Raw genomic sequence first — 144179 nt, 5'->3', positions numbered from 1 at the left:
CCTATTTCTCTCTCTCTCTCTCTCTCTCTCTCTCTCTCTCTCTTTATTCTCTGTTCTGCGTATGTGAAAGTAATTTATCGTTAGTAGAGCTGATAATTGGTGTAATCCTTTTCAATTTTTTGTGATTTGCCTTCATGCCAACCTTATGGTATGCATAAACATAACTTAAAAATACAATTCGCATGTTAAATGTATCGTACTAATTGTACTCAAACGTGTATTGTGTTTGGTACTTAATTATGTTTATTGAACTGTTGAGTTCTCATATAATTCCATAATAGTCTGGTTTGTTCAATTATATAGATTTGGGATTTATTCGGGAAACAAACATGATGTGTAAGTGCAAATTTTTTAGATGTATGCTTAAGGACACTGCAATTTAGCTAAAACTTTTTAAGTTTTTAAGGTTCCAGTCTGTTTGTACTCTGAAATTCCTTAAGAGCAATTCAGTTCAGTGAAAATTTATCCTTTGAATTGTATATTGAATATGAGCCACCTATTCAACTTGTCTCGCAGATTGAAGCGGTCCAGGAAGTTCCAGCCTGAAGATAGGCTATTCTCGTTGTCTTCTGTCACTTCACCTGCGGTGTGTATTAAATAAATAAAAGTTTCCCTCTTCTTTTCTTGTTTGCTTGCATATCTAGTACTAGTAGTGTTAAATGATGTGAAATTCGAAATTGGTTTTAGCAAATGCTGGCACGGAGCAAACACTTGGTTCTAAAATGTTTAATGCTATAGGCAACATTTGAACCATCATTCTGTTGTGGAGTTGCATTTGAACTTTTAAAACATGTGATCGGTAATCAGATAAAAATTTAGAATACGGATGAGATGGCTTTTGCTTCTTGTCTAGCACTGTTTTCTTAATTTGTCTGTGCTTCGGTGTTGGCTGTTGGTTCTCTTTTTTTTTTATCTGCATTTCAGAAGGGACTTGTATCATTTTGCATCCAATTGCATACACAGAGACAGACTGCATGAAAAACGTTATGGTATCTGCTGATAAGCTCATTAACTGAATGCAAGTTTATGCTAGAATCTTGCTGGTATTGCTGCAAATAGAGCTCCATAATTGTATGACCTCATAAGCAAATGCTTTTCTCCAACTCTTCAATCAAATTGATCAAAGTTGAATGTATTGCCGCTCGTTCTTCAGAGTTTGATGCTAAATGTTTTTAAAATGGATCTATAAATGGAGAATTTAAGGCTGTCATCAGAATACAATTCATGGTGCACTTCCAAAATCCAAACATGTTATCACTTAGCAATATGGATACTGTAATTACCATGCCTCTCTAAATGTGGGGAATAACTCTTAATAAATTTCATGAAAGATCAAATTCTCATATGTTTTGGTGTTTACTGCAGCTAGTTTTCCTTGGAGGTAATTGGATGGAAAAAAAACTGGTGTCAAAAACAATTTTTCCCCCTCGCAGAACCACTCATTAGCAAGTTTCTGAAACTGATTTTCCTCTGCTATTGCTTGCGTTTTCAGGCTGAAGAGGTTGCTGCCGGTAGAGATGGTGAGCCTATTGTATGCAGGTGCATCAACAAATTTCCTTTCTGGATGTTTCATCGTTTGTTGTTTCTTTGTGTTTAGCAGATGGGAAATATTATTACGGTGCTGGTCGGTCAAAGGGTGGAGGTTACTTTGCCAATGGGCAGTAAGTGCATTAATTTATTAAAATTCACCTTGGTCTGAAATTGCTTGAAAACAATAACTAAGGTTCAGATGCACTTGCAAATGCTTTTGAGATGGACATTCTAAACCCCCCAGCAATCTAAAGTTATGTCTGTGTTCTTCACAGAGGAAAGCCAAAAAAGGGCAGAGCTAGAGATGCGAAAAGACTGCGACACTCTAGTGAACCAGATTTTGAATATGATGATGATCCCGATGTCACATTTTGAAACCAACTTCGATCCGATGAAAAACAATCCTTGGTGCTCAAACTGAATCAGGTGTACGTAAAGTTACAATGTTGAATGGCAGCTTGTACAGTAGAAAGCCTGTTTCCCAGCTAGATTTGGGCAACAAGTTTCCCTTTTATTTAGTAGTATATTACAGATGACATTCATCACACTTTAATGTCGTTTTTACGTTTTTTATGGCATTGTAATCACGTACTTATGTTCAATCATATATACATGTTCACCAAATTTGCTGGTAAAATTCAAACATGCATCAGGTAAAGTTCATCGATTGTAATTAACATCCCTCATAATCAAGAATTTCAGGAAAACCTGTTTGGTAAAATTTCGTTTATTTGCTGAAAACAATTATTATTTGATCAGCTAAAATTCTCCATGGAAAAGAAATTAAAAAACCCCAGACTCGATAGAAAAAAAATATCCATTAGTATGAGAGGGATATTGAGATTAGAAGGAGCTAGATGAGGGCTTGTATACCAATTTGTTGCATTTCTCTAAGCTTCCATATCGGGTAAAGGGCACCCTCTCCAAGTTCTTCTACACCCACTTGTTGCATGGCCCATGCATGATACACGGAGCAACATATTGAGACACAAATTGTTAATTTTTATGAAAAACAGCAGAATAACTTTTCATTTACCTTCCCCGCCTTCCATTATTTTACCCTCGCTATCTCGTACGCAGTGAATCCGTTGTGTTTGAAACTGTGAACATCGAAAGGACAGGCCCCGGCATCAGTTTCAAAACCATTAAAAGGCTTAAATCAAGTAAAAAAGAAATTGAAGCAGACAAATAAGAGACTCGTACTGCTACTATGATAATGGGATAAGTCCCCATTATTTTGGTCTCTCTAACTTCTACGTCAGATATATGTAGAATCTGCAGCAGAAATAGAAGAAATTAGTAACAGCACTTCATATTAAGAATATAATCTCAACCACAATCTGCAAGCCGACTTATATTAAGGCCACGATAATTTGTAACCACATTTTGTTATACAAGGTTCATGTTTTCTTTCTGATTTTGTTTACAATAAAGAGCAGAAAAGTTGATACAACCGTTCTTAAATATGACCATCTTACTAAGCGCCATATAACAGGGCATAGAGCATTTCATAAAACTGTCAGACTTACCTTGTTATCGAAAAATATACCATGGCTCTGATAAGCAGTATGTTCTGCTTTGCATCTATCAATAATTCAGGACAACAATACTTCTTCAAAGTTTCAACATCTCCCTGCGTGTAGAATTATATTAGAAATGGCCACTACCTGGGACGCTATTTTTATTTGAAAATATAGAAAACTAGAATATAAGCCAGAGAAACCCCCTACTTTTATATATGCATTGTGGACTGGTATAATGGCTTCTTGAACTTCTGCCACAAACTCTGGCAAAGAGAATGCCCTACTCCATGAACCAAAGAATTTCACAGGTCAAGAAATGGAACACACAAATACTGAAGCAAAAATAAAGGAGAGGTGACCCTCTCGTCGACGTATTTCTTTGTATGATGCCGCAGCATCTGTTTCTTGAAAGATACTCTCGTTTATACTGTCAAGTAAAGAATTATGAAATCAGCGTCCAAATTGTCACGTAAATAACTTCTAAATCTTACGTGTAGCAGGTAAAAAAGATAAAAACACAAGAAAATGTTACATACTCCTGAATTTTGTGAACAATGGGGTTATCACTGGTCTCCCATATTTCACGCTTATCCTCTGCAATCTGCCAATTCAACCATGTAATAATTTGAACCAGTTCAATCTAAAGTATGTGTATTTCAGAAATTTAGACACTCCAGTATAGGCAATAGCCATAATAAGCAAGTAAAAGAACCATGAAAATGGAGAAGAAAAAAGAATAGGCTGGAAACTTGTCTCTTGGCCCTTCGTCACAACAGGTTCGTTCATCCCACTAACACGCTTGAATAATGGATTACCATGCATCTATGCAGAAGAGAACAAAATCCATTCAACAAGGGAAACACAAGCAATAGGTGAAACTTTATAGTGATATTTGACTAAAACTCAACACTGACAATAAACTTACCTTCTCTTTTAATGCCTCCCACTTTTTACTCCAACGGGACTGCTTAGATGGAAAAACAACAATATCAGTTCTTTAATTTCTTTCACCTGTTGATGAGGGAGGAGCTGTATACTCCAGATGCTGTCTCTTACTTGGGTTACCACTTAACTCATCCTTAACAATGTCATAACCCTTCTTTGCTAAATCAACAACCTTAGCTTCCTTTAAACTTTGGAAAGCCAAAGAAACCTTCAGAGAAGAAAAGCGAGACTTAAATTTTCCAATTACCGTTTCTGCAGTATCACCAGCTCCAGAATGCTGGTAATTCCCTTCCTTGGATGACGTCTTACCTTTTTCATCCTTCGTATCAGCACGATGCTGAGCTGATGTATCAGTACGATGCTGAGCTGATGTATCAGTTGACTGTGAAGACTCTTCCTTTCCAATTCCAAAACTTTCCTTAACCTAAAACAACATAACCAACTAACTTAATAAAATAAAAGCGGTCATAGACATAATTTGTAGGTCAACTATCTGAATTAAAAAAATACCTCCTCTTTGTCAGTTGAAATCTTCTCTTTCATGTTGGCAGACACCTACTAACGACATAATACCAATCAAATATGAATTAGGTATCATTAACATAGAGAGCAGCACCATCGAAAGCTTCGTACTCACATACCCAAAATTTTAAATACAACAAGACACTAATTTCAAGTAGCAACAAGAAGTCCACCCAATGAACAAAATAGAATCTAGATCACCAATATAAAATCCCAGGGAGGTTGCTTTATCAGCAATCATCCTTAGCTTTTATACGAAACAGGCTAACATAGCTATGGTTAAGTTCTAAAGTATAACTAGTTAATTAAGCTCGATTACATATTTGTTCCACAAAATGAATCGGATACAAATCACGCAAAGAAAGATACATATAACTTAATGGCTATTAAGTAATTCACATAAATATGCATTACAAGGAAAAGCAACTTGGAAAAGAACATAGTGTGAGCATAATTAGTTTGTGGCAAATACACAATGCATGTGAATCACTTAAAGAACAACAAGAGAAGATAAAATTGAACCCTAACCTTTTTAGCAGCAGCTTCGGCCTCTGTCCACGCACCATCAACCTGTTTGTAAAGCTGCTCGGTTGTCTGCTTCGTTCTGCATTCGCTATTTCACCATCTCAGGCAATCCCTTGACATACAAGGGTATGTCTCAGCCTATTAACCCTAACAATGCTAATATTACAACAGAACATAAAAACGATCACTGTAATACAAGAGACATTACCTAACTTTTAGCTCTTCTGCTTTAAAAAAATGTATGGAAAAGAAAGAAAAACAGAACTCTACAATATTCGAGAAACAAGGTAGCAGCTTCGTACCTGTTGGGACGAAAGGCATTGAGTAAGGGGATGTCTTGCAATGAAAAAATCTCGAACCAGCTTCCTACTAGCCATCATCAACCAACTTTTCTTCAGAAAACGTTTAGTATTTCTTTTTCATTTTTTGGGAGTTAAAAACTAGGGTTTTCAGTTTGGTGTGGAATAACTTGAAAGGGCCCTATTAAATAAATACTATTATCAATTATTATACAATAATATTAATTTTTAATTAGATAAATTCATTAAATTTAATACTTTTATATATTACTAATTATAATAATAGAATAATAGAATTAATATTAACTATAAATTTAATTAAATAAAATAAAATAAAATTATAAAATATTGAAATAGAATTTGTATCGTACAAAATTATTTTTTAAATTTTAAATTAACTACCACTTAAATAATATTATAATTATGTACTTTTTAAAATAAATATTTTTAACACTATAAATAAATATATTACTATCGTATGTTTTTTTTATAGAAAGTCACTAGTTTTATTAAAAATATAAAAATATACAAAATTACAATGAAGATTTACAAACATAATCGTAAACCTAAAATATAATTATGGTATTTTTCTATTATCATTTAGACAAAAACTAATCACCTAAATCACATAAGGACCAAAAAAAGGGAAGTATTGATACCGAAGGTAAGGGAAGTATCGATACTCTTATGGTAGTAACGATATTGCATATTTGTTTTAAATGTGTTCAGATTCAATAGGCATTTTTTGTACCGATACTCAATGGAGTATCGATACTACTTTGTATATTAGTATCGATATCATGACCTTAGTACCGATACTCCAGTCCAACGGTTGAAAAACGTCTAGTTTTTATTAGTGCAATATCAATACTCCAAGCCCAAGTACCGATACTCCCTGGTTTGGGCAGTTTTATTTTGCAGCAATTAAGTCCCCAACGGCTCCAAAACATCTTCAACGGTCACAAACACATTCCAACATATAAAATGAAGTTCAAGACACTTGTAGAAGGTTACACAACACCTATATAAACATTGATCATGAAGAGAAAAGCTTTCATTCTTTGTTCTTCATTTTCTCTTGTAAATAGTGTATTTTTAGTGAGCTAAATTGTGTAAACAACTTCCTTTGAGTGGTTTCTTGTTTACAATCTCTTTATCTTTATTGAAATGGGGTTTTGGTTATATCTTAATAAATTAGTAAATTTATTATTATAAATCCTTAGAGAGAAGCTAAGGTAGAAGACATAGACTTTATCGAGGAAGTTAAATCACTATAAATCACTGAGCCAATTTTCATATCCTCTCTCCTTAATTCCCAAAAATTTTAAAAGATCAATTCACTCCCTCTTGGCATTTTTTTGTTGATCGATAGAGCATTACAAATCCTAACACTAACATTATAAACGCTATCATTTTAGGTGCATAAGCCGTCAACAATGTTATTTCTCAAATAAGTGACATGTATTATAATATGATAATTTTGAAATTTATTTTTTTAAAATTCAAATGGTGTTATATTTATAAGAAAACCCTATTTTTTCTTAAGAAAAAACCCAAAATTCCTATAATCTCCTAATCCTAATCCTAACCCATTGTCATCAACTTTTTCGGCCACGACCATCACCGTCGCCGTAGTCTCTGACATCCTCCTAGTCATACGCCGTCATAGTTGTCGCTGATTGGTCGTCAAAATCATGTGAGATTACGATTTTCATTCTAGGGTTCGTGGGATATAAAACAATATTGATTCAACGTCGATCAATTACGACTTCATAGGGGTTTTGTTATTCAAGAGAGGTGACAACGGGTTGAGCTTCGTCGACGGTAAAAGGGTGACGAATAACGTGGGTTTAGAAATTGAGATAAAGGTTTTCAAAGTTTTAGGATTATTTTAATTTTTTATGTATTTTTAAATGTAATTTTAATTTTTTTAATTTTACATTTACCAAGACGTGACACATATAACTTAATAAAAACGTCGTTGACGAGCCAAACACCTAAAGTGACAATATTTATAATGTTAGACACCAAAATCATTAAAAAAAAAATTAAACACATATTCGTGAAAAACATTATAATTAATCCTTATAAAAATATCAATAAATTCGTGCACGTCTACTTTTTCAGCAAATTGGGGAAATCATTGAATATCAATAAAAATATTCTACTTCACGTTGTTTGACACTCGAGAGTTCAAATCGAAAGCAAAACCAGATTTCCCCATTTGCCTGATGGAATAGGCCCAAATATACAGGTACTAAAGACAAGCATCATTTGCAGTGGAAAAGCGGTGGGTTAAGTGAGCAGCGGCATCTTCCGACACTAAGCCTTGAATCAACAGAGTCTTCACTTCCCAAGCCGAGTATGGGAACCCTTTCCTACCGTACGAGTTGAGCAACGCCACACTCGCCTCCCTCACCAGCTCGTTGAACGCGTTCCGTTCTTCTTCTTCTTTCATATCTACTGCTTCCAACAAAGTCAACTCCGTTCCATACCGTTCCGCCGCTCTCGACCCGAACACCTTCGTAACCGTCGATGTTTCTGGAACCATCCTTGGCCACGCCTCTCTCCTGCTGCTCCAGAATCTGCAGTTACAAAATAACTCACCAAGTCCCAATATGAAAAATGGTAGCTTTTTTTTCCTGGGTAATTATTAAAAACTGAAATAAAAAAGAATATATATATTTTTTATTTTGCTCACTGGGGAGTGCATCTTCCTCTGGTTCTAGAATAGAGGAACCCGGGGTGTCGTTTCAGAGTTGCTGTGGACGCGGTGGCAAATGACATGGCTGCAAAGCAAGCGAAGAGGAGAGGGATAACGAGTGGACTCAGTAGAAGAGACGTTGATACCTTGTTGGAAGGTAAGAGCTCCATGTTGAGAGAGAAACCGGTTTGTGGGATCTGAGTTTTCCTTGTTTCTTGTCTGTTCTCTCTCTGCACTTGCTTTTAAGACAAGCCTTCAGAAACTGTTGTTGAATCGGCTACATTTCTCTACAATGATTGCTTTAATTTGAACTTCAAACATTTTTTTAACTTCAATAATGTCCAGAAGAAAATACATTAAAAAATAAACACGACGGCTATAATTTATTTGATAGTCGGTTTAAATACAAATTAAAAACCCCTCCTCTTCAAATAAAAAAGAGTAAACTACACATTTAGTATATAAAATATCAATTTTGGTCTATTTTAGTTTTTAAACTTTTAATTTTTTAAAACAATACCTAATTTTTAGTTTTTATTTCATTTTAGTATCTCACCGTTTAAAATTTAACGCGATAAGTATTTATACTATCAATTTTAGTCTGTTTTAGTACCTAAACTTTCAATTTTTTTTCAAAACTTAATGTTAAATTTTGAACATGGTACTAAAATGAAATAAAAATTAATTTTAGGTATAGTTTTGAAAATTTTGAAAGTTTAGATTCTAAAATAGACTAAAACTGATAATTTAAGTACTAAATTCATAATTTACCCTGAAATTTAAGTGAAACTATTCAAACCCCGTTGGTTTATTAGAAAATCCACTAATGTCTTATGGTCTAAATTAGGGACCAAACCCTAAACAAAATGGGCCGCTCCGGATTTGATATGGCCGGCAGTCCTCTTATTTCGGTAACCCAGAATTGCCCATAAGCAAATTGACAAATTACCAATGGACTCCCTTATCAAACAAACAACACGGAAATCCTGCGAAAGAGAATGCAAAACCGCCACAACAACGCTTTGTTTTGAAGCTCCACCTTAACTCATGTCGCATGCACTTCATCTCCTTCCCAATAACGTTCCTGGTATGTGTTTCTCTTCCTTTCTTATTTTGGGGAGTGTGGTTTCCCTTCAGTTTATTTACTTTTTTTTGTTTGGTTCCCAAGAAAAAAAGAATGAAAATAAAATGTTTGCCATATTCGAGGCTAAGGGCTGAAATGAGTTGTCTTTTTTACTCGCATCCCATTTTTCATTAATGAGTGTTTTTAGTTTTACCTTATTCTATTTGGTCTCTTTTTTTGTTAAAAATTTTCTGGTATTAATCTTATCCTTAGATTATTTTGTTGTTCATTGCTTGAATCTGTGAAATGATCTATTGTTAATTCATGCTGATATTTTGTTTATATCTGCATTCTTGTGGTCTGGAAGGTAGCTTAATCGTTTTCTATTTTTTGTTGTTGCATTTAAAAAAAAAAGGAAGTTCACTGAGTTACGCAGTTGTTGTGCATCTACAATAAGTATTTTTCGTTTGTGATGAGCTAGAGGAGGAAATAGTCCTGTCTTGTTGGGGTTGTTTTCGTCGCTCGGGTGTTAGCTCGGGTAACATAAATAGACTTTGGGGTTGAGTGTTGTTTTCATTCTTAGGTTGCTATGTATCTGGAAGATTAGTTTAGCTAATGTTGAACTTTTACTTTTATATTATCTAAGTAGAAATTTGTAATATTCCTCAGCAAAAGGTTGATTACACCCTCGAGGAAGTCTCGGAGAAGATTATTTTAAGTAGGCATGCTTTGGCTGGTTTGAAAACTCATTTTAATTTGTTCCTGTTTATGATGATTGCAACTTTGTGAAGATTGATGTTGATTGTAATGTGGGATTTGCCCAAGGTAGTTTACTGGCTAGATTGCTGGTGTGTTATTTATTTGTTGTTTTTAGTTATTCGAATTTTTGACAAGTGCTTTATGGGTAAAGAATTAGGCCCACAGATAATATTGTATCGGAAATGGTTATTTTCTTAACTCTGTGTCATTTGATTCTGTTCTATTGTAGGTTATGGACCAACAGACTGCAGATATCGCTCCGACTCGGGCATTTCTGGAAGAGCAATGACACTTTCTCCTTGCTCTTCACATAGTCACCACATAATTTGCACACAGGTGAAGATTAGATCCTTGAAATGTAGTTCGAGAGGAATATATGTTGTATGCAGAGCAGGTTCTAGTGGTCACAGGAGAAACCCTGACTTATCGAGGCAAAGACATGGGTTTCGAGGGAAGAACAGGCAGAATGAGGAGAGAGAGAATCTTGAAAATATAGATGAATCTGAAATGATATCTTCAAAAAACGGGCCATTACTCTCCCTCTCTGGTTCCACGAAATTTCAAGCTGCTGCAGCCCCAGGTCCAAGAGAGAAGGAGATTGTGGAGCCTTTTAGGAAGGTCCAAGCTAAACTTAAAGAAAGAGCTGCAGTTAAAGAAGATAAGAAAACTGAAGCCTCACAGGGGAAGGGAAAAGAGAGTGAAACAGTCGATTCTCTCCTTAAGCTATTGAGGAAGCACTCGGTTGAACAAGGTAAGAAGAAAAACAGCGATGGCAACAGCAGACACTTGCATTTAGATGATCCAGAAGTGAATGGCTCTTCTAATGGAGATAAAAGCTCCAGTTTCTTTGGTTCAAATGATAGAGCGAGGAGTGAGACAAAAGAATCCTATGTGCCTAGTTTAAGCAGGCCAGCATCAAATTTCCGACGAAAGTCACCTGTTCCACAAATGAAATATCAGACAATTTATTCTGGTGAGGAGACCGTCAATTCTGTGACACATGTCAATTCAGATAGGAATAGAAATTTGAGCATGGAGTCACATCCTGCAGCTAATCATGTGCCTGAGGAAGAGGAGGAACTGGAGTTTGAATCCGAGCCAGAGGATGAGCTTGAGCTTGAGCCTGAGTCAATCTATCAAGAATCTGATGCATTGGCTGAGTTGTCAGAGGATGAATCTTCAGATATTGACGAAGAGGGCGGAGAACAGCAGATTGAACATGAGGATTTTAGTGCATTGAAGCTGCCAGAACTCAGAGCGCTTGCAAAATCACGTGGGTTAAAGGGGTTTTCCAAAATGAAAAAGGGTGATTTGGTGTCTCTACTTAGTAGCTCTGTCTGATTAATGATGAAGTCGAAAACTACAGATCACTCGCATTTTGATAGTTGTGACTTGTGAGATTCCCATTTTGGTTTTAATGGCACTTATTTTCTGTTTATTAGTAAATGTATAACAAACCTGCCGAATAATCCTTCCAAGGGGCAGGAAGCCATGGATTCTTCTTTAGATTCATTCGAGGAATCAATTTTTCTCTTTTCTGTACTCGACATGCTTTATTAGTCGGGTGTCATTAAATTTAGCTGTTCGTAAATTCTATTTTCCCCACAGGTTCCTTGTGTTTTGCGTGCAATCAAATGTAGCACATTTCGTTAGATGAATGAAGAAGGTGCCAGCTTTTCTAAAGCGTATGATGTTATTACCAAGTTCTGTAACCTGGTTTTGCAAAAGGGGCTGTGTCACCCTTGTCGCATGGTCTCAGCCCGACACACCAAAAGCAAAGGAAAAGGTATGCAGCTTAGTTTTTTCATATTGCCCTGCTACATTGTTAGTCACTGCATTGTCTTCTCCTGTATCTGGGATCTCTTCGTAACTGAACACGTGATTATATGATTTTCTTGTCTTTTCACTACTAAAGTTGAATTGTGATTAGGGCTGTAAATGAGACGAGACAGATCGCGAGCTATTCGAGATCGACTCGATCAAGGCTCGATAATACTCGGATCGAATGGACTCAACTCGAGTTCTTAACGAGCTGAAATGAGCTACTCGATGTTCGACTCGAAAAGCTCGTGAACAGCTCAAAAATATAATATATTAAGATTTTATTTTTTTTAAATAAATTTTTAATAATATTAATATTTATGTATTGATTTTTTTTAAATATAGTAAGATTTCATGTATTTAAGGTTCATGTTCGAGTTCGAGTTCGAGGCTTCAATCGAGTTAAGTTTAAGAAATTTTTTTTCATTTCGAGTATTTTCGAGCTACTCACGAGCTTCAATTCAAGATTTCGAGTTCGAGTCGAGCTTGAAAATTTTAAGCTCGCGAGTTTACGAGTCAGTCGAGCTCCATTTCAGAATTTTCGAATCGAGTAGAGCTCGGTTCGTTTACACCCCTAATTGTGATTATATTGCTTATGTTTTTGTGAGAAACTCTATTGAGGAGTTCTAGGTTTTCTCCTATTATTTATATGGAATTGAACCTAGCATTAGTTTTGATTGGAATGGCATAAGATTTTCTTGCTTAGCACATTAAACCTTGAAGTTGGTGTTTTCTCATAAAACCTTTAGGAATTTGGACTTGGAATGTGCCAATGTTTATTTTGCTGTGTATCGTCACCTGAAACGTGCATCCTGCTCCCTACTCCATCTGCCTTTATTGTTGTAATAAAGAAAATAACCTGAGGCAGGCTCTGGTCCTGATGTTATGCCTAAAGCCATGAACCCAAACCCAAATCATGTGAACATCTTGCATTTCGGTCGATCAACGTTACTTTCCCAACCTGATTCGAGTTTTTGTTCTTACCATCAACACCCTTTACTCATGAATCTCTTGTCCGATCCGTAATGAGCTTTTGACAAGTATTTTTCCTTGTTGGATGGTAAAAAATGAGATCAGGACAGCAACAATGGAAGTTAGATGAGATTTAAGTACTTGTTATGAATTTCGATAAATAAATCGTCACAATATTTCTATCACACAGGGTTTTTAGACGTTACACTGAATCTGTCAAAATTGAGAAAAATGGAGCATTGAAGAATAACTATATGCTTTATATACATATACTTTTTACACTGCCCAAAATTAAATACGAAAATAAACAAATAAGCCCGACACCAAATTACACAATCTTCTATTTGTATCATTAAAGACAAACATCACACATCAGAAATCAACAAATGGCAGGCTTCTAGTTTCCCCTTCAAGAATATGCAACTTTTTCATAGGAAAACCACACCATTGTTATCAATATCAAATCCCATATCGTCCAAGCTGTTTTGTTCCATGTCCATGTCCCACAGGAACTCGAATTCATCGTCAACTTTGGAGCTAACTTCATTGCTGTAGCAATAATCGTCGTCGTCGTTTTTTTCCCGAGAGTTATTACATTGAAGCAGGCTTAGGAAGGTTTGGCCTTGGCTTTGATGGGCGTGTGGGGAGTATAAAGAGCCGCTTATTTGTTGAAGTTGATACCCACAATGCATGCTTTTTTGGTCTGTTGAAGTAGGACCGTGAGACGAGGATGTCTCCAACATCATCGTTGGACTGTTATTGTCATCTCCCCTGCTCTTGTGAAAAACTCTACATAAAACCCAGTCTTCCTGTCACATTGAAAAAAATTCATCAATGATCCCGATGGACTGAAGGAGACGGGGGAGAGGTAGTTGTCCATTGAATATTTTAAAATTTCATATATCTTTTTATTGATAATATGTTTTCACTCCCTAAAATTTTATAAGTTCGCACATTAACATAAAATCATGTGTCTTTCCTTATAAGTGATATACAATAATATATATAAGGTTAGAATCTATTTGTACAGTGTAAAACTCTTTCAATTTACCACAAATTTAGAATTGTTAGATAAATGAAAATAGTAGATTAACTCATTGTTTTTTTTTTCAGTGAATATCTTTTTATTTCTTATTGTTATTCTCAACCGTCTATTTTCACTTATCCAACGACACTATATTTGTGTAAAGTTGAAAACGAGGAGCGAGTTAAACTCACCTTAGGAGGCATATGCGGGGTTTCGAGACGAAATTCATGCATAATCCAACCGGTTTTGACTCCGTTTGGGGCTCGGTTGAGGTAAAACACTAATGTCTTTCTCATCCCCACTACTTGTCGTGTTGTTGGGTTGATGACCGTCCGATCCTTTCCGGTTGCTTTCCAGTACCCGGATACCGTTGCTCGATTCGTTCGAAACCCTGTTGCGTACTTCCTATCTCGAAAACTGAAGAAATACCACTCGTTTGCGTTTAGCTTTGCCACCTCTTTAATTTCATTCAAGTCACATGCGTACACCAAATATATTGTTTGTTAGTTAAAAATTAGCAAAAAAAAACTATCATCCAATGATATTAAATTAAATATTTATTTGAATTAATAACTGGTATCCGATCTATTAATATATCCGATCTATGAATAGATTAATCCAGATAAGATATTGTAGAGACAAGGACGATCTTCCTAACCCAATTTGCTCTATTCACAAACATCAAAGTTCGAATCAAGAAAAATAGTGTCTAGTTCCACTAAACCAAACTTTCTTGTTGGTAAATTAATATTTCTTTTACCGTTTATAGGTGGATTCCTACGTAAATAATAAACGACACTTATGACTAGTTGAAACCTATCTCAAACCGTGATTTTAGGACTATTCGTGTATTATCCAACATAAATTTATATCGAGAGGTTCACTCCAAAAGTTGACCTTAAAGGTGAATAATCTCTTTTATCTTAAAACAGGCAAATAATATATCGTGTAACTACATGCATTCTTACATACATGAATGTATGTGTCTGTATCTGTATACATGTTGAGGCAAAAAAACAACAACAACAACAACATGATTTGTATCAACAAATCAAAGATGAAACCGTGGTTCTACAAAAACACGAGTTCATCATTTTCGTTGAAAATTTTTATCTCAAGAAACAAAATCATGTTTTGCCCGAGACTCGTTTAAACCAGAGATCGCAAGAACTCAACTCAAGCCCCGTCTGTTTCTCTTTCAGACACACAGCAGTTGCTTGTTTTCTTAAGATCAACGAAATTACTAATGTGGTCGTTCGTTTTCTTTTTGATACCTTGATCAATGCACCGTTAGTTCTAAAGAAAATCAAAACCCCCAAAGACTCAAAAGAATAAGAAGAGATGGAAGACGATGAAGAAGAAGAAGAAGAAGGTACCAGGAAGCTGCCATGGTTCACAAGTATGCAAATCGATTTCGACCAAAGTTCCCTTCAAGGCTTCCTCATTGGCAATCTTTTTGAAGAGATAATGGCAAACCAACTCCTCGTCGCTTGGGTAAAACCTAAACCCAGGTGGTAGTGTTGCTCCAATGTCCCTTAGCCCCATTCTCTCTTCAAAATATATGGGGTCTAAGCTTAGTAAATTACACCAAAAAATGAGTGGATAAATGAAATGTAAGGTATAGAAGATGGTATTGTATGGTACGAGTTTCTTTGTTTGGGACTTGAAAAATACTAATATGGAACAAGACAATTGGTTGGTAATATGAATATATATAAAGATGCTTGTGTAATTTGCTTATTTATAATTGTGAAGTTTGTAGAAAAACCAAAGCTGCAAGAAATCTAGGTAGCTACTTAGTTGTGAACAATTTTCTTGTTCTAACAACACATATATGGACAAGATCCAAACAATTTTATCAAGACAAACATTCCAAAACACCCTTTCACCTCTCATATTTAAATGGATTTCTTATGTAAAATAATATGTATTTAAAATTACTTTTAAAAGGAAATATCTCAAGAAAAAAATTTCACCCGGAGTACAGTATATAACTGCGATGGGACGTAGGATTGTGTTTTAAAGGTGAATTTGAATTTATAAAATTTTAAAGAGGTTGAATTTGAAGTTATAAAATTTTAAGAGATAAAAATATATTTTTAATATAAAATATATATAAAATATATTATAATTTTAAATTTTTAAGAAAAGATCGGCCACGCCTAGTTCCATCCCTGGCCATGGAAGTAGGGATGGTAAAAAAACCCGAACCTGACGGGGAAAACCGAAAACCGAATTAAACGGGTCGGGTTCGGGGATGATAAACGGGGACGGGGACGGGGAAAACCCATTTATTTTAAACGGGGACGGGGACGGGTTTGGTAATCCCCGCCCCGATTACCCGATTACCCGCCCCGATACCCGACCCGATAAATATTAAAAATAATTATATTATATATATATATATATATATATATATATATATATATATATAATATTAATAAATTTAATTTAAATAAAAAATATATATTTAATTTAAATATATATATATATACCCGGCCCGATTCCCAGCCCAATACCGACCCAATACCCGACCCAATACCTGGCCCAATACCCGTTTAAATAATCGTTTGTGCTAAACGGGGATACCCGTTTCCCCGCGGTTTTCCCCGATTACCCGACGGGGATCCCCGTTTAAATCCCCGTGGTTTTTTAAACAGGGACGGGTACCGATTTTTTAAACGAGGACGGAGACAGGAGGACCAATACCCGGCCCGAATCCGCCCGTTGCCATCCCTACATGGAAGTTATTATTTCATTTATATTTTAATAACAATAATATAGTCTAGTTTGTTTTCTTAAACCTTTTGAATTTTTATTTGAATTATATTGACAGTCTGTGCTGAAAAGTACAAAGAAAAAGCAGGAAAAAAAAGATACGGATAGATTTGAAGAAATAATTTTATTAAACTAAGTAAAGAAATTAGATTAAAAACAAATGATAAATTACATATTTAGTCACTCAATTATTCTCATGGTTCCATTTTTGTCACTCGACTACTATTTTGCTAAAATCATAACTAACGTTATATTTTGGTTCAATTTTAGAAATATGTCGTAAAAAAAACTAATAGAATTGCTTTCTTGGTAATTTTTTTCTATTGATAATATGAAATTATCTTATGTTTATACATCAGTATCATCGTTGATTTTTTAATAGCGAGCGACCAAGATTTAATTTTAGGTATAATTTTGAAGGAAAAAAAGTTAGATGATCAAAATGAAACTATACAAATAATCGAGAGACAAAATACCTAGTTTACCCAAAAATAAATCTTTATATGATTCGTACTACTTGATCAATGGATCTATACGGTAATATAAGAAAAGTAAAGTTATAAATGGAATGTTCAAATTCAGCAGTACTATATTTAAACAATTCATTATTATTATTATTATTATTATTATTATTATTATTATTATTATACCAAATAGCTTGATGTCATTGGCTATAATAATAAATAAATAATAATAATTGTAAAAAGATCCAAGCGTCACGGCTGACATGGTTAATTAAACATATATTTAGTTATTTATTTATTTTTCAAGTAATAATTAATTGGTCTGATATTTCCATCAAGTAAAATCGTCTGAACTAATAATTAAACATGGATTAAAGTGATATTTAGAGATATGATTAAGAAATTAAAATTCATATAAAAAAATTACTTTTGTCTATAAACATCAATTATTGAACCCTGGTTATACTAAATTATTATTAATAATAATCAGAAAGAGGGTCTAAATTTTGATGACGTAAGAAAAAAATTTGGATGGAGAGGACCAGAGGGGCCGACGCTGATGGCTTGCCTTTGATGTGAGGTCCACTGACGATGAACTTATCAATATTATTAAATAATATTATTTGATTAGTTCAATCAATAATTAAAGTGATAATTATTTTCTGTTGAAAAGTATATTTTCAAGTGTACAAGCTTAATTATTATAAACTTTTCACTTTCCAGAAAATTAAACTTTAAAGAGATATATAATAATGTCGAATCTAGTACTGAGATATATTAAATTTAAAGATAATATTATTGAGATGGGATTATAATAATTTTTAAATATGAATTCTAAAAAATATATAAAAGATTAAATATATTAATAATGATTTTATAAAATGATAATAAGCCTATAATTAGATTATTTTTTTTGCATACTTGGGAAGGTTTTAACAATTAATTATAATTAAGAAAATGAGGAGAAAAGGGCATTTGTCGCATTAATTGAATTCTGGTGATAATAACCGATGATGATAATTAGAGGATAGTTTATGGTAAATAATAGATGATGACTGGACTGGTTGTCAGTTTGTCACCTACACTCTTGTACAATTACATCCGAATACTCATGCAACTCTAATTTCACCATTAAAAATAAAAATATTTAGTGAAATTAATTGTTTTACTCACAAGTTAAATATATATTAGTCATAATAAATTCAACGATGGATACTTTATTTCATTAATAATGGAATGAATTAAAATGACCACACGTCAAAATATATAAAGAAATTTGGAGATAATAATCGTCAAAATACTCATACAAAAGTAAAATATTATATCTAAAAATATGAGGAAAAAAATAAAATATTCCATTGAGAATGACGTCCAACGTCAAGACCCAATAACCTTCATAAAAACTCATTGTCTCTATTGAATGAGACACCTTACGTAGTGATAAAGGAGTGGTGAGCGAATCAAATAATATGATAGGCTACTTCGCTACACAATTCTAATTACATCGGTAAACAACCTTTTACCAAAAGAAGAGATCTGATTATACGTGACCACCGACAAACCAATCAGAAGATAAATGTGGTGATGATTTTTGTGCGATAACCAAAACGACCGCAAAAGTATACGAAAAACGTACCAAAAACCATAAGGATTGTGCCACAAGAGCATAATACAAATGTGTCGCAAGGACAAAGATTCTCATTTAAAATTAAAATAGACTCAAGAAAAAAGAAAATAAAAGACATAATATAAAAAAATAAGAGAATTAATAGTTTCTAGCGATCGGCAACTAACATTAAGATTAGTGATGCTGCCGGCTAAAAAAATGACACAAAAATATTTAAAAAAATAGGTTGAAAGAAAGGAGAGACCGCTAGGTTTAGAAGTTATTATAAGTGTTTTTTTCATTTTAAAGTATTTTTACGGTTATATTTTTATATAAATGTACATACGTATATTTTTTTTGAGTTTATAAGTATAATAAGTATAATTGTAAATCTTATATGTCTAAATAATTAAAATTAAAATGAAATTAATATAAAATAGCATCGAATTTAAAAATAAAACACATCCAAGTTATATGTAGCGAAGCTTATTCGAAATAAATTTAAGAGAAAACTTGCACTTAGTAATTATATATATATGATAAAACATAAAAATGAATATTCGAATACTCAAATCCTCAATCTTACGAAAATAATTAAGACATCATTGAAAATATTAATATAATTACGACTCATGAATTTAGCATATGGAAGCAAGCATATTGTCAAGACATAAAATTACATTCATTTTTATTATTTTTGGCTTAGTCAAATTTACACCTATGTGTTTGTTGTTGAACAAACTAATTAATTTGGATTATCAAACAATTATGATAAAAAAAGCATAAATGAGTGAAAAATATATAGACGGGGCGATTAGTCTAAAAACAAAAATCACGTCGAGCCGAGATAGCCTTAGGAATAAAATTAAGATAAATATAAAGACGAGATTAATTCAAATAATAAGTAATTTGATATCATTTAAGTAATTTGATATCATTTAAGTAATCATTCTCACTTGATCGACTTTATTTTTGTTGTATAAAATATTAAAAAAAATTAAGATTTGAAGGAAAGTCTTGAAATATATATATCGTCGCTCAAAGTTTACTATTATTTATATTTGAAAGTCTTGAAATATATCTAATGGTAAATCCAACTCCTAACACCATTCCATCAAGTTCCAGGGAGAGACATTCATCTACCAGTTTCTTCGACCTCAATATGGATATGTCTTCCAGTTCTAGGGGGAGACATTCATCTGCCAACTTCTTCGACCTCAATATAGAGATGCATTCGACACAACACTCAATTCACAACCCATATGACGACATCCCTTCAAGTTCCAAAATAAGGCATTCATCTGTGAAGTTGTTCGACCTAAACATTGGAATCATAAAGGAACCTTAATCTCCACCAGAAGAACCTCTTCGTGAGCCATCAGCGGATGGTGCTGAGTCTGGATTATTCGTTGAACCTGAATCACTGCAATTCAACATGGACTTCGATGATGATGCAGATGAAGTTCCCATAAATACGTTTCAATATGAACCTCCATCACACATGTCTGAAGCTCAGTGTGACGCGATGTACGGGCCAAAATTTTCGGATATGCCTAATTTTGGAGACTATAAGAGGCATTTACCAGTCAACGATGGTGATTTATATCATGAAATAAAGTTTACATCTAAAGACGAAGCAATGATGACAATAAAGAATTACAATATTTGTATTTTAGTTCACTCCAGAGTCGATCGATTTACCACCGAAAAGTATGTATGTTATTGTGTCGAACGTGATAAAGGCTACAACTTGATGGTTCGTGTTTCAAAGAGGAAGAGAAAGAACGACATATGAGAACTAACAAAATACATCAGTCCTCATACATGTTGTGCACGAGGGATCAACAAGGACCATCAAAACATGGACTCCAATGTGATTTGCCAAGACATCATGCCCATGATCAAAGAAAGCTCTAACATAGCTATTACATTGTTGATTTCTACAATACAATCTCAATATGAATACACTGTCTCCTACAAAAAAACATGGAAGGTAAAACAGAATGACATTATAAAACTACACAACGAGTGAGATGCATCTTACAATAAACTACCCAGCTGGTTTAACCTGCTACGAAGATTGAATCATAGGATAATAGTCGAGTTCGAAACTCGTCATGCCTACGAGAATGATTGAGTGCTTCGAGATTGATGCAAATTCTACCGTGTTTTCTGGACTTACCCATAATGCATTAATGTTGTGAAATACTGTAAACCCGTAGTCCAAATTGATGGTACATTCTTGTATGAAAAATACAAACAAGTTTTATTATTGGAAGTAGTCCAAGATGGTAATCACAATATTATTCTCGTTGTATTTTCCCTTGTTGAAGGAGAAGATAGAGAATATTGGGGTTTTTTCCTAAGAAATCTATGGTTACATGTTGTCACGAGGGAATATATTTGTGTCATTTCAGACCAAGGAGTTGGGATCAAAGCAGCAATGGACTCTTTAGGTCTAATGTGGAAACTCCACGCGTCCAACATTGACTATGTATTCGACATATTACTGCAAACTATCACGGAAAATAAGAGAATAATGATGAACGTCAATTAATTATACGCATGGGTATGTTACTTTTTCTAATTTTGTTTCTCAATCATTTTCATCGTATCTATTTTTATATCATACTAACTAGTACATATGCAGGCTTAGGTTACGAACTTTTACCTCAAATGTTCAAAGATATGCTTCAAAAATTGCGAGTAAAAATGAGCAGGTACAATTACATCATTGAAATCAATAAAGAAAAGTGGACAAATGCATACAATGGTGAATATCGATATGAACATATGACAACCAACTTGGTCGAGGCTATCGATTCAACCTTAAAGGGGGTGCGCCATTTATCAATATCTGCTTTGGCTAAAACGACATACTTTTATTTGGGTCAGCTTTTTACGAAGCTCAGGGTCAAGCTCTTACTTGGATGTAAAATGGTCATGTTTATCACCCAATGTTAGTAGTAGATCTACAACAAAAAGTTGCAGCATCAAACAGAATGTCGGTAATAAGCAGTTTTACTATATTTTCGTGGCCCGACACATTTCTCTAAAAAAAAATGCCAACACTGTAGAGCCCCAACTCAACGTGTCGACTACTTGAAAATCGATGAGATTTCGCAACCACATACAATAGACTTGGTTTTGAGAATTGTCGGGCATCAATATCCCTCCAATAATTTGTAATATGTATGCTCGGGGAAATGGTTTTGTCTCGTCCTCGAAACAATTTTTGCGTAACTCTTTAAAAGTTCTTTGCAACTATGATAACGTTATTCGACCACCGTTGAAAGTCGTCAGGGTAGTTCCAAGATACTTTTTACACAAATTCTCCCAATCATCATCCGCCACACCACAAATGGAAGTTCCATCTACCGGGAGCCCCAATTACATTGAAACATCCTCCAGGGTAATGGTGCACTCCCCACATAGCAGATAGAACGTGTGTGTCTCTGGCCTCCACCTCTCAATTAGTGTAGAAATAAGGGTGGGTTCAAGTTTACAACCTCTTTCAATTTTTTCTAAGTAACCAAATCCAACCATAAATAAAGATTGCCATATACGCCTCAATGTATTCATCTTGTTGACACGAATAAAAAATTCTAATATTCAATCAGTTTCCTAATAAATAAATTCTAATCATTAAAATTTGAACTAATATTTCAAAAATTATTTAAATAAATTCTAACAATTTAAATAGTATATGATCGATTTCTTAATATTCAAAAATTTAAAAAGAATATAGTTTCTGTTAGGTTCAATGAAGCTCGTTCTATAAACCGAAAAAGAGCCAAGAGAGGGTGAATTGACCTTTTGAAATTTAGGGAGTAAGGAGTAAAAGGATAAGAAAATTTGCACAATGATTTATAGTGGTTCAACTTCCTCAATGAAGTCTGCATCCACTACTTAAGCTCTTTACTTAGGATTTTCCAACAAATTCATTAATATGTTCTTTCTTTTTCAATGATCAAGAGTAACCTTTACAACTTCCTAGTTTTTCACTTGGCTAAACTAGAACCAAAACCCCTTAACAAAGGATAAGAAATGTGTAAACAAGAAGACCTCTCTAGGTAGGTGTTTACAAAGTAAAGCTTACAAAAACAAAACCTAAGGATATACAATTAAGCTCAAAACACATATATTTACAAGAGAAATAAAATAAGGATTGAAAAACTTTTCTCTTGTGTATGAATGTTTGGATAGGTGTTGGTAACATTCTTCAAGTGTTTTGAACTTGTTTTATATGTTGGAATGAGTTACTAGCCGTTGAGGATGTTTCAGAGCCGTTGGGGATCAAAATAGCAGTTACCTGCAACTTTTAAGAACAAGGGATCAATCCAAAGGGATCGATCATTTTTCAAATATTTTGATCGTTATACCAAAGGGATCGATCCTTTGAACTAGAGAAGCTTGGAAACATGATTTTAAAGCGCGAAAACGATCGAGTATGTTTTGAAAAGGTTCGACTAAGTTTGAAAAATATTTAAAAACATATTTTCCAACTTTGATTTGTACTTTGAATTATTTTTGAAAACCTTTAATAAATTCAATTTAGTCCATAACATTTTGTCCTTATTTGTTATATCAAAATATTAGTTCTACAGTTTCGTATTCTGACTGTATCAACAAAATGACTCGAAATATGATCAGAATCCAATCGTAACATTCCACCTTCCATTTCTTTTAACTACATAAAATAAATATAAATTAAATAAGTTTACAATTAAATAATAAAATAATATAAAATTATTTAATAAAATAATAATAAATTTATTAATATAAAAAATAACAACATACCATTGACTAGAAATTAATAGATGGGAAGAATATATAATTTTGGGTGTGGTTTGTATGAGGTCAAGGGGTGGTTTATATAGGGAATGAGAGGGCGGGAATGGTGGCGGGAAAGCTGGGCGGCAACGAACAGGGGGAGGCGCGCCACGTCGAACATGCTTTTGTAGGGTGATGACACATAGGCGAATGAGTGGGGCACCAAAGGCGTCTTAGGTAGGTTTTTTTAAAATGGATGTTAGTTCGAACATATTTAATGATTAGGTGTCTGATCAGAATTATTTTAATATTAGGATGATTTTTCTATGAAAAAGTCTAGTTATGCAATTTTACTTTTACTTTTATACTTAATTAATTAATTAATCGACAATCATAAGTTAGTTTGTACCATTAGATATCTTGTCATCGGCCTTTTCAAATGAGTCGTTTTCGCCTTTTTTTAATTTGATTCTTCCTGTTCAAGAAGGAAAAAGAAAAACAAATCATTGGTTCACAAAATCTAAAAAAATATTTGCTAACAATGGCATTGATTTATATGATGCATAAAGCTAATTCTAAGATTTGTTAGTATAGAACCCAGTAAACTCATGTTTTTCAACCAACTCTGCTATATATCTTTTATTTATGCTCGGTGAGTATAAGCAGTGATATATATAGAAATATTATTTAAGGATGGACACATACTCATCTTAGCTTGTGAATACATCTGTTTTTGCTTATAAGTATACTTTATTTATATTAGATGATTACTCCCCGATCCCTTCATTATAAGATTGTTAACTTTTGACAGTCCAAACATATTATTTAAAAAGATCTCACGGGTGCGATGAATGTTAGCACGGTACAATGGGAGAGCCTTCACAAGATTTGACGTGTATATGGGTGACGTGCATGGTTGACGAGGCAACAAGTGGAGAATTATTATAGTAGCAATAATGAAAAGGAAAAGGATTATAAGGTGGATGTGATGGCAGAGAAAGCGTGGAGAAGAAGGGTTGAGATGGATTTATTATGAACGTCAAGACGCAAAATGTTCTTGGACGAACCCCAAACCCAGACACCCCCTTTGAAGAAAAGATTAAAATGATCTGAGAAACACCATTTATTCTGGCAAAAGTAAAGACACCATGCATCGCATTCATCAGAGATTCTCTTCCTTTCTATCAAAGTTATTTGTATTTCACAAGACCCACATATCCAAACCTAAACAACCCTACCTTAAAAAAATAGCTGACCCTTTTCATATGTAATAGGATGAGGAGAGGTAAGATTGTAGGCTGCCCCCAACATCAGGTTGAGAACAGCTTCCGTGGAAGACCTCCGGCAGTCACCTTAAAAAAATAACTGACCCTATTCCATATGTAATGGGATGAGGGGAGGTAAGGTAGTAGGTTACTCCCAACATCATGTTCAACTTCTGTGGAAGACCTCCGGCAGTCAGAATTATGAATTGACTACCGTGAGATTCAATCCCACGATCAGACCTAGGAAAGGGTTAAGTAATTAATTTAATTTAATATTGGTAGCCTTAACTTTGTATATAACTCAAACAATAGGATTCCGGATGATCCATATTTTTGGTGGTCAAGCACTGGTATATAGAGTAATATGTTGGTTTGTTTCCCTATAAACAATGTAAAAGCCATAGGCTGTACTTGCATGTTCAATAATGGAGAGAAGTGGGAGAGAGCACTCAAAGCAGTTGTCACGGTAATAATCATCCGTGATGTCTAAGCTAAGAAAGATCATCCTTTTCAAAATAATTAAGTACGGAGAGCATTAGTTCCACATAAATTAATAATAAAAACCTGTTTGGACATATATAAGCAAAGTACAATAATCTTGATGATAAATTTAACTGTTTGAGACTCCAATCAAAACATCCAAGGAATATTCATGACAAGAAAGGCTCAAGAATCACGCCAAAGTAGGTAACATTGAATTAATCACATACATATAAATCGATGCCATTATATATTTAACAGATGCATGCATTCTAGATTTTCTTATGCTACTTGTAAATATAAATCAATTAGAACAGTACCTATGCTTATTTACGGGAAAAGTTATTGTACCACATCATATAAAGCATCTACATTTGCTTAATTTTAGATGTTGTGAAAAGACATTGAGACAAAGAAGACGCGTCTCTATCTTGAACTGCTTTGCTGTCGATATACTGACAAAATAACAAGGTTTTTCACATGATGTATCCATCAATCAATCCATCGGTCCGAGATTCTATATGTATATAATGTAAAACTATGGCCTACCGTCATCCATAATTATTAAAACTAAAGAAGTATGCATCTGCAATTAAGGTAGGCCATAAATCTGATCTACCTAAGCTAATTATAACAGCTTCGGGTCTTTGATTGCAGCTTGGATTTAACTCTGGGATCCACACACCCACACAAAAACCCTAATCCAAAACCCAAATCATTTAGATTCTATGTTCAAATTTACCCCTTTTCTTCTACCACATCAATTATGATTATTTTGGCAGGTAGCTCATAAGTCCTATGAACCAACCTATAATCAACCCACTAGATTGATTAGAGAAACTATTGAGTGTTTGAACAAGCTGCTGCTGCAAAGCCTAGCCTAGTCTTCATTGAATGTTCATAAATATTTTCAATGGAATTAGTGGTTGAGTAATTGGGCAGTAAGCCATCTTATGCCCCTAATTAACTAGGGTTACCTGTATTAGTCATATGATTCATATCACAAACATACACAGCGTTCATTTTCAGGTTGAGCACGGCTCAATATGATTACATCCTAATTCCAAGTCGAACTCAACTTTTAAAAGTAAAACTTAATACTCAATCAAGGTTCGAATTTTCTTGTGTGGGTTGCATTTAAATAAGAGATTTGGGATTCACGGATTACTTGGATTTGCACTATATATACACAGTATTTATATGTAGACTTGAAGAAGCTTTCCAAAATTATTATTTAACATCAAATGGAATTATATATATATATAAGTTATGGTTCGTGTTAATGTGTAAAGGATTTCATTCTCTTTTATTTTATACTTGCAGTAAGCATATTCTTTTCAACAATTCTGTTAAAAAGTACCCTGTACAGAGATTCCCATACCCCACAGGATGAGATCTTTATTATATATTATATATCATACCCAGTACAAAATTGTATTTTATATTTCACGTAAATGGATTACCTAATATGGTTGCCCCTAATAAATTAAAGAGGTCAGGAGAAGCCATGAAAACATTACATCACAATGATGACTTATTTCGTAAGCATGTTCATTTGATCAATATCAATTTAAGAGTTTCTTTTTGATACATTGACAGTAATTTTCTTTTTAGTTTACCTAATCTTTTACCTTGTAATCACTTAAGAAAATTTAAAATTTGTACTTATTGCAAATAGTATAATTACTCCATCATACAATAGTTGAACTCTAAAAATCAAAAGCATCACTCTAAATGGAGTAAAAGAATATACACATGCTAATTACTTACCCATAGGTCATATCATACCTGAATTTTGGTAAAAGGAAAAAATCTTCTGGTTTCTATATATCTTCTATCTGATGAACGGCTAAGAATGTGAAGAGATGAGATCTAGTTCATGAGAATGTAATCATCATCGTTGAAAATATGGAAATGTAAAAAGAAGGGCTTGCAAATGGTTTTCAAGTACGAAACCTAATCTGTCAGCTAGCATGAAATGATGTTGAGAATTCATGGTTCCATGGCCAGGACGGAGACATCAGCACCCTGGGTTGGCCAGAAAGGTTTTAGACAGGGTGGATGTGCTTGGTTATCAGCATCCAGATGACTGATGAACCCACAGGGATGAAAACTGCCAAGAGCATCGATTGTATTCTATATAGTATAAAAACGTTCAAAATTTGGCAGGTAGAAAAAGCTGCCTGGATATGCTAATCTAATCATACTTTTTGGAGCATCAAAAAAATAATCTTACTTTTTGGCCACTTTACCTTTAATATTATTTGAACAATTCAGGTACAAAGAAAATCATAATTATGAAGTTCCCCAACAGAACTACAGAAGTCAAGGTAACTAAGAATCCGTATCATTAGTGAGTTTTCCAGATACACTCATAATCAAGTGAGCAAAGTCTTAAAAATACGAAACCGGTTCCGATACTAGAGAAATCAATAAACAATTCAAAATATTCAACAGCTGCCCATATGTATCAAAGCTCTCACTATCAGAAGCATATATGCATATTCAATTTTGGCATCCAAGCAACCAACTTGAAAACAACCTACATAAAATAATTAGTACGCGCAATCTGATCAAGTGGATAATGCTGAGGAGACCTAAGGGGTAGAAGAGAAACAGGATATTGATGAGCTTTGACATTGAAGCAAAAAAAATACTCAAGGCATGCACCTGATGAAAGCTTTCCAGCTTATGGCATAAACAAAAATACCATATTCTAATAGCATTAATGTTCTTCCGACAAACCTTATCACATTTTTGAGAGCTTAATGCAAATATGACAAACTCCTGTGAGTTATTGATGACCCCCTTAGTCTACAACATCATGGACCCCCAAAAAAGAAACATTCAACAATTGTCCTAAATATGAGGAGTGGGGCAACAAGGAAGGATCCATTCTCTCCATATAAGCCCATTACATGTGATATCTGTATGGACACCCCCACCCCAAGTTTGTTTGACAATATAAATGATGTAACAGTATCAGATACACAAAATATAGATGTAACATCAGATCCCACGGGTGGTGATACTTGTTAACCCAATCACTGAGAAGAATTTACAGAAGTAAAGACGGAATAGAATCATGATCTTTCCTGATATAACTTATCCAATATCTTCAGTTAAATCAAAGGTCATATGACAATTGTCGCAGCATGTCAGCCCAAATCTTATTTACCGGTATAAGCATCGTGTTTCATTGAATGAGATACAGTCCGCTAATAGCGTCAATGACTTTCTCTGCATTAATTTCTTATAGAAGGTTCATATCGTTACTTTTGACCAAATGATCATGCTACTCAGTTCAACTGATTTATCATGTGGCAAATTTCATCAGCCTAAAACTCTAGGCCGTAAGATAGATCAGCCAAGTTAGTATGAGACCATATAAAGAAGATTCTCTTTCATAGATTTGCAAGCAAATATCCCCCCCCCCCCTTACAGTTCCTTGTTAAACCAAGATCAAAGATAAATTTAAAAACTGATGAATCTTGTAGCAGCAGCATCAAACTTACAATCTTCTAATCTTTTGAGGTACCACTAGGTGGCAGCTGCACCAGTGTCATAAACCTAAACATTCTCCATTCGAATCTTACTATTTATATTAATTTATTAACCCAGTTGATTCAATTCTAGAGCAAGAGACTTATTTACGAATTAGATAAGGAGCACTATTTTTCTTTCTTTTCAAAAACCATCAACAAGTGGTTATCACAGGGTTCATTACAGCCGAAATTAACAAAATAAACTAGAAAGTATCTTCTCTTAGATATTTGTTTTAGCCATTTGAAGCCTTAACAATTTTAATGAGAAAAGTATTATAAAACCTTTAATTGTTTGGCTACTTCCAATAATTTATTAGGTTTCAAGTATTTGGTCATATATTTAACATATGCATGCATACAAGCAAGTATTATCCAGAAACAGTTTATATTGTTTCTTCAAATGTGCAACCCGGTCCTTAACAGCAAGACCACAAATTAAAAATGCCAAACTCCTACCGTCAAGATCACTTAACAAGCTCCGAGAATGCTACTGAACGCAAAAGCTTTTCCTATCCGGGCCAAACACCAAAGAGCTTAGTAGCCTCAAACCTTGCTTCACTTAACAAGATCACTTGAGACTTTTTTTTCCAGCCTAATAAATCCTTGTTTCTAAACTACGAAGCACCCAATAACTCCCTACCCCAAGAAAATTGATGTCTAGAACGCAAAGCACATACACACGGAAAGGATGAGTTATGAGAACACAGTCCCAGAGTTGTCAACTAATTTAGGGTAACACCAGTCTTGAATTTTAACCAGAATCCAAGATGATATCAAACAATATGATCAAGCATAGAAGATTGTAGTAAATTAATAATTTGATACAGATATCAGTAACTTTTTGGTTGAGTGAAAATATGAAAGCAGCAACATATGAAAACTAGCCCCAATCAAGTATCCATGTAATGGCATGATGGTAAGAACCAAGAAAGCCAGAGAAAGATCCTTCTCTGAAATCTTTTCAGGAGCCCGAAAGATTCGTGTTGTTTCTGCTTCTAATCCATATCTTCATTGAGGATCAATAGACTGCAGAGGAGGGCAGGGTGCCTTCTCAAATGGTTAAAGTAGGTTTAACTCAATATGTACGTACAATAGCTCATACTACAAGTTACTCCAAAGAATACAAAAGTATTATTCCAATATAATAATGGACTCATACAGAGATTTTCTAAGAGCAAAAGCAACATTTTCCATAATAGCATCATGAAGTGAGCTTGGTGTCATATCTGCTTGAGAGATGGAAGTGTTTCTCAATCAGCCCAAAAACATCCTACAAGGCAAGCAATATAGGATTGACTAATAGTGTCAAATAATAACTGCAGTATAAGCTGAGCCTGCTTGAAGAAAACTTTAATTTGCGGACAGATCATAATAATAGTATAAAGCTATAGATATCTTCTTCTTTCCAAATGGAAGGATTCATATCATGTTATATAAGAAACAAGAAAAATATAAAATGATACTAGATACTAATAGCATTTTAATCAGTCATAAATCCTAGAATGATACTCAACCTATGAAAGAAAGCGTACTTAACTGGAACCATCTCAAACCGTTTTTCAAAGTTTCCAACACAGATGTGCTTAAGATTGATTACATGAGTAAACTTGAGAAATGCATGGAAGGCACCAAACTAAGCAATAAACTGCTTCAAAGAATGTCATTCACTGTAAACGAACATAAGTAAAAGTGTGAAGCTGATGGGCTGAAAAGCATGCCCACAACGAGTTGTCATTTGTCAACGCAGCTTCAGGAGGTGGTTTGCTGCTAATGACAGAGTGTTTTGTCAGGCTAAATCTAGCCAATATAGATTTAGAATGCAAGATTAAGACCATAAACAAACTAAAGCACATGGGAAAATAATGTCTTTTGATCGACATAATAAACAGAAGCAAAGTTATTACCATATAAAACATCTAGAAACTCATAAATTTGATTAATAATTCATTCAGATGGATGGTGAGAAAAGATTCCAGAGCCAAAGCCTCAATATGGCATTGAACCTTTATGGGTCCACTGACAAAACAACAGTTCAGAAAGCTAGGAATGCCTTCCCACCATGCATCCCAATGAAGCACAAATTCCATGCATAGAAATGAAATATGCATCATGATAAACTGTACCCAACATTCATTCATTACCTTGATGGCTGCAAAAAACCTCCTACCAAATAGTAGAAGTAAACTGTCAATCAATGAATTTGCACTATTGACAGCAGCTGAAATGCCCTTTTGCAAAGTAAAAAGGGAAACAAAATTTTAAGCGTCAGAATCGAACAAAGTTAAAAGCTCTCGACCATATGTCAGCATGCAGAACACAAATAATACCTAGGAAGCTTTCTCATTTATCTTGCATTTTGCTATGCTATTCACTTTTAAAGCGTAGAAATTCAGATATTGACCTGCTAGCTGTGGCGATACATCAGGCTTCATTTCAGTTATAAGAACCTAAAACGTTCTTAGTGCCTAAATGTCTCTTCTAAGCTGGTGAGATCAATTACATCAAATACAATACACATTCCCAAAACCTAATTCTCAAAGATCTCTGACATACTGCCAATTCCAAAGAAATAAGATATATTAAACATTTAATATTGAAATTTAAAAAGAAGGTTTAACATATTGAAGGATCCTATTCCCTTACGAACCAAATGGAGATATAAAAAATAATAACACAGAATTAGGGTTTAAGAAAACCTCTTGAAGGATACATGATCGGGCGAGTAAAGAGATCAAGAGCAGCAGATCTATGAGAAGTTGAGATTGTTCGAAAGAATTGAAGACACTCCGAAGATGAACACGGAGAACAAGAGAACCATAAATACATAACAGGTACACTTCAGGCCATTACTTGCAATTTTAAATCCAACAGATACTAAATCAGCTAACCGGCTTAAACCGGCGTTTGTTCTTGCCAGTAATTTATTTTATACGATTTCAAAATTGGAAAGAAACTAGGGATGATTTGGGGAAAACCCTAGGGATCAGAAACATTTCGATGGAGAGAGGCGGAAGATTTTCTTTATTTGGAGCGTAAAGTTTTCGCGGTATTCGCTGCGCGCAAAATTCTCAGAGTAAATTTGGAGCATCGACTAAAGCGCAACGGTAAGAAGGAGGAATGACAAACGGGTACAACTTTGTATTGTACCTGTTTTAATTGGGGGGGATGGTGGGTAGAGGGTGGGTGTGGATTTAAAAAGTGGTACTCGTTGCGGTAATAGGCTGCGCGCAAAATTCTTAGAGTAAATTTGGAGCATCGACTAAAGCGCAACGGTAAGAAGGAGGAATGACAAACGGATACAATTTCGTATTGTACCTGTTTTAATTGGGGCGGGGATGGTGGGTAGTGGGTGGGTGTGGATTTAAAAAGTGGTACTCGTTGCGGTAATAGGCGGGTGATGAGTTTTAGACCTTACCCGCCCCGCATCTGCCCACCCGGCATTCGCCCGCCCCGTATCCGCTCACCCCACATTCGACCACCCACTAAATATCTATTAAATTTTGGATCATTATGAATTTAAGTATGATTTTAGAGACTAATTTATAAATCTTAATATTGTATAAGATATAATTTATAATTTAACCAAATATTAGGGATAAGTTTATAAATCAATTTTTTTCTTTCAAACCTCTCGTGCTTTGCTTGTTGGTTACTGCGCCGATATTATGGTAGTTCTTCTCTAAGTTTCAAACTCTGGTCTCCAGCTCATTCAGGTACGCCTTCTTCCTCTTCTTTACTTTAATCTCCTCTGCAGGTAGTAGAGTTGTATGTCACCTTATACACATATTCAAAACCACCTTCCCCAATCTTGTTTGTTGCATCAAAGTTGTTTGTGGCCGCTTTAATTTGTCGTAAGGTGAATACTTCGGTTTTTAGATCTAATCCTCTTAGTTCTGTTCAAGATATAAAGCCAATATTCAATATGACGTTATTTTGATTTTGATATTCTACTGAATCTAAGAGCATTCATATATTAATTTTGATTTTTAAGAAACACATTATATGTATGTATATTGAATTATCGATTTTGATATTCTTCTGAATTTAAGTATATTCACACATTCTGTTGATTTTGAAAATTATGAATAATTTATGCATTATAATTGTATAATCAAGCATTGAAAAAAACATCTTGAAAAAAAAAACCAAAACCAATACAACTTAGATTTGATATTCTTTTTCTGGATTGAGATAATGCAAAGGTAAAAAACCAAACACCGGACTATATTTTACGCATCCTGGATCATTTGTTTAGATTTGTATAAGCTTTTTTGGTTGCTGGTGTGGGGAAAGAGATGAAATCGTGTTTTAATTTTGGGTAGGTGAAACTTTATTATAATTAGAAACAAGTGCAACAACAAACAAAGAGTCATTGATTAAATAACTCAGAGAAAGTTGTGTCCATAATATTTTTACAACTCAAAGAATGTATTTATTTAGGTGTTTATCCAGCATTTGTAATTCTTATCGCCTTATACTCATTTTTTAAAGATAAGAATGATTCAATAGAGTCTTTCAACCGTCATTAAACTCCTTTTCCCTTGTAAATTTGTAACCCTAATTTAGGGTTATACATACTGGTAAGGAGTGTCCACGTCTTAATTGCAGACTTCTTCTGCGATAGCTCAGGATGAATAAGTTGTGCTCACGCCTAATGTGAAAACCTCCTCTGGTCTTTGAATATAGCCCAATTTTTTTGTTTTCAGATAATCTGAACATGTTTTTTATCGATCCGAACTATCCGAAAAATGAAAAACGGATCGGATATCCTAATTTTTGGATCGGATCGGTCGAATCGGGTTTTTTTGCACACCCCTAGCTGTCAGGCGAGTCTAGCCGAGTACGTCTCCAGTTGGGTAGTGGGTGTGGGGATGGATTTGAGAATGTACCCGCGTGGGCGGGTGTGGATTTGAAAATTTTTACCCATCATGGATGGTGGGCGGGTGGTGGATTGGAAAATATTAGGTGGTATGGGGATGGGGGAGGGGGTATCCGCACCCGACCCGCCCGTTTGCCATCCCTAGTAAGCAGTAAGAGGAAAATAAGTAACTTGCCCAATATGCCCATGTTTTAAGTTGAATTTATCGAATTTGTCCCACAATCATTTTGTACCTAGCCCAACAAGTTAAGAAAATTATTGTGTGATTTAATGTTTTGCAATTGGTACAAGTGTACACGTCACAAGTTATAGTATAAAAAATATATTTTTTATAGGGATTGGTGAAACTCTATATTCTAACTTCTTGCACTATAAAAAGAAATAAATTGGTAATAGTAAAAGTGTCAATAAACAAATAAAATAAATGAGCAAATAAATAAAAGTAAAGTGATATCAAGTGAGAGCAGGTCGGGTTATCGGGAAGTGCGGTGTGACAACTGTTTGGATAGTCTGGGTAATTGATTGCCGAGGCAACTCGATTGCCTTAACAACTGAAATGATTCAATTGTCGTAGCAATTGAGTTTCCTCCTTCAAAGCTCGACAGAGCATTCTTCAATATTTCTTGTTATCCCTAACCCGAATGACTAGTCAATTGTGTATGCCTTGATGATACATCCCTACATTAACCAAGGGTGAACAACAACCGATCTTGCGCTCATTTTAGCAGTTTAAATTTGAATCTTATCCCTAAAATGGATTAACCTTTGCCAACGTTCGTTCAAATTAAGATCATGCTCATTCGTTTCTTGAATCTAACTCTCCCAATATTAGATAAATAGATAAACTCTCAAGATTGTCTCTTAATTCACTCGAAATCAATTAAAGCACCAAGAATGAACAAACTTTGAATTAAAAAGACAATCAATAATTTAAATTAATCCAAAAAGTTTTCACAACCATAAAATCCCAACAACCCTAGCAAAATAGATTTAGTTCATGGCTAGGTTTAAGAAAAACATAATGAAGAAAAACATAAACATAAATCAGAAATAAAAAAAGAAAGAAAACGTGTCTAGCCCAAGAAAAGAATCTCTTCCCTCCTTTTATTGTGTCTTGATTCCTCTTTATAGGAGATGATTCAGTCCCTTGAATTCTTGTTGAATGAGAGTTTTAATTTGAATAAAAGAGCCATTAATTCTCTTTTATCTTTATCTTTAAACAAAACTTCTTCTCCTCTTTAAATTTTGCGTGGAAATCTAAAATTCTAGGCTTTATCCCTTATTTTGTGGAGTTTGACTTAGATGATGTGAATTTATCCAGTCAACATTATTTTGTACAAATTAACACACATCAGCAATATATTTTCCACAAAATCAACCACAATGCAATATCAAACTTAACGATGAAGAAAACTATGAAATTATGCATGAATGACTCATAATGCAACTAGATCGAACCTAAATCTAGCAATAATTATGGGTAAAAATGTAGAAAATATAGTACTTTTATACGCTTAATACCCCAAACTCAAACTGTTGCTTTTCCTCAAGCAATGCATGACATCCACTTTCTCATAGTAATTAGACAACATCACTCTTACACTTGCTTTGCACTTGTTATCTCAAAACCTTAGCAATTTTCTGCCAATCATCTTCAAAGGTCAAGACAACCAGAAACTAACTAAATTCAACCTGTGATGCTCGTGTAAGTGTGTGTTCTTAGTCGAGAAGGCTCATTACCATGGGTATTTGCAGAGAATAATAGAATTATCAAATTAATTAATAAGGCAAAAGATGTCACAATAATTAATTAGCTTAATTAGAGCCTCAACTTATCACAACTACCTGCAAGTACTTGAGTAGTAAGATGCTGTCAACAATGAACCCCTAGCCTTTTAGGTAGAGTCATCCCGTGAAGACTTTCATTCACTCATGCTATTCACGACTATCTTTCCTACTTAGTATTCACTAAGCATACTGAATTTTCTTTAGTAGCGGAGTGTTCTAGAGCTAAAAATTTATTGATGTAATTTATTCGGCTAGAGCCAGTTGGGCACCTCTAGCAATTCAAATAGAACTTAAACAAAAATGCATGATAATTAAGTATTCACCAAAATACTCACAAGTCAACCAAACATGACATTCAATAAATAGTTATAGCATCACAAGAATCATAAAGGCAATCTCAAGTTATCTCTAAGTCCTAAAATTCTTGACATTAAAATGCTATCGGCAATTTTCTCATCATAGGTAAGTACAAAGGCTCGTCATTTGTTTATGTCTAAATGTCATGGAAAACTTGATTAAGCAACACAAACAATGCAAAATGACAAAGTATGACATAACACATGCAATATGACAAGACTAATAACAACCCCAAACTCGAGATGCAACTAAATTAGATGACTAAATGAATACTATTAATTATAAAACAAATCCCCTCCAAACTCGAGAGGAGCATTGTCCTCAATGCATGCAAAACGAAAGGGTTATTCAGAAAGGTCGTCACCTTGAATTGTAATTGCCCTTCGAGCCGTTTGTTTGATTTTGTTTGCTACTTGCGATGGTTAGGAACGTGTTGCTGGTGGTGCGCTCGGAATCCTCTATCCTTAACCTCATCACTCGGGTGAATTACGCTTTTAGATTTCGTGGCTATGGGTTATTGTATCCTAAAATTCAAGCAAAACAAAAAAGATAACTATTAAATAACAAGAGAAACTAAATTAAATAAATAAAGGCTAAAATAAAAATAAAAAATAAAAGGAAAAATCAATAATAAAAATACTGAAGGAGAGCATATTCATGTTTCTCTGAGCGTAATCACTTCCTTGTTGTCACACAATCGCCCGTATACGTCTCGTAATACGAGCTAAAGATGTTACATCAACATATCAAATATTTGCTAAACATAAATGTTTAAAATTTTGTTTCGGTTTAAAATTCTCCTTTTTACTATTTAAATTTGTTTCCTTTAACATATGTATAGTCATAACGTGATAATTTATCATTCTAAACAAAATTAATTTATGCACCAATTAGACAGTTCCATGTTGTTTCATATTTACTTACAACTGTCTAATATTGCTTGATTTAAAACCATTTTAAGACCATTCATAGTTCGCGTTCATAAATACGATTATAACTAAAACTAACCATAATTAAACACTCCTAAATTACTATTACATACCCCTTTTAAAATAAATCTGATAAAATAACCCGATGAATATAATGTGCATGCCGTTAATAAGTCAAAATTAGGATGTCAATTATCCAAAAAAAATTAGGATGTCTTACTGATATTGTTGGTAGGTTAATTTCCATAAGATGCTGGCAAGCTCCTCACTTCATGTCATCTACTTTATTCGACCCTACGCTTGAAAATCATCACGCGCTAAGTAAAACTTAGTGAGGTAGTAACATAGCTATAGTAATATAACACATAAATTTCATAAATTAATATAGCATTAAAACAGTAATTCATGTAAAAACATTAAACTTTCAAACCGTGCTATTCGAACTGATTTCCTTCTAAAAACCTGAAAATTAACATCTCGTGATTTTATCAAAATCATGCAAATCAATATTAAATATCATAAACAATTCATAATTTCATGATGATTCTGAATAATATATGATAAAAGAACTATATCATGATTTATGTTAACTGAAATGTTGTTCTTAACTTTCATATTCATTTTCATAACCCAATGCATATATATTAGAATATTAGGTACGTGAGTAGAACTGAAAGACGCGCGAGGCACAATACGGTGTCAATCATCACTAAAACTAAAACTAAAACATATGATTCACTTCAGTGCAATCATAACATGAGCACCAACGTTGCAAATAACTGGAAATTTATAATTAGGGGTGTTCATTCGGTTAAAACGGTGGTCGACCGAATCGAATTACCATTAATCGAATTAACCGAACTTTTTTTTCTTTAACTGTTAACCGAACCGAACTTTTTTTGAAAATAATTCGGTTAATTTCCGAATTAACCGATTGTTTTTTAAATTTTTTAATTTATATAAAAATTGAATATTTTTTAATTAAAAAAACAATTTACAATTAATTTAAATAATATATAATTATAAAATAAAATTTTCATATGGATTTTTTAATTAATTAATATTGATTTTGGTTTAAAAGTTATTGGATATTAAATTATTAATTGGGTTTTAAAAAGTTTGGGTTGAGCTCATATGTTATATATAATATATTTGATATTTAAAATTTAATTTCGGTTAATTAACTGATTTCGAACCGAATTAACCTTTAACCGAATTCTAAAAGTATTATTAACCGTTTTCTGACCGAACTAATTCGGTGACCGACTGAATTAACCGTACTAATTCGGTTCGATCGGTTAATTCGGTTAAAACCGAAAAATGAACACTACTATTGATAACTAATAATTGCAACCATAACACTCCAGCTATCACATTTATGCAATACTATCCACAATTCTCAAAACTTGGAAATTAGCCCCTTTTATATTTCAAGCTTTCAAATTGATCTCCAAGTCTCATAGAATACTTATAATATCATTTCTAGACCTTAGAAAAAATTTCCAAAATTTTTCCCTAATTTCTTCATATGGTCGAATATTTCAAGTAGCTTTAGGCATGAATTTTTCAAGCATGAATTTTTCAAGCATGAATTTAATTTCTAGCATCAAATTCATACTATTCTAATCATAATAACATCAAATTACATCAAAATCTCAATGTTCTTAAAAACCCTCATATGGTCGAATGCTTTATATAATCCTACACTTGATTTTAAACATCACACACGCTTGAAAATTAATATCCGACATCAATAACATAGAAATATTTCATCAATCTTTCAAAATCATAAACCCTAGATAAAGTCTAATTTTCAATCTCATGAAATTGACATGTTCACCATGTAATATTTATATCAAATGATAGAGAATTTCGTATAGATTAATTCTTTATCTAATAGCTTAATCCAAAAATCAATCATGTAGGCTTAAAAATTAACTTGAAAATTTTCCTTACCTTACCATGAAGACTCACGGACAAAGCTTGATGGAAAGCAAAAATTGTCATGAAATTTCTAGCAAATTTCATGAACATTTGGCATTTAATTAACTTAATTGAATTTTAATTCATTTAATGGGAAATTCCAAAATTACCATTAATGAATCTTGATAATTACCAAATGTCATTTCATTATCTTCCATTAAAATATTCCATAGTAAAAGATGAAAAACTTGACTTTGACTTTCTACTTTGGCCATGAAATTTTTGAAAATTCCATTTTAGTCACTAAAATTTCCACTGTTCGGCCAAATTTGAAATATTACCCTGTTCTGAGTTAAATTTCTCTGATCTAAAATAGGAAAATAATATTTCCAACCATTAGCTAACATCCTTCAAATTTTGATTCGATTCGATTATCCGGTTTTTATACTGAATTTTAACGCTTTATAGTTTTTAACACAAATCTCGTACAAAAAATATGATTACCACGAAAATACTTGTTTTAGGCCAAACCTTTCATTTACATACTAAAATATATTACTTTTCCAAAATTATATTTTTGGTCATTGAACTTTTACAAATTTATACTTTAGCCACCAAACTTTCAAAACCTACATTTTAGTACTAGCCAAATTTTGGGGTATTACACTTGTTGCGCTCAACATGGGAACCGATGTAGTGCTTAAATCGTTTTCCATTGACTTTAAACATAGTCGATGGTGAACTTTGTACCATGGGAGAAAGGTTTTACTACCTCCAACGGCCTAGACCATCTCAATTCCAGTTTTCCTGCGATAAGTTTTAACCGAGAATCGAAAGGAAGTATTAATTGGTCTGACAATGGTTTCAATTCTAACATGGGAGGTTACTCAATAGAAGATTTTTCGAGTTTACCTTCCTTACCTGAGTAGTTTAATGGTTCGAAATATTTACACGATCGATTTACCATCCAGTGGGCTTCATCTTGCTCTTCATCATTCGGATCTTCAATTTCCTCCAGTTTGCCATGGCAATTCTCCTCTACTTCAAAGCTGAATTTCGTGGCGGCGTGAATGATTTGGCATTCTTCTGGATCGTCAGCATGCTTTAAGTTTGGAAAAACATCCAGTTTGACTTGTTGGTCATTCACTCTCATAGTGAGTTATCCCCTTTCGACATCAATTAAGGTTCTTCCTGTTTCTAGGAATGGTCTTCCAAGGATAATAGGTGCGAACTCATCTGCTTCACAATCCAGAACAATGAAGTCGGTGGGAAAAATAAATTTATCAACTTTTACCAGTATATCTTCAATTTTTCCATCTGGTTGCACATAGGATATGTCTACAAGCTGTAGCATAACTGTCGTAGGTTTCGCCTTCTCGATACCCAATCTTCGGAACACAAATTTAGGCATAAGGTTTATACTCGCTCCAAGATCGCATAATGCCTTTCCGACGTAGCGATTTTCGATTGCACATGGTATTGTGAAGATACTGAGATCTTTTAGTTTGGGTGGCATTTGATTGTGCAACATGGCCATGCATCCCTCCGTCACAACAACTGTTTCAAACTCTCCTATCCTTGTTCTCTTAGAGAAAATATCTGTAAGGAACTTAGCATAGTTTGGTATTCGCTCGATCGCCTCAACCAATGGCAAGTTGATGTGAACTTGCTTTAAGATCTCCAAGAATTTCTTGAACTGACATTCTTGTTTTTGTCTTTTCAGCCTCTGAGGGAATGGCAGTGGAATTCAAAATTCTTCATTTTTCCCATATGTTTGGAATTTGATTGATGGACTTGTCGTTGTATCTGGAATTGCTGAGGCGTGTGGACTTGCTCGGGCATCCTTCGATTTATCAATATCGATTGGGGTAATGTTGCTGGTTATATCTTCTTGGACAGGGATCTACTTTGCTGGTTGAGTTCTCCATGTGGGTTGTGTAGGGGTTTCAATTAGCTTTCGTCCACTCCGGGTGGTGATTACCTCACTCTGCTCGTGGCCTGCTCTCTTTGTGGCCTTAGTATCAACGGGTAAACCACCTAGTGGTCTTATGTTCATATTATGGACAAGTTTGTGTCTCCAAGGATTTCAAAGTTGCCTCTTGGTTCTGTAGTATCATCTCAGTCCTGTTAATGAAAGCATCAGTCCTTTTCATGAAAAATATTATTCTCAATCATGTAAGATTCAATTTTTAACATGAACGATTTGAGAGTATTTTCCAAAGAACAAGATGGTGTTGATTGTTGCTGCAGCATCTGTTATCTTAGCATGTTCTGCTAGAATTTCGATGCTTGTGAATTCTGATTGTTCTGATTGAGAAATTAGTGTTCTCCCTCCAAGATGGTGTGTATATGTTGGACATTACATTGTTGTTCAGGTTGTAATTTTCAATATAGATCCTAATTGGAATGAAGAAAATCAACCACAATACAATATAGAAAACTATGAAATTATGCATGAATGACTAATAATACAACTAAATTGAACCTAAATCTAACAATAATTATGGGTAAAAGGTAGAAAATATAGTACTTTTAACAGAAATTTTAAAGGTTTAAATTCTAAATAATAAAAGGTTCAATTTGTTTACTTGTTTAATCTATGGCCAATTCCTCCAATGATAATAAATAATAGAAAGAAAAACCATATTCAAGAAAAAAATCTTTTGACAAAATCAATTAATTTGTATATTTAAGGATAAAAAAATTGATCAACAACATTTGTTCAATTCCTTTTCTAAAATTTTTATGTGCGATCAGATCTGAACCAAGCACAAATACTTGAAAAAAAATTAGAACCAAGAAAAGGAACTACCGTTCTTTGAGCCCTGCATCAGCTAAAAGGCAGAACAAAAAACCTCAACGATTACATGCACTACTGCCATAACCGAACTGGCTGCAATGCCAAAGAAGAACAATCACAAAACACTTTTGGAGGATACCCGGGACCGTTGACTGGTTAAAAAGAAGTAAAATATGAATGCTGTTGAAGCAATGAGTCTCCAGATAAACAAATTACTGCTTCCGATACTCGGGCTTTAGAACCCAACGTGATCCATTTCGATCCTTCTCTAGTTTAGCAATTTCCTTCAATAGATTCTTGAACAGAGGCAGATTGTTCGAGGGTATTTGGTCCTTGAAGTGATCGACAATGCTGGCTGAATCTGTGCTACCGCCTCTTTGTTGTATAAATGTACATATCCGACGTATTAGTACTTCAGGTTGCACACAGGATACGTTTGAAGATGACCTAGAACTAGAAGTCCCATTAACGGCAGGTCTTCTGGAGTTAGATGAACTTGAAGCCAAGCCAGACTGATGTTCAAGCCCAGCACCGACGGCTTGTTCTTGGTTTCCACGGATTTTAGCTAGCAATTCTGCTGAAGTTAACGCCTTGCCGGCAGCAGCCCCAGCAGCTATGATACTGCTAGATGCCTCACTTGTGGATTTTACTAAATGAGAGTTCAGAGTTGAGCCGAATTTCTTTCTTACTGCTGATGGTGCACCAGCGGCTCCCGATTTCCCAGTCCAAGTAGGAACAGAAATACCATCATGGCTTCGAAGCATTCGTGATTTGCGTAGTGCTTCTGCAGCCCTTTGTGCCACCTGTGAAGCCTGTTCTTCCAGCCTCATCTTCTCCTCATCATGGGCATTCATTATAGCATCATGGTTCACAGCACTCTAGAGAAAAGAAGATATTGAAAGAAAAAGGATTAGAACTCCTAAAGCGCAGAAGAATAAAGGCAAAATTCATTTATTTTTGGTGGTAAATCATTTTAGATGAATTTAACTAGAAATTTCAATTGAAATGTGAAACTACCATTAGATGAAGGAAATCATTAGCGTAGATTGAGAAACATATCTTACATGTATTCCTTGGGCAACAAAAAGGCTCCTCAGAATGTTTTTTTCTTCATCTACTTCGCCATCACTATGATCATCTTTTTCTTTTCCTTCTCTCTTAGAATGACCACTATTTGAACAATTCCTTTTCTACTGGCAGTATGAGCATCACGAGAAACAGCTGCTTTCGAATGTTCCTGCTTATGCTGCTTATGTTCCTTCATACCTACAATATTTACATCTTCAGACAACTGGCCAAAAATATTAGATGTTTCGGTTGACCCACTTTCTCCATCATCATTCAGGGTGAAAAGATCCTTCATATCTCGAGCTTTAAAGAACCTTCTCTGCTGGGGGTTCTTCAATATCTTATTGGTAAGAAAATGTTTGTAAATCTGCCGATGGTACACCTTCTCTTCAATTGTTCCGCGAGTAATCAATCTATATACAGTTACGTCTTTTTTCTGGCCAATACGCCAAGCACGCTCCCTGGCCTGTTATCGATGACAGAAAACAGTTGTGAAAAGTGAAATCACAAGGTAGCCAGAGCCACCACCCTTTTTTCTCTTTGAATAACTTCATATGAACTATGGTGCTTTAGGCATGTTAAACACTATGTCAATTAAAAAGCAGTCAAAAGATACCTGCATGTCTGTCGAAGGGTTCCAATCAGGGTCAAATATGATCACCCTGTCTGCACCCGTTAAATTTGTTCCTAAACCACCAACTTTTGTGGTCAAAATGAAAATAAATATATCATCAGAGTTGTTAAATTCATCTATCAAGGCCATTCTCTGTTTTACAGGAGTCTGTCCATCCATTCTTCGGTAGCAATAATCACTAGTGGTCAAGAAGTTTTCAAGAATGTCGAGCATTTGCATTGTTTGAGCAAATAAAAGAACACGATGCCCTGATCCTTCCAAACATGGAGCACTTGGGCGACTACTTTCATTTTTCCACTTCGTTCAGGATTTCCATAATCTGGATTCTGGCAGGAATGTTCTCTATCAAGCAGATCAGGATGATTGCAGATCTTACGCATCACATCAATTCCATAAAGAGAATTTCTCCCATCCAGTATCTGTTCCACGTCTGAGCTAGCAAGAAATGCTCTATAGACAGATCTTTGTTCAGCAGTAAGGCTACAAAAAAGTACATGTTCTGTCTTTTTAGGCAGATGAGCATTCACGTCAGCCTTCATGCGCCGGAGGAGATAAGGCATGACCAAATCACGGAGGACAACAGCACACCTGAATGACATCCAATTTAAAAATTTAGAAATTGTTCATAAATAACAATTAAAGATTTCAGCATGAAGACGCACAAGATGACGAACAGGTACAACTTCCAAATTTCTTAAAACCAGCTAAAGCTTCTAGAGATACATGGTGTGCACCTGTAGGCTGTAGATACTTGTAATGGTGAAGCATTGGCATATCCACCAACAGATATAGGGACAGCAAACTCTGCTTCAAAACAGGCAAGACACCCAACTTTCCAGGGAAAACAAAATCAAATAATGACCATAGTTCACTAAGCTTGTTCTGAATTGGTGCACCAGTCATTATTATACGGTGAACTGTCTGAAGCTGTTTACAAACTAGAGTGATTTCAGCATTTGGATTTCGGATACGGTGTCCTTCATCCAAAACTGCATAACCCCATTCTATGTCAAGCAACTTGTCCCCTAGCAGTCGGAGTTGCTCATAAGTTGTAATCAACAACCCAGATTTCGACTGCAAAACTCTATTTATCAAAGAATCCCATTTTTTTCTGCTTTTAGAAGAAAAGTTCCCTTTGTAGTCGCTGTCAACAGAACCTTCACTTTCATCATCACTTTCTCCATCAGATTTGGTTTGCTTCTTCTTATAAGCAGGATCCTGAGCAGAATCATGTAGTATCTCAACATGAAATTTTGAATACCATCTACGTGCCTCCCTTCTCCATTGTCGCAAGAGTGTTACAGGGCAGACAACAATGCTTGGTTCATACAGGTTACTGAAGTGCAATGCTCCAAGAAAAGACAAGACCTGGACAGTTTTGCCAAGACCCATTTCATCCCCAATAATTCCACCAGCCCTTTGACAATGCAGTTCCCACAACCACTGCACTCCTACTTTTTGATAGTCAAAAAGTTTACAGAAAATGGTTTCCGGGATTTTTAACCCACCTTCAAGTGTCACATAAGAAGGGTCATTATCATCCATATCCTCTGAAGCCTCTTGGTTTTCCTCCTCATCATGGGAAGTCAAGTCATCCCTCACATCTTCTGCACAAAATTTAAGAAAGAAATCAATGCAGAAGAAAACAACTTTCAGCAGAAAATGCAAAAGTAGAATGTTCAACAAAAAACAAAACAGTTACACCGGAATTTTATCATGACCGATTGTTTCACAACTATCAAGAACAAACATTGAGTTCACTCATATTTGTTGCCCGTTAGAAAGGGAAGATAGATAAAGTGGTAACTTAAACTTTTTTTTAATAGAACTTAAATAGAAGTTATGGTAGTCAAGAAATGTCTAACAGCTTAGAAACAATTAAGCTGAGCATACCTCCCTCTCCTACATCCTGTTCCTCACGAGATATCCGCCTTCTCCATTTCTTGTCAGGCAACGGCCTCTTCTTTTTCCGTTTTGAGCCTTTATTCTTCTCTACCTCTTTTGCCTGAGGAAACTTTAAAGGTTTTTTTAGCCTTTGAAAGGGAAAGGTGGGTGCATCATCAAGTTTTGGCAAAGCATCGGAATCAAGCAGTTTCGTCGCCGGGCGAACTTGTGCAGCCTCGGATATGGACTTCGCAGCTCTAGCAACACTAGCGGAAACAAGGTCGTCATTCTCATCTTCTTCAAAAGGCACAGGCTCATTAGATGTACCAGGCTGTTGAAGACGGCGCTCAAATCCCTCAAGCTTATGAAAAGGAGTTAATATTCCCTTCCGCACCAATTCATCCCTTTCCTAAGCCAGAAATAGCATTGTATTAGCAGCATTCCTCTCTCCCTCTCTATTAAATATATCGTCTTCCCCCAGTTTTAAACAGAGGGGAAGTGTTAAACAAGTACAATCCCAAACACAGATTGCAGATATAAAAGATTATAATTCCTTCTCCCTAAACACAGTGTGTCTAGCAAACCAATAAGTAACACAATTAGGAACTATGATCAACTTACTGTTTCCACGAATCCTGCAGATGCAGCATCTAACACTGCATCAAAATCAACATCATCATTAAAAGAAACTGTTTTCTTCTTCTTCCCTTGATCTTTGGTAGGCTTTTGGGTTTCTTTAGATTTCCTCTTCAGCTTAGGCTCTTCCTTCACCAAGTCTTTCAACAACTTGTCATGTTTTATGCCCTTAGACAAATTTTCATTGAGTAACCCAGACAGTTGTTTCTCAAGTTGAGCCTTAGTGTGCTTGAGGCTCTTTAGTCTATCAGTAGCTAGCGCACGCTGAAGGGTTGAATCGCGTGAAGGTAACTTTGTAGCACTTTCATCATCCTCTCTAACCCCTTCCTCCAAGAACAAGTCCTTTGCATCATCATCACCACTAGCAACATCTTTCCCCTCTTCAACAGTGGATGCAACAGCGTCTATTTCAAATTCCACCGCCCTCAATTTATTCAAGAGTTTCGCTTGGTTGGCAGTCGATGATGGGTCATTGCCTTCCGACTTATCAGTAGGTTCCTCCTCAGTGCTCCCTCCTACTTCACTACCATCCCCTGCATCGTTTTCCGCCTGTCATTCAACACAATTGACCACTGTCAAATCTCCACACTCCAACAGCATTATCAACAATACATTAGAATTTTAAAATTGAATTGAAAGAGAGATTAGAGTTGAATACCTTGGCTAAGATATCCCGTTCGATATCCTCGGGATTTGCAGATGTGACGCCTAAACTACTCAACAAGATCCTATCCTCCTCCATCAAATTTCCCTTAAAAATCTCAGCTATAATCTCATCATATATATAAACAAATCAAAATCACGATGTGTTCTTCCTTCGAAGACCAATTCCGCCCCCTAATTTTAACAACAAAAATGTTCTAATATTTCAGTCATTGATTCAATTAAATCCAATTCATGTTCGACTCGTAAGCTAAACTATTCAGATTCTAAAAAGCACGGGAAAAAAAAGAGAAATCAATACGCAGAAATAATTGTGAATTTTGAAAAGAAAAGCATTTGAAGAAGAACTAGTCGACATACCCAAAGCTTTGCAATCCCAATCGGTTGCAAAAGTAAATAAATTAAAATTTGGTTCGTTCTTAAAGATTAAAAATATAATACATCAGAAACAAATTGAGAATTTTATTGCACCGATTCGTTGTTTGCGCCGTCTCCTTTCTCTCCTCCCCATCCAAATTTCTCGGTTGCTTCAATACGACCAAATGGAGGTCGTATTGGGAATAAAATGGATTTATTTTCTTTACGCTAACTTCCTACCTTCCTCTCAGATTAAGCGTCGAATAATTTAAATGTTGAATGATTCAGAGGTTCTGTATGAATTAGTTCTGAATGTGACATGTTGTTTAATAATAGCTCTAAATCATTCAGAATATACCTATATACTGAATCATTCAGCACTATTTTGTTGAATCAGTCAGCACTGAATCATTCAGATGTGCGAAATAAACGCGTGAATGTTAAATAATTCTATTAAGAGACAAACAAACAGCCCCTTAGGACTCTTATCAAAACGCGGCTTACATGAGCGTCTTATCCCACCTAGAATTTATAGGATAAACTACATAATAGTCCTTTATCTTTTATATTGTATACTTGTATTCATTAAATTTAAAAAGAATTTAATTTCTGTTAGTTACATTATTATTTTATTAAATTTTGATCACTGAAACATTGAATACTATTAGTTTAAAGACGTGACATATTTAAAAGTGTCTAATTTTTATTTTAAGCTCTAAATATTGGATAAAATACTAATTATGAATTACCTATAAACCCAAAGTGGTTTAAAAATAATATTTTATTTAACCATTTTTTTAGTATGCTTTTCTTCCAACCCTACTTGTATCACCAGTTGAATCAGTGGCCGAGCCACAGCTTGGTGTGGGTGGGTACGTGCTCACTCTGAAATTTGAATTTTATTTGATTAGTTATTTATTTTATTGATGGTGACCACCCTGAAATTTTTAGTGCCTTCCATGAACTCTAAGTTTTCTTCGATTAATTACTTATTTTAGTGACGGTGTTCATCCTGAAATGAATTTTTTTGGTATCTACTTCATTTAAAAAAATTTATATTGTTAACATATGTGTACTCATCCTCAAAAATATTTCTGGATCCATACAAGTGATTTCTTTAAAAAAAATGTTTAGTAAATAACTTTTTAAAGAGTTTTTAGCTTATTTGAGCATAAATAGTTGATTGATAGTCAAACTTTTTTTTTAGTGTTTAGTAAACACCTTTTTAAAAGAGTTGATTGTGCAAAATAAACTAAAAATGAAAACGCAGACGGTTTGAGAGAGCTGATTGTAAAATAAGACGTTAAATGACATATTTGACCTTATTATTTCTATAATTACATCATTGTCATAAAATCTAATCTAATAAAATAGCTTACATTCTATTTTTTAGTTGTAGATTCTCAAATATATTTTAGTTAATAAAATATAGCAAAACATGAAAGTGAAAAAATTGTTGTGTTTATATTTTATACAATGTTAATCGAATGTATCAATCTCACAAGGTTAATATTTGTAAATATTAAATTTAAAAAATATATTTAAAATTTTTAAAATTATTCACTAATTTCCTTAAAGAATTTTTACTTGTCAAAAACATTTTTCGGAATAATTTTACCCCGATGAAGACTAAAGTATTATAAAATATATATGTACTTAACAACTAAATGTATCATTCTATTATTTGTCATTTTACCTATATCAACTATCACCTAAATTTTATCAAACACTTCTATATAAACAATAAATCAAATTAATTTTTCAAATCAACTAATGAAATCAATTGATCAAACCATTTACCGAAATCAGCTATCAGTTATCCGATGACACCAGAAACAAGCTTGATACAATAGAAAATTTGGGTTCTCATCTACGAGCACCCGCATTGACACAATCACCAAAAGCTCCTTTATTTTAGCCCAGCCATGCACTGTTCTGGCATGACTCCCCGATGGATCAACACCTTGGGAGAGTGAGTTAGTTGGTTTGACTTGTCTAGAACGTTGTCTTATTTGTTGTATGTTGTTCAATTTGTGTGATATCATGTTCATATACAATGCATTTTGAGGCACGACTGAAACACGCAGCCTTAGAGCCACAATGCTCTCTGCAATTCGTGTTCGAGTTTATGTTCTTCATTAATATTTTTTACTACGGATTCAATCAAGGGGTAGGTCGAGAATGAAATCCTTCTTTTGTGTTCTCTCATGCAGTCATGTCTACGTCTACATTTCTTGAATCCATTGCCTGCTTTTCGTTTAATTTATGTCGAATATTTTTCATGTTGGATCAAGTTATTGGTCGCAGACTTTGTATCGCGATTTTCCCATTACCTACTCGTTTCAGTCTTGTCTTTGTACGATTGCCGGTATCATTAGACCCGTGTTTTTTCTGGAGCTCTTTATATATAGGTCTTATAGTTGCGATTATCACGTTGATGATCATCGTAAATTATCACATAATTATTTATGGTGTTCATCTTATTGATATCGTGAGTCATCACTTTAATATTATAATAGTCAACATTTTAATAATCATCGACAATTTTTATATTAAATATTTATCATCAAACTCGTGAAATACAATAGCCCCCGAATAATAACAGGGAAAAATGAATATAAAATGAAACGTGCGCGAATTATTAATTGACAGACGGATGGTCCTGGAAAAGAAGTGGCGGACGCTGATGTCTCCGAGGAAGATCAAAACAACTTACTGAAGTTCTTAGAGAAAAAAGAAACTGAGTACATGCGTCTTCGGAGGCATAAAATGGGTGTTGAAGACTTTGAATTATTAACTATAATTGGCAAGGGTGCGTTTGGAGAGGTATACTTCCGTGTATTATCAACTCCATTGGAGTCTGTTTTCTCCTTGCGCAATAAGTACTTATGCTGTAGATTACTCAATTTCCTTGTTATCCAACTAAAACTAACCTTTTGATTGCTTATTACTATTATTATTATATGGTGCAGGTTAGAATTTGTAGGGAAAAGACATCTGGCCAAGTATATGCTATGAAGAAGCTTAAGAAATCAGAAATGCTTCGAAGAGGCCAGATATTTATTTATTTTGGACAAATGGTGATGTCATGGATATGTATACCATTCATTCGGGTGGTTTCAATCTTTTTCTAGGTTGATCATGTGAAAGCTGAAAGAAACCTGCTCGCTGAAGTTGAGAGCAATTGCATTGTCAAACTCTACTTTTCTTTCCAAGATGACGAGTTCCTTTATCTCGTAATGGAATATCTACCTGGTGGAGATGTGATGACGTTACTTATGAAAAAGGATATATTGACCGATGATGAGGCTAGATTATATGTTGCAGAAACAGTTTTGGCTATCGATTCTGTCCATAAGCACGATTATATTCATAGGTTAGTATATAGATAAAGCGAATCGTCAAGGTGATTTCTCTGACAAAAGGTTAACCTTTGGAGTCTAAATGTTGCAGGGATATCAAGCCTGGCAACTTGCTTCTGGACTTGAGATTGTCGGGTTTTGGACTTTGGATTTCAGTACACTCCAGGAGCAGGAGTTTTCTGTAGGAAGCTGCGTTAAGGAGATTTCAGAAACTGAAGAACAATCAGGAGCTTCGAAACGAACACAGCAAGAGATAAATCGAAGAATGCTTTTAAATTCTCAACCATTATGTTTCAGGTAGACCTTCAACTCTCTATATCTAGTGCTAGAAATAGTAAACTAAATCAAGTTAAATACATTGGTCGATTTAAGCTTTGCTGCTTTTCTCTGGTGAATTAAATCGACCAATGTATTTAACTTGATTTAGTTTGCTATTTCTAGCACTAGATATAGAGAGTTGAAGGTCTAGCTGAAACATAATGGTTGAGAATTTAAAATAATACTTGGAAACAACTAAAATTCTAAACAAATATAATACACACTATCACTAAAATTTTAAACAAAATTAAACTAACTTGTTTGAACCAAAAAAATTCTACCAATGCTATAGTAAATATTATTTCATTGTTAATTTTTTTGTTCCAAATCTACTGAAATTACATGTGTAAAATTAAAATTAGATCTATAATAATATACAATCTAAAATTTTAAAACAAAAATGGACAAGAAATATAATATTACCAGATTTTTCTTCAAATGTTCTTACTTTTCCTTCCTTCATTCTTCTTCACTCTATTTTTTTCTCACACTTTATATTCAACTTCACCTATTTAATACCAAAAATCAAATCTCTCAAAAAAAATCTTGTTATCTATTCCTGTTATCTACCCCTAAATAATACTAGCTACTGTTCCAGTTCTGTCTGCCATCCCGCCCTGCATGCATGTCGCGTCTGCCATGCTGTAATTGTGAATTCGATCATGAAATAGTGAAGACGCCATGTCTTCATGGCGTTCACTTGTTTCATTAAAATATTTGCACAATAAAGACGTCATATTTTCGTGGCGTTCGATAACTTTTTATTCGAATTAATTCTCGGCCAATTCTGGCTTTTTAAACCGCTACTTTTTTCGCTCATTCTATTACAATCGGACGTTTGGCTTTGCCAGTTGGTTCCTCCTCTTCTTCTCGCAGGTCAATATAGCTGGGTTATTTTTCCCTCACAAACTATGGCTTCCTTTTGCAAAATGTGGGGATTTTCCAATGGGATTCTCTGTAGTTAAGGAAGCTGGAGCCTTTCTAATAGTTCAATTATATGATTTTTAGCTTCTTCTTTTTTTCCATTGATCTAGGTTGAAATCTCCAATTTGTTTTCTTTGATATTATTTTAGCTTCATTTTCTTTTTCCCTTCAAAACTTGGGGTCTCGTTCCACATTCTGGGGATTTTTACCATCAGATTTGTGTAGTTAAGGAAGTTGGAGCCTTTCTGATTGTTATGAACAATACGTTTTTACCATTTTTCCTAAGCTTAGATTGAATTCTCCAAATTTTTCTTTGATTTTCCATTTCAAATTTTGGGGATTTACTTGGAACCTGGAGCTTTTCAAAGAATTATAATAATAGCTAAAGTTTTCCTTCCATGGGCATAGATTGAAATCTCCGAATTTTTCTTTGATTTTTAGTTTTACCTTTTTTCCTTTCAAAACTAAGGGTTTTGGTTTCAAATTCTGGGAATTTTTCTGTCAAGTTATGTAGTTGAGGAAGCTGGGGCCTTTCAAATACATATAAATAATAATTAAATTTTACCTATGATGGCCTTAGGGTGAAATCTCCAATCTTTTTCCTTTGAACTTTTAGCTTCATTTTCCCAAGGTTTTGTTCCTTCTTTTAGTCAAAGGCTTAGGTTCTTTTCTATTTGACGCTTCTATCCCTGTGATTATTGAAGAACGTGCAGAATTTGTATTTTCTTTCCATTAGTGGATCAATTGGAGGCTTGGAGGTTTCCATTTGGTAAATCCATTGAGTTTTGAGGGCCTTGGATTAGGGGCTATAAATGCTGACTCTAATCCCAATGAGAATAGCTTAGACTAATCCCCTTTGAGCTATTGGGTATTATTGAAGACAGCAGTTTTTTTTTCAAGAATGGACCATGTGATTGGTGGTAAGTTCAAGCTTGCAAGAAAGATTGGCAGTGGCTCGTTTGGGGAACTCTATCTAGGTATACTAATCAAAATCTCTTTGGTGGGTTGCTATTCTTTTAATGGAAACCATGCCTTGTTTTTTTCTGTCAGTAATTCAGCATTGTGTCTTTTCTCATATTCATTTTCTTGTTGAAGGGGTTAATGTGCAAACTGGGGAGGAAGTTGCTGTCAAAATGGTATGTGATCTTTTCTTGAGGATGTGTTTTTCGGTAGCGACTTTTGTTGATCGCCTGATGAACTAGTGTGTGTGTGCTGTGTGTGTATATATATATATATAATATTTTCCTGTTCCTAATTTCAGGAATCTGTGAAGACCAAGCATCCACAGCTCCATTACGAGTCAAAATTGTATATGCTTCTTCAAGGAGGAAGTAAGTCTCTGCCTCTTGCTCACTATCGCTTCCCTATCCATTTGGAAAAATTATTCAATACTACATCATAATTTAATCGTAGTTGTATTGGGGATACGGGATAGCCTTTTTCCACTGCTCTAACAGTATGATAGTCATCATTTTCTTTAATTCATAGCTTTATAAGTTAGTCATCATTCAATTTGCAGTTGGACTTGGTTTAAAATGACAATAGGAGGTCTTCTTTCCTTTACATGATTTTTGCACTATCAACCTGATGTATAAACAATTTTTTCATTATGCAAGTGTACAACTTTCTTGGGACATGCTGGTAGATTCATGTTTTATCTTGTACATTCTGCTGCTATTTTGTTTTTGGATAATATTTATAAAAGTATTTTTAAAAAATAACTTGTTCCGAGTTCTCTTTGATATAGCTGGCATTCCACGCCTCAGATGGTTTGGACTTGAGGCGAAATACAATGTCATGGTAATTGACCTTCTTGGACCTAGCTTGGAAGATTTGTTTAACCACTGCAACAGGAAACTCTCATTAAAAACTGTGTTGATGCTTGCTGATCAATTGGTAAGTATATAGCTTTTTTTGTTGTAATACATTTTCAGATTTTCTTCATATTATACTTTCCCTCTTTCCAACCTCTATTTTCTTATTCCAGATTAGTAGAGTGGAATATATGCACTCAAGAGGTTTTCTTCACCGTGATATAAAGCCTGACAACTTCTTGATGGGCTTAGGGCGCAAGGCAAATCAGGTACCAGTTATTGTGTCGGCAGATTAACATTTCCATGCTCACTAGATTTCTAGCAAAATCACCTTCAATTTTGGTTATGATTTTCAATTTTGCTTTTAAATTTTGTTGTCACAGGTATATATCATCGACTATGGTCTTGCAAAGAAGTATAGGGATCTTCAGACTCATAAGCACATCCCGTACAGGTAATTATTTTTCTGTTGACTTCTTGATACAGAATTTCAGATTTGAAGAGCTCAAGATTGCATAGTATCTAGTCATGATACATGCATCAAATTATCAAAATCTTCGCTGCAGAGAAAACAAGAACCTCACGGGCACAGCTCGATATGCAAGTGTAATACTCACCTTGGAATTGGTGAGTGTTGTTGCATTATGACACATTTCCAATTGCTCGCTGTAAATTTGTCTTGTTTTCTCTGGCAGAGCAAAGTTTATTTTTTGTTACTTTTATTACCATACGTTCTTCTATTTTACTGGCAGAGCAAAGCCGGAGAGATGATATGGAATCCATTGGTTATGTGCTCTTGTATTTCCTGAGGGGAAGGTTGAGTATATTGTGCCACATGCTCACTTCATTTAAAGTTTTTATGCATTTCCAGATGATGTTTGGCTGTTACTTGTTAATGAATCTTCATTCTTAGTTTTCTTCCTTTTTTTTGCCATCAATTTTCTTCCCATTGATTTTGATTCAATTTGCACAATTTCTCGGCTTCAGCCTTCCTTGGCAGGGGCTAAAAACGGGTACAAGAAAACAAAAATATGATAGGATCACGGAAAAGAAGGAATCTACTCCTATAGAGGGATATATCACTTCTGACATCCTTTGACGAGTTGATTGATACAGGATTTCTAGTGCTTCCTCTGTCCTATTTTTTTTGGCATGTTTGATAAATACTTCATACATTTTTAAGCATTGAATTCTGTGATGGTAAATTTTCCCCTTTAATTGCTATTTTCACTAGTGTTCTTGAAAGGAAAAGGTTTCCAATTTGTTTGAAGAAGTTTAATATAGAAAAAGGGATATTTAATTCTTCGATTTTGGTTATAGTGAAGTGTAATTCGGTTTTTTTAACAAATGGAAAGTGTAACATAAAATTGAGAAAGCGAATACATCTATTAAGGCTAAGTTATGGCCGAATTTTATCCCAAACTAATTGTTAATCCTCTTCTCGCATTTATTATATTTCCTTGTTCAGTAATATTGGTTTATGTGTGTCTAACAGGTGCTCTGTAAGTCATATCCATCTAAGTTTGTAGCATATTTTCACTACTGCCAATCTTTGCGGTTCAAAGATAAGCCAGATTATTCATATTTGAAGAGGCTTTTCCGAGACTTGTTTATAAGAGAAGGTTAGTTATAATCATTGTGGCTTACTCAACAGTGCTCTTTCTGTATATAACAATCTGTTATCTTTCTCTTACACACACATACTGAGTGGCTGCTTTCCCCATGGATGTGGAAGTCGAACTTTGTTTTATTTTGTTTTGATTTTTTTTTTGTTCTGAAATCAGTATTGTTGCAGGTTATCAATTTGACTATATCTTTGTCTGGACTTTATTGAAGTACCCACAGATTTCTAGCAGCTCCAAAGAGCGGGTAAATACTTATAAACCTCTAGTTCTCGGCTACTGTCTTCTTGGGATATTATAACTCAGGTTTTTCATCCATTTCTCAGCAATCTGGGGGGAAAGCAGGTTTAGCTGCAAGACCAGCCGTTGAAAAACCGGAAAAACCCTCTGGTCTGCTCTCTTTAACAGTATTAGATTTCTCATTAGGATTACAACTAAATATCTGTTACTCAACTATTTTGTTCACAAGTGATCATTGTGTTTATCCAAAACTATTTGGGAAATATAAAAGATTTCCATTTATGTTATGGGTGAGCTCTCATAACTTGGATGAAGTTCTTTTTTTTTCTACTTCGGAAGAAAATGGTATTTGATGCTTTCATTAATTATGATATGATGTTATACTAATCTCGGTCCTTTCCCTTGTGGGTTATTCTCTTGAAAAATGACTTCAGGGGGAAGAGATGTTCGAGATAGACTTGGTGCGGTTGAAGCAATTCCTAAAAGACATATTTCAACTACTAGTCCTCTTCATGATTATCCTAGATACAAGACTGTTGAGGATGAATATTTGTCAAAGCATGCGGTGAGCTTCAATTCCCAATACATATTTTCATTTATAACCAAGGATCTGCAGTTAAATATTTTTGTTTTTGCCATAGGAAAGGATGATATTCATGATGAGACTAAATAAGAGTTGATACTAAGTTAAGAGTTTTTGAGACAATCACTAGAAGCTTGAGAATTAGATTGAGAAGACCCGAGGATCGAGTATATATGGAGGGTACATTTGATAAAAGAAGCACTAATGATCAAGATGTGATAACATTCGATGGTGAAGTGATACGAATATGGTATGAAATGTTAGGCCAACAAAAAGCTACATATATAAAAGATGAGTGTAGTTGAGATGTGAATTGACTTGTGATAAGACTAGGAAGGATAGAATTAGAAATGAGGATATTGGTTTACAAGTTGGGATAGCTCTTTTGGAGGATTTGTTTGAAATGGTTTGGTCTCGTAGGACGAGGATCAAGGCATGCACTTGTTAGAAATGATAACCGAGAATAGGAATGGTCGAACGAAAGATGTCCGTGTACCCAATGTAAATGTTTTTATATCGAGATTATTATAGCCGATATCAAATTCATTGAGATTAATGGTGTTACTGTTTGGTTTGGATTGGATTTTACTCTGGGATTGTGATCAAAATGATTCATTCACCTAACTGAATCTTTTCTTAGCAAAATATATTTACCCTGTCTTCAATTTGTTCATTCACATATTGCATTTTGGGGAGCTCATGTCCAACATTCTGGTTATTTATTGGATTGCAATTTCAGCATCATGATTCAGATAAAAAGCGATGTAGCACTAGGTACGGCAGCACTTCAAGAAGAGCTGTAATAGCAAGCAGGGCTAGTTCACCGGGTGAAGTCAATGACATTCCACAAAATCGACGACTACCAACAGGCAGTCGCATTCCTAACACACACCCCAACTTGCTGTTGAGGCCAAGGCAGCCCGCTTCACCGCTGGCAGAGGAAGCAATGATGATGATCTTCGAAGTTTCGAGTTCCTCGCTCTTAGGAAATGATGGGCTCAATCGTAGGCCGATTTTTTTTTTTATACATAACTTGGACTCACACTGTGTATATGGGACATATATCACGATCCACAGCAACAGCTCATGTGACTTCCGTTACCTTATTACCAATCTTTTTTCCCACCACCTTCAGGGCTTATAGTATGGCCATTGTAACATGTTCCTGACATCATCATGTATCGGAACTTAAAGAACTGCGATAAAAAGAAAATACTGTTAATCCTGAAAAATTCACAACTAGCTTGATATATTGTAGAGAGTATAATTAATTCCTATTAGATGTACTTAATAACTGAATTATTAGGCCTATCCTATTAGATATACTTAATTCCTTGATGTGCACGAACCAAAAAAATCTCAACAGTAAAAGAATTATTATTATTTTTGAGATCATGGGTAAACGAATCAACAAAAACTAATCTATTTTTTAAATGTTTTATATTTATCTCATATTAATAAAAAAAATCATAATAAAATCATCATATTTTCAAGATGAATCAAATGATTGGAGATCCAATTAATTGTTCGATACTTTATAGACACTTTCAGAAAGAGTTTAATGATGGTTTTTCACGTAACACTTTTTTTATAATATTAAAGAGTGTTCAAAGAAAAATTCTTAAGCGACGGACTTGCAATAGGTAACCAGAGGCACCCATCCAATCTCCACTTACCGGCTACAAAAGAAAACCAGATTGATTATCTAACTAAACTATTTTAGCATACGAACATTCAACATCAGATGTTTTTTTTTCTTTGATCTTCTTGTTGGGTGCTGCTGCCGTTTAATCTTCTTTCTCTCTTTCCATTATGATTGATTGTCGATCACTCGACTATCATTTTTTTCTTGTTGAACTGTGCCGTTTAAACTTCGAACTTTTTTATTTGTGGTTTTGAAGAATATATCTGTTTAATCTTTGTCCAAAAATGGAACTGCTGTAATAATCAGAAGATTTGAGATCGAAACACATGTCAAAATCTAATAAACTGTTCATCCCACTTGTCTTGTCTCGTCTCGTCTGGTGTCCAGTTTGTCGTTTAAAATCAGGAAGTCTTTTTCTCTCGTCTTTCCAATAATTCCTCTGCATCGTTCTTACATTAACTGTCTTCGTCCGACAAAGAAAAGGAAGAAAGAGAAGAAAGTTTCGATTGAGGAATGTCTGCAAATGTTTGCCCCTTTGCTTGAATCCAAGTAAGCTTTGAAATAAAATGAACAATCCAATGTAAAGATTCAATTTTTGGACGTATATCTTATTCAGAATTTGCTTTCCTTGTATTTGGAATTGAATTTGAATCCACCATTGATTATCTGATGATGATTCAAAGGAGCGATTTCTGGGTTTTCAATGTTATGTTTTGTTTCAGTTCTTTTCATCAATAGCAATCGATTCAATCATCGTTTATTCATAGTTCGATTGTGTTTGATTGGCAGTGAATGATTAGGAAACTTGTTTAGATGGTCTGTGTGCCGCAAAAAAAATAGAAAATGATGTTCTATAAAGCTGCCGGAACAGATGAGTTAGATGCATTCTATCCGATTAGAAAAAAATGTGAAGCCAATGTCCCTAAGACTCGATTTTGGCCCAGGGTGTGCATCTTTCTCATTCACCACATCTCTTACTCGAGTTTTCGATTCCGTTATGTTTGTATGTCTAGCCTTTTCTGCTAGAAAGTATACACCATTTTATTGGTTATGCACTTGCGTTGATCTATGTTTTTCAGGCAGGGAAAACTCTCAGCGCGAGACGGTGGCGTGCTGCATTCTCTGCGGATGGTCACCTCGATATGGAAAAAGTTCTTCGACGGATCCAACAAGGGGTATGCTTCTTTCCCATTCTATTTATCATTACGCTGCTTGGCTACACGCATATTTGACGTTGAGCTGTGGTTTGCATATGCTGATCTACTTATATCTGTCAAAAGTTGAACATTATTAATTATACTTGATTATTCCCGGAATAGGGTATTCACCCTTCAATCAAGGGGGTTGTTTGGGAGTTCCTGTTAGGTTTCTTTGATCCTGAGAGTAGCTTCGACGATCGGAATCAGCTTAGACAGGAAAGGAGGTGACAACTTCTTTTAGCATCTCAGAAATTTTGACTTGATATGCAGTCTGTTAATTAAGGTCATTTTGTTTCTGAAGATGCATTTAGGCATTTATCCATGTTCGAAGTAGTAATTCTATTGTGCCCTATATGTATGCGTGTGTGTGTATATATATATATATATATTCATAATTTTAATCTTTTCTTTCCTTTGTCATCTGTGTTTTGATTTTCTGAATTCGGACATTGTGACAATTAACCACACTAAGCATCACAGGGAGCGTTACGAAACGTGGAAGACTGAATGCCAAACTATGGTGCCCGTCATCGGGAGTGGAAAGTTCATTACAACACCAATTATCACCGATGATGGCCAACCGGTAGAACTTGAAGGTGAACCCGTGATCAGTTCTGTTCCAGACAAGAAAGTTGCTCAGTGGATGTATTTCTTGCATCAAATCGGTTGTATGGTGTACCATTTCATGCTCAGCTAATTCAATTTTCCATATCTTATGTTGATTCCTGAGTTACCGTTCAGCCTCTTTTGTACATTTTATTACTTTATTACCGCAATAAGTTGGTAGATATCCGATGAGGCTTTAGGTCAACAGTGCATTGCAGGTTTGGATGTCATTCGAACCGATTCATCACTTGCCTTTTACGAGTCCGAAACTAATCAGGCAAAACTTAGGGATATTCTCGCTGTATATTCATGGATGGATGATGATATCGGTTATGTGCAGGGTGAGTTGTTTCCATCAGTAGTATTATTCGTTAACAAGCTGAAGTTCGTTGTTCTCCGACAATCTTTGACGTATTCTTTTCCAAGCAGGAATGAATGACATATGCTCTCCAATGGTAATTCTTTTTGAAAATGAAGCAGATGCATTTTGGTGTTTCGAGCGTGCAATGCGAAGACTGGTATACTTTTATTTCATGCAGCTCTGTTGCTTAGATATTCGATTTCGATGCTATATATTCATGAAACGATTTTTAAGAGAGAAGGTTCTTTAAAATGTCTTTTAACAATTTGGTATACGGTGATGCTTATGGTACGCAATACATAGAGGGTAAGATTCATGTAAACTTTGGTTTCCATGCTTGTTTATATCTCTAATGTGTTGTTTGTAACAGAGGGATAACTTTAGATGCGAAACAACTTCAATGGGGGTGCAATCCCAGCTCATTACACTTTCACAAGTAATTAAAACCGTCGATCCGAAGCTTCATCAACACCTTGGTACGCATTCCTTTGCCCGGTTATTTAATTTTTATGCGATTTCCATAGTCTTAATGCTCGTCCGAAGCCTCATGGACATCGATAGTGTACCAGAAACACCACATTTGCCATCTTCATAGTCTTATATTTTTATCTTGTTCAACTAAAATCTCATTGAGTTAACAGAGGAGCTCGTTGGTGGGGAGTATTTATTTGCATTTTGAATGCTGATGGTACTTTCCCGAAGGGAGTTCTCCTTCGTTGATTCGTTGTATCTTCAGGAGGTGATTAATTTGTGTTTTTCAATTGCTATCTGGGCAAATGCCATTGTTGTATTAGTTCGGTTCGGGTTTGAGTCTCTTTATGTTCATTCTAACACATAGATTGACATCGACTCCAGGGGTAATCTGGGCAATGGAGTATAACCCTCATATTTTCTTGACGTATGAGACGGCAGATTCATCCTCCGATACCAACACTGCAGTAACATCAGATCAGAGGGTGCGGGAAGTTAGAAAGAAAAAACATGCAGAACGGATGGTCGGATAAGAACGGTGCGCTCTCGATTTTCCTAATCGCGAGCGTTCTCGAGACCAAGAATAAACAGATTCTAAAGGAAGCCAAGGGTATCGACGACGTTGTCAGCGTACTCTCTCGTTCTCTCCTCCCCGTGTACCTAAAATCCCATACACTAATCCATCATGTCTATGATTGTGAACGTCGTTTTTTTCGGATAATGGGAGATATTGTTGGAAACTTGGATGCCAAGAAAGCACGAGAAAACGCATTGAAGATTCAAAACAAGCACTTGAAAAAGGTACACATTGAAGAAATCATGGGAAATAAACAGCCTCTTTTCATATCAAAATAGTTCTTTAAATGGATGGAGTAATTGCATTCATATTGGGTTTATTACGTGCAGGCCAAGAAACCATAGTTGCAGATCATCAAACATATCAAGATCTGTAACTTAAACTTTTACAGACATTTATTAGGAGATTTTTCTATTTTCTTTTATTTTTTTTTCAAAAAAATGAAGTTTATTTGTTCATATATATTCATTTTTGAGAACTTGAAATTCCTTTATGTATAAAAGGGAATTTACCCGTATGTTTTTGGAATCTAACATGTTTGATTAAATCAAGGGATTTATACTATTAAACTTGAATTTCATGTTATATAATAAATTAACAGTATCAACGTTCAATAAATTATATATAATAAATTAATAAAAAAAATCGATCGCACAAAATTATGTATTTAATTGAACTCGATTCTTAAATTTTGTAAAGTGCAAGGATAAAATTTGACAAAATTAAATTAAAGGATCAATTTCTTACTTTTCTTAAATTTAAGGATGAAATCCATAATTAGAGCTTAAATGTAATTTTATTTCTAAAATAGACAGGAGGGGCCTGACCCCCGATTTTATGGGTTAATTGCTTTTTAGGTGCCGGCTTAATTGAATAAAGATCTGTAAATTCTCTGGTTTAATTCTTTTTAGGTGCCATCCGTTTTGCAATTAACCAATTTAACCTTAACTAATTTTTTTTAAATAAGTACTAGGTCTCTATAATTTTTAAATTGGACAAATTAAGCTTTCGCGATCTTTTTGCTTAAATACTTCTTTAATTTGTCACAATAGCCAAACTAATATAACTTTTTAATTTAATTTTTTTTAAATTCACAAAAAAAAATTATATTCCTGGTCGTAGACAAATTTATTTATGAGAAAATAATAATAATAATAATTTAAACTGGCAAACTAAAATAGAAGGATTGGTTAAAACCTTCCTAAATTTAAAGAATTTTATTCAATGGTAGTGGTAGTTGAAAAAGACTAGCCAACCTAACACCACTGAATTAACTAACGCAAGTTCTGCTTTACAGCAGATTTTGCTTCCCGATTTCTTACCCTTTTCTTCCCACCACCAATCCTACTGAAAAACATTTTCCTAGGCAGAAAAAATGTTCCAATTCTAGGAGAAAATCAATGTTTGGATACTAATAAAATCTGGGTTTTCTCTCTCTGTCTGGGGTTCCATATTCAGATTTGAAGCTAATCAAAGGCAACAAAAGAGGCTGCTAAAAGGCCTTAAATACGTTTCTCATATATTTGGTACGCTGCTGCAGATTCTCTTATACATTTATCAAAATTAGATGTACTGGTCTGTTTAACAATGGAAAATTTTATGTTGCAGAAAATGAAGATGAAGAGCCTGAAATGCAGATTGGTTTGCCAACATTGGGTGGGATGGTTCGTCTGTAAATTCTTCTAATGCACCCAGCTGGGTAATAATATACGACTGTCTTACTAAATGTTTTCATTTTACTAAATGTGAAAGGGGAACAACATGATTCATATAAATGCAAAAGAACGGGATTAAATCACCAGAACCTCTGGCTAATGGAGAAGAAAGAGAGGAGGAACCTTCCAAATTTGTCTCCCAAGGTACAACATTTGCTGGTTTCGAGTTTATTCCACTAAAGGTCTGTTTTTTATTTTATATTTTATCCGTTTTCTAATGTTTGATTGACAGAAAATAAATTAATCAATATAATTCCTTTTACTAGTCGACATAATTCCTTTTGTATTTTCTGAAAAATAAATTAATCAGAGCTTCCTAAATCATCAAGGCAAAGTTTATCTGCAAATGCAAATGAGGAATGCACAAAGGAAAAACGAGATAAGACCAAGTCATCTTCAAACAACTCTTCTTCAGATACTACTAGGAAGCCTAGAAAAGTGAACCAAGCTACGGTGTCGAACTTGACGTCGGAAGATGTCCCAAAGAAAAATGTTCGTCGGAAAAGGTTGAAGGACACCGCTGCCGGTAACGAGACCTCGAAGCAGAACCAGACGACCCACAAACTGATTCTGAGTCTGAGTTAGGGCCCAAGTCCAGAGTTCGAGATGAACAGCAAGTTAGTGATGCACGACAAGGTACCACCATGGAGGCTTAATGTTGGTAAATATTGTTAGCTAACTAGCGATCAGTTGGATTATTTTTTCGACCTTTGGGAAACCTTGTATATAGTAACATACATAATAATTGGACAATCATATTAAGATGATATCAAATATATTTAAAAACATATAAAATAGGTAATCGAGTTCTTAAGGATGGGATCAAACACATTCAAATGTTCTGATATTTATTGCATTATCCATTCAGATCATACACTAACAACATTTACATGCATGAATGCATGCATCTCTCGTGCATACATTTGTACTTAAAAAAGGAAGAAGAGAACTAAAAGAACTAAACTATTGAACTGAGGCTGTGTACTCCACAGAGAACTTCTCCAGTTGGACGGAGGAAAAAAAAAAGGATAAAATACTTTTTAAAAATAAAAAAAGGAGAAAAAACGGTGGCCAATGAGGTGTCTCCACGTGTGAGAAAACAACCTCACATCTGTAAGAATCGAGCGAGCTGGCTCGGGTTGAAGATGCCCGGTATGTGGGCTCCATCTGACTTCATCAAGCTAGCCACTTCAACGTACCTTTGGCGCATCTCATCCCTCGGCTCCGGCTTCGGTTCGGCGTCGCCGGCTCTGGATCTCTCGTTTAGATCCACGTCTTCTCCGATTCCCCTCTTGGCTTCGGCGGCCGTTTGTTGCGGTCGATCTGGGTCCCACGTTTGGCCGAACAGCGTCCCCCGGGTGAGGTACTCGTGGGCCAGGTATCCAGCCAGGAGCTGGTTGGAGAGGACCGGCTGAGCGGCTTTTTCGGAGCCGGCTAACGGGACAGCCAGCTTAGGTAACTTTGTAAGTGGGGGGTTTAACCGTTTGAGGTTGAAATCATCTCTCTCTTTGCGCTTGTTGGTGGGCATGGAAACCCGACGGGGCGGTAAACGCATCGTTTTGGTGTTCATTATTCGCCTTTTATAGTACATGCCACGTCATAAAAAATCTATTTTAAATAAAGGACGGAATATTATATATTTAAAAATAAAGCTCTTTTTTAAAAAAATATTTAAGGAAAAAAAGATTATCTGGGTAAATAATGAACGGGAAAAATGGAGAAGAGTTAAATAAAAAAAGGAAAATCGTGCAGGAGAAAAAGTAAATATTTGAAAAACAATTTTTTCCAAAACAAAAATAAAAAGTAAAATATTTTAGGGAAAAAGTTAAAAAAAATGACAGTGGCCGGAATCTGGCTTTAAGAACAAAAGCAAAGAAGAAAAGAAAGGAAGAGTGAATGAGAGAATTTCTTTAAAAGAGAGAAATTAAAAGAGCTGATAGAAAAGAGAGAAAGGTATCGTCGTATGTTTTTATAGGAACGGGGATGAGAATTAGCCCTTAGGATTAACGAAATTACAATATTGCCATCAAGAAACAAAATTACGAGAATATCCTCCAATCGTATCTCATGACTTGTTTATGTTGTTATCCTTATATTTTTATATTATAAATAGCTTGTTTTAGAAATTTAATATAATAACCGGATTTTTATATAAAAGAAAAAATATTTTTTTTTGGATAAACATACATATAACCTAATTTAAGAATAAATAATTTAAGAGGTTTTTTTATAATCAAACCTCGTGTAAAAGGGGAATTGAGGACACAATTGAAGAGTGTAAAGATGGAAGATTCTTGTTTAGCTACATAGGATAGGATTGATGGGCATTTACATTTTTAATGTTGTAAATAATTTTAAATTTTATTCCGCTTTCCTGTAATAATATTTATAAATATTTTTTATTAAATAATATTATATTATATTTTAAGATAAATGTTAAGATTCAAATTCATATAAAATAAGATAATATAAATATCTTTTATTCACGTAATCATTTAATAAATCTCATATTTATGAATATTTTGTTACTAAATAATAATAAATTACAATTCAGAAACTACAATTTGATTTGGCCTTTTATGTTTCATTACAACAAAAACACTTGAATCATAATTCCATCTCAACTTCTTTCTCAATGCAATTCTCTGATATATATATTCATTTTTAAATAAACAAGATATATTTACTAATTCGAATCTTAAATTTAATATCAATAGATTTTACATTTATAAAAATTATTTACTAATTTTATCATTTAGATATAAGTATGACATCCAAAGGTGTGAGGGTAGATAGAAAATTAGGGGTGTTTACGGATTAATTGTGTTACTTAATTTAAATATTTAATTCATTATTATAACGGTTGTTAATTTTGTTAACTGTAATTTAACCGTTAAAAACATCAATTGTTGATAATTAATTATCATTAATAGTTCAGTTATAAGTTAATCTGTAATCTATTATATATATTTTATTTCACATGTTCATTGCTTTTAAGCATAATAAAACTATCTTTTAAAAAATATTATATTAAATTTTTCGTGAATAAATATTTAAATATAGATGTTTCGAACACAAAATAAAACTTACGATTGCGAATGGAGCAAATTGGGATGAGATGGTTGTCATTGCCTCTGTAGTACCCGATCCGGATTAAACGACTAATAAAACGGATACCGACGATTATAAAGCGATGAGGTGGGTTTGGGGTCCGATTGCTTATTGGGTGAAGATGACAAATTGCTGGAGATTGATCTCTCCGTCATTGGATACTGTTGGGTGGTTCGGTGCTGATGTAGCCGATGGTAGCTGGTTGGTGAAGGTGACTCATGCTGGTCGAGGAAGAAACAAAAAATGGAGTAGAAGAGGGATTAAATTGGGTAACATTCAAAAGTTAAAAGTAAATTTTAGAATTATCATCAATCTAAAATAAGGTATAAAAGTTGAGAAATAAATTTGTTGTTAGGTTAGTTTTATTAAATTTTCACGTTATCTGTTGATTATTTTATAATTCTTCATAGTTGAATGACTTCAAAAATAAATTATCTATAACTAAGGACTATTTTCATAATTTGTCCAAAAATAAAAATTTGGGTGCAAAACTTGATTTTTGTTGCTAAAATGTCTTAACTGGATAATTATTGTGGAGAGATAAATAATACATTTTTCATTTAATTAAAGGTATAAGAGAGATGAAATTGAACTAATAAATTTTTAAAGGAACCAGAAATTTAATTTCTACAATTAATCTAAATTTGCCCCTGATTTACGTGTTGGCTTAGTATATGTACCCATCCCTATTTTTAATTTTTTTTATATTTTAATAATATAAAATATTTACTAAATTTAGTGTTAAATTAATTAAAATTTAGTACTTATTAATAAAATTATATTTATTATTTTAAAATACTTTTAACAGAATTATAAATAGTGATTATTGAATACACACGTCTTATAAAATAAGTTGAATATTATACTTTAAAATGATAATGTTGAAAATTTTTCATTAATAAAATTCATGTATAAATAAATTTTAATCTATTAATATATGAACGAAAACATCTAATATTGAACTTTACAAACTTAATAACACACCCTTTTACTTTATTCTATTTTATATATTCATAAATATAAATACAAACAAACAAATTTAAACATATACTCATATTTTTTAAAAGAATTATTTATTAATTTCTGAATGCGTCATTAATTTTTTTAAAAGAGGTGTATTAATTTATAAAACACTATTATTAATGAAAGAGATATATTCATAATACTTTTCAAAACGACGTCATAGCAAGATATTATAATCTTTATTCTAAATCACGCATTTAGTTGGCACTAAATGATAGGAAAAGGACAAAGCACGCCTTCCTGTTCCACGTGTTATATAAAAGATTAACACAGATTTTTGTTAACTATTTAGAATATATAATATTAATGAATTCGTACCAAAAAAATTAGACTAAAAAATAATATTATTTTTTAGAGAAAATAATCTCAGTGACAGAAAATGCCTTATAATATACGATTTTGATCAACTTTTTTTTTATTTACCAAAATGACCAACAAAATCGCAATGCGATCTCTAAATCGTAACGTGATATCCAGTATCGCAAATCAGTTTCCAGATTCGCAACGCGATTTTGACTATCACATTGCGATTTTAGAAAATCGCAACGCAATGCGATTTTTCAAATTTACGATAGTCCAAATTCGTTGCGATTTCTTAAGAATTTTCTCTAAAAAGATAGTATCCGCGCGGACGTGTCGAAGACACGTATTACCACGACCACGACCCGACCCGACCCGAGACGGGACGATGACGGCGGCGGTGCGCGAGAGTCCCCCTTGTTATCTTCCACTCAACAAGGAAGTGGGAAATCCAAGCCTTAAATACTCATTCCCAATTGTGTTTCCAATACTATGTGGGATTGAGCATTGCAAACAGAGAATTTTTTACACTATTGCAACACATTCTTTATTGTTTCAAACTAAGATCTTACAAATAGCTTGGGAATCTTTTACACTATCGCAACACATTCTTTATTGTTTCAAACTCCATGTGAATTTGGAATAGTTAAAATGTAAACTTATTTTGGATTTTTCACTATCGCAACACTTTTTCACTATCGCAACAACACGTTTTTCAAACTCTCGCAACACATTTTAACTATCGTAACACATTTTTCAAAATCGCGTTGCGAATCTTACAATCGCGTTGCGAATCTGGATATTCACGTTGCGAATTTGGAAACTGAGTTGAAAAATTAGAGTTCGCGTTGCGATTTTGTTGGTCATTTTCGCAAATAAAAAAAAAGTTAGTTAAAATCGTATATTATAAGGTATTTTCGGTCACTGAAGTTATTTATTTTTTTATTCTTTTTATAATTTAAAACTGAAGTTTTAAAATACAAAATAAAATGATGGGACAGTTGGAGCTTTTTATGAAACGGCGACATTTAAGTTTTGAATATTTAAATTGTACATTTTATTTTCTAAATATCAAATGAAAATAAATATTGTAGTTCATTTATCAAATTAACAGAATAAAATTATAGTTTTTGTACCTCAGCAGGCAGCAGAATTAAATTAAATCTCGATGAGGTTAAATATAAATACATTTTTTATTTATGCAAAAAATATAAAATTAAGGTTCATAACAAAAACATTATTTTTTATTAATACATGATAGTTATAAAATAATATTTATTTAAAAATAAATTTTAACAATTTGATATTGAACGCTCATATATTTAATATGCTTAAACTTAGAACCTAAAAGAAGAATAATAATTCTTCCACCATCGTAGCTTCATTCGTGCATACATATACGCTAAAGTATTCAATCATTGTACTATGCAATATCTATTTGAAACTCCTCTCAATAATGATGATGTTCTTACACATACCGCGAAACTATAAACTTACACATGAAAAGACAATCCAAACGTTGGGCTTTATAAAGTTCAATGATGCACGGCTACTCTGTTATATCAATTGAAATAGACAAATTCAAGTAGACAAATAATGTCAACAGCCAACATGCAAATCTAACCTCACTAGACCCGCAAACTAACAAAACGAATACGAACGAATGAAAATATATTTATGTACGTTCGTTTAACTTTAATCGAATAAATACAGACAATTAAATGAACATAATTTTTTGTTTATGTTCGTTCGTTATGGAATGTTACTTGTTTGTTTTCGATCATGCTCATTCGTTAAAATGATAAATGAACGTAAACAAATATAAACTAATGTAAACGTACATGAAATTAAACGATCTAAAGTATTTTTTTTCAATCTATTCGTGAAATGACAGGAAATATATATTTGAATAAATTTATACGAACATTAACAACAAACGAATTATCGAACTTTCACAAACATAAATAAACTTTTCGTCAAACAACTCACTAAATGTTCAGTTCGTCACTAACTTTATATGCATGTGTTCATTAACGTACTTAAGACGTTGTCATTTACCCTTACAAAAATCAAAAAAACACATGATAATAATCTGCTCGTTTATTTCACCGTAAATATATCCAATAATAATTCATATATTCTATCTCATAATAATACGCTGGCAGCAAAAAGAGCTAATGGTAGGTATGGTTTATACTTGCTACATGTTGGTATTTGGTTGACCAATGTTATTCAAAACTAACCTTTATTAAATATTTCATCTTCATTTATTAGTAATTAAATACCATCTCTTGTCAATTAATAATTAATTTGTTAAATTAAATTGCACGTTTTTTGTTAACTAAAATATAAAGATTCCAAGTTTTTTTAAATAAAATAGAATTCCATTAAAAAACAACAACTTGAATACCTGATTTGCTTAATAATCATGAAGACCGACCAAGAAGGCAGCTCACATGAGGAATATTACCATTTCCCCCCTTTTCTTGAATATCAAGACAGTTTGAGTACACTTGAATAATTCAACTTCATTCTTAAAAATATATAATTAATATATGAATTGATATTTAATTTAATTAACTTATATAATCACTTTTATTAAATTCGGCCATAAAAATATGTTTTATGAAAAAATTAACTAACATGAAACTGAAAAAATATTTTAAAGAAAGAGAAAATATTTTTAAAAAAATAGATATTTATTTGAATCAACTCGAATAAATTCAATCAACCTAAAATAAAATAATTTTTTTTATTAATTGTGAGATTTGAACTAATAATCTCAAAAGTTAGGCTAAAAGCAATACCATTAAACTAAATATATATTTTTAATTATATTTAATATTTTAAAATTATTTCAAAATATATAGTTTTTTTTTACTTAAACTACCAACCGGACCGAAATAAAAACTCAAACCGATTGTCATTAATATTTAATCAAGAAAGAAAGGAAAATGAAATAAAGTTTTAAAAGGAGAAAAATGTGCGCCCTTGAAACTTGAGAGATGCGTGGTGCACCAAGCCAGACTATAAGGTTTAACACGAATTTTCCACGTCATTTTGTGTAAAAAGGTCGGCGACTAAATTTGGTGATAGAGTTTGAGATGTCAACTTAAAATTTAAAAATATTATTGAGGTTTAAATTAAATTTTTTTAGAGTTTCAGTTTATATTTTACCTCTTGTTTACTTCATAATTTTACAACATTTTTTTATTTCTATCTTTCAATATAAATTTTAATAGGATTAAAATATATAAATACAAAGCTTGTATTATAGAAATAGTATTGTTAAGAAATTGAAAAATAACAATTATAAAAAAATATTTAGAAAAATTGAGTAAACGCTGTAGAAACTGATAAAGTTATTGTAGTTAAAGATGATTTTGTTAAAGTTGTGAAAAGATTTTATTTTTATATTTTTGTAATTTTGGGACTATAATAAAAAAATGAGGATTTAAAAAAATTTATTTTAAGATGGAACAAAGAGTTTAGAATTAAAATTTTTGATATTTATTAGTGATTTTAAATTTGTTTTTGTTATTTTTTAACTGTGATATTGTCAGAGTCAATAGTAGCTTTTATAACGTTTGGTTTTATTGTAATTTTTATATATTATTTATTTTAACAATTTAATTATTGAATTTATTAATATTATTATAATCATCATGCATGTGAATTCGAATCAATTCAATATCTTTATCATGTCGACATAAAATAATGTTTTTATTAATATACATATTTAAAGATTAAAACGTAATGTCTTTATAAACATGTAATTATGTAATTTACACTAATTAATGCTTGATCATCAGAGTAAAAAAGTAAAACCCCCAAGCCCACAAGTACTTAATTAAAGGCTTTTACTTCAGCTGCCGAACCCTCCTAATGGCCTAAACAGCTTTAGCAGTCTCCTCGATGCGCAGGCACATATTAGGCGACAGCTTTAACTACCCTTCACTTAATTCAAACCATTTCTCACTACTAATTGGACCCAAAATTATTGCACAATATGGCTAAAATAATATTAAGATAAGCCACGTCACCAGACAGTAGCCGAATAAACAGAAGAGTGACGAAAAATCTAATGTTCAAAGTTTAGTGATTAAATTGATTTTTTTTTAAATTTTAGTGACCAAAAAAGACTGAGAAGAAAGTTTCGTGATGAAATGTTTATTCTACCCTAATATTAATAACATTAATAGAAAATTTATTTGATTATAATTTTTATCCACTAATATGAGGCAAGTTCAAGGCAGTATATTTTCAAAGATAACTCTTAACCTTTCAACATTGATCGGTCATACTCCTGATATCTATGGTGCTCGAACTCAGATCCTCAAGAATAACAACAATTTATTTGATTAGAATAAATTTATATATTGTCAATTTTTTGTTTAAACTATGCATTTAGTACCTAAACTATTAGTTTTGGTCCATTTTAATATCTATTTTTTTTCAAAATCATACATAACCGCATTTAATGTCCTGCCATTGAAATTTTAAAACATTTAATACCTAAACTATCAATTTTTTCAAAAGGTGATGTTAAATTTTTAACAGATACTAAAATAAAACAAAAATCAAATATTTTAGCAGTGAGGTAAGTACTAAACACGAAATTTACCCAATACTTTTTTTGATATAACTGTCTATATCCTTGGGCTTTCCCGTAAACAAGTTTTTGTTGAACTTGCTGATGTTGGGATTTTTTTGGGATAAATTACATATTTAATATTTAAACTATTAGTTTTGATCCGTTTAAGTACCTAAACTTTCAATTATTTTAAAATCATACATAAAGTTTAGTTTTTGTTTCATTTTAGTACCCGTTCAAAATTTAACGATAAGTTTTGGAGAAAAAATGAAAGTTTAAGTACTAAAATGGCCAAATTGGCCAAATCTGATAGTTTAGGCACTGAAAGCGTTAAGTTTTTAACAATGTGTATTAAAATAAAACAAATATTAAATATTAAATATGATTTTTAAAAAAATAAAAATATAAGTACTAAAACTTATTGAAACTGATAGTTTAAGAATTAAATACATAATAAGTACTAAAATCCGAAATTATTTATTTATTTATTTTTCATTAAAAAGTAGTTGAATAAAATAAAATGTCAATCAATCTCGTTAATAACAGTCAAAATCCAGCACTAAAACATATGAAAAAGCATCCCACGTGGTTTAGAAGCCAGCCTTAATGGACACTGAATCTCAATTTCTCAGTAACCTACCTTATTTAATTCTCTTTTTATTTATCAATATTAAAGCTTAAATCTCCAAATCTTCTTCCTCACGATCCAATTCACATTCCATTGTTTCGCTTTTTTTAATGTTTAAATCCAAATAAATAATAAGCGAAAACAAAGGAGGGGCCAAAAGGGCAAAAGGAAATTTTCGAAAGAAGAGAAGCAAAAGTTTTTTAAGGCATTTGGGCATTTGGCTTTGGGTTCTTTACTTGATTGATTAATTTTGTTTTTCAAAGGTACAATCTTTTTGTAAAGAATGTTTTGTTCGGATTTGAAGGGGACAATCTAGAAAAACACAGATGGTGGTGTTGCTGTTGATGGCATGTGGTCTCTTTGCTTTTCTTCTCTTTGGAAGAACAAAAGGTGAGCTTTTCTTTCTCTTTGACTGCATAAACTTGAGATTGACTTCATACTACTGTTAGTTTTTGGATCGCCCATTGCTTGAATTCATACTTTTTTTTTGGTAATTTTAGTGTCTCTTTTGTTTTTAATTCATTACCTAGGAATTTGATTAGCTGTTTGGCGATAATTTTAAAATGGGGTTGGTGAAATATAGATGGGTTTTGGGTTTTGATCAGTACTTTTTTGTTTCTGAATTCTGGGTTTACGTTTCTTAAATTATTCTGTTGGATTTTGATTTCACTCTTGGTTTATGCAGATGTCTTGAAATCTCAAGTACTTGATTCTTTTTTTTCCTCTTTTAATAACTCAGAATTTGATTCTTCTAATCTGTTTTTATGTGGCTAAAAGCTTGAACTTCACTGTAAATTGATAATATTGAATTGATCATCGTAGTGTATCATGTTTACTAGATATAAATTTTGCATTCTTTGGATCTTCTATTTGAGTTCTGTTAAGTGTTGATTCTTATTTTTGTTCTTATGGTTATTTTCTTCTCGTGCTTCAAGATTTTGGATAGTGGTGAAACAATATGAAGTTGAAGAGCAGCATAAGGACTAAAAGGCAGAGAAAAAACGGACTTCGGTGGGATTTGGGGCATATAATACAGTGTTTATGCGCCGGAGAGCAATTAATCAACGTAGAAAAGATGATACCTCCATTGGAATCCCTTGCTGCCGAAGATTATAAAGCTAGTAACGGTGAGAAAAGGCCAGATACCGGGAATATAGAAGAAGCTGAGTTGTCGCTGCGTGAGAGTAGTTCATTGAATTATGAGGTTTGCTTCTTCATTCTTTGCAGCTTTCAAGTTTAGTTTCGGAATACGTTTGTTCGGCATTGCCGTTATATGTCCTTGGGATCTGTAGCATTGTACTGAAAATTGGCGATGGCACATAGGTTTTCCTATTATTTCCTTTTAGTGAACCCGTTTCTGCCTTTGCCTCTCCCCTTTTTGCCAATTCTTTAACTGCTTTTATTTACTTTCTTTCTAGCTAAGGTGCCTTTGATTTGCAGGAAGCTTGAGCATTAATGGGAAGAATCGAATATCAGAAAGGAAATATAGAAGCTGCACTGCATGTGTTTGAAGGAATAGATATTGCTGCAATAACTCCCAAAATGAAACTTGGCCTTACTAGAAAAGCAGAAAGGCGAAAGAGACATTCTCATGACTACGCTCCTCCGATGTCCATCCATGCTGTTAGTTTACTACTAGAAGCAATCTTTCTCAAAGCAAAATCATTGCAACATCTCCAGAGGTTTAAAGGTAATGTTTTATGTATTGGTATACTGATCTTATGTTAACTTTTTCCATTGTAATATGGATGAAGTAAATTATAATTAAGAGCCGTTCTGAGTTACACTGAATTGTTCATTTTATTTTATGTTTGTGATCATTCTTGCAGAAGCTGCTCAAACTTGCAAGGTTATTCTGGATGTAATAGAATTTTCATTACCAGAAGGCTTGTCCGAAAACTTTGTTGCCGACCGTAAATTACAGGAGACTCTAAGCAAGGCAGTCGAGTTGATTCCAGAGTTATGGAAATTAAGTGATTCTTCATTTGAAGCAATCTTGTCCTACCGGTGGGCTCTTCTTCACTTGTGGAATCTCGATGCAGAAACTACTGCAAGGATTCAAAAACAGTTTGCTTTTTTTTTCTATTACATTCTGGAGGTGAAGCAAGCCCCCCGAACCTCCGCTCCCAAATGGGCAGTTCAATTGCCCCTAGTAATAACATAGAGGAAGCTGTGCTCCTGTTAATGATTCTACTAAGAAAAGTTTCTCTGAAAAGAATTGAATGGGATCCATCGATTTTGGATCATCTGTCATTTGCTCTGTCCATATCCGGTGATTTCAAGGCTTTGGCTAAGCAAATAGAACTGCTTCCAGGGGTTATTAATCGCAAAGAAAGATACCGTATTCTATCTCTGTGTTACCATGGAGCGGGTGAAGACTCGGTTGCTTTGACTTTATTGCGAAAAATGTTGAACAGTAACGAGGATCCACATTTGTTCCAGCATTATTGATGGCATCTAGAATTAGTGGGGAAAAACCTAATCTTGCAGAAGAAGGGATTAATTTTGCTTGTAGAGCCCTTGAAAGCCTGGAAAATGGATGCAAGGAGTTGGAAGGCACTACTAACCTTTTATTGGGCTTGGCTTGTTCAACTTGTTCGAAGTCAGTCTTATCTGACGTTGAGAGGGTTACAAGACAGTCTGAGGCCCTGCAGGCTTTGGAAAGTGCTCGAAAAATTTCGAGTACGAAAGACCCCATTATTCTTTGTAATCTTAGCCTGGAAAATGCCGAGCAGAGAAAGTTGGAAGCTGCGCTTTATTATGTGGAGTCTTTGCTAATAGTAGAAGGAGGTTCTAACATTAAAGGGTGGTTGTTGTTGGCACGCATATTGTCAGCTCAAAAACGTTGTTTGGATGGTGAAATCGTCGTCAATGTTGCCTTGGATCAAACTGGGAAATGGGATCAAGGTGAATTGTTTCGCACCAAAGCTAAGCTTCAAATTGCACAGGGGGAGCTCAAGAGTGCTGTTGAGACATATAGTCAGCTTCTTGCCCTTCTTCAAGTACAAAGTAAAAGCTTTGCTTCTGGGAAGAAGCATCATAAGGCCTGTTAAGTGCTTACCATTCTTTCGATTACCTACAGATTTAATCATTTTTATTGTCTTGGAAGTATCTGAAATGGTTCTCCTACTAAGTTGACTTGGTAATGCATTAGTTTACGTTAAAAGTTGATATGTTAGAAGGTAAAGTTTCAGAAACGATCTCCGGTACCATCCTTCTTGATGTTTGTTTGACTGTGTGACTTGCTATAACTCGGGTGCTTGTCGATGGAATGAATTTAGGACCTTTCACATTAGAAAAGTAGGTTGTAAATGGCCTTTTATTTTTTTCTTTTTTGAAAGGATGTAAATTTCCTTTTAGGGTATATGAATGAGGGTAGTTATCCATTTTAACTTGAGAACATTAAAATCGGAGTTTGCAGAGTATAATGCTCTTTCTTCTGTCATTTCCCGAGTGATATCGTTTCTCAGGATACACCCTTTATGGCAGCTAATCTTTTCAAATGATTGTTTACAGGATCTAAGATACCCTTCTGCAAGTTTTGAACAGGAAATATGGCATGATTTAGCTCATCTCTACATAAGCTTGTCGCAATGGAGAGATTCTGAGATTTGTCTTTCGAAGTCGAAGGCCATCGATTCTTACTCTGCTGATAGAATTCATGTCACAGGTAACTATATTCTTCACTTAATTTATGTTGTCATTATATGACGCGTCTTACATTCATAATTTTATGTTGGTATAGATATTATATAGTTTCCCGAGTTAATGTAAGACATTTTATGTTGCAGGTGTATTGAATGAGAGAAAAGGCCTGCTAAAAGAAGCTCTAGGGGCTTTTCAGGCTGCCCTGGATATCGACCCGGATCATGTCCCGAGCATGATATCGACCGCCTGTTTGCTCAGACGAGTCAGCAGCCAATGCAACGCAGTCGCGAAAAGCTTGCTGATGAACGCTCTTCGAGTCGATAGAATGAATCCGTCAGCATGGTATAATCTCGGTTTGCTTCACAAAGCCGAAGAAGGTGTTTCATCAGTGGAAGAAGCAGTTGAATGTTTCGAGATCGCCGCCATTCTTGAAGTGTCTGCGTCTGTTGAGCCATTCAGATAACTGCCCTTTGGCGGCGAGTTGCCATTTTTTTGGACAGTTATCACCGTTGTTCTATGTTCTTAATTTCTTTTAATACTGAATGCAATCAAATAACATTTCTTTTTTACATTATTCATAAACGAAAATTCATGTTTTAATCTATGATTTAAGAAATTCATACATCACTAATATGATTATAGAATGATTTCTTATCTAATTATCTTCATTACCTAATCTTGAAAAATGAAATACGAGAATTTATTGGAGATCATAATAAATATACTATATATACTTTTATTTCCAGCTTCACAAGCAAGGGGTGGTGGCGCAGTTGGCTAGCGCGTAGGTCTCATAGCAATAGAGTGATCCTGAGGTCGAGAGTTCGAGCCTCTCTCACCCCACAGCTTATTTTGATCAAGCAAAACAATATTCTTCTTTATAATACAAACTTTCAGCCAGATTTTCTCTTCAAAGAAAATTGAAACCTCTATTTTTTTCTTTAATTATAAAATGATCCTTAAATTTGATCAGTGTTATTAAATTAATCTCAATTTCTTTTATCAAATTAATCCTTGAACTTGATAATTTTAGTTAAATTAACCTGTGTACTTTTATTAATAACTTAAAAATCCTTAGGGTAAATTGAACACCCAAAAGGTTCAAGGGCCAATATATGTATTAAAAATATTTTATGCATTTTTAAATTGTGTGCCTCCTCTTATGTATAATTTATTTTTGTTGTACTTTTTATTGATGCATGTATAATATATTAAAATGAAATATATATATATATATATATGTTTTGAGATCGCTTTTATCCTAAATCACTTCAATGGTTAATATGACATTTAGTATTTACGTTAGATATTCTCGATCGAGTATTAATTACTATATAAAATATCGAAATAAACATATTTCATTCTCACTATACATGTAAATTTAATATTTTCATCATCATTTTTAATCAGAATGACTACAATGCGAATGTACATAAATTTTCATTGATATTTTAAGGAGAAAACTATTTTTATATATAAAAAACCATTGTTTATTCAAATATATTTATTTCAAGAGTTTTTTATGTCACTTTAGATTTGATATTTTGTTGGAAAACATTGGTGTTGTTTGAAAAATGACAACAATTAATACTTTAATCTTATAAATAGCTAATAATTTAAACTTAGCAGCTTATGTTATTGATTATGTTATGAGCAATGATTTTTATTAATGTTGAAAATTTAATGAAATTCTAAAATATTTCTAGTTTATTATTTGTTAAAGTTTACTTGTTTACAATGCTTAACTTTCTAAAAATGGCGTGAAAATAAAAAACGACTCGAATTAATATTATCGTTAAATTTTTAACGACCGGTGACTAAATTAGAAAGATTGTAATGTTAATGACTAAATTTATAGAAAAATAATTTGATTACTTAAATAAAATAAATTAATAATTTAATAACCAATGACGTAGTTTACCAAAAAAATTGTTCTAACAATAAGAGGAGGAAAAAGTTTGACACTATATAATTGGAGCGCGTGACGAACACGGTATACGCTAACGTGGCAACAAACGGTCAATTTTTCCATCGTTAAACTCCGTCTTCAGTAACCACTTTCAAAACCCTCCAAACGAAAACCATCTTCCATTTCGCAATAAACCAATGGCGGCTCAACCCAAACGAGGCGGAGTTTCCCTACCCGAGAGGCGATCAGCCTCCAACCCCGAATCCAACGTCCTCGCCCGGATCACTTCCTCCCCCATCGTTTCTCGCGGTAAGCAAGCCGCGAGCGACGCCGCTTTCGTCTCCAAGAAGCTCATCCGCAGCACCGGGAAAGCCGCCTGGATTGCTGGAACAACATTCTTGATCTTAGTTGTCCCTTTGATCATCGAGATGGACCGTGAGCAGCAGTTCAATGAGCTTGAGCTGCAGCAAGCTAGTCTCCTCGGTGCCCCGGCCACTGCACCCGCCAGTAAGTAATCGGGTCGGATTGTGTCATACCATGTCAGAGCTTGTTGGCTTTATCAGTTTTCGGCCATGTTTCAAGTCATTACCGTCTAAAACCTTTTAGATGTAGTTTAGGAGTTTAAAATTCCCCCCCCCCCTTTTTTTGGTGATTTTAAGCTTGAATTTTCTATGGAATGTTATTGGATTTGGTTTTATCAAGTTTATGCTTGTGCATTTCATGTTAAATAACCTTTCGAATGAAAACCAGATGGTTGTGGATTTTTCTTTTAATCTTTGATTGCAAATATGATTTTTAGTATCATTGGGATAGCGGTGATGAATAGCTTTAACTTGAATGTTACATGAAAACTGCCTTACATCATCTGTTTATAAATATACGAAATCAATTGATCATAGTTCTAAGAACAATCTTTTCTTGGCTCTATTTTGATGTACCAAAGTTTTACTCAAATAGACAAATGCATTTACTTGATCGATATGTAATGAAAAAGTGTTTTTGAATTGCATTGCAGAAGTTCAGTCTACATGACATACTTAGACGATTGAACTTAAGAGTCCGTGCTTCTATCTTGGATTTCTTATATTTCAATAATAGTCCTTGTGAATGTCATGCTGGTGTTGACCATTGACATTGGTGATAAATAGTTGCGAATTGAGAGTTGGAGACTTGGAGTAGGGTTAAAAATTGTCGTAGAAAGAACTTCCTCTATTCATTAGTTCTTTGTCATGGTCGGGGCACCATGGTAGCTATGATTTTAGATTTGTCATTGTATTGGTGATAGCAAGAAAACTAAAATACTTTAGTTCTTTTTCCTTGCCATTTGAAGTCACATATTCATGATATATCATAAAGCATACTGGGAGATATTAAGTTCTTGAAGGATTTTAGCTGTTGGATTCATAGTTGAACTAATTATCCCAGAAGGCTTTGATGCTGCTTGTTTTCCAGTTGCATTGGTGATTGAATCTATTTGATCGTAAAGCTAGATGTCGTAGGCAAGGATGAGTAGAATAACCGTCCTCATTGAACTTAAGGTCTGTGATTCCTTTCCCCTTGAAAGTTTATTTTTAAATGGTGGGTTTCGGAAAGAGTATAATGTAAGATCTTTTGATAGTACTCTAGGAGTAGAACCACCCTGTTCCATATTTGGTCTTCGAATATTGTGATTAGGACACAGATTCTATGCTGTCTAGAGTAAGATTTTCTGAGAGTACTCTAGCAGTAGAACCACCCGGTTTCATCTTTCATCTCTGAAGATTGCGATCAGGACACAGATCCTATGCTGTCTATAGCACCCATAATCTTTTGCTTCTCGTAAGCTAAAATCCACATGCCAAAAGGTGCTGCTGTTTCACCCACTGCTTCATGTATTTATTTTCCCCATCTTTAGCATCTAGTGAATGGAAGGGAATAGGAGGTAACTACATATAGTTTTCAACATTCTTTTGGTGATTTTGCTTGTGGCCATGTGAAAATGCTATTTGTGGGATAAAATGATCAACAGAGGAGAATTTTCTGAATGGTTTAAAATACTTTGCTCTAGTCAAAAGAAGTTTTCTTTCTCTTTTAGCACACACGATTATTTATTCATAGCCCAAGCTCACAATGGCTTTTAAATTACACACCTTATGCTACCCTCCTAATTGAAGATAGTCATATTCATCATCCTATAAAGGGCAAAAGAATATCAAGAGGTTTGGGAAATAATCTTAAGTATTCATCTGCTACTTGGCTAGCTTGCTTGTAACTCTAGAATCTAAATATAAGATGCAGGTGTACCTAGCAAAGTAAAGTGAAATCAGGCATTAGGCAGAAAAAAAAAACAGGTAAGGCTGGATGGTCCAAATCTTGACAAATATAAAGGTTTAAGAATACAAGCAAAGGAGTACTTTGACATGGATTGTAGGAGCTATTTTCTTTGTATATGTGGCATTGGCTTAAAATATGAGGTAATCTGACCTCATAGTAACTCACCACTTATTTGCACATACTGGTTGGTGGAGAATTAGATAGGTCGGGCCCTGGTCCTAATTTAGTGAAGTTGATTAGTTTGCTTTTAACAGTAGTGGGGACTTGGGAGAAAGCATTTTGACCTTACTGGCATTGATAGGACCAGAAAAAGGACAACCACCTGCACCCTGGTTCACTTGGTCTGACTAGCACTTTTTAAAGATTGGCGAAACTGGGGTAGCCCTTTGAGACCCAAAAATTAGAAAAGTGTTTATTTTCTTTGGGACTTGGATAATTGATGAATAATAAAGATACAGAAAAAGATAGTTGGCAGTAGGCTCTAGTTGTCTCTCTTTAAAGTATTGTTGTTTCAAGGGCCTTTAATTTGTTTTAGAAGTGGCGGTGTGCTTTAAAAGGTTTTCTTTTACACATACAATCTGCTCTTTGAAGTTAAAGGCGTGAAGAAGTTCATAAATTTCCTTGTATCTCAGCTTTTGTAGGACCAAAGTTCATTCCTTTTGTAAGAAATGTTAATCTTGATGTTCTGGTTGTGTGGTTTTCTTGTGGTTCTGTTTGTGATGGAAAATGCAGAGATGGCTACTTAATATGGCATTTCCTTCGAAAAATGAGGCATTTAGTGCAAATGTGTCACCATGAGTATGTTCTAATATAAGTCGATCAGCTTATCCAAATTCGATTTTACTTTTATTTGTTCTAATTTCTATAGATAATGAAACCGGTGGCGGGCTTTAGACGAATTTCGGAAACAGCTTGACAGCCCAAACTCGTGTGCGAGGATGTTCATGTTCTCTCATCTTTTATGGATTCGAATTTTAACATTTACTTTGGAAATATAATATCTCTACTTAATAGAAAACGACTCAAGTCAGTCTGAAACAAGTAACAAGTGGGGCTTTGAACCATAAACAAGCAATATTATTATACAGTACACGGTGAAGTTGAATATATTACAGGGTAAATTATGTATTTAGTTATATAACTATTCAAGTGGTTATGATAAACATTACGTTTTAATTTTTAAATTTGATTAATAATCCAGTTATATAACTATTCATGTGATTATGATAAATAATACGATTTAATTTTTAAATTTGATTAATTATCTAGTTATATAACTATTCATGTGATAATGATATATATTACGTTTTAATTTTTTAATTTGATTAATTATGATTATGATGAATATTAAGGTAATATTTCATTGTCATTAAGAAATAGAAAAATATATTATATTAACAATTTTATTAATTTTTTAACAATAAATTATTAAAATCAAAACATAACATTAAATGTAATTTTAAAAATTAAAATTTAAAATATAGTTAAGTGATTATAATAGAATTGTTCAAATAATTGAATGATTAAACATATATATATTTTTAAAAATAACCAAATATTTTATTTATTGAAAGTCGTATCAAAAAGTGTTTTGCCAATTATAGACTGAACAAATACAGTCAAGATTATCGAAAATAAAATAAAACAATAATTGTTTAATGATAGCCTAATAAACAAAATCATTAACAAGTGGAGCAACAACGTACATAAACTGAACACACTAACGACTTCGAGCATCAAAACATGGAGGAGAGAAACTTGAAGAATAACTAAAATGGTCAACGGAAAAAGCGATCTCCCCTTAACAACAATCTCATCCAACACATATATATGCTATAACTAACAAACAGTATTGTACAAACGAACAGAGGAACCGAACATCGAGAAAACAACCAACCATATATTTAATGAAAAACAAAAAACCAAGAAGAATACCGATAAAAAAAACTACACCAAGAGTCTAAAGTACTAATAGCCCTTATATCCTTTATTATAAAAAGATCAAGAAAAATTATTATTGAAAATACGATAAAAAATAACTAAAAATTACATGATGGTATCTAGAGAAGACTACTACAGCTGCCATGAAACAAACAAAAATTAACATATATAATTTTTTGTATATTCTAATCTTACACTTCCACGTGCAGTTATTTTATCATTTGATTTGATTCTTAAAACCCACACGTGCGTAGTCCCCAACAATGAAATATTTTAATGTTCTGATTTTGTAAATAAAATGATATATTTGAATTTTAGTAAGCCCATTTATCTCTGAAATGACAGGTGTCGCAACAAGAGAGATGATTCTGTCACGTGTCAGTTAACCAGCAGAAGTGGCGTGGAAAGATATAATGATTCAGCTGTATCGAGTCTTATCAAGTGGGCAACTAATTAATAAAATAAAATAAAATAAATTAACTAAAAGAAGGGAAGCGTGGACTGTGTCTTGTCTCCTGTCCCTCAAGCCAAAGGAGAAGCAAATTATGATTATTTTTCCTTTTTTTATTTGTTTAAATATTTTATAATTTGGGTAATTTTCTCAATAAATTACCGGTGATCGATATATTTACCGATCTAACACTAGTTAGATTATATTTCCCGATCTAACACCCGTAGCAGTAAAGCGCGCCCACTGAATCGCGCTATATGCTGATTTGGCGCCACGAGTACGCTGATTTGGCGTCACTAGGGTATAGCGCGCCCCCTGATCCGCGCTATACCTGGGTATCTGACACGTGGGGTATATCGCGGTGCAAGGCGCGCGCTACACTACTAAATACACGTCTCCATCCTCCCTATAAATATCACATCCTCAATCACTTTTATCACACTAAATTTTCTCAAATTCTCTAAATTTCTCTCAAATACTCTATCTTTTTAAGGTATATTTTATAATATTTTTATTATTATGTATTTACTTTATTTAATATTTTACTAATATAATTCTTTTGCAGATATATAATGGAAGGCAGTATACTTCGTTCGGATGGAAATCATATATCTCTACACTTTGCTGATACGTTAACATTTTAACATTTTAATTTAATTTAAATTATCAGTAATATTTAGTTGATTTATTTAATGCATGATTATTATATTAAGAATTAAATATCTCGACACTTTGCTGATACGGTAACATTTTAACGTTTTAATTTAAATTTAAATTATTAGTAATAATTAGTTGATTTATTTAATGCATGATTATTAGATTAAGAATCAAATATATCGACACTTTGCTGATACGATAACATTTTAACATTTTAACGTTTTAATTTAATTTAAATTATTAGTAATAATTAGTTGATTTATTTAATGCATGATTATTAGAGTAAGAATTAATTTTTGTAATTATTTATTTTTAGGAGAATGACCGTGTATTAGATCCTTTTATTAGGAATCTTAAGTTAGTGATACCCAGCCGTGTCTTGCCGTATTTAGTAGAGGCTGGATTCGGTTATATAGGTAGATATCATGGTCACTGTAAGATAGAGCCAGACCTGATTTCTGCCTTAGTAGAGCGGTGGAGGCCGGAGACCCACACATTCCATCTTCCGTGCGGAGAGTGCACGATCACGCTTGAGGATGTTTCTATGCACCTGGGGCTTCCGGTGGATGGAGATGTGATATCGGGGATAGCTTCCGGTTCTTGGACTACTTTGTGTCGGGATAGTTTAGGACGTGTCCCGGAAAATTTTATCGGAGGTAGGATACCGTTAAATTGGTTAGATGCTCTCCACATTTAGGTCGAAGAACCTACTACTTGCACGCCTTCCCCTTGAACTGGAAGGCATATCGACATTAAGATCGAAAAAGCTCGCAGTCGAATGCCTCCCCCTGAAGCTTGAAGTCATCGTGTCAAATGGAAACTGCACAGATGGTTGCGTCGATGGCATCTCCATATGATCAAAGAAATTTGCAGATGAATGCCTTCCCCTTGAACTGGACGCGGTGTTGCCATACGGATTGTTCGCGGACCCACCTCGGTATATATCGTAAGGAGTTGAGGATGAATGTCTCCCCATGATGGCATTAAAATCATTACACATTACTGTAGTCGGGCTGTCAACTTGATCAACTTGTTCAGCCAGCCCATAGTGTGAGCTTAAAGATTGACCCCGAACAACACGCACTTGAACAAAATGTGCATACATCTCAATAGCGGCGTCTGAATAATTACTTTGAGCTTCAACCATCATTTGAACATCATCATTGTTTGAAAGTTCGAATGCTGTATAAGTTAATGGCAACAATGATGTTGGAAATCTGTACTGCAACGACGACATTCTTCTGTTACTTCAAACATGAATATTCCTCGAAATCTTCGTTATCAGCTCCTCAAGAGTTATGTTTCTCTTGAATGATATTTTAACATACTCATTTGATACGAAAACAACGTCGGTTTCATCTTCTCGAATTTCACCATCATAGTAAACAATAGATGAAAGTCGCGCCATTCTTTGAGTTTAAAAGTGCGGCAATATTATATCTGTAAAAAAAATAACTTAAACAAACCTGATTAAATAAATTATATATGAACGAAAATATAACACAAAATTTTTTTTACACATCAACGTAAATAATTTAAATAATATAATTTTATATTATTACCTGCACCGCAAAACTATTTCGACGTATGCTCCCGCTTTTCAATTTTACAAACATAAAAATTAATTAAAAATAAATAGTATAATATTTTTTCAAATAATGATAATAAACAATAAGTATAATTAAAAAATTATAACAAAATTACCTTATAACGAAAAATCGCACGAACTTCTAAATCAAATATAAGAAGATTGCCAGAATTATTACTCGTTGACGGAATTATTGTATTAATTTATAAGAGAGGAGAGATGCGAGGAGATGTGAGGAGAGATGTATTTATAAACATATAAGGCGTGGTACCTGCACCGCGTTATATGTAATTATTATATAGTGCGGATCAGGGATCGCGTTAAATATAATTTTGGTACGACGTATAACGCGACCCTTGATCCGTGCTATACCCCTACGTGGCGTATAGCGCGGAGCAGGAGGCGCTATACCCACGTGACGCCAAATCAACGTATAGCGCGGTTCAAGGGACACGCTTTACTGCTACGGGTGTTAGATCAAAAAATATAATTAGACCGGTATTAAATCAATAAATATACCTATCACCGGTAATTTTTTTTTTTTTTTTTGAGAAATCGCCTATAATTCGGACATGAAAGCCATGATATAATGTTGATATCTTTAGCTGTCAATTTTTATCATTTCATTCCGTACCCGTGTGCATTGATATTCTTTGGCATAATGACATTTTAGGTCTTTCAAGCTTATTAATTTAATCATCTTAGTCCGTAAACCTTTGATTATATTTCTTTTAACCTTTAAACTTTTAAAATTTATAAATTTGGTTCAAATGTAAATAAATAATGATGGAAAGTTAAACCGATTGATGAATGAAAAATATTAAGTCTTCGTTACAATGTTGACTAATTTGTTTCTGTTATCGATGAATGAAAAATATTTAAAATGTATTAAAAGGAATATTAGTATTTTAATAAGTATAAAATATTTTTTTAAAATCTTAGAAATGATATAAAATAATAAAATCACTTGTTTTAATTTAACATTCTCGTCATTATTCTATTACATTTGAGTTAAATTGATAAAAGAGATGTTTAGGGTTAGAAGAGATGTACTAAAAGTTTAAGGGTTAAAATAATAAAACTGATGAAGTTGAGAGTAAAAGATGTCATCCTGCCATTTGGTTTTGAGACTTGGGTTTTGAGGAGGATCTGACATTGTCGTGATTGACAGTGATGGCCCCTACTCCGACGTGTCGAGGCCTGTGATTATGGGCCAACATTTGGTTGTATGTCGGCTGGTGCTTGTACTACATGGGTCCACCCATCAACTCTACAGCCCCATCAAGGATTCAATAATCAAATTTGAAATTAGTGTTAATTAAATATTTTATTTGTTATTGTATGTGTAGTTAGTGGGAGACGACTATCCAGCTCAGTTGGTAGAGCATAATGTTCTTAATCTTGAGGTCGTGGGATCGAGTCTCACGGAGAGCATTTTATAATTCGGAGGTCTTCTACGGAAGCTGCTCTCAACCTGGTGTTGGGAGCGATAGCTCTGGCCCCACCTTTTAAAAAATAAAAATTAAAAATTAAAAAAAAACATAAATGCCAATTAATTTAAACTTTATAACTCTACTTCTATCTTTAACATTTTCCCTCACTTCATTTAGTTCTCAATTTATTCTCCCCAGATTAACTCTTAAACTTATTCAAATCTTTATTACCGTTAATTATGTTATATTTAATCTTACTAATTAAACCCACAAAGATGCCAATCAATTTTATCGAGGACTAGATTGCGATAATTTTACCGATAAATTTACTTTAAGGAATGTTTTGAGGACGAGGTTGTTCAAGTGACTAATATGTAATATTTAATTTTGGTGAAGTTATTATTATGTAAAAGTTTTGTGTATTGTTTTTTTATCGTTTAATTTTAAAATTAATTACTTATGCGTCAATTGTTTAGGGGTGTCTTTTTTAATTTATGCTCTAAGTCCGATAATAACCGAGACGGTAATGATAGAAATGATTATAAAATAATATATATTTAATTTTTTTATCTATTTATAATAACAAAGATAACTTTATAAACACAACTACTAAGATTTAAATTTTTTAAAAAGAGTAAGCTAAAATAACTCAATAGATTAGTCCTATTAACTTTTTGAGTGACATTGATTATAATGAAAACAATTTACAATTTTGATGATTATATTGAAGTTTTTAAAAGTTCTGTAACCAAAATATAAGTTTGCTAAAAGTTTGGTGAATATTTTTATAGTTTACTCTCAAACATACGAGGTTATTTTAACTGTAACTCGAGAAATGTTGCCAACCTGACGTTTTCCATGTTTTTTCTCAGTAGTTTTAATTAAACCTTCCGGTTCCAGTTTCCTCCATATCCACCAAACAATTGAAAGCTAATATTTAGCTTTAACACAGGCAAGAGCCTCTCAAAATCTCCCATCTTTTCATTTCCCTCTGTCAGCGAAAGCTCTAACCTTTTACTTGCACAATTCATCCGTTGGAATCTTTGGTGGTCTTACTTTTCAATGGTTAATGGTGGTTCTGAAAGTGGGTCAATTTGTAGCGTGTCAAGGGAGGATAACATGGCGGTCTCCTCTGAAGATTCTTCAAGCCCAGATGAGTCTGAATTGGAATTGGGTCTTGGCTTGAGCCTCGGTGGTGGTTCCAAGATGCATCAGGCTTCAAAGTGTGGTCAATATGCAAGGATTTTGACCGCTCAAGATTTCCCTTCTTCGTCTCCTTCTCCATCCTCCTCCTCCTCTTCGTTTTCTTTAAGTAGAGCTAATGTCACGGCAGGGACCAAGAGGACTGCTGATTCAGTGGCTGCTGCTGCTAATGGATCTTGGTATGATTTAGCTTTAGCCTGATTTATGAATATTCCATGTTTCCATTATATATATATATATATTATCATAGCTCTGTTATGGTGTTCAGTTAATTACGTAAGGGATGGTCCCATCAACTACTCGATTTTGTTACAATGAATAGGAGATCAGGGGGGAGAGAATTAGGGAAGGAAAAGAAAACTAGACTTATCCAACTAGGCTAAGTATATTACTAAATTGCGGTTGTACATCTTGCCGACATTTGGATATGATTTGTTTTCTAAACATAACTGTATCTTTAAATTGCGGATGTGTTGTTCGTAGTGAGCTTGAAAACCGTTACGATGGACCGTTACAGCCGTAATTTATTACTATGGTTCTTGAAGGATTGATTCATTTAAGAAGGGGTTTCTAAGGGGAGACAAGTTAAAGAGTCAGGCTGTTGATGATTATGAGTGGATTTGGGATGCTCCCACTCTTGTTGGGACGGGTCCTGTTAGTTGCGTTTTGCAAACATACTATTTTTAGCGTTGTTGTTCTCCTAGGAGTATCAGTGTCTGATTTCGGACACCATTTTGGGACATGTTGTGTAGGGATATGATCCTTTAAGATCCCCAAATACATGGAAAAAGGTTTTGGCATGCTCGTGTCATACCTAAGTCTTGAGTAGCATAACTATATACGGTTTCTACTTATTTTCAAGATGTAGATGCTGATAGATCTCAACTTTCCAGTCTTCAATTCCGAACTCAGTTTATGTTCCTGTTTGACTGTTGATCCAATAATCAGCTTAGAGTTAGAATACATGGTTTGATCATTGAATGACTCGCGATAAATAAGACGGTCTTACATATATGAATGATAATGATGAACAAATTGGACATAGATGAAAAAGAAGGTAAAAAAGTGGATTCTAATCCTCATTTTGGCAACTTGGTCATGCAGGATGATTGTCCCTGTATTATACAACTGATCCAATTTTCGAGTTCTAGAACCAAACTTAAGTAGAAATGGAAACATATTAAGTAGGAGAAAGTTTAATGTGTATGATTATTCTTTGGTACCTTTTCAATATCTCGTTAGTAGCTCACACCTTTCTTTCTATTAACATACTGTTGAGTTATGGTGCTTGAACCATTGATTTTGTTTAAAATGCAAACAGTCAAGTGGTGGGGTGGCCTCCCATCAGAGCTTATAGAATGAATAGCATGGTTAACCAAGCAAAAGCATCATTCACTGAAGGATTTAACTCGACGACTATGGAGAACCGTAGAAAGGAGACCTCAATGGTTGAGAACAGCACCATTGGCAGCTACCATAGCAGTGGTAACACTAATGCCAGCAGGACATCTCTTTTCGTGAAGGTGAAAATGGATGGAATTCCTATTGGAAGGAAGGTCGATCTGAATGCCTCTGAATCATACGAAAAGTTAGCAAAATCGTTGGAAGAAATGTTCCCCGAAACCGCCCCGGGTGCCAATCCAGCAGGTGAACTGGTCCCTAATTTATTTTGTTTCATGCATCGTGTCGAAGTCCACTTTAGAAGAGTGTACTGTGGTTTTACTATTAGATGATCGTCCAAGTATGTTTCTCTTACGAGTGTTTGTCATGATTTGTTATTAGGATCGACGGCACGGCAGCATGATGTGACAAACAAAACGACAAGACATTCGAAACTGCTGGATGGTTCATCCGATTTTGTTCTTACTTACGAGGACAAGGAGGGTGACTGGATGCTTGTTGGAGATGTTCCTTGGGAGTACGTATAATTTCCATTTTATGCATTTCACTCTGCATAAAACATCTATTAGTTCGGACTATAGCATAAAGCAGGGGAGGGTTACTGGAAAAGCTTAAAATCTTCATATACGTGCCATTCCTCTAGTCCACTCGAACCTGCCTTGAGAATAGGAAGTTGGTCATCTCCTTAACACTCATCGTGAATGTTCTCGGGTTTGATTCAGGATGTTCCGTAGCTTGGTGAAGAGGCTTAGAATCATGAGGAAATCCGAGGCTGCCGGATTAGGTATGTATGCTTATTCGTATTCTCGTCTGACCTTGTTTACGATGCTTTGAGTCTCATTCATAATTCACAGCTCCAGGATCAGAAGCAAGGAATCAGAGGCAAAGAAGAAAGCCCATGTAGAACACGTTTGTCTCAAATCCATCCCTTGGAATTGGAACATACAAAGGAAAAGAAATGCAGAAAAGTTGGAGCAATTTGAATCCCCTTGTGTCTCCTGTTTGTTTCCTATCATTACGTATTTTTGTTTCAAGCTCAATTACAGTGTTTCGCCATAGAAATTTAGTTTTCAATGTAATATTAATACAACATAATACTTGGTGAGTGATGTGTTCTTCTACTTGTGTCTGTAAATGAAAGAGCCATTTTAGTGTTATTTCATGTTTTGGGACCTTCGGAATGAGTTTCTTTTGTGAGTGATGTTGTAACTAAGATTCGATTGAGGAGCGGGTGGGACGGTCCCCCTAAAATTTTCGAATTCTTTTATATTTTATTTTTTAAAATATTTTTTATTAATTAAATTCTTTTATATTTTATATTAATAATTTATTTTTTTTCTCTAAAATTTTATAAATTCATAGAGTTCACCGCTCTAGATATATAATCTAAAAATATATGTTTTATCTCATGATATGTCATTCCTCTTTTATTTTTCTCTCTAATGACATCGTCTACGTCACTAGCTATCTCAATGTTTAAATAACAAAACATGTTCGATCTTTATTATTAATAGTAGGGTAAACTACGTAAATGACCACATAACTAAAGGACGGGTCACAAAATGACCATTATTTTTAAATCTGTGTCAATATGACCACTGAATTATTTAAATAATTTTAATATAACCACTTGTCGTTAACATTTAATGGAAGTGTTTATGTGACAGTTAATAAAACTGATATAATTAAGCCGCGAGTCCTTGTAAAATTACGTATTTATAGATTATAAAAATTGTCACCAAACTTTTAACATACTTATATTTTGGTTACAAAACTTTTAAAAACTCCAATATAATCATCAAAATTTTAAATTGTTTTCAATATGATAAATGCCACTCAAAAAGTTAATAGGACTAATCTATTGAGTTATTTTAGCGATAAAGAACATTATTCTTTTTAAAAAATGTAAATCTTAGTAGTTGTGTTTATAAAGTTGTCTTTATAATCATAAACAAATAATATTTTTTAAATAGATATTATTTTATAATAATTTCTATTAGGGCCATCGACCATTATCGGGATCCTAGATTATACAAGGACCCGCACCCTAATTGTACTAATTTTGTTAACTGTCACACAAACACTTCTGTTAATTGTTAACAATAGGTAACTGTATTAAAATCATTTAAATAGTTCAATAGTCATATTGACATAAATTTAAAAATAGTAGTCATTTCACAACCTAACTCTTAATTATGCGATTATTTATGTAGTTTACCTTCAATAATATCTACATCAACCTTCACACTAAATTTTAAATTAATTATCATCAATAATTCGAGATTTAATATTTATTCATATTTATAATCAATGTATTTTGTTTGTTGTTTACATAATCATAAAATTTGCATATAAATTATTTACTATTCTATCTATAATTATGAAATAAATATTTTAATGGTAAAATTCAATTTTGCATTTTTGCTTGTATGAAACATCTTGGCAAGTTCAGAGTAAGACAATTTTTACACGTGGAGTACTTGCAACATTGGCCGTTTATAAGGAAGAGGATAATGAATGGATTAAGGAGACCACAAAATAACAGAAGGGAAATGACAGATTTAGCCTTAGTCTGAGCCTGACTGACACAGCTGTGTCATGGTGTCGTTATCTTCAAGACCGTAATACCCTCTGGTCAAACACGTATTTTGTCCATCCAATTATCTTCTGCCGTCTGTCCATCCTTCATCTACGGAAACCAACCCTTTTACCAGAGTCATACACCATAATAATAATCTATTTTCACGCCAATACAAATTTTCCATTATTATTATTTAAAATATTTAAATTACTTTAATAATGAAATATTTTTATAACTAAAAACTAAAATCATTTTAAATAAAAATATAAAAAATATAAATGTCAACATATTTTTCCATTAACCGTTTATGAAAAGTGTAGAAGGGTAATTTAAGTCAAATATTAATAATGGAGGAAGCAATATGCAAACAGTCATCCGTCCCACCTGCCGTCTCTATGTATAAATTAAAATTTAAAAATATTTAAGACCTATAATTCATAAAATTTAAAAAAATATAATAATTATACTTACTAATCATAGTACATTAAAAATGGATTAAAAATCTAGAATGCAAATTATTAATATGTTGGATTTAAAACTCCGGAACATATGAATTCATACACGATTTGTATCACCATGGATGGATGTAGGCGGGACGAATGGGGCAATCGTTTCCTTAAAATTTTATAGGTATAAGTTTCTCTTCTGAAATTTAATAATTTTAAATTTGTCTCCCATTAACGTAAAATTTTACGTTTGTATTTCCTTCTATATTGGTCTTGGAAACCCAGAAATCTTATCCTCTCACTCCCTTGTCAAAGGCATAAATAATATATACCTCATAGGCACAAACCTCAGCTTGCTTATTAATAACTGACAGCAGAAGAAAAACTAAAGAGTGCTTCTCCATCTCCTCGTATTAGAATTCTTGTTTGTAAAATTTTAACCAAGGTATGGGCGAGAATAGCCTTGGAATTGTTGTAGAAGGAAACCCATCAGAGTCAAAACTGTCGGAGCTCAACATCAAGTGCTGGCCCAAGTAAGTTTCCCATTTTTTTTGGTCCATTAATGATTTTGTTTGCAGGGGGGTTGGGGGGATTTAATTTCTGAGAATGAATAACAGATGGGGTTGTTCACCTGGGAGATACCAGCTCAAGTTTGACGCAGAAGAAACGTGCTATTTGCTGAGAGGGAAAGTTAGGGTTTACCCAAAAGGCACATCGACGACGGAGTGTGTAGAGTTTGGTGCCGGAGATCTCGTAATCATCCCCGAAGGTCTTAGCTGCATTTGGGATGTTTCTGTTGCTGTTGATAAGCATTATAAATTTGATCCTTCTTCTGATGATGATGATGACCAGTGATTATTTTATTATCAATACATATATCTTCATTAGTTTCTTCTCTAACTCCTTTACATCACCAGCACAAATTGTTTCTGCTCGTTGGTCAAAGGAATATGTCTCGTTCAAACTAATCCTTTATTACATCAAATGCCTCCTTTGACCGGTCAATCTGTTTGTATTTATAATTAGGACCCCTAATTTTTTATATTTATAATTAAGCCCCTGTTTTTATAATTTCATAATTTTTTAGTTTTGACCCTCTTTTTCATTTATCTTATTATTCAATTTTGAATTAAATTTAACTAATTTTTATATTTATAATTAGGGCCCTAGTTTTTATAATTTCATAAAATGTTTAGTTTTGACCCTCCTTTTCCATTTCTCTTATTAACTCATTTAATTTTGAATTAAATTTAATCATGTTTTTCTCTTTTTTCAAATCTTACTCTTCAACTTATCAAATATTCTTTAATTTTTAGTCTTCTTCATTATCAATCTAACAATAAAATAATATACAATTCTTTTTATTTATTATTAAAAAATCAAGCTATGTATCATAAATGCATTCAATTTTTATATTTATTCTCTTTTAGTTGTATTTAAGGTGTTTTCTAAATAAAATAATATATTTTCACAAAATTTAATCATCTTTCTATGATTTATTTATGTAATATTGAATTAATTGTTCAAAGTAATAAAATATACTTTCATTTTATAAAGACATATTTTTAAATTTTCGTTTAGAGCCCCGAAATTGTCTGAGACGACTCTGTAAATATGTCAAGTAAAATTTATGTATGATAAAGAAAAGATTATGTCAACATTCTCGTGTGAACTTACTAGCAAAGTGAATGCAATCATGCAAATGCAATGCATATATTATGTGAATGCGCATATATTATGTGAATGTTTGAAGCATCTATATCAGCGTCATCACCGATTCTTTTAATGATCGATGATAAAAATATAAAAGAAAACGTAACGTTAATAATGATTTTATCAAAAAGTAATTTAATAATTAAAATAAAAAACAATAAATTAATGACTAACGGTATAGTTCACTCTTTAATATATAATATATTTATTTCATAGGGTCAAACTCGTTTGATGATGGATGAAACTTGGAAGCATGAATCCATGCACGTTCATGTTTCCCCTTACAAACTAGTTCATATCTCATATAGCATTGCATGTTCATTCTAAACAATTTTACGTATAATTGGTGGATTAGTCAAACATGTATAACATGGTCGTATAATCCATTAATAAACGTATAGTTTTTAATAGTTAAAAAGATTAATATTTTTTTTTAATTTTTGGAATATACGATCATATTATATGTATGTTTGACTAGTCTACCAAATTATATGTAAGATGAACATGCATTCCTATATGAGATATGAAATGTACAATAGTTTTAAAATTGTGTCTCTAGGTACTTATTAATCGGTTTCATTAAGTGTAGGTGAAGAGTGGTATTGGTCAAGAATTTGGACTATGATTAAGAAACTATAAAGTTTACCATAATGTGGGAAAGGGAAGAAATATTATATAGACACACACTACATAGACACTTTGACTTCAATTAAATTAGGATAAAATATGCAAAAATGTTTTTATATTAAGTCAAAATGATCTTTTTGATCATCAAACTTTTAAAAGTTATAAAATAATTATTGGACTTTTGATTTGATTACGAAATGATCATTGTATTATTTAATATTGACAGATCCACACATATATTAAGATGTGCAACTGCCCACTTTGAAATCCGATTTTTCTTATATTTGTTTTTCATTTTACTAATTATGTCCACCTTAAAATTATGTTTATATCTATCCACATACAAAAAGATTTGTGTTTGTAACATATGTGTGTCCACCCTAAAAAATATTTCTGGATCTGTCACTGTCACTGTTATTGTTTATTTAATGTATCATGTCATCCCTTAACAACGATTAATGAAAATTAACGATATGGTGATAATTTTATAATTGAATTAAAATTTAATGATCATTTTATAACTTATAGAAATTCAGTAATTGAAAAAAAACCACATTATTTAATGATCATTTCCTATTGGACTTATAACTTATGAATAAAAAACTATAGAAGAATAAAGATGAACAACTTATCCTATCAGTTAAATTTATTAGTTGTTCAATACGTTATTTTTTTAGTAAACTAAGGTGATTACAAAGTAGTATTTATTCTAAGTATTCTTCACCATTTGACAATGAACACTTAATCATATTGTTGTCGTCATTAGTGATCGAACCTGTGACCTTTAAGAACCACTAACTAGAGAGAGAGAAACACATAAACTTCGTGTGGCATGCATGGAACGTAGGGATGTGGGTACACATTGAGGAAACCCATTTTTGAGGAGCTAAACCATATATAAAAAAAATTCTCTTTTCTTAACATGTTATCTACACATAACTTGAACGAACACGCAGAAATAACACTCAACTAATTTTTGTTTTTCTGACATTTTATTGGGAATTAATATATTTTTATTTGTGAAATAACATATTAGATTACACCATATTTATGATATATGTGAACGAAAGTGGTTTTTGAAGTTTAGATATGTATACATATTTTAGTAACATAAAATATATATAAAATTAAGATATTTAAGATTTAAATTTATATTTATAATTGAGTTATATGAATTAAATGAAATAAGATCATGAATTGTTTTAGGGTAAACTATGTATTTAGTACATGAACTATCAATTTGGTCAGTTTTAATACCTAAACTTTATTTTTTTCAAATTCGATCATACATAATGTTCAGTTTTTGTTTAATTTTAGTATCTCGTTGTTAAAACTTAACACGTTTAATACCTAAACTATCAATTTTTGTCCGTTTTAGTATCTAAACTTTCAAAAAAATTCAAAACTTAACGTTAATTTTTTAACAGAGGTACTAAAATGAAAAAAAAACTAAACTTTAAGTATGATTTTAATAAATTGAAAATTTATACTAAAATAGATCAAACTGATAATTTAATTACTAAACATGATTTACCCAGAAATTTAAAAACCTAAATATTTAGTTAGAAAACAAATGAGTAATTTGATCTAACTAAAACACTTTCCTAGAATTTGAAATTCTCCATCATTTTTAACCATACAAACGAAATCTTCCTTAAAAATTAAAAAGCTTGAAGATACTTCTCAAATTTCTCATCCAAACGAATATTTGTGAGATGGATCCGACTTATGTTATCCGTAGATCCAATCAATAACATTTTTTCATCTTATTTTTTTTCAAGGTGAATTTTCACCTCTTCCCTACGTAAATAAAGTGTAGACGATATCTAGAAATTGTTGATGAATATGATTCACTGAAAATATAAATGATGTGGTGAGTCAGACCATGAAATAAATTTCGTCCAAACACATTTATGTAACTTAAAAATCCAAAATAATAATAATTTAAAAACAAAATAAGGAATAAAATCCAACAAAATCCCGTCCCCAAAAGTAAAGCCATGAATGCATGCCACGACGGTGGAACTAGCAAAGCGAGGGTGTTACACTTGGTGTATGTGAGGGCCTTTGGGACAAGAAAAATATCAAATGTCATGCTTGGGATTTTATATGAATATACGTAGGTAAAAGCTGGAAAGAATGATTCTTTGGAATTGGATTTATAATATTATATGGTAAAACATGGAAACGCCAAACCATGAAAAGCTCTCAATCTCAATAATTTACGTGAAAGGAGAGAGAGCCTCATCGGAGGTTCATTTCTACGAGAGTACAACTACACTAAAACCCTAATCTTAAAAAAAAAACTTTGCATAGAAAGATGCAACAAGTACCTTGAATGCATGCGTGTTCAACCCAAAGCAAGACTAAGGGCCTTCCACATATCTTGGATCAGGACGACATAATTTTATTTAAGGTAAGAATGTGAACTTGTAAAATTTTAAGGGGTACGAAACATATTTTCAGTAAAATACATATAAAAAATCTGAATATATAATAATTTTAGATTTTAAGAGGACGACCATTCCCCCAAATAAAACAGTGTATTCATGCTTTGAACCTCTAGATTATCCTACCTAGTACTCCACAATTTAATCTTTTTGTACCTTCCATAAAATATTCCCTCATTCATTCTGCCACATTTGTAGAGTTAATGGTAATAAGCAATAACGAGAAATACAGTGAAGGTAGTGAAGCGATTGAGCAGATTTTCTGGGGTTGGGGGGAGGGGGTGGAATTGGGTTGGATAGTTGGTGTTTGAAAATTACTAAACAAAGTTTTGCAGAAGTAGAGGACAGTTGGCAGAATGTGGTTTGGGGTGGAAACAGCCTTTGGAGTAGCAATTCTAAACTATATTTTTCCAAAGATTAATCCTCCAACAAATTTATTAAATCAAGTATAATGAATATGAGATCTATTAAAATATATATCCCATAATAAAATAACAAAACTTAACCATTGAAATAGCATTAATTCTTGAATGTCATCACATGGTCATTTGTCTCCTTCCACACCAAGCTCCCCTATTTAAACCCCTCCACTCCCTTCAGTTCCTCCAACAAATCAAATCTCTTCACAACAAACACCAAATCTCGTTGAATCTACTTTTTGTTCATCAATCTTCCAAAGAAAAGAAAAAAGAGCCCGTGTTCTTCAACAAACCCTTGAGAGTTTAGCCAAATTCAAACAATATGGAGAACTTGTTTCGACTTTTCGATCAAGACCAAGGTTTCTTTCAACGTAAATGGACTTTGGTCAATGGTCCGTTGATAGTCGGTGCCGGACCATCGGGGCTGGCCACGGCTGCTTGCCTTAGAGAACAAGGGGTACCCTTTGCTGTTCTCGAAAGAGCCGAATGCATAGCGTCTTTGTGGCAAAAACGGACCTACGACAGGCTAAAGCTTCATCTTCCTAAGCAATTCAGTCAACTCCCTAAACTCCCTTTCCCTGAGGAATTCCCTGAGTACCCTAAAAAGGGGCAGTTCATTGAGTACCTTGAGTCGTACGCTAAGCGTTTTGATATCAACCCAAAGTTCAATGAGTCTGTGCAGTCGGCCAGGTACGATTAGACCAGCGGTTTCTGGAGGGTTAAGACCGTAAGTGGCGCGAACAAGACCGAGTTCGAGTATATTTGCCGATGGCTCGTGGTGGCCACCGGTGAGAATGCCGAGTGTGTGGTGCCGGATATCGAAGGATTGGCCGACTTTGGTGGTGAAGTTATCCATGCTAGTGAGTACAAGTCCGGTGAGAAATTCAAGGGGAAGAAAGTACTCGTCGTCGGATGCGGCAACTCCGGCATGGAAGTTTCTCTTGATCTTGCAAACCATAATGCTTCACCTTCAATAGTGGTTCGCAGCTCGGTGAGTCACCAAACAAATACGACCTTCTTAAAAGCGACATATAAACATGAGATTGAATTGTAATGAGATTTCTTTTGTTATTCAACAGGTTCATGTATTGGCAAGAGAAGTTTTGGGGAAATCGACATTTGAATTAGCTACTTTAATGATGAAATGGCTTCCCCTTTGGCTCGTTGACAAGCTATTGTTGATATTGGCCTGGTTCGTGCTGGGAAACATCGAGAAATAGGACTGAAAAGGCCAGGAACTGGACCATTGGAACTCAAGAACAGCAAAGGCAAAACTCCAGTGCTGGACATAGGTGCATTGGAGAAAATCAAATCAGGTGACGTCCAAGTTGTTCCTGGAATCAAGCGTTTCTCACGTGGACAAGTTGAGCTTGTTAATGGCCAAAAACTCGACATTGACTCAGTCGTTTTGGCCACTGGATACCGCAGCAATGTTCCCTCTTGGCTTCAGGTGAGAAAATGTTGTAAACTACAGATTTTTATCGTTAAACAAAGGATTAAATGAACTAATGTTTGTTTTTTAACCAACAATAACAGGAAGGTGAATTCTTCTCCAAGAATGGACTCCCAAAGGCATCATTCCCAAATGGGTGGAAAGGAAACAGTGGACTTTATGCAGTTGGGTTCACAAGGAGAGGACTATCTGGTGCTTCCTCAGATGCCATGAAGATTGCTCAAGATATTGGCAAGGCCTGGAAACAGGAAACAAAGCAGCAAAAAAAGAGAACTACTGCTTGCCATAGACGTTGCATTTCACTTTCACAGTTGTAAAAAAAAGTTATCTTCACTCTTTATTACTGTGTAAAAGTAGTGTAAAAATACAAAGTAAAAAAGGAAAAGGAAACAGAACAGGTAGCAATAGGCTAATGAGCCCTCTCTCCAAAGGCCCAAAGTTGATTTTTTTAATTTCTTTGGGCGTTTTGTAAACTAAGATGATCAGGCTTTATTTATTTCCTTTCTTTTCAATACAGTGTTTGTACTTTATAATTCATGAAATAAAGTTAAAATGATACAGTTTCCATTATTGCTGCTCTGTTTATTTCTTTTGTTAAAGCATATATATCAGCGTCATCACCGATTCTTTTAATGATCGATGATAAAAATATAAAAGAAAACGTAACGTTAATAATGTTTTTATCAAAAAGTAATTCAATAATTAAAATAAAAAACAATAAATTAATGACTAACGGTATAGTTCACTCTTTAATATATAATATATTTATTTCATAGGGTCAAACTCGTTTGATGATGGATGAAACTTGGAAGCATGAATCCATGCACGTTCACGTTTCCCCTTACAAACTCCTGATTATGTTGTGCCCAGATTTGACTTTAATATTTTACTCATATATTTTGGAATTTAGTTAGAGCATACTTTATTAATTGTTTAAATGATTTGTATGAGAAGCTCTGTTGCCGGTTCAATCGGGAATCGTTGTTTAGTTCGGTTCAATCTAAATCGGTTGAATCGCTATTAGTAAACCGGCCAGAACTGTTGAACCGTTCGAACCGGACCGGCTGAAAACCGGAAAAAACCAGGATTTTTGTTTTTTTTTTAAAAAAAAATTAAACCAAACAACATCATTTGTCAAACGAGCCAAGTCGAACTCGAGTATTGCTGAGCTCGACTCGAACTTAAAAACTTTAAAAGTATTATATTGAGAACATGAAAATTCTTGATTTGTATTAGCACATTGCTTCATCTTTTTATGAAGATTATATCCCTCTTCTCGTGCCGATTTAACTCGATGAAATGAATCAAAACGATCGTCACATGAAACAGTAAACCGAAACTTTTGTTTAACCCAAAGAGACAGGGACATAGACATTGTGGTCTAAGTGATGATTTATCCGATCTTTTGACAATTGCGGTCCCACATTGATTAAAAGCAAGAAAATAATATTCAAAATATTGAATGAATAACTAAAGATGAAAGTAAATTAGGAGAGATTTCGAGGTCTTCAAATTTTTAAGAAATTATACACTAACAACTTCTAAAATGTCATACTTTTATTTTTTTATTATAATGTGATTATAAGTGACCGTATTTATTCTAAAAATTTTCAACCATTTAATAACGAAGTCTCAATATTACAATCGTTAATGCTCGACCTAAAACATATGAAGATAATAATAAATTAACCACTAAAATTGTTTAATTAATAAAAGTACTTTTATTCAAACGTTTAGTTTAAATATCTGTTGATGAAAGATAATACAATTTGGGGTCAAAGCTTCCTTCGTGATAAATGGAAATAGACCAACCTTTCAAGTCTTTAATTATGGTTTGCATGGACGCTAATTATGCGATTAAAGAACATAATAAACTCATTCCTTACGGGCTATAAACAAAGAAAGATCTATTGGTTCAAATCTTTTTAATCTAATAATTATATTAAAAATATAAGTCAAACGATTTCAATGATTAAAGGGATAATTGCTATTCGTAGAGGGTTATGTTTGAACAAGTCTAGGAGAATTTCAACGTTCATTATTAAATCGAGCTGAACTTTGGGATTTGTTCGACGGTCTTGAAATTGCTTGGCATCTTGGTTTCAATCTGATTGAAATCGAGCCGGACAACAAGGTTGCTGTTGATATCCTCAATAACCCGTCTTCCCCACGAACTGATTGAAATCGAGCCGGACAACAAGGTTGCTGTTGATATCCTCAATAACCCGTCTTCCCCACGAACCCGCTCTTGTCAGTAGAATCTGAAAGCTACTCGCCTACCACTGGACTATCAAGCTTTCTTATGTTAGCCATGATTTGAATAAGGTGGCTGACGCCGTCGCTCGCTACGGCCGCTCTAGTCCTTGGAGCTCACCGTTCTGCAGCGGGCTCCGGGCGCTATCCAAAGCATCCTCCTGCAGATATCGTTAACGATAACAAGATCCCTCCCACTGCTTAAGCAGTCTATTTCTATATTTGTAACAAAAAAAAAATTGATAGTCTTCTAAATATATAATATATTATAATCATCTTAATTTTTTTAAAAAATAATTAATTTTATCCGACTTAATAAATTTAAATTTAAATTAAACTATTAAAATAAATAAATTAGAACACCTGTCATTCAAAAAAATCTAAGGTTGTGGTATGTGGAGTGGTTGGATCGAGGCATGGACTTTGTCATAAATCTTATTATGTTGTGGATACGGTAGTTGAGGTTGTCTATCCCAAATGCCAAAAAAAAGTTCTCATTTAATGGCAACATGGATGTATCAATCAATCATTGTCACTTAAGTAAATTGCAAGGTCAATATAGCAATGCTACAACCACAATAAAAAATATTAATTCTAATTTCTCGACCGTCAATCATAATCGTATGCTATTATATTTTATACTTGTCATGTATAATATGGTCCTAATGATTTTTTTTTCACTAATATTCACATAATATGATTCATTACACACGAAGTGTGACTTAACATGAATAATCATATCCCTTATGACAATTACTCAAGAAAGAATCTTAAACCACTAAACCTAATAATAACTCTGTACCCTACAAAATTCATAAATCCTAAACTTATATGGTAAATCTTATAAATGTTGTGATTTTTTTTTCTTCTATTTTAATGTTTAAAATATACAAATAGTTCATCGATTATAGGATATTGTTTTATTGAGTCCATTTGCTATTAAAAGTTACAAAATATTCCCTCGATTATAGGTATTTACTTTGTTAGGTCCATCGACTATTAAAAGTTATAAAATGATCGTTCGACTATTCATTATGTTTCAAACTCGTTATTTTTCATTAAAAACTTAACGGTCATCTGAGTTAGACGTTAGCATGGTGATTGAGATAAAATAGTCGTTTGAGATTATGACATCATATTTTATCATATATAAACTAGCATGTTAACATACAACTCAAACTGTCATCAAATGCTAAATGAAAAAAGACGAGTTTGGACCGTAATGAATAGTCAATTGATCATTTTGTAACTTTTAATAGTTAATGGACTTAAGAAAGCAACTCCCTATAGTCAGATAATTATTTTATAACTTTTAATAATCGATTAACTTAATAAAGAAATATTATACGATCAAGGAACAATTTTTGTACTTTACCCTTAATATTTAATAATTACAAAACTCTAATTCTATATATTCTTTTATATTTTTATATATTATATAATATTGGTTTATATATTCTTATATTTTACCATAAATTAAAAGTAATTTACCATAAATTAAAAGTATTTTTAAATCTTTAAACCGAAAATATTTTAAAACATTCACAATAAATAAATCATAAACATTAATTTAATATTAAAATAAAGATTTATGTAGATAAACTTTGATTAAAAAGTATCATTTTAAGAATTAATCGAAAATAATATTATTTTAATAATACTTAGGTAAATTACAAATTTAGTATCTAAACTATCCTTTTTGGTTCATTTTAGTACCTAAACTTTTATTTTTTTTCAAAACTATACATAACGTTTAGTTTTTTGTTTCATTTTAGTTCATCGTCATTAAAAACTTAACGGGTTATTTGCACTGGCACCTTTTTATGGTAAACTGTATATTCATCACTCAAATATCTTCTCACTCTTATTTTGGTCACTAAAGTTTAATTAAATAGGAGCAATTTGAAAGTTGAGTAGTTAAATTGAAAATTTTAAAATTTAATAACAAAATAGGAGTGAAAAATAATTGAATGATGAATGATGTAATTTACTAATAAAATAAATATATAATAAATAAATAAATATTAAATATATTTTTTAAAAAGATAAAAATTTAAATACTAAATAAATCAAAACTATAATTTGATCCTAATTTTTAATATATTGAGTACAGTAACTAACATCCTCCCATACTCTCTTCTCTCCAGCAACTTGCTTCTCTTTCCCACGCTTCCGTAATCGACAGTTAAAAAAAATCATAATGAAATATAATATATTTGGAGTCCGACACCAAGTCCTCCATAACCAAATAAGCTTAACTAAACACTAAAATCCCCTATTTCTATCTGTCTCTCTCTCCTCTTTTCTGCTTGCTCGCAAAGCTTTTCTATTCGAAAACACTTTACGGAAGCACCGCCAGAAACCGCCGGCGTGGTAGTTAAAGTTCGGCTAATCTTCGGTCATATTTCACCTGGTTGTCAGATTCTGGTAAACAGGTCTCTCTCTCTCTGTAACAATGTTTGCCTCTAAACCGAACGGAAACGACAACGTTTCCATTAGTGCTGGTTTTCTGGGGAGAGCTATGTAGCATTTTTTAGTTTCAATGCTTTCTGGCGTTCTTCTTCCGATCTATTTTTCTTCGAAGAATTTTATTAATTCTCGAGGAAATGTGACTGCAAGATGAATTCCAATTTGCTTTCTCTAGATTTTTTTTAATTCCCGCGGTAAAATAATTGTTATTGTAGCTATTTTAAAAAAAAAAATAGAAATGTAGATTCTTCCTTTTTGATTCGACATATATATTTTTTTAATCTGAAAGTTCAATTTATATACTTCATTTAGAATGATAAAAATTTGTCATCTTTTTCCTTTCGTTTTGAAAGTAAATGCCACTTTGCAGTTTTTGTTCAGAGCTAATAGCGACGTGTGATGTGAGCAACATTTTGATTTGAGAAAAAGAGAAAATGTTCTGATTTTTTCTCCCTTCGAGAATTTTAGACTTGTCTTTTTCACATTCTCTTTTATTCATCATTTATCCCTTCAAAACCATGTTACTTTTCTCTCCTTTGCTTTGAAGTCTCCATGTCTTTGCTATTCTTGTTCAGGGATTCTTGGGTTGAAACTTTAATTTGTGGTATGGAATTCGATCGGTTAAGAAATCGCATGTTTGACTTGCAGCTCTTTGTTGTTATTTTGTTGTTTGAATTTGTATTTTTCCTTTGAAGTTTACTCTGTTAGGTGCACTCTCATTAAACTAATTGCAGATTTATTTTGATATTTTCCCTTTTCCTCTGTCGATTTTACTTTCTTTCTATATTTTGGAGGGGAAATCTTTGGAAATTAATTTAGGATTTTATTTGTGTGGTTAACAGGTGTTGAAATGGATGGGTTTGAGAACAAGAGAGTTCAGAATATTGAGAAATTTCCAGGATGCTTGGGCAGGATGGTAACCTGTTTGATTTGAATACGAGTGTTCCTGGAAACCGCCTGCTTACTGATAAACAACATGATGGTGATCTCCTTTTCATGAAAAGCTAGTTTTGGTTTTCATCTACATTGAAGTTTGTGTTTTCTGGATATCGGTGTACTATAGAGAGAGTTATTTCTCAGTCTTGTCGATCTGATTAATTGTTCCCATGATCAGCATTTGTTTCTATATTTCTTTCTCCAATTCAATTCATGCACCTGCAGTTCTTTTCTTTTTTCCCCTTGGTACTTGAAGCATTTGAGAACCTTGTAAAATAACAGTTGGGAAAAATAACTATATATGTCTCTATATTTTCTTACAAAATTTTGGAAGTTTTTAAATGGTGTAAGATTATGAAATTTTATTCTGATACTGGAGGTTTGTTGTTTTAGTTCATGTTGATTACCTTAAGTGCTGATGCTTGCCTTTTCTTTGTCTTTCTATGTTTATGGTGTCAGTTCACTGTATTTTTCAAGTTGAACAGTGTTTCCCCTTAAAAGAACTTTCATATTCAATCTTATACATCAACCTAGTGTTGCTTGCTGGTATTTTTTGTTATCTACAACTCAATTATATATTTGCCTTGCTATTTTTGAAATGTTGCTGGTTGACGAGCAGGTTGTTCACTCTCAAGGAGTCAATCTGGTGTAGCAAGGATGTTGGGACCCACCTTTGGAGATCAGAATCATCAGAGGATAAAGTGGTACAAAACTGGGTGATAAGTCTCTGCAATAGTAATTATTATAAACACGTTGAAAACTGATTCTGAGCAGAATTTGTCTCTATATCTTCCACTTGAATTTTACGTTAAATATCCTTGTGTCCTGATCTGTGTTGCAATTTTGGTGCCTGCAGACTTTATCCGAATTAAGGCGGTTTTCTCAGATAAAAAAGGTAATGGAACACCCATGAAGATGCTCATAGCCCGGGAAATGTCAAAAGAAGTGGCGTCTAAGCTAAACCACCCAATTTGGTTGCCAAGATGGGACTTGATACACTACCAAGGCGACAGCATAATTTATCTGCACAAAGATACCATTCTAAAGGTTTTTCTCAGCAATATTCAAGTCATTCTGATACGCCAGTGGAAGGCTGGGAGCAAGATCAAGGCTTTGCAGACAAGGAAATGCCAAGTGAAATAAACCCCTGTCAAGAGCTGAACTACATAGATGTTCATGAAGTCCGGCAACAGTCCCCAATGGCAACCTATTCAAGAGATAGCTCTCCACATAAGGGGAAGTATAAAGATAATGTGAAAGAGGAAAAAATGAATTAGTTCGTCAGAAGTTTATGGAAGCAAAGCATCTGGTGACAGATGAAAAACTTCGCCAAACCAAGGAATTCCAAGAAGCACTGGAAGTTTTGAGTTCCAATAGAGAGTTATTCCTCAAGTTTCTGGAAGAGCCAAATTCCAAGTTCTCTCAGCATCACAATGGTTTCCAGTCTTTATCTCAACCTCCTGAGAAAATGCGTATCACTCTTCTTAGACCTAAGATGATTGAACAAGAAAATTTTGCTGGAAAAGGGAGCACAAAGAAACCAGTTCGGATGGGTCATGGAACTGGATGGGATAGAAAGAACGAATTATGTGATTTTCCTTTCCCCAGTCCAGAAGTTGATGAATATCCTTCCCAACCAACTAGAATAGTAGTATTGAAGCCCAATCCTGGGAAGTCTCACGATATTAAGACCTGGGCATCTCCGTCTCCCTCATCACCTAGGATATTGCTTGGTGATGATTCTTTTAAGGAACCTGAAGTTGATGATGTACAAGAACCAAGAGAAGTAGCAAAGGAAATCACTAAGCAGCTGCGTGAAAATCTGATTGGACACAAAAGGGATGATACATTACTTTCTTCTGTGTTCTCCAATGGTTATGTCGGTGATGATAGTTCACTTGATAGATCTGAAAATGAGTATGCTGTGGAAATCCTCAGTGATTCGGAAGTCACATCACCAACTTCTAGACATTCATGGGATTACATCAATAGGTTTAGTAGCCCTTATTCTTCCTCTTCCTTCAGCCACGCATCGTGTTCTCCCGAGTCCTCAGTTTGCCGGGAAGCAAAGAAACGGCTTTCAGAAAGATGGGCCATGATGGCATCAAATGGGAATTCTCAAGAACAGAGACATGTCAGGAGTAGCTCAAGCATATTGGGTGAGATGCTTGCTCTTTCTGATGCAAAGAAGCTGGTGAGATCTGAAGGAGAGGGAAGTAATAAGGAACAAGAACCAAGGGGATCAACTTCCTGCATAGCTAGTAATTTGAATAAAGAAGCAAATAAAATTGATTCTCCCAAAAATCTTCTCAGGTCAAATCTGTTCCTGTGTCCTCCACTGCAAACAGTGCAAGGCTTAATATTGAGTTTTCAGATCCTGAATCTAGCAAAGAACAAGTTCCGAAGGAACTGACAAAAGCAAAGAGCGTCAAATCATCTTTAAAGGGGAAGGTTTCAAGTTTATTTTTCTCAAATAATAAGAAAACGAATGAAGACAAATGTACTGGATCTCAAACTGCAGAAGAATCATTATCTACAACTCCTGAAACACTGGGATCACCCATAAGACATCTTCAAAAGATTAACAATGATGCACCTCAACGCATTAATGACAGTTGCAACCAAGTGTGTTTGTCTCCTGTTCTAGGTCGGTCAGTTAGTAAAACTCCTTCACCAGATTTGACTGGCATGGGACAGAAACGAGGCATGACTGCTGTACTTCTAACTTCCTTAAGTTTCCTGGTAATGCATATTTATTTAATGTCCGCATCCTGTTTCGATGGTGTAATAATGTCTTCATCGGCTTGAACAAAAAGGAAAAGTCTCCATCTTTGATGATTAAAAAAAAACTAAAAGATTAATCTCATATATAAGACTTAAGAGCGATGTTTATTTTCTATTCATCAATTGTTCTTGGCTATGAAAAATTATCAGTCATACTCTTAAGTCAACTTAAGAGGTCAGCACCAAATTTACGAGCTGACAGAAGCCATGAAATGTAGATTCTGTGGATTGAACTTGTTATAACATATTTTGTCTTCTAAATTTGTATGAGATGATCATTTATCAATACTGTGATTATCTTTTGTAGGGAGGGTTGTCCGTAGCAAAGCCTTCAATTCTTGTCCGTTTAAGTGAGAATCAGGACCAGCCTAGCCCTATCTCAGTTTTGGAACCTCTATTTGTTGAGGATGAGACAAGTATAGAGTCCGCAGGCAGTATCAAACCAGTGAATCAAGGTGAATTTCACTTATTAAATTGGAACTCTGTTTGATTTTTATTTCTCCTAATCTATTGTTTCATTTATTAATACAGGAGTGGAGGTGCTTGACAAGCACCTATAGAATCAATTGCTCGCACCCTCTCATATGATGATTCTTGTTCAGAGACGGCCACAATAAATTCATCAAAACCCTCGAAGGTTTCTCAGGTGTCAAGGAAGAACAGGATTGGATTTTCTCTGTCCAATCACTGTTATCAGCTGCTGGCCTCAACGGCAAAGTGTGCTTTGAGTCATGTATTGCCAGATGGCATTCACCTGAAAGTCCATTGGACCCGTCCTTGAGAGAAAAATATGCCAACTCGAATGACGAGGAGCATCTGCATGAGGCTAAGCTACGACAATGGAGATCAAACAGGAAGCTCATATTCGACTGTGTCAATGCAGCAGTACTGGAAATCACAGGTTATGGATCAAGCAGTTGCATGAGAAACATGTCATTGGGCTGGTCCCATGTAAGGGACATGGAGAATTTATCATCATCACTGGTTGACCATGTATGTGCCCAAATGAAGGAATGGATTTCCGGTGACAGTAATCGTTTGGTGGATGATGATGATGGTGATGAGGACAGCTGCAGCCTGGTGGTCGAAAGGGTGGTGCAGAAGGAAGTGGTGGGTAAAGGGTGGGTCGACCAAATGAGATCTGAAATACATAACTTAGGAAGTGAGATCGAAGGGAAGTTGCTACAAGAGCTTGTGGACGAGGCCGTGGTCGATTTGACCGGTATGGTGTTCTGACTAAGCTCTTATTTTTAAGTTCTCCCCTCCCCTGTATTTATTATAACTTCATTATATGTGAATTTATGCATTTTGTTCTCAAGAATGAGGATGAGCCTGCCAAAGCTTATTTGTTTAAATTTGGCTTACGAATCTTTGCCCTTTAGTATATAATTTGAGCATTTTTATATTCTTGGAGTTTTTCTTTTTAGCTGCCTTGTCCATGGTTTAAATCATCTTTAAAAATGATAAATAATGGTATCTAACTTTGCTATTGATGTACAACGTAGTATCAATATATCGTTATCCGATCTATTTATAAACTAATTCAGATCGAGTATTACAGAGGCAAAGATGACTTTCTCAATCCAGTTTACTCTATTTGCAATCGTCTAAATTTGAACCCTAGACTTTGCTTAAGAAAACTAATGTCTTATCCTACTAGACCAACTGGTTGTTTAAGAAATTATGTATCTAACTTTTTAATAGTATTATTACATGCCTATTTTTTCAGTTTAGGAAATTATGTATCTAAGGTACTAATGTTTGTACTTTGTTTCTAATTATATTAATTTAATCTTAAAAAAAATTAATTTGTATTAATATTGTGCTTTAATTGATATAAATCGTATTTAACTGTTATGATAATGTTAATGTGACAATTAATTATATTAATATAATAGTCCACAATACTAATATATCAATTCATGTGGAAGTTTAATTAATTATTTTTGTCAAACTTAGAGGCTTGATTGATTTTCATAGATTTCAAAAGTTCATCTAATCTTTAAGAAGAAGAAATTATGTCCACGCTTATTTTTTTCTTTTTAATTTTGATTCTTAAACTTTGAATTATAAATTTAAAAACTAAAATTATTATTATATCATATTATATTATTATTATCATAATTTAATAGTGAGATAAAGAAAAATATAACACTAAATTTAATTTAAAAAATAATTAAATAATCAAAATAAAAACGTAAAAATAAATAGGTGATTAAATAAATAGTTTATCTTTATTTTTATATTATGAAAATAAGTAAATTATACAAATGGCCACTAATGCCTTAGTAAATTTTTTTTTCTGATTGAAATTTAAAAAGTAATAAATTGTTAAAAAAAATTCTGATTGAAATTTAAAAAGTAATAAATTGTGTAACAAAATGGTCACCCCACTATAGTCTCCTTTGAATTAATAACGTGACAACGTTAACAAAAGAGTTAATATTTGATTTTACCATTAAATTACTGCTAAAAATCAAATAAATCTTTGAAAAATAATTTTATATCTATTTTATTCCAAAAAAAATTAATTTTCATTTTCTTCGACACCCGACCACCTGATCAATGATACGAGAATCACCCTTCCCACAGAACCAACAACGTCGGGAGCAGTCCCTGACTCCCTTCACCTGCCTACTCCACGACAGCAACGTAGGACCCACCAAAAACCAAACCGACAGCAACGTAGGACCCACAAAAAACCAAACCGACAGCAACGCTTACCACTCATATTCAAGATTGAAATGCTTCTTCAACACACCCTTGAACAAACAAGGCAAATCCATGCTCTCATGGTCGTCATAGATGATTCCTAGTTTAGCCCTTCAACACAATTCCATTCCCTTATTACATATTACACTAAAAACAACCAATCGCATCGTGCACTTGACATCTATGGTTGTTTGAGAATAATGGACAATGAAGTTGATTACTTCATGATCTCAGCAATCCTGAAAGCATGCAGTCTTGTTTCAATGACCCACTCGGGAAAAGGAAATACATAGTTTTGGCGTGAAGAATGCATTGACTGAAGATGTTGTATGTAACGCTTTGATATGTGAAATATGATGCGCTATATTTTATTCACAATGAATTGTAATATTTAATTGTATTTATGCAGTACTTCAATCAGATTTTGACAGCTGTACTTGAAGTTTTAGATGATTCTGATTCCTCAATCAGAGAACTGGCTCTGTCATTGATAGTTGAAATGCTTAAAAACCAGGTTTGCTCATAGTTTTTAGTATATAATACTTTTAGACATCATCTGGGTTTTCTTTTCTCTAATAAGCTAGTGTGCTTGTTCATTCTCATTTTTTCCGGTGTGTCATGATTCCAGAAAGATGCTATGGAAGATTCTGTTGAAATAGTAATTGAGAAGCTGCTTCATGTAACGAAGGATATTGTTCCAAAAGTAATTTACTTGCCACAAACTTGAGCGTTGAAAATTTTCTTGCTTCTCTTCCCCCTCTCAATTACCTGCTCCATGTTCAGGTTTCAAATGAAGCTGAGCATTGCTTGAATACAGTGCTGTCTCAGTATGATCCATTCAGATGCTTAAGTGTAAGTGGTTTCCCCTCAGATGTCTGATTTGTTTGCCCTACTAGAGAAAGAGTTTTAGCTTTTCCTCTCTGGTTTCAAGGTTACTGTATGTACTGATGTTGTAAAATGACTGGGCTTGCAGGGTATTGTACCTTTATTAGTTACTGAAGATGAGAAGACTCTAGTTATTTGCCTAAACTGTTTAACAAAGGTATTTATCCTGAATCTTAGTTGGAGTTATAATTGTTAATTTTATTTTCTCTTATTTTTTCTGGATGAGATTCTTCATGCAAGGAGTCAAGGACACATGCATATAGTTTTTTTTTTTTTGAGTGATTGCATGAGACTCTAGGTATATGTGGTTCCACTTTGTATCCTTGCTCTAAACCGTTATTTTTTCTTCATATCGAGGGCACCAAAACTAATATGCTAAACATGGATAAGGTTGCTGATGTCTTAGTATGGCATGGTAAAGGAAAGTAAGTTAAGGTGCCCAGCTTTATCTTATGCTGCTTGAAATTTGCTGGGAATGTTATCATGAGAAGGGAAAGAAGTGGGGTGAGGGAGGGTTGTAAGGGAAGACATCTATTTGACGAGGATCAAGGAGGATTTTCTTGTCAAAAGCCTATTGTTTGATTGGGACCATTGTTTTACTGTTTCTTAGACTAGGCATTGTGTACAGTACATATAAATCCAGCTTGTTATTTTAATGCAAATAACTTTTGCTGGCTAATGTTAAGAACTTAAGATGCCTATATATTCCTGAGCTCTTTACTTTTCTTTTCAGCTTGTGGGCCGGCTATCACAGGATGAACTAGTGGCTCAGCTGCCCTCATTTTTGCCTGCTCTTTTTGAAGCTTTTGGAAACCAGAGTGCAGATGTCCGGAAGGTAATATTTCTTTCTTGATTTATAAATTTGTTTTTATATTTAATGCCTCAAATTTTGGTTTTCGTTTGCTGGAGAAAGTAGAAAGAAAAAGAGGGGTTAGGGTTGGATGGGGTGTGGCCTGTTGAGAGAAAGGAGAGAATTTGTCATCTGGTGGAAGATAATACTTCCTTGCTTTCTACATTGCCGTTTATTCTATCTAGCTGTTTGATCCTTTGTAAGTGATATGATTGGCCTCCAAAAATCTGAAATAAAGATTGAATTTCCTATGTTCTCTGTACTCGTGTGAGTGACAAGGTACCTGTATCCAACAAGGGTGAACCATTTTTTTTAAAAGTCATGTGTATGAATGATTCTTGGAGGGTTGTATCCTCGTATCAAATCAAAGCAAGCCTAGCAAAATTCAATTTAGAACTCATGAAAAGTGGACAGCTGCCTTTTTTTTTAATGGTCTATGCACTTTGTGTTTCTGCATGTTTCAAGTTCTTCCTAGTATGTTTCGTTTCTCTTTTCTCTCTCTAAATCTCATTGAGTTCCGATGTCTCATCACATTGTTATTTTTGATGGCACAGACGGTTGTGTTCTGTTTGGTGGATATCTATATAATGCTGGGGAAAGCATTTTTGCCACACCTGGAGGGGCTTAACAGCACTCAGTTGCGGTTGGTTACAATTTATGCAAATCGAATCTCACAGGCCAGAACTGGCACCCCTATAGATGCTAACCATGATTAGCCAGTTCATTTGGATGGGGATGTCGGGTTTTCCAAACATTTACTTATTCATTGTTGTGTATTTTGTATATCGTGTGTGAATGCATTTCAACAGCGATCTCAGTTTTCTTTCCCCTTTTATCTTTTAGAATGTATACTTCACTTCGTTTTTGGTTTGCTGAGTTTGGCCAAAAAATGTGCTTTTGGTGAGTAATCAAATAGGGAATTGCACTATCGTGCCCATTTTGTAATCACCATTTTGTTACCATTGTTGTTATATTGATAAAAGAAATATTGTTTTGGAGAAATATGGGATTGGGTTCGATCTGTTTTGTGTTGGGTTAAGTCCATTTTGATGGATAGAGAACTGTGAATTTTACATCTGTTGTGTGCTAGTTTTGGTCTCATAGAATGCGAGTGTTCACACCAAAATTTACGACATGTGAGGTAATAATATTTTACATCTGTCTTTTACAACATATTTACACTACAGTGTTCACTAGTAACATTTATTTAATGCAACAAATATTCTGTAAGATATTGGAAATTCACAGAGCTGATAGGAATATATCAACATTGATGGGTTGATTAATGCATTCCAAGAATCATGAAATTTGTGGATGAAATTCACAGTGCTCCATGAACGAGTTAACTCGATTGGCAGTGAAGATGAAGGCACAATCCCTGGCATAACTATAGGGCTGTGATCTAGTTGTGTAATCTCACCAGCTTTGTTGTTTTCTTCAATTTTGTCAAGTGTCGTGAGTTTTATGTTGGTCTAGTGTTGGTAATTGCTGTCGGTACGCGCGGAAACTGTGGTAATTAGTGACGTGAATGAAAGATCGTCCTCGCTAAATGCCTTCGATTAGCTATTATTGTTTATCATTGTCTCTATTTTTTCTATGTTTTATCTTTTTCCAACTGGAAGTTTTCGGCTTGTTTAATCAACCACTTCAATAACTAAAAATAGTCTCATTTTCTAAATTTCTTCATCTTTTGCTTGTTTTATATACCTTGAAATGCCATTGACTGATAAGACATTGGCTTAATTGCTAACGATTTAATTTTACAAAAAAAAAATATATATAGAAATAAAAAAATACAATCCATAATGCTTTTATTGAGCTAAAAATCTAATCTAATTATTCATGTTATTATTTTATTTTTCTCAATTTTATTTACATCCTAACAAGCCCGTCCCATTTTGTCTTCCTCAAGCAATTATTCTGCATAAGAATGATCGAGGAAGAATCAGAGTAACCCATACATCTACAATCAATGGTGTCATTTCTAACGAAAACCCATCAATCTTAAGAAATAATGACCCGTAATTTATTAATCTAATTATTTAATAATTATCTCATGAGCAACTCTTTTTCAAATTAAATTATTATAGTTTTAGTCGACTTAAATTTTAACTTAAATATAACTACCTTTATGTGGCTCCTTATTTAATATATATATATTGGTGAACATTTTTTTTTTGCTAATTAATGGCTAATAAAGAAAAACAAAACAAAATAGATAATGCAGATTCGGTACCATTTTAAAAGTGACATCTTATGTATTTTACAGCAGATATTTTATTTTATTTATTTGAAGACATTCCGATGTTTATATCTCTCCGGTTATGGAAAAAGATCCGATTGAATAGATTTTATTGATTTTAAACACAATCGAACCGATACTGCTCCATAATATCTCATTGTTCAGTCACTTAGTCTTTTAAATAAAGCTAAATTTAAACCAAGAAATCCACCACGAGAAGAAATCAACATTATTCAGCATCCTCTTCATTCAGTTTAGTTTAATCTTCTTCAACCTCATTAGGTTTATCGCATATGTCGGATATATATACTTCTGGGTAACACTTACGTATACCTTTGTATTGTTTGAGATGCTAACATATCTAAATGGACTCATCTTCTTGGCATATTCTCCATGGAGGTTGATGCCATAATTTTCAGAAATTTGTTGTTTCTGAACCAACAAGTTAAACCACTTCACCTTCTTATGGAAACAAGTTGGTCGTCGTTATTGTTCTTTTGGTTTTCGAATAGTACTATATATATATATATATATATATATATATATATATATATATATATATTATTGTTTGATGTATTGAACGTGGTCAAAGTTTGATCTCAACCGGGTCATTCCCGGTCTAATCAAGTTCACTAATTCTTTGACCAAATAATGACACCTTTTGTCTTTGTTATTTTCATTAAAAACATCTGTTGCCTTGTAAACAAAACAAAACATGTTTATGTTCGGGTTTCATAGTCCTACGAATTAGATTTCACATGAAACTCACAAAAAAGTTTTGTTGGTTCAGTTTTCCATAGGAAAAAAAACTCAAAAGTTCCTGCAGGGGGAACTTAGACATGGCGGCGCAGGGCAGACATGGTGGGAGAAAATCAAACAAGATGACCGCACTCGTCGTGGACGATAACATGGTCAACCGAACGATTCACCACCAGCTTTTGGACAACCTCGGCATCGAGAATGTAGCCGTAGGCAACGGGAAAGAAGCCGTCGATATCCACTGTTCCGGGAAGGCGTTCGACCTCATCTTAATGGACATGGATATGCCTATCATGAATGGCATTGAGGTACGATATAACTATTTCGTTCACTTTTATGTATGTTTAATTTGAATGGTGGTGCTGATTTTGATTCGGAATGTGACAGGCAACGAGGAAGCTTCGTGAAATGGGAATTCGGAGCATGATCGCCGGCGTGTCGACGCGATCGATGGAACAAGAAATACGAGAATTCATCGAGGCTGGTCTAGATGATTACCAGGAGAAGCCATTGACAGTGTCTAAGCTTATTTCTATTATCCGTAAGATCAACTGATATTAGAATGACCAGAGGAATTATAACTCCCGTAGCTTTTAGTTTTTTGTATGATCAAAGGAAGCTAACCCTACCTTCCTTTCTTTTCTTCTTCTACTACAGTTGTTTCTATTGTAACCAAGTCTTAGGTAAAGGTAAATATATTTACTCACATTGCTTTTGTGTTGCCCCATCTCTTAAAAGTACATTATCTTTTACTATTAAACTATTAGTAAAAATCAACAACTCGAGAATCGACCGAGTGGTATCAATAATAAAAGAGAACTTTATTATCGAAAGATTCGGGTTCAAGCAACCATATATACAAAATGTGTATGCGAATAATATGAATCCAACCCAAAACTGAAATTTTAAATCCTAATTAACACGACAAAAAACACACTCAATTCGTTAGATTAAACGTCTTATTCAAACTCTAATTATGTTATTTGACGAAGTTACATTTAAAACTTGTTTAGAGAACAAAAGGAATTTTCTTTTAATGTCGGGTTAAGATGCAGTCAACAAAATCCATGTATATTACAGCTTACCGGAAAACTCCATGGGAAAACATCCAATGGGAAAGATGAAGAAGATACATGCATCATATAAATAGGTGAGAGCATGGCCACCCCCCAGTCACGTGATGTTTCTTTTCATGTCTTTTATTACAGAAAAGAAAAGTTAGAACATGTTTTTGTTACCTTGACTGAAAATTTAGTGGAAAAATTCAACATTATAAAGAATCTTCTATTTACCAAAATAATGTCGGAGAATTTTATTATTATGGGTCTAAGAGAGAAGGAACTTTTCAATACGTTGCTTTGTTTTGATGCTGAGAAGAGAGCCTAGTTGTTTTGATCTTTCGAATATGAACATTTTTGTTAGATGGTAGTAGCATGCATGCATGCATTTGAAAAGATTTTTTTTCATGGGTTACTTAACATACGAATCCGGAAATTTAGAAATGAGGTCTAAACATTTTAATATTCCTTTTTCAATATAACGGGTATGCAAAATTTCTTATTTTTCTTCTTATTCTTTTAATATATGAAACTATATTTAATATCTAATCTAAAATAATACGTATGAATTTAGTCCCTTATGAGGCCATATGCATCTGCTCCTGTTACGTAATGTGTTCGATATTATTTCTGAAGGAGTTTTGTCATTTGAAGTAGTCCCTTATGAGGCCATATGCATTTGCTTTTGGGTTTTAGACATTCACACATACATAATTCGATAATTATATGAAATTATTGGTGTCTCATTTGACAATATTACTTCTCAAGATATAAAAAATTATGTTGATAGGGTATAAAAAGAGCCACATAAAAAAGAAAAAGATTTTTGTTCCCAAGATATACATGTAAAAGTCATGTGGGTAATCAGATTTGAACTCGTGACTTTTAACATAAAAGATATTAATTAGTGTAAGTGTTATTATATCTATTCATAAAATATTTTTTATATTTAAGGTTACAAGTTTAAATCTTTATCGTTTACGCTTTTTTTATTCTTACATACGTACAACGACACCTTCGATATTGTTTTTAAAAATATGTTGATAGGGTATAAAAAGAGCCACATAAAAAGAAAAAGATTTGTTCCCAAGATATACATGTAAAAGTCATGTGGGTAATCAGATTGAACTCGTGACTTTAACATAAAAGATATTAATTAGTGTAAGTTATTATATTATTCATAAATATTTTTTATATTTAAGGTTACAAGTTTAAATCTTATCGTTTACGCTTTTTTTATTCTTACATACGTACAACGACACCTTCGATATTGTTTTTAAGATAAAAATTTTTCATACTCCCCAATTAATCTAGGTTTGAATCTTTATTTGTCATTTTTATTTTTCAACCATTAATTATGTTATAAATATATATGATGTAAGTATAATGTCAAAAAATTAATATTAAATAGTCATTTTTATTATTAATTTGTAACATTGGACCCAACATTTCAAAGACCCTAACATTTAATTAACTAATACTTGACCCTTATTTATTTCTTTTAAAACATTTTGATCCCAATGTTTAATTTTAGGGGAAAATACCAATATTTTAAAATGTTGATTGTTAGTTTTCTAACGATTTTCATCTAAAAAATATATTTTTACCTAAAATAAAACATTAAGACCAAAATATTTATAATTATTTAATCAAATATTAAAAAATTGACATTAAACTTATAATTTGTTATAATCCAAACTAAACACATTTGGCCCACTAGTTGGGCGCCCCACCTTTCCTTTCAAGTGTCGAAGTTCATCTTCAAATTATTTTCACAAATTAAATGGTGACAAATGCTATCTTTCGATTAAATAAAAATATTAAATTGAAAATAATATAATTTGATGGTAATACGTATCATCACTTAATTAAATGTTATTTTGTGTTAAATTAAAATCAAAATAATAAAATGTATAAATAATATCAACCAAATATATAATTATATCAATCTTATTAATTATCACATTTATTTTTCTGTCAAATATTAACAAATAGTTTGATTTATATTATTTAAATAACTAAATAATTTGATTGATAAAATTTAAAGAGAGATGGATAGAATAAAATATCTTCATAATTAACTGATGATAGTATAATTTACCTTAAAAATAAAACCCCTAAACCCACTTTGCATTGCCCTTTTCCCAAGCATCAACCATTCGAGTCTATCTTGATGGGCTAGCGATCTTTGCTCTTGTCGATCTGTTACAAAGGTAATTTCACTGAATTTTTCCGAATCATTTACTTCGAATTTCTAATTTAATTAGATTATAAGTTTTTGGTCGCATCCATCAGCGAATTCCGGTTAGTAATGGTATTTTGTTGATAATTTTCCATACCAAATTGCTGCTTCGACATGGCCTTGAAATGTTCAACATATATTCGACTTTCCTCCAAACTTACTGTGATTGAGCATGCATTCTTTTGCAGTTTTCAAACTAGAAGTTCTTTCAGTGGAATATCGATAACATCGTTTTGAAGGTTTTAATTTTGGTGGTAATGTATTTGAGGATGACTTTGTTTAGGCCTTTATCAGATTGTTGCTTCTTTCTTCAAATTTGAAGTTCATTTTGGCATATAACTTATTCACTCGGACACTAGATTCGTAGGATTTTTAGGTTTCGATTTGTTGAATTTTAAAAATGTTCCAATCACCTGCAGATTGGGTATGATTTCTTTTTATCAGGGATCATATTGTTTGTGATTCAAATTAAATGGGCCTATAATAAGTCTGTAATGGGAACTGAAGAGATAAAGGACCCGTTGAAAGGGGTTGACTGGAAAGCAATTGGTAGTGAGTTGCACAAGGACCCCAGTGCTGGTGGTAAGCATGCTGTAAAGAAGCGGCTTCCTAAGAAGATTAGGCAAATTCCAGATTGTTATTTCCTTCTTGGATGTCCATTCCTTCTGCAATCGCCTTCTATGGAACGTGTATTGCTGGCGGGATCGGTGCTGGGATGCTACTTGAGGTCTGGATAAACAAGAAAATTAAAGGTATACACTCAAAGATATCTATCTTCTTTCCTTTTTTGAACTAGTGTTTAAAGCCTATTGCTGACGAGTCTAGAGAAGAATTGTGTCTGAAGACTCTTCAAGGGCTGAGGCCATTGTTGTATCCATTGTGCAATAGGCCCGGCCCCCAACCTTAATTAGTGCAGTGTTAGCGAAGGGAAGAGCGAACAATATGACAGGGGAAGCTCCGCTTAGCTTAGTTAGGAAGGCAATATTTTGCGTGCTAAGGCACGTAAGCATCAAAGCCCATAGCACGTTTGGAAAGAATCTTAATCTGGGCAGCTGGGAATATAGTTCATATGATTTTTCCAAAGAACGTATGATCGTACATAATACAATACAAAACTGATTTTTCGATGAGGGAATAGTATAGGGAAACATATGCTGAGAGTTAGTAAGTAGGAAGGGGAAAACATTAGCTTAAATTTTCCTAAAAGACTTTATTGATTATAATAAAATTTTTTATTTTATTATTTTATTTAAATTTAGTTAGAAAAAATAAGCATTTAAATTATATTTCTTTGTTGACTTGAGTGTTTAAAGTTTCTCTTTTTCAAAGTAGGTGTCTAAATTTTTAAAATTATCATTTGGAAGTGTTTGATTATTAACGATCGTTGAAAAGAATTCATTAAATATCAATGACTAGTGTAATTGACACACTTAAATAATTAAGGGTGAAGATTATAAATGGTACCTCGATTATAAAATATTATTTTATTGAATCTCTTGACTATTAAAAGTTACAAAATGATCCCTTGATTATATGGAGTTGTTTTGTTTAGTCATTCGACTTTTAAAAGTTATAAAATGGTCATTCAGTTATTCATTATTTTCCAAAATTGTCTTTCTCCGTTAAAAAATTAATGGTCATTTGTGATGGATGTTAACATGTTGAATGAGATATGATAATCGTTTGAGATTTTGAGATCGAATTTTATCATATCTTAGTTAGCAAGTTAATACACAACTTATAATATTGTCAAATTTTTAACGGAAAAAAATGAATTTGGAACATATAATGAATAGTTGAGTGACTATTTTTGTAACTTTTAATAATCAAGGGACTCAACAAAGCAACTCTCAATAGTGTGAGCCTCTGAGGATCATTTTGTAACTATTAATAGTCGATGGACTTAATAAATCAATATTTTATAATCATGGGATCATATGTATACTTTAACCAATAATTAAATCGTGTGATTAATAAAAATTTAAAATTGGTGGTCAAAATGAAAAGAAGAAATAATTAAATGATTATACAAATAAAGAAACGATTAATGATTATACAAATAATTTACCTAATTAAAAATTAATTAGAGAAAGAAAAGAGAAACTCAAATTAAATCGATGCCTTTGATTAATTTAGGATGATTATAATTAATAATATCTATTCTAAAGACTCTCAATCACTTGACATTGAACGTTCAAGTATCCTACAGATGTTATTTGTTGGTACTCAAACTTAAAACATTTAAAAATAACAACTAGGATTTTAACCATTTAGAACGTTTGAAGTGGTTTGATTCGTGCTATCAATCATCCTGATTTAATAAGTCCAAAATGTGATTAAATCGATGCCTTTTAGAAGTCTGTTAGATGAAAATATTTTGTATTCGCCCTACCATGCTTCATCCATAAAACTTTATATCTCTGCTTCCGATATGCTGTCTGTTGAACAAATAATCAACAATAGGAAGAGTCCACATTGAAGCCACAAATGCATTAAATTGGATGCATTTCACATTAATAGTACATTTGGTAGGAATGTTATTTATTACTTATATTTGAATATATATATATATATATATATATTTGAATATATATTTAGTACATTAATTAGCATAAATAAAATTTAATTTATGATTTTAGGCCACTCTAATTAGTTTGAATAAAATTAAGAAACGTATATTTATTTTCAATATAAAATGACTTATGAGTGCCCTACATTTTTTATGATGAGTTTGATGTTTGAGGCTTTTTTTATAAGACATTATATATACATATATAATAATTTGCAAGTACGAAACGGTCCAAATTTCGGGTGTTCATAGGGTATGCCACAATGTGAAGGGACTGAACCTATAAATTAAGGGACTGCTTGTATCTTATCCATCTACCATCCTAACTGCCTCGCCCCCACAATTACCTATACATATTTGAAAATGGTGATGATGAAATAAATTTAGGGTATACAAATAGTTCCCTAATTCTATAATGTAATTTTATTGAGTCTCTCGATTATTAAAAATTGATGAAAGTTTTAGTTGAACGTTAACCTGTTGAATGAGATATGATATGATCTTATCTCAGAATCTTAAAATAATTATCATATCTAAGTCAATAGGTTAACGTCTAGCTAAATCGTAAATCATTATTAACGAAAAAGACGAGTTTAGAACACTAAATAGTTAAATGACCATTTTTGTAACAATAATCAAGGGATCCATTAAAGCAACATCCTATAGTCATGACACAATTTTGTAATTTTTTAATAATGGAACTCAATAAGCAATATCCTATAATCAAGGGACTAAGTGTACTTTACCCTAAATTTTATTTTTTTAAGTAAATGAAAACAATAATTTTAAAAATTATAAATTATAATGAAATTTTATAATAATAAAATATATAATTAAAACATTTCTTATAATTATTTCTTATAAATAATCTTTTAATTAGGACATACCATAATAAACCTTAAATACACATTAAATATACATTTCATAAACCCTAGAAATTTGTTTTATAAAACGTCTTTTTATTTCATAAATAAAATAATTTGTTATTAACATTTTATATATGTAAGGTAAAAACATGCCTAATAAATCGTGCTCTTGAAAGACAATTGGCTGTACTATTATTATACAGGGTTAACTACAAGGTTGATCATTTATCTTTGGGTTTTGTCTACTTTTGATCTTTGATTTCAAAATACATAAGATATGGTCACTTACGTTTTTATTTAAACAAGATTTGGTCACCCTGAGCTAATTGTCGTTAACAACAGTTAAATATTTTAATATATTCACACATTTAGTCCTTATTAGTTACATATTCTCTCAATTTAATCATACTTTTAATAAATTAAAATAATTATATTTTTAAATGAAAATAAAAAAAATTAAATTAAGTTAATAGTAAAATATTTAATAAGTTAATATAATATTTTAAGTTAATATATAATTATATTATATATTCGGGTCACGAATACCCAGTTCATAATTTTTTTACTTTTCTTTAAGTTATATTATTTTTAAAAATAGTCATAAAAAATCTAAAATTTAAAAGTCTATAATATATAATCCACATAAATTTTAAAAATTCAAATTACATAATTGAAATAAAATTATTAAAATCTAAATAAAGAAATATAATTAAATTTCAAATGTTTTGAAGTTAAAATAAATATTTTAAGAAATAATTTAGAACGTTAATTTGAAATAATTTAATTTAAAATGTTATGATGTCAAAATTAGAAATTAGGATTTTAGAATGTTAGTGTAAAATAATTTGAGGGTTATGAATAAAAAATAATATAAAAAAAATGAAAAAAACAAAATTTATAATAAATCGGGTACTGGGTCAAAGGGTACCTTGTTAACCAACTTTTTGTAACCTATGCTCGACCCAGAAACCTGATAGGGTACCATAACCAGAAAATCGGGTATTTTTATTATAAATACCATATATTTTTTAACTGGTGTGCGGATCGACGGGTCAGCTCAATCATATCTGGTATTTTTGAACAACCTTATTGGTACATGTGGCATCGTTCGATTGGAGGATTAAATTTATTTTAATTTTTTAAAAGTATGACTATGAGAAAATATGTAATAGCATGGACTAAATGTGTGATTATATCAAAAATATTTAAATGTAGTTAACGATAGTTAACTCGGGTGACCACATCTTAATTAAATAAAATGAAAGTGATCATATCTTGATTAAATAAAAACAAAAGTGACTATATCTTATGTTTTTTGAAATCAGTGACTAAAAGTGAACAAAACACAAAGATAAAATATCATTTATGTAGTTAACCCTATTTTATATTACACAAAAATATTTACATTTTTAAAAAAAAATCTTCAAAAACCAATAAAAATACTAATGGAAAGAAAATTTGAATCAATGTTTTAAAAAAAAAACTTAATTCTCAAATAAGTGTCCAAACTATTTTTTTTGCGCCAAATAAGTACTTATTTTTTCCATTCGAATGCATAATGTTACAAACGTTATTTTTTAGATGCTCAGGTCGTCAACGACGTTAGTTTCCCGTTAACTGACACGTGTAAACACCTGATAATTTAAAAAAAATTATAAAATTTAAAAAATTAAATTAATATCTTTTAAAAAGAAAAACATAAATTTTGAAATAACCCTTAAACTTTGAAAATTTTTATTTTAACCCCTAAACCCACGTCGATCGCTGCCCTTTATCATCGAAAAAGCTCTACTCGGCTCCTCTCCCCTCGAAGACCATAAATCTTATAAATCATGACCGGTTAACGATCAATAGACCACAATAGTTTTAAATCTCACGAACAGATGAGCTTTTTTGGGCATTAAGCCAAAAGAGAAAAGTCGGGGAATAATAAAAGGTTCACATATTCACAAAATTCACTTGGTTGAGGTTTTTTTCTTTATAATATTCCAAGAGGGACGGAACAGATGAGCAGATGAGCCCCCTATCTTTGGGAATAGACTTTTAAACACAAAAAATATTTTATTTCTTCTTCTCTGTCTATTAACATTGCGAACAAGCCATATAATACAACGTTAGGAGTGCTTTCTCTTTTCACCATGGATTTTTATTTTTATTTTCATTTACATTTTCCTTTTCTCTGCAAAATTTTCAACCTGAATGGCAGCTGCAGAAAAAGCATCAGCAGGATGACATTCGCTTTAAGTTACTAGTATTTTTAGAAGAAAAGGAAACAATTCTCCAATTTTACAGTATTAAGAGAGAGAGTAGAGAGAGGATGAATCCCTGCTTACCTGATTTTGAAATGGAAGACGATTATCCAATTCCTTTATCTTCAACTTCAGCTCGCCCTAAGAGACCTTCCATGTGAGCACATTCTTTCTTTCTTTCTTTTTTGCTTAATCTACTATTGGGGGGAATTGTGATTTGATGAACTGATGAAATTGCGAAGCAGGCCGGAAGATGGAATCATGGAGCTTTTGTGGGAAAATGGTCAAGTTGTTATGCAGAGTCGAAGAAACCAAATCTTTCAAGAAGTCTCCGACGCTCAAATGCCACGGCGCCGGCCAATCAGCTCCTAGAGAGAACCGAGCGTCGCCATTGTCTCATCAGCAGCAACAGCTATCGATTACCGATAATCTTTTCGTGCAAGAAGAGAAATGGCTCCGTGGCTTCAATATCCTCTCAACGATGCCAACTTCGACCACGATTTCGGCGCTGATCTCTTCAATCATTCCGCCACGACCTCCGTTCCTCCGCTCGGAAAAGTTAATCAAGTTCCTGGTCCGGCTGCGGCGTCAGATTCTAGGCCCCTGACGCCGTCTCCGAGGAGGAATGAGTTGGAATCGACGACGATCCATAACTTTGTTCACTTCTCCAGGCATAAAACGGCGAGGGCGGAGCAATCTCAACCGTCGAATTTGAAGAGCGTAGTGAGGGAACCTACTGTCGTCGATTCCAGCCATACTCCGGCGATGGCTCCCGAATCGGGCTCCTCTCAGGCCAGGCCAAGCAACACCGAGACGGCATCTGGCGGAAACAACAACAATGCCAGCGCCAACATGGGTGCCGCTCCGGTTGCCAACTCTAGATCAGCTGGCGTCACCACGGGTGCCAACAAGGACAATTTAGCCACGTGCGAGGTCAAGGTGACATCACCACCTAAAGGCTACAGTGCCAGACCCGAACCGAGGGCTCAAGGCGCCCCCGACTGAGGACCGGAAGCGTAAAGGAAGAGAACCGGACGAAGCCGAATGTCAGAGCGAGGTTAGTTATTAGGGTAAAATTCTTTCCTCGCTACTCCGCTAACGTGCGCCGCAGCATTCGTCTTTTAACTTTGCACTGCTTGTGAAATATACACGTGTCATAATTATTGAGTTGGGATATGCCACGTGTATGACTATTGGGTAGATAGGGAGGTCGGATTTGGTGACGGTTGGGGAGGATTGAAAATAAATTAGACAAAGAATGGGGCTTAAATTTTGAAAAAATTATTGGATTAATGTCGAATATCACGGGACTGGGGTTTCGCCCGCCTCCCAATTACTCCCTAATTGTCGGTTAGCTTTTGGATAGTTTTTACTCTTTGGGATTCTTTTGCTGCTTAAACATTCTTTAGTGTTTACCAGTTTTCGTTTAGCTTAATGTTACCTTCATCATGCATGGCATGGGACTTAGGGAATTGTGAAAGAATTAGCCATTTTGGCAAGATTAGGCAATGATAAGAATGGAAACAAAAATTTATGTTAAATATCGAATTTCTAAAATTTCATATAGAGATAAACTTCTAAACTTCTATGAAGATTAGAATAGATTTCCAATAGAAACATAAAAAAAAATATAGGTCGTAGTACATAAAAAGTCCTCCGAGAGTAAGATATTGCTTTGTTGAGTCTATTGACTATTAAAAGTTACAGAATTATCCCTCAACCATATGATGTCATTTATTGAGTCCCTTGACTATTAAAAGTTACAAAGTAATCATTCGACTATTTATGTTCCAAACATCTTTTGTCTGTTAAAATTGACGATAGTTTGAGCTAGATGTTAGTCAAATTAATCCTAAATCTCAAACGACTATTATATCTTAATATATTATTGTCCAGATCAGACGGCCTTTAATTTTTAACTAAAAATGACTAATTTGAACATATGAATAGTCGAGTGACCATTTTATAATATTTAATAGTTAAGAGATTCAACAAAGCAACGTTCTATAGTCGGAAGATCATTTTTATAACTTTTAATTGTCGGAGACTCAATAAAGTAACACTCTATAGTCGTGAAACCATTTCTGTACTTTACCCAATCTATAAAATATATGATAATTTTGAATTTCCAGGAGCAATTGCCCTTGCCGCCCCTCGGCAAATTAACAAACTTTCAAAATTTTAGAATTTGATAAACTTATAATATTTGTGGGACAAAAATAAATTATCTATAAAAATATTAAGAAAATTTTAAATATATATTAATTTGAAATTTGAAGATACATTATTTTGTAGGTTCCTCTCAATCCATCCCTGTTAGACACATTAACGTGGGGATTTTTTCATTAAAAGGGGTTATTTTTACATCATGTTCTATGTATATATGTTGGGAACCAAAATAGATTTTAATTATGGAGGCATCAAACTTTTTCTTTTTCCTCTTTCTATCAAAATTCCTCTATTGCCTTTCACTGATAACTTTATGATCGCCAAAGGATGCCCAGTTTGAATGCGCTGACACAAAGAACCAAGTATCCCTCGTTGCAACAAGGTTTGTTATTCCTGATTTAGTTATCCTCTCTCTATCGTTGTTAACTTCGCATATTCCACGAGTCTCAGTCAGACAAAGCATCATGCTGGATGAGGCAATTGAATACTAAAATCACTTCAGTTGCAAGTTCAGGTAATCTTTTGCTTAATGTTAATGGAATACATTTAGATTATATAGCCCATCAGATGATGTTGCTCAATATTAACATCGAGTTTAATGCTAGGGCACCAGAAAGCCCTTAATCAACAGTCTTTTACCCTCCTTTTTATTAATGTTCATGGAACAGTTCATGAAGTACTAAAAGCATGGTTTTTATTAGTGTGCAGTAAGATGGGGATATAATTGTTATGTACTATTGGCATTTCACGTAATGATACGGAATGAGCTTGAGGATTATATTTGAGACTAGATTTAACTTTTGTAGATGATGACATGAGCGGCATGGTCCCAATGATGTTCCTGGTATTCAGCAATACATGCCAACAATGGGAATGGGAATGGAATGTGAATGGGCATGGATCTGGGAATAAGTAGGCCAATGATGCCTTTTCCCAATGTCTGGCTGGCTCAGGATTACCGACATCAACTGCTGCAGCGCATTTGGGTCCAAGGTTTCCTATGCCAGCCTTTAATGCCCAAACCAGTTTCCCAACTTCCGATCCATCGAGAACCCAACCGAACAACAAGCCAGAGCAATGCTAAACCAGCACGGCATCCGAAACCCTAACCAGTCACAAGTTCCAAATTTGGCTGGTCCTGATCAGCAGCACCTCAGTCTTCAAACAGATGCAAATACCCCTCCAAAAGTAAATTTCTAGTTTTATCCTTCCTATAGAAAATTTTCCTAAAATGTCTGATCTAAACATCTCAATCACATTAAGATCAAAACTTTGATGAGTATGAAGTATTGATTACGAATTTCAACTTTTACAGAGTCGAGCAACTGCACAGCCAAGTTCTAGTAAACCTAGTACCAGCCGCCGAGAATCTTGAAAATCACCAATCAGGTGCGTTCGTTCTTCTATAGTTGTACTTTACTAAAAGATTGTCGCTGAAAACATTGTGTGGATGGGAAATGAGAAGACAGTAAATGCCATGAATGATGAACCCCCTCTAATGACTTCATGATTGGGTCTGCTGGCATAAGTTAACCAAGTACACAGAACTCGAATTGTACACCGAAATCATGGATTTTTTCTAATAAACTATTTTGGATGTTATATGAATTCTGAAAGCATCTCTTTTCAATCCACAACATTTCCTATGCATTTGCAGGTTGAGAATTATGCATGGACACTCTCTGGATAAGGTTTTGGTCTTTCTAAAGTGCTGTAAAGAGAACCTAACATGTAAAACTATCATACCACCATGGAAATATTCTTTTCGAGTTTTGATTCTCTTATTTGTCTCCCCCTCCATTTTCACCAGATTTTATTATTATTGTAACCATAAGGTATATATATTTATTATTTTGTTTAGTTAGTTTAGTTTATTTTCAGCGGAATGTAATATTCAAACAGAGTTTCAGAGCATTTAAAAAGAATTTTTTGCTCTAGCCTTTAGTCTCAAACTTGTAGACATCAGGCTGCATCCTCCCCACCTGTCTTCTGACCTCACAAAGATGCAAAGGAGAGAAGGCTCTATGTTCCCTTTACAATTTTTTTTCCTCAGTTTCAGCTTATGTTGAACTTTGCCCCATTTCTGTGAGGTCAACATGAAGAATGGTCATTGTTCCCATTTTTTATTATCTTTTCTCAGCGCAGTTTGAGGTCTGGAAAAATGTTCCCCAATAAAGGCAGGCCCACCAATCACCCCCCAACCAAGAGAAGCCGACATCTCCATCAACCACCAAGAGAAGCCGATATATCCATCTACAGGTATGAACTATAAGCCTAAAAATGGGTTCACATTGAGCTCTAATGAAACAAGACATATCACAACTACAAGATTTAAATTCGGTCAAAATTTGATTAACACTCAATTCGAATAGACTCAACTCGAGAAACTTGAGTCGAGTTTTAAAGACTCAAATCGAATTATTTGATACCAACTCAAGAAGTTCGCTAGCAACTCAAAAAAACTTCATATATTAATTTTTTAATTTTTTAATTATATATTAATAATATTAACTTTACATGTTATTATTTAAATTCATCTGTCACCTCCTGATTGGATAGAAAAATATTTATTTAAATTCATGTTCCCATGTCATATCTTAATTGAATGGTTAATTTATTAAAATAAATTTAAATTATGACCAAATTGAGTGAATATATAAATATTAAGGACTAAATGTAAAAATATACCAATTCTTTTAACTGCTACGTCGGTATTTTTGTAAAATATTAACCGTCGATGGTTTGATTGAACAAATTAAATAGTTAAGTGGCGTGATTCACAAAATTAAAAGATCGGTTATAAAAGTAAAATAGCTACATAATTAAATGATCAACTGAGTAGTTTACCCTAAATTTTATGATTCGATATTGATTTTAGATGATTTGAGAGAAGGTAATAATATAGAAAAGTTATTCCAATATTTTGTTTAATAATTAACCAAATGATTCTATAAAATAACTAAAGCTAATAAAATAACGAGAATTTAACTAATAAAATATTTAAAAAATTTTTTTATTACTTCCTAATATTATAGTAATTGTTATCGTTGATCACTAAAATAAAATAAAATAATATTATTTAAGTTTTATCTCGAAATTAAAATTGGATTATAAAATGGCTTTCTGGCCAAATGTTAAATTAATTTCGAAAATATGTAATTATTTATCTGCTAAATACCAAATGGTATCTCAGCATCTACAATCCTGCCTGAGGATTAAAAGAAAAGCATCAGCTCTCAAGCATTTAAGCAGAGCAAGCAAGAAATCACGCAACCAAGTCTTCTTGTAGATGTCTTAAAAGGTTTACAACATTTTTAGGCTTCAAAAGGAAGAAGAAAAGGAATCCAGAATTACAAATGCAGCACCGAGGAAATATTGCTAAAACCAAGTTGTTGTTCTACTACATATAAAGTCCTTCTGGAACCCCTTCTTTCTTTTTAAACATCACCTTTTCCTTGGCCTTCTTGAAGTCTGCGTGTGTCACCTGAAACAATGCAATGCATCTTTTAAAATCACACTTCACCAACAAACTTATTCGATATGTCTGCAACTCACAAACCCAACTGTCACAAGTTCACTTCTAACTTCTACAGAACCGATAGATGATATAGGAACATCCCTTCCCTTCACTGCTTTTGCATCTATATTCTCACCACATTCGCCAAACATTTGCAGTATTATCACTGTATTATAAGTAGATTACCGAGAAAAATAACCTAAAACTGATGAGTGTGAAGCATCCTACTTGCTGAGAGGGGAGCTCGATACGGTTTCTTAAAGACCTTTTAAGCTTACAGTGCCGAAGGTTTTGACAATATAGTTATATACTTTTACCCACTTTTTTTTTGAAAAAAAAAATCCTAGATCTTAACTCACACAACCCTGCAGACTGCTCGAACCCTGGTCACCAAGGGAGAAAAAAAACTCCCTTAAACCACTGGGACCACTCCCAGGGTTCCCACTTTTTCCCACTTAAATATAGCTTTCAGCGTCAAATTCTACAAGTGTGACAGAATATTTCTGTAATGAATCCTTTCCCCCTCCCTAATAATGAATATATAGCATTATTTCAGCGCATCATATGGGAAAAACTAGAAGAGAAAGCAGAATTAGATGCATGAATGTATGATTTGCAAAAGATTTGCTATTATATTGCCATCAGACCAGCTTTTGATTCTAATACATGCATATCGAGAATGCAACCTTGTAGTGTTGAACTTGTATGGTAGTAAAAGTATCAATCTGGTTTCAATTCCATTACCTATGGATCGAGGGTGTAATTTTGTAAATTAAGCTTAATATGTTAGAAAAATACTTGCATATATAATAAGAAACGAGGAGCAAAAACTTTCATTATTATGAATTTAAAGTCTAACCTTCATGCGTCGCTCTCTTAAAGCAAGCAAACCAGCCTCGGTACATATGCCTTTATATCAGCTCCAGATAACTCATCTTTAGTCATCACAAATTCTTCCAAATTCACATCATCAGCCAGCGTCATCTTTGATGTGTGTATCTGTAGTCCAAAGATTTGAAAGAGCAAAACTTTACGAGTACACGAGAGTAATGAAACATGTTTGATACAGAGAATCAACACTATCATTTGATAATCACATACCTGGAAAATGCGCTCCTTGTTTTGATGTCGGGCAGGGGAATTCAATCTTCCTATCAATTCGACCAGGTCGAAGCAAAGCCGGATCAAGACTTTCAATTCTATTTGTAGCAAGAATCACTTTGACATCTCCTCTTGAATCAAAGCCATCTAACTGGTTCAACAACTCCAACATGGTCCTCTGAATTTCACGTTCACCACCAGAATGGGCATCATACCTGTATGGCAGATTAATGAGACAGGTTCCAAGTGTATATCCATCAAGGTATAACTTTTTCACCGACTTACCTCTTAGTACCAACTGCATCATTTCATCAATGAAGACAATAGAAGGGGAAAGGTCATCAGCAACTCTGAAGAGTTCCCTAACTAACTTGGGACATCTCCCAAGTACTTCTGAATTAATTCACTGCCAACAACACGTAAGAAAGTTGCTGATGTAGAATTAGCCACAGCCTGAAAGAACATAAATTGATATAACAAAATCAGATCCAACTTTATACGAAAAAAGATCTATAGAAATGCTGTAAGAGTGTAAACTTCAAACACAAAGACACACCTTTGCAAGCAAGGTCTTGCCTGTCCCAGGCTCTCCATACAAGATAACTCCTTTTGGAGGCTTGATACCAATGTCCTCATATAGTTCAGGGTGGGTTAGAGGGAGCTCAACTGCCTCTTTAATTTCCTGTATCTGAGCATCCAAACCTCCTATATCAGCATAAGATTCCAAGGGAGCCTTTTCGACCTTCATCACTGATACCATGGGATCAACATCATCTTGCAGAAGTCCAACAACAGAAAGAACCTGAGAACATACAATAACCACACATAAATTTCTTCCGAAAACAAAGAAATTACAAGGGATGGAAGAAGAAGAAGAAATGGATGCAAAACCCTCAAACAAAAAGAAATGTATACTAGTATTTTGGACCAGCACTCTGAGATGTTACATCCCATGCTTGAGCTCGTTGGACCCATTTAAGAATCAAACAACTAACCAAAAGTTCATATTTCTAAAGCTCATCAATTTCAACAGAATTCTTTCACATAAGATATTAACCCAATCATCATTCTAAATCGTAACAGTTCTATTAGCTTGCGGCTGCTGATATAAAAATAATATAATTACCAAGCACTGAACCTAAATTAATAAACACACACACACACCCACAATAGATCAGTGTCCTTTCAGATGAAATAATACTTCAGTTTTCCTTTAACAATCACAGATCATAAACCCTAAAAATAAAAAAAAATAAACAAAAATTCAGAAAGCTTAAGCCTTTAATTTACCTTGTTGTGCATCAAAATAGCACATCCAGGCTCCAACTGATCCTTATCCACAAAAGATAAAATCCCAACATAATACTCCGGTCCAACTGACGATGAAACAATCGCATGATTCTCATCGATCAGCTCCTCCAAATTACCCACGCTCATGGGTGATCCTCTCAAATCGTCGACTTTAGATCTATCTTCCTCGGCTTTCTCTTCCTGCGGCTTGAGCCGTTCCTGATTAGCAACGAACTCTTCTTCCATAAGTAAATAGTCCTTGACCCGCTCCAGTTTCAACAGCCGTAGCTTACACTTGGTATGCGGCGTCACAGTCGGGATACGCGCCGCCGCTTCGGGTCCTTTTTGTTTTCGTTGCTTGCGACCCACCCTGGCTGGAGGTGCCGCCGGCTCAAATTTCTTCTCCTTCTTATCAGAGCCATCCTGTTTTCGGTCCCCTGGAAAGCCTTGCCGATTCAGGCCGCCTGGTGTTCCCTGACCCATAATTTAGGGTTATTTTGAACAAGATTTCGAGGACTTCTTTTCTTTTGTTTAAAATAGGGTGTTTCTTTTAAAAACAGGGGAAGGGTTCTTATTTATTAATTCTTATCATTTCCATTTTGGTCCTTAACATATAGATAATTTCCATTTTGGTCCTTAACATATAGATAATTTCCATTTCGGTCCTTAACATATAGAGAATTTCCATTTTGGTCTTTTTTTAATTCTGACCTGTGCGTTAAAACAGAGAAGAATATTTTGACTTTTTGAGTCAATAAAATTGTTATCACGTACTTATGTAATTATTTTAGTTTTATATATATTATTTAAATATTTTAATATGAAGTTTCATTTTTATTTAAAATAACTCTAATTAGATAAAAATTATCAATTAAATAATCACTAATATTTATCATTAACACAATAAATTCAATGTGTTCAAAAATATTAATATTATATTATTGTTTTTTTAATAGAAACAACTAATCTTATTAAAAATTGAAAATATCTAAAATTATAATAAGATTTTACAACTATCGTTATAAATTAAATATATAATTTAAATATTTTTCTATAACATTGAAACTAACCGCTTTAGATTATATAGACATGGAAATTAAAAGTTAAAAATCCAACAAAAAACTCGAACAAAAAATATATAGGAGCAAATATGGTTGGATTGACAAACAAACCAAAAAAGAAGATTAAACTATTAAAATACCACCGAGAACCACAAGTCATAGTAGAGCGTCGTGAAAAATTATTAACGAACATAAAATTACGTATCTAAATTCAATTTGAGGATCCATAGCATGGAAAATCAACAAGATTACAAATAAGCATAATCTTGATCAGTCGTGGTATCGTCAAATCCAACATTGAGAAAATATAAAATAAAATTAACAACCAAACAATCAAAAAAGAAAATAAAAATATTTCATAAAAGTAGAGAAAAACATGTCAAAAAGATATAAAGAATCGAGAGTGGTTACCATCATCAAAATCTAATTGAATACAGTTAAAACTCTATAAATTAATAATGTCAGGACCGGAGAAGTTTATTAATTTAGAGAGTTATTAATTTATCGATAAATTAATAATTATTAATTTAAAGAGTTTTTAAGTAATTATACTGTACATACCAAACAAAAAGGCAAAGTAGTCTATGCCTCTTAGAATTACGTTGTAAGAAATTAGTTAAATTAATAATGAGCTCCAAATAGACTTGAACTTTAAAGGAAAACAGACAACTATTGAATCATATTTCAATAGAGTGTAATATATTTTTTTCAGTTTCTATGAATTATTAATTTATGATTTTCTTGGAACCGAAAATTATAAAGGGATCTCACGAAAAATTATTATCTTATTATTTTATCGAGTTTTTCAATTTTTTACGTTGGCCCAAGTCGAGACTGGACAAATTTATTATTTTAGAGAGTTTATTAATTTAACGAATATTAATTTAAAGAGTTTCTACTGTACCTACAAACACACGAATGCAGCAGTTACCAAACCAAACAGGAGAATAGACAATCTCCCATAAGCACTCGCACCCAAATTCACTTTTAAATTTCATTTTTTATAGACGCAGAATAGATTTAATACATATTCAAATTTGAGCAATAGTGTTTGTCTAATTTGTGCATAAAAATTAATTTAATTAATAGTTTTGTTGGTTTAATCTTTTTAAATAATTCAAAAAATACAAATATTCAACCGTCACAATTCTTAAATCTAATTGGATATGTCATTTAAATGAGGCAGCTCAACGAGACCGAATCATGTCATTATGGGCTCTGGACTAGTTAGATTTAAATTCTTTCGAGTTCATGTCTTTGATTTGGGTTTTTCATATTTGAAATTTTTGTGTTTAATTTTTTTTTAGATATTTAGCGACAACCGTCGTCTACCCGCCTAGATCCATCCCTGATCAAGGTGAAGATCCAAACTGAGAAGATAATAATTTTTTTTGAACATATATTATTTAAAAATATATTAAAATAAATATTAACAGGGGTGAAGTACATAACTATGATATTCTAATAATTATAGGGAAAATCATAAAACGTAAATAAAAGAAAAATATTAGAATCTCAAACGTGAATTTAAAGATATACACACAAATCTATTCTATCGAAATATATCGCATTGATATTATGTTTCATCCTAACTCCTCATTTGACACGGGCATCCTCCTCTTATAAGTGAGTGCTAGACACAGCAATTAGTGTAGCTGTTTCATGGAAGCGGGGTGTTTAAGTACCATTATTTTTGTGTTGTGTATGTATATAAGCTTTGCTGTTTCCTTAACTTTATTTGACTGACTTCCGACAACAAGTGGTGATGTCTCATGTCTGTCACCCGCTAGCTGCTGCTGATGATGAAGTGGCCGAGAATCGGATATTCATCGCAGGTAGTTTACTACATGTACAAATGAAGCTTTTTTTCCCCTCTCTTTTTTGCTGTAATAACGGTAGTGATTTAAAAGTACGTACAAAGGTTGGGTCTATCTGCAAAAGCAAAACCCTAAATTAAATGCAGACCTACCAGCTGTTCTGCATGTCAGTAGGTAAAAGGTCATGCATGGTTATTCATTTGGTAGCTAGAGCTAGGTTTTCCATCACTGGTGTTAAACCCGAAATTAAGTTTTGGTTTCAGGATCCCCTGACACCCACGCTCATGGTAGGTCATCTCTTTAATGAAAATATTTACTCCACCATTGGAATACCTCTCCTGCGTCACACTTGTTTCATGCATGTGATCTCCCGATACTTTTGACAGATGAATCTGAAACATGTGTCCTAGATCCGGTCTTGTCTGAGACCCTTTTTATCGGAAAGCACTTATATTTGAAGACAAAGAAGTGCACAAGATTTTAAATTATTTTAAATTAAAAGACGAATTTATAAAACTTTAATAGAAAATTAACTTATAATTTTTTTTACTTTCACAACATTAAAAATTAGAACTTTGTTTTAACTTAAACTTTTTAATTTACATTAAAAACTAGAACTTTGTTTTAAATTAAATTTTGTTTTAAATTAAACTCTTGCATACATCCTAAGTATTTGTCGATTCTTATTATTTTGAATAAAATTGTCCTTTTAAGTTTTCTTCCTATTAACTCATTTGTTAAATATTTTAATTGGGTGACTAATTACTTGAGGGAATTGTTTAAAATGACTTATAGAATGTTATGCATCGATATAAATTAAGATAAAATTAATATACATATAGATATTGATGTATAACATTAGTAATATATATCATACATGTGAGTAGATTTATTTTAAATAAAGTCAAATATATTAAAATATATAGTTATTAATTATATTTATAAATTAAGAAAAATTAACATTATATAAAATGTTATTTTTGTAATAATCAAGATAAATTAAGCAGTTAGGATAGATGAACATAAAAAAATTTAATGGGATGATGATTAATGATAATAACGGACGGCCCAAATAAAATACTAGGAAAGAAATAAGAGAACATAACAATCATTAGATTCAAATGGTTAAAAAACAGTAAAACGCACACACATCGACTAAACAAGACATAACCAAAAAGGAAAGACGATCTGACCAACACGGAATAAACTATTTATGGTAAGGCCTGGACCATAACTATTTCAACTTTCAAGGTAAAGGAAGTGCACCACTCCCACCGCCAGCTCCAGCTCCTGCTCCTGCTCCGCCTCCAACTCCACCGCCAACAGCTCCTCCTGCTCCACCACCAAGTCCACCCAGACCTCCATCACCGCCTCCGATGCCACCAAGTCCACCTAGACCACCACCACCACCACCACCTAAACCACCAAGGGGTGTAAACCCAGCGACACCCCCAGCACCAGCAAATGGCAAGCCATTGGAGCCGATACCCGAGAAGCCCCCAACGCCACCGTAAGTGAGGAAATTCTTCTGGTCTTCAACGGACGCACCGCTAGGCACGCTGCTGGGCACGGTCACTGTAGTGGTTGTGGGCACATTTCTTGCACCAGCGTGAACCACAACTAATGCAAGAACGAGGAACAGATACCTCTTTGCCATAACTCAACACTCTCTCTTCGGTGTGTTTGTTGTCTCCTGACATGCGTCGAAGACCTGCTTTTAAAGGCTAAAGGAAAAAAAAGGTGTAGTGAGGGAGTAGTTGTGAGTAGTGAATATGGTTTAAATGCGGAGGCGCAGAACTTTTGTATCTTAAATTTCCCGAGTCTCTGCATTTATGTACTCATGAATTCATAAACCGAACAAATTAATACTACAATGAGGAAATTTCAGTCATATATTTAGTGTAAAATGTGGCAAATATGTACGTGTTAAATAAGCATTGTTTTCCCTTCTCTTTTTCCTAATTCCCCAGCTACTGCAACGAATGGTTCGTCATCGTTTACCTCTCCAACACACGTACATACAGTAAAACAATAAGGAAAAAAATTGAAGAAAAACAAAGAGAATACATGTATAATAATTAAATATACACACCGACAAACCACTGCCATGTTTCCTTCATGCATGAAAACGAATGGACAAATGTACGATAAAAGATAATCTTTTCTTGCAACCCTTTTGATTTGGTTTTCTGCCAAGCTAACAACCAGTCCAAAAGGACAGCTAGTGAAATGAGCCAGCAACAATAGTTAGTGATGACTCGTCAAGGACAACGTGAAAGAAGGGATTAACGCAGGATTTAAATCGCGGTTATAATTTTATATTCAGTTGTGTTATGTTAATTGTGATATTACAATAGTTATGAATATCACTATCATACAATAATAATATAAGATAGTACCATTATCATACAGTGAGAGCTGAATGCTGTTATGGTCGTGAACCGCTATTTAAATTCCTTCGTAGTTTAACACGTTATCTTTCTTTTTCAAAAAAAAAAATAGCAACATGGTGGAGACAGACAGAGGGGTGAGAGATTGGGAGATGAGTTTTGTGAAGTGATCAATGGCCCAAAATGTGGAAGAGAGGATTGGGTGGCCAGAAAGCTATTGGCTCAAGTCTGTCTCTTCTGACTGGGTGGATGGCCTTAACTATATATGTGCAGTCTCTGTCTGCCTTATGCATGCCTATTGGGTCAACTCTCGTGCTGCAGCACCTAGTGATCAGTGAATGAACCACGACTGGTGCGGTTCTACACCGCCAATCCCCTCCAATTTTCCGCATTATATCCACACCCATTTATACTGTAACACCCTTAAAATGGGTCCAATAATTTGTCGACTTTTGATGATCCGAAATTAATTTTTTAGTAACTGCAATTAAGTTTTCGAATCATTAAGTTTAAGTTTAGAATTAATTATAAGTCGATTAGTTTATTCTTGAAGATTTCATGAAAAGGGATCGAAATGTAAGATTTATGAAATTTATAGTTTTTTTAATATATGCGAAGTTGAAAGGCTCATCCTGAACATATTTTATTTAAAAGATAAGGCCTTATTTTTAAGTTTTTAGAGATTTCTTTTTTTGGAAAGGGCTTGATAACATCAATGTCTAACCCCCTTAATTTAGGGTTTCAAGTCGTTCTAAAAATGGTGTTTATATGTTCTTGAGGTTGAATTGATGAAGTATGTGTTTATTTTTCTTGTATACAAGAACGGATTGAATAAACCATCCAACGAAAAGGAAAATTATAGTGGAATTGTGATTCAAGACATCCATGAATTCGGGATTAATCGGTGAGTGTAGTTTATATTTATGGGTGATTCAGAGTCACTCTAATTAAATTTTGATACTTAATTTATTATGCAGATGCATTTATAAAATCAACTCACATACAACTTGAATGACAAAGATAAGTGATAACATGTATATGGTAAGATCATATGTTCAATTTTATGTTTTGGTGATACCATATTGTGATATGACAAATGATTTAATCTAAGTGTTAAACATGCATGAATCAATCTTTGTATCAATCTAAAGTGAAGCTATAAGCTCATCCATGACTTGGTAAGCTAAGGTATGATCTAATATGTAAAAGATATGATGAATATTGTCCTTGGATGATTTTTTTTGGGGTACAAATGGCATACCATAGAGTATGTCTGAGCTCATGTTAGAGTTAAATTACGATCCATGGATTACGATCCGTATATTGAGACATTAGGAGGGATGTTATGGTTATTAGTCATTGGCGACAATTTGGAGGGATAGATCAATCTTTGTTATTTGGCTACAGATTGATTAAGGATTCGCCTATCCATAGCTACTTAGATTCTAATTGTTTAAATTATGATTTTCATTGAGTTAAAAATCTTTGTTATAATTGAATATTGATATGAATATGTTAATACATGACGTACAATTCAATTAAGTTGATACAATCACTCTGCTATGTTAATTTTTTAATTATAGTTATTACCTCACTAAGCTAAATAAACTTACACATCTTTGGTTTAACATTTCACGAAATCAATCTCGCTAGTTCGTGATCGTATCTAGGGTTAAAAGTCACTCTGTGCTAAACCAATGTAAAAGATATTTTGATTAATCGCCTAGATTGTGGCATATGCATTTTGATGTGTAGATGACTTGTAAATATATTCATATGTCATCATAGCATAATCATGCATGTTTTGAGTAGTATATATGCATAGTATGTTCGATATGTTAAGTGGAAAATTGTTCTGGATGATTATGATCACGATAATATGTTTGATGTGTTAATTGGTTTAGATAGGATTTTATGATAGATAAGATAATGTTGTTGGTGGTTATGAAATTATCATGTTTTATGATGATTGGTGTGTAAAATATAAGGTAGTTGGCATGAAATTATTATGATGGAGCATGTATTTGATTGTATGTTGGTTGATAAATGTAAGTTGTTGAATTATTAAGTTTTGATTTAACCGTCTAATAAAAAATCCGAAAATCAGTTTAAGAAACAAATTTTAGGTTGCAACCGATTTTTCATATACAAACCAGATTTTTTTAGGTTGAAACTTAATTTTTCATATAGAAACCAAATTTTAAGTTGCAACCTGAAAACCCTATTTTTTTATATGGAAAACAGATTTTAGATTGGAAACCTTATTTTGTATAAAACCAAAATTCTGATTGGATTATATTTTTTAGAAAATTTTTAAGTAAGTACCTAATGTTTTAATATTTGATATTATGTGCTATGCAAGTAGTAAATTGCATAATTTAAGTTATTCTTGTCTAATTATAATCTCGAAATATTTTTTTTAGTTCTTAAAACAGAAATTTGTTACTTTATAGTTATTTACACTTAGACCCTTCAATTTTGCAAGTTTCAATGTGGTCCTTAAGTAAGATAACACTTTCGAAATCAACCAAGGGTCAATCTCTCTTTCCATATAGCCTTGGAGCTTTTCTCCCACCTCTTTCACTAACCAAAGACAAGAAAATGGATTACTATTTCATTTTGGGAGCTCATGGAGGGATTAAGAACACTCTCTAATGTTCAAGTCTCCCAAAAATATGTTAAAATCTCTTAGGTCTCTAAAACCCCTATAAGACACATCTATAGCTACAATAGCTCAAACCTTGTGTTTGGGGTTTGAAATGGAGCTCTAATGATGGAGATGACAACTCTTACCTTTGTAAATCCGAAAAAGGCTTGGAGAACTACACAATTTTTATATTTGCTTAGGTTCCTTGAAGAGAAAAGAAAAGATTAAGGAGAAAGAATGAGACAAAGGGGTAGAGACAAATAGGAGAAATTTTAGCCTCTTACTTAACCCCAATAAAAGGATTTCAGTTTTGTTTTGAAAGATGGGGAATTCACTCTTTTGAATCTTCATCTTTTCCCATAAGGTTAAAAATATCGTTTTGAACATCTGCGGGCCCAAACACCAAGCCCAACTACACTCCAAATGGACCAAGATCTCCTACAAGGTAATTGGGCTCGCTCAAACCATCTCGGGTTAACCCGAAACTTCTATCCTGAGGTTTGGGGTGTTACACTCACTAATCAAGAAATTAAATACAAGTGTTACTAACGTTGTTGGGAAGCTTAAAAAAGAGTTTAGAACATTTTTTGAGGCTTGAATCTCTCAAAAATGAGCTGGGATATCTTGGGTTTCCTAAAACCAACTTATGACAACCATGGTCAAAACTTGATGTTGAGTGCCTGAATGAAAGCTCTAGTGATGAAGTTTTTGATTCTTACCTATTTTTAATTCATGTAACACTTACAACACTACCAAATTTGCACCTTAGTTGGTTCTAAGTTGAGCAAAAAAAAAAAAAGAAGAGGGAGATAAAGGGAGGAGAAGAGACAAAAGAGTGAAGAAAATGAGATGCAAGACGTGGCCTCATTTCCATTTAATGGAATTCAGCCTTTCAAATTTAAAATGATATAATTATCTTATTGGTCCTCCTAACTTTGGTTACAACTTAAAAATGCCCTTTTTACTAACTATTGAGCTCAATCCAAACCCAATTTCTCTCAAACTTGGGTCAAGGCTTCCTACAAGTTATGTGGCTTATCCAAGGTCCTCTCGAATTAGCCCGAAACTCTTAACCTAGGATTTGGGGCGTTACAGTTATTATAATTCCCACTAATTTGTAGATAATACTAACTTTTATTTGTTTTTCAAGCTAATAAATGGATCACTTCTTAAATACATTATATACAAATATAAGCACGAACCAAGTGACCTCGGTAATAAAGAAATTGTTATTATTTCTTGAGATCTTGGGTTCGAGCATCAGGAATGCTAGAGGTGTGAACGTTTAATGTCAAATGGTTGAGAATTATCTTTAAACAGATACTATCTTGTATTTGCCCAGATTAATATAAAAATATATACAAATATAACAACAATGAAAATATATATTCTTTTAAGTGTAAATATTTAATACACTAATAACGATGAGCTAGATGATAATACACCATGAAGAATATGATAACAGACTGATATCTAATTTACTAAATAGACACGTGTCTTTACACGTAAACAATTTAAAGAGAGAAAAAAACTTTCCCATGAAAGGAACGAGTTTGGTTGCCACTGAAATGCAATATAAAAATAATTAATAAATTTATTTATGAATACAATATTAGTCTTACAAAAAAAAATACAGTATAAAAATAACATGAATAAAAAACAAAGGCATAAACATATCAAAATATATACGAAATCAAATATTAATTAGTACATGAAAAAGATTTACATAAACTATTAGTCTTACAAAAAAAACAGTATAAAAATGATTACAATTATCATGTTTATGTATGTTATGTTTTAGTAGTTTTGTTATTCCAAATTAAGTGTTCAATTAAGCATCTAACTACGAGCTTGATGTTACTTTGATTGCAATCAAGTGTGCGGCCTATCTAATTAGTTTGTACATACGACATATTTAATCAAATTTACACAGTCCATAGATATCAGCCCTGCAATCAAGTGGTTCATTCTGACTTCTAATTGTATTTTATCTTTATTTTTAATTTTCTGATTGTCGGAGGTTTTTCACGGAAGCTGTTCTCAATCTGGCGTTGGGGTCAGCCCACTATCCTATTTCCCCTTATCCCATTGAATATGGGAATAGAGTTTTTTTGTTGTTGTTATTTTATTTTAAGGAACTCAACTTTCATCATACGATTATTTTCCAAGCGCAACCTAGAAAAATTTCGTGGACCAAGTTTTGAAGAAACTTTCAAGGAGAGGTGTATGCTGAAACATGATTCATGAAATAAGAGGCATCGGTGTTAATTACAAGCATCAGATTGACATCATGGTGAGCCTTTGCTTAAATAAAGCAAAGAGGGATAGCTATCAGATTTGACCCCAATCGTATAATATATGATATTATTTTGTTGTGTGAATTATGTCTTTATTAAATAAAATAAAGATGAGAAAAAAGCAGAAGGGCCCGTGCAGCCGAGAGAGAACTCAACCACTCTCTCTCTCTCTCTCTCTCTCTCTCTCTAATTAAAGAAAACCGAATCAGATGCTTTGCTTATCGTGTGGCCCTTTCTCTTTCCCTCTCTCAAATCACATTTATGTAAATAAAAATGTATGTATGATTTGTACCAATCAAGTGATCTCTATAGTAAAGAAATTATTGTTATTTTTTTAGAATACGAGTTCGAACACTATAAATATCAGATGTGTAAATATTAAATTTCAAAAGATTAAATATTATCTTCAAACAGAAAATACCTTATAATTACCGTAAATTAATAAATAAAATGCATCCACGGTTTAGACTAGGGATGACAATGGGTCGGGTTCGGGCTGGGTATTGGTCCCTCGTCCCCGTCCCCGTTTAAAAAACTGTGTGGATTTAAACGGGGATCCTCATCGGGTAATCGAGAAAAACCGCGGGGAAACGGATATCTCCGTTTATTATAAACGGTTATTTAAACAGGTATCGGGCCGGGTATATATATATATATTAAATATATAAATATTATATATATTTTTTAATTTTAATTTATTAATATTATATATATATATATATATATAATTATTTTAAATATTTATCGGGACAGGTATCAGGCCAGATAATCGGGTAATCGGGGCGGAGATTATCAAACCCATCTCCGTTGCCGTTTAGCATAAACGATTTTCTTCCATCACCGTCCCCGTTTATCATAAACGATTTTTCATCGTCCCATTTAATTTAATTTTCAATTTTTTCAGTCGGATTCGAATTTTTTTACTTAGACCCACAAGTCAAAGGAGTGACTGCTTGAGGAAGCGGCCATCCCACCACTTCCTTTTCTTTGTCCTTACCTTTTCCCTTCGTATCTTTTTAAGATTCTTTATTTTATTTGATTTGCTCAATTGAGTGGACAATTGACAATTTTTTTATTTAATTTACCAAATTAAAAATATATTATTTTATATTAATTAATTAATCCAATACAAAATTGTTTATTAATAGTATAATTCAAAACGTGATCCATGAGTGGTCCCTTGGTAGTTCAGCAACTATTACTCCAAAATAAGAAAAAAAATAGTTTATGTTCGTTTATAACGAATATTAATAAATTTTACGTTCGTTTAATTAAATGAATGAATATGAACAAAGAGTTCGTTTGTTTATTTACGTTCGTGAACGTTTGATTATATGTTCGTTCATTTATGTTCATTTATGCTTATTTATTTATATTCGAACATAAGGCAAGTTGAATATGTTACGAAGATTATTGAAGTTGTTTGGATTTCAAAAAGATTATTTTGTTGAACAAATTAACTTTAAGACTTTATTATATTCATATAGCTTATTTATAATTTATGTATGTTTTTGTCGTATTCGAACAAATTAACTCTAAAGTTGCAAGTTATATTAGTGAATTTTAAGTTGTTATTCTTGTTGTTTACTTTTTTTACATTCGTTTGTTGTGTTCGAATAAGTTTTTTTTTGTGTTTGTGTTGTTCGTTTATGTTCGTTCGTTCGTGTTCGTTTATTATTTAAATGAACGAACATGAACAATCTATATTCCTTAATGAACGAACATGAACAAGCTATATTCTTTAATGAACGAACATGAACAAAAAAAATTTGTTCGTTTATGTTCGTATTCGTTTATGTTTGTTTATTTATTAAATGAACGAACATGAACATACCTCCGTTCGTGTGCATTCGATTCGTTTACAGCCCTAGCTGCTCCCATTTTTCATGGAAGTAAAAGCAATTCACCATTTGAAAGGTAATAGTTTACTACATATTTATTTTGGTTGTATGTAATCGTTAGTCAATGGATGATTCATCAAAAGAATATTAAACGTTATTATATATCCAAACCCTATGTTCTTGATGAAAAGGAAGATACACATCCAAAAATACTTTTATTAAAATAAAATTTTGATCGGCAATAATTTTTATTACTTGGACGTGGACAATTAATCTTTTCTAATAATAATATGAGGGCTAATCGGTGAATTCATCTACGAAATAGCAACATTAAATTATATGAAAGCTTGCATGTCAAGTTGGATTCCCCCCTTTTTTCTTTAATTTTGGTACGTCGACAAATGTGTATCCAATCCAAAACCTACTTTACATTCACTTGTGCTAAAAACTTTCCTTCCCTTTGATTCCATATCTCTCTCCTTTCTCTTTTGAACTTTAGCTTCCCCAATCTCTAGCCTTGGTGCTGGTTCATGGATATTGAACCCTTGTGGGAACTTGGGGGGTGGTTTTTTCTTTTCTTCGATTGCATGGCAGCACCAAAAACACATTCCACAGTCGCCGCAGTCGCCGTCGATTCTGTCGTCAAACCCCAATATTCTTTCCTCCTCCTCCTCACCCTTTCCTTGTTCATCTTCCTCCTGCTCCTATTCCCTACTACCTCAAACCACCCCATGAACTCACCCAATGTCACCCCCTCAATCCCTTTCAAAAGGCTTCTCTTACGTGCTTCCTCAGCCTCAACCTCTTCTTCCATGAACTTTCATCCCAAGCAAACACGAAACCCGCGTACTCCGACATCGTCGTTCGGAGCCGAAGCTCATGAAGTTCCAAGCGGACCAAACCCTATTTCCAACAGGTGAAAAAAAAGGGGGATTGGAGTTTGAAGATGAATATGGAGTACCATGAGAAAGGGGGAATTTAAAGTTGTAATTTGTTTTGGCGCATCTTTATGAGTACTGGCTTAGTTTGGCCATTAATATACCGCTTGTCCTTTATGTGATGAGTTTGTTTTAGCCTTGGTTTTTTTGAACTAGAAATGTATAGGAGGAAAGACACTATATTTTTCTACATGTTTCATATATAGATGATGATCATGGTGGTATGGTTTATATTTTTTTATGTTCGTTTTATGATATATGTTTAGAGTTTGTGATTGAATTAATCTTTTAAATCATCGTCAAATTTTATATGGTTGAGATATGAGATTAGTGTTCTTCTATGGTGATAAAAGGAAGGGGAAATCATGACGGACCAAGATGGAAGCTAGCAG

The 144179-nt window shown here is 33.4% G+C and overlaps 14 protein-coding genes, 1 long non-coding RNA gene, 1 other non-coding gene and 7 pseudogenes across 19 annotated transcripts in view; 15 read left to right on the top strand and 8 right to left on the bottom strand.

The window, feature by feature from the left end:
- LOC120120942 (chromatin modification-related protein MEAF6-like) overlaps positions 1-2077 on the top strand; it is a 2598-nt gene extending 521 nt beyond the window's left edge. Inside the window, exons 4-7 of one of the 3 annotated variants that reach the window (XM_039140424.1) lie at positions 517-586; positions 1493-1520; positions 1601-1661; positions 1806-2077. In XM_039140424.1, coding sequence (XP_038996355.1) covers positions 517-586; positions 1493-1520; positions 1601-1661; positions 1806-1905 — 259 coding nt within the window. In that variant the 3' untranslated portion in view covers positions 1906-2077. Of the gene's footprint in view, positions 1-516; positions 587-1492; positions 1540-1597; positions 1662-1805 lie in introns of all 3 variants that reach the window. The other 2 variants (XM_039140423.1, XM_039140426.1) reach the window with 2 other exon arrangements.
- Positions 2078-2277: 200 nt separating this feature from the next.
- Positions 2278-5485, bottom strand: LOC120121008 (annotated as a pseudogene).
- A 2073-nt stretch (positions 5486-7558) lies between these two features.
- On the bottom strand, positions 7559-8317 carry LOC120121007. The gene is made up of 2 exons (XM_039140491.1): positions 8046-8317; positions 7559-7929 (listed from the first exon to the last, which is right to left on the bottom strand). Exons 1-2 carry the CDS (start codon positions 8216-8218, stop codon positions 7602-7604), a joined length of 501 nt encoding a protein of 166 aa, XP_038996422.1. The 5' UTR covers positions 8219-8317; the 3' UTR covers positions 7559-7601.
- A 695-nt stretch (positions 8318-9012) lies between these two features.
- Positions 9013-11550, top strand: LOC120121005 (rho-N domain-containing protein 1, chloroplastic-like). 2 transcript variants are annotated; one of them, XR_005515951.1, is made up of 3 exons: positions 9013-9135; positions 10100-11264; positions 11479-11550. XR_005515951.1 is itself a non-coding variant. In XM_039140489.1 (2 exons), the coding sequence occupies exons 1-2, from the start codon at positions 9096-9098 to the stop codon at positions 11209-11211; spliced, it is 1152 nt and encodes a 383-aa protein (XP_038996420.1). In that variant the 5' UTR covers positions 9013-9095; the 3' UTR covers positions 11212-11379. The 2 variants fall into 2 exon arrangements, 1 of the variants encoding a protein (XP_038996420.1); XM_039140489.1 differs by lacking the exon at positions 11479-11550 and having other exon boundaries at positions 10100-11379.
- A 1541-nt stretch (positions 11551-13091) lies between these two features.
- On the bottom strand, positions 13092-15235 carry LOC120121006 (NAC domain-containing protein 21/22-like). Its single transcript, XM_039140490.1, has 3 exons — positions 15067-15235; positions 13882-14147; positions 13092-13472 (listed from the first exon to the last, which is right to left on the bottom strand). Exons 1-3 carry the CDS (start codon positions 15233-15235, stop codon positions 13092-13094), a joined length of 816 nt encoding a protein of 271 aa, XP_038996421.1.
- A 24401-nt stretch (positions 15236-39636) lies between these two features.
- Positions 39637-40533, bottom strand: LOC120121120. Its single transcript, XM_039140574.1, has 2 exons — positions 40459-40533; positions 39637-40203 (listed from the first exon to the last, which is right to left on the bottom strand). The coding sequence occupies exons 1-2, from the start codon at positions 40531-40533 to the stop codon at positions 39637-39639; spliced, it is 642 nt and encodes a 213-aa protein (XP_038996505.1).
- A 744-nt stretch (positions 40534-41277) lies between these two features.
- LOC120121004 (protein CHROMATIN REMODELING 8-like) lies at positions 41278-46664 on the bottom strand. Its single transcript, XM_039140488.1, is given in 10 exon segments — positions 41278-42155; positions 42342-42469; positions 42472-42811; positions 42962-43230; positions 43233-43567; positions 43714-43795; positions 43798-44586; positions 44873-45272; positions 45485-46048; positions 46158-46664. Coding segments are annotated over 10 exon segments (3657 nt in total). The 5' UTR covers positions 46242-46664; the 3' UTR covers positions 41278-41489.
- Positions 46665-50975: 4311 nt separating this feature from the next.
- On the top strand, positions 50976-56453 carry LOC120121002 (annotated as a pseudogene).
- A 2203-nt stretch (positions 56454-58656) lies between these two features.
- On the top strand, positions 58657-60607 carry LOC120120999 (TBC1 domain family member 15-like). The gene is made up of 7 exons (XM_039140485.1): positions 58657-58891; positions 59051-59173; positions 59262-59350; positions 59564-59669; positions 59835-59932; positions 60051-60465; positions 60571-60607. The coding sequence occupies exons 1-5, from the start codon at positions 58744-58746 to the stop codon at positions 59870-59872; spliced, it is 504 nt and encodes a 167-aa protein (XP_038996416.1). The 5' UTR covers positions 58657-58743; the 3' UTR covers positions 59873-59932; positions 60051-60465; positions 60571-60607.
- Positions 60608-62913: 2306 nt separating this feature from the next.
- On the bottom strand, positions 62914-84480 carry LOC120121000. The gene is made up of 3 exons (XM_039140486.1): positions 84469-84480; positions 83976-83986; positions 62914-63597 (listed from the first exon to the last, which is right to left on the bottom strand). Exon 3 carries the CDS (start codon positions 63545-63547, stop codon positions 63062-63064), a length of 486 nt encoding a protein of 161 aa, XP_038996417.1. The 5' UTR covers positions 63548-63597; positions 83976-83986; positions 84469-84480; the 3' UTR covers positions 62914-63061.
- LOC120120997 lies at positions 71580-75838 on the top strand (annotated as a pseudogene).
- On the top strand, positions 76019-76103 carry TRNAM-CAU. Its single transcript is given in 2 exon segments — positions 76019-76056; positions 76068-76103. It is a non-coding gene; the product is annotated as a tRNA-Met (tRNA).
- On the top strand, positions 77250-77855 carry LOC120121001 (mitochondrial import receptor subunit TOM9-2-like). The gene has a single exon (XM_039140487.1). The coding sequence runs from the start codon at positions 77367-77369 to the stop codon at positions 77682-77684; it is 318 nt and encodes a 105-aa protein (XP_038996418.1). The 5' UTR covers positions 77250-77366; the 3' UTR covers positions 77685-77855.
- Positions 79944-89397, top strand: LOC120121003. The gene is made up of 3 exons (XR_005515950.1): positions 79944-79956; positions 80420-80422; positions 89216-89397. It is a non-coding gene; the product is annotated as an uncharacterized LOC120121003 (long non-coding RNA).
- On the top strand, positions 86538-89106 carry LOC120120998 (auxin-responsive protein IAA11-like). The gene is made up of 5 exons (XM_039140484.1): positions 86538-86934; positions 88077-88402; positions 88538-88673; positions 88879-88940; positions 89011-89106. Exons 1-5 carry the CDS (start codon positions 86615-86617, stop codon positions 89058-89060), a joined length of 894 nt encoding a protein of 297 aa, XP_038996415.1. The 5' UTR covers positions 86538-86614; the 3' UTR covers positions 89061-89106.
- A 2184-nt stretch (positions 89398-91581) lies between the features above and the next one.
- On the top strand, positions 91582-92038 carry LOC120121119. Its single transcript, XM_039140573.1, has 2 exons — positions 91582-91716; positions 91801-92038. Exons 1-2 carry the CDS (start codon positions 91631-91633, stop codon positions 92036-92038), a joined length of 324 nt encoding a protein of 107 aa, XP_038996504.1. The 5' UTR covers positions 91582-91630.
- Positions 92039-96714: 4676 nt separating this feature from the next.
- Positions 96715-100303, top strand: LOC120121118 (annotated as a pseudogene).
- A 2250-nt stretch (positions 100304-102553) lies between these two features.
- On the top strand, positions 102554-107605 carry LOC120121117 (annotated as a pseudogene).
- Positions 107606-109366: 1761 nt separating this feature from the next.
- LOC120121056 (CLIP-associated protein-like) lies at positions 109367-111594 on the top strand. The gene is made up of 6 exons (XM_039140530.1): positions 109367-109513; positions 109628-109702; positions 109783-109851; positions 109973-110041; positions 110618-110719; positions 111289-111594. The coding sequence occupies exons 1-6, from the start codon at positions 109403-109405 to the stop codon at positions 111448-111450; spliced, it is 588 nt and encodes a 195-aa protein (XP_038996461.1). The 5' UTR covers positions 109367-109402; the 3' UTR covers positions 111451-111594.
- Positions 111595-113819: 2225 nt separating this feature from the next.
- Positions 113820-114290, top strand: LOC120120945 (two-component response regulator 24-like). The gene is made up of 2 exons (XM_039140429.1): positions 113820-114043; positions 114123-114290. The coding sequence occupies exons 1-2, from the start codon at positions 113858-113860 to the stop codon at positions 114288-114290; spliced, it is 354 nt and encodes a 117-aa protein (XP_038996360.1). The 5' UTR covers positions 113820-113857.
- Positions 114291-117529: 3239 nt separating this feature from the next.
- On the top strand, positions 117530-126382 carry LOC120121116 (annotated as a pseudogene).
- Positions 126383-128195: 1813 nt separating this feature from the next.
- Positions 128196-131332, bottom strand: LOC120120996 (annotated as a pseudogene).
- A 3436-nt stretch (positions 131333-134768) lies between these two features.
- On the bottom strand, positions 134769-135348 carry LOC120121061 (glycine-rich protein 5-like). Its single transcript, XM_039140534.1, has one exon. It carries the CDS (start codon positions 135329-135331, stop codon positions 134921-134923), a length of 411 nt encoding a protein of 136 aa, XP_038996465.1. The 5' UTR covers positions 135332-135348; the 3' UTR covers positions 134769-134920.
- Positions 135349-144179: the final 8831 nt, after the last annotated feature.

The sequence above is a fragment of the Hibiscus syriacus genome, unplaced genomic scaffold (genome assembly GCF_006381635.1).
Source record: "Hibiscus syriacus cultivar Baekdansim isolate YM2019G1 unplaced genomic scaffold, ASM638163v2 tig00110356_pilon, whole genome shotgun sequence".
Classification (NCBI taxonomy): domain Eukaryota; kingdom Viridiplantae; phylum Streptophyta; class Magnoliopsida; order Malvales; family Malvaceae; genus Hibiscus; species Hibiscus syriacus.
This window is presented reverse-complemented; position numbering and strand designations above follow the sequence as displayed.

What these genes read in the sequence shown, in the direction of transcription:
- LOC120121056 (XM_039140530.1), top strand. Translation starts at nt 109,403, where the DNA reads ATGCAGTACTTCAATCAGATTTTGACAGCTGTACTTGAAGTTTTAGAT. An exon ending in ATCCATTCAGATGCTTAAGT is followed by an intron (nt 109,852 to 109,972) that starts GTAAGTGGTTTC and finishes CTGGGCTTGCAG; the next exon opens with GGTATTGTACCTTTATTAGT. An exon ending in GCCTAAACTGTTTAACAAAG is followed by an intron (nt 110,042 to 110,617) that starts GTATTTATCCTG and finishes TTTTCTTTTCAG; the next exon opens with CTTGTGGGCCGGCTATCACA.
- LOC120120998 (XM_039140484.1), top strand. Translation starts at nt 86,615, where the DNA reads ATGGTTAATGGTGGTTCTGAAAGTGGGTCAATTTGTAGCGTGTCAAGG. An exon ending in GCTGCTGCTAATGGATCTTG is followed by an intron (nt 86,935 to 88,076) that starts GTATGATTTAGC and finishes AAATGCAAACAG; the next exon opens with TCAAGTGGTGGGGTGGCCTC. An exon ending in ATCCGAGGCTGCCGGATTAG is followed by an intron (nt 88,941 to 89,010) that starts GTATGTATGCTT and finishes CATAATTCACAG; the next exon opens with CTCCAGGATCAGAAGCAAGG.
- LOC120121000 (XM_039140486.1), bottom strand. Translation starts at nt 63,547, where the DNA reads ATGTACTATAAAAGGCGAATAATGAACACCAAAACGATGCGTTTACCG.
- LOC120120999 (XM_039140485.1), top strand. Translation starts at nt 58,744, where the DNA reads ATGGTGCCCGTCATCGGGAGTGGAAAGTTCATTACAACACCAATTATC. An exon ending in GTATTTCTTGCATCAAATCG is followed by an intron (nt 58,892 to 59,050) that starts GTTGTATGGTGT and finishes AGTGCATTGCAG; the next exon opens with GTTTGGATGTCATTCGAACC. An exon ending in AGCGTGCAATGCGAAGACTG is followed by an intron (nt 59,351 to 59,563) that starts GTATACTTTTAT and finishes TGTTTGTAACAG; the next exon opens with AGGGATAACTTTAGATGCGA.
- LOC120121001 (XM_039140487.1), top strand. Translation starts at nt 77,367, where the DNA reads ATGGCGGCTCAACCCAAACGAGGCGGAGTTTCCCTACCCGAGAGGCGA.
- LOC120120945 (XM_039140429.1), top strand. Translation starts at nt 113,858, where the DNA reads ATGACCGCACTCGTCGTGGACGATAACATGGTCAACCGAACGATTCAC. An exon ending in CTATCATGAATGGCATTGAG is followed by an intron (nt 114,044 to 114,122) that starts GTACGATATAAC and finishes GGAATGTGACAG; the next exon opens with GCAACGAGGAAGCTTCGTGA.
- LOC120121120 (XM_039140574.1), bottom strand. Translation starts at nt 40,533, where the DNA reads ATGAACATAAGACCACTAGGTGGTTTACCCGTTGATACTAAGGCCACA. An exon ending in CAGGCCACGAGCAGAGTGAG is followed by an intron (nt 40,204 to 40,458) that starts GTAATCACCACC and finishes CCATTCCCTCAG; the next exon opens with AGGCTGAAAAGACAAAAACA.
- LOC120121119 (XM_039140573.1), top strand. Translation starts at nt 91,631, where the DNA reads ATGGGCGAGAATAGCCTTGGAATTGTTGTAGAAGGAAACCCATCAGAG. An exon ending in AACATCAAGTGCTGGCCCAA is followed by an intron (nt 91,717 to 91,800) that starts GTAAGTTTCCCA and finishes AATGAATAACAG; the next exon opens with ATGGGGTTGTTCACCTGGGA.
- LOC120121007 (XM_039140491.1), bottom strand. Translation starts at nt 8,218, where the DNA reads ATGGAGCTCTTACCTTCCAACAAGGTATCAACGTCTCTTCTACTGAGT. An exon ending in AGAGGAAGATGCACTCCCCA is followed by an intron (nt 7,930 to 8,045) that starts GTGAGCAAAATA and finishes TTGTAACTGCAG; the next exon opens with ATTCTGGAGCAGCAGGAGAG.
- LOC120121006 (XM_039140490.1), bottom strand. Translation starts at nt 15,235, where the DNA reads ATGGGGCTAAGGGACATTGGAGCAACACTACCACCTGGGTTTAGGTTT. An exon ending in TGAACCATGGCAGCTTCCTG is followed by an intron (nt 14,148 to 15,066) that starts GTACCTTCTTCT and finishes ATGAAATTAAAG; the next exon opens with AGGTGGCAAAGCTAAACGCA. An exon ending in CCCCGCATATGCCTCCTAAG is followed by an intron (nt 13,473 to 13,881) that starts GTGAGTTTAACT and finishes TCAATGTGACAG; the next exon opens with GAAGACTGGGTTTTATGTAG.
- LOC120121061 (XM_039140534.1), bottom strand. Translation starts at nt 135,331, where the DNA reads ATGGCAAAGAGGTATCTGTTCCTCGTTCTTGCATTAGTTGTGGTTCAC.
- LOC120121005 (XM_039140489.1), top strand. Translation starts at nt 9,096, where the DNA reads ATGTCGCATGCACTTCATCTCCTTCCCAATAACGTTCCTG. An exon ending in CCTTCCCAATAACGTTCCTG is followed by an intron (nt 9,136 to 10,099) that starts GTATGTGTTTCT and finishes GTTCTATTGTAG; the next exon opens with GTTATGGACCAACAGACTGC.